General features: G+C 38.7%; 2 protein-coding genes and 1 non-coding gene across 4 annotated transcripts in view; 1 reads left to right on the top strand and 2 right to left on the bottom strand.

Moving 5' to 3' along the window:
- Positions 1 to 32,540, bottom strand: part of CDK14 (cyclin dependent kinase 14) — a 599,292-nt gene extending 566,752 nt beyond the window's left edge. The window contains exons 1-2 of one of the 2 annotated variants that reach the window (XM_059073929.2): positions 31,954 to 32,540; positions 25,146 to 25,177 (exon numbers count right to left, since the gene is read on the bottom strand). In XM_059073929.2, the coding sequence (XP_058929912.1) occupies positions 25,146 to 25,177; positions 31,954 to 32,044 (123 nt within the window). In that variant the 5' untranslated portion in view covers positions 32,045 to 32,540. Of the gene's footprint in view, positions 1 to 1,545; positions 1,605 to 25,145; positions 25,178 to 31,953 lie in introns of those variants that run through there. The other variant, XM_067042484.1, reaches the window with a different exon arrangement.
- Positions 32,541 to 67,678: 35,138 nt separating this feature from the next.
- PTTG1IP2 (PTTG1IP family member 2) lies at positions 67,679 to 127,530 on the bottom strand. The gene is made up of 8 exons (XM_059073979.2): positions 127,411 to 127,530; positions 127,201 to 127,333; positions 119,887 to 119,960; positions 117,909 to 118,002; positions 116,592 to 116,685; positions 113,368 to 113,429; positions 111,497 to 111,562; positions 67,679 to 67,913 (listed from the first exon to the last, which is right to left on the bottom strand). The coding sequence occupies exons 1-8, from the start codon at positions 127,528 to 127,530 to the stop codon at positions 67,720 to 67,722; spliced, it is 837 nt and encodes a 278-aa protein (XP_058929962.2). The 3' UTR covers positions 67,679 to 67,719.
- On the top strand, positions 89,355 to 89,458 carry LOC131763135 (U6 spliceosomal RNA). Its single transcript, XR_009337534.1, has one exon. It is a non-coding gene; the product is annotated as a U6 spliceosomal RNA (small nuclear RNA).
- Positions 127,531 to 144,179: the final 16,649 nt, after the last annotated feature.

Here is a 144,179-nt window from a genome sequence, read left to right as displayed (position 1 = left end):
AAGATTCAAAAATGATCTTTAACACTCGAGAATCATTTTTCTCAAAGAAGGTAACTGAAGGATCCTGGAAAAACGAGGGCACAGGATGAAATATAAAGCAGATGAGCTGGCATCCTAAGGATCAAACATCTTTCACCTTTTAAACTTGATGACCTTGAAAAGTAGTGGGGGGCATGGTCAATCACAAACAACATTCACAGCTTTGCACCAGACTTCGGTAGCATGAAACAGAGTTCCTCAGCTTCCGTGCAAGAGAGCGCATCCAGGGCGTGTGCTGAATGCTGAGTCTTGTTAGGACTGCTAAGTCTTGCTATAAGACAAAGCAATTTTTATCACTAGCCGTCAACAAGTCAACCAACTGTTTAGGTAGGTTGACATATGCTACATTTTAATTCATGTTTTAGGATATTTTATCCCACAACTGGTTTTTCTAACAAAGAAAATCTCTCTAGATACATGTTAATTACTGGCAAAGACATGAGGTACAGACTCATGCCTCTTTTCTAAGACACTTGGTTGGAAAAATAATTGCCAGTACAGTACAGTGCTTTTTCAAGACAAAAGAAAAGTTTAAGTATAGATCTCTGCTAACCAATAAGGTAGCTGCTAGTCACATATGGCTACTAATCACCTGAAATTGTGGCTAGTCCGAACTGAAACATGCTGCAAGTATCAAACACATAAGTGGATTTTTAAAACTTACTCCCAAAAAAAGTTAAATAACACAATAATAATTTTTATACTGATTACATGTCCAAATTATAATACTTTAATATATTGGGTTAAATAACATATAAAATTAAAGTTACCTATTCCTTTTTACATTTTTAATGTGACTACTAAAAATTTTTCATTTTCTAGTAAATTTTAATGTGGCTTGCATTATAGTTCCACTGGATAGTACAAGTCTAGAAGCACATGAGATTTACACATGCATTGACCTTAAGTTAAAAAAAAAGTATGGAGATAACTGCAGAAAACATGTATTTAGGAGGCAGCCGAATTTAAAAGGGGACAGAAAGTGTTCAGCAGATCCTTTTATTTTAACAACTGCTGAGCAAGAGAGCCCTTTCTGAAATGGGGGGGGGTCCCTGGATTTACATCCAAAGAAGAGAGAAATAAAAATAAAGTATTAATATTTAATATTTAATAAAAATAGAGAAAGGGGAGGAGTTCATACAAACTGAAGCGCAATCCCAGTGATGATGAGTTCTCTCAGAGTCTAGGAATGCAGAGGAGTGGAAAAGATAAACAAATTCCATTGACAAGAGCCAATAATTTCCTGGCCTGAGCCACGCAAATCACTAAACTTTCCCACCCCTACATGGAGAAGGTAAAACCACAATCTCAATACTTGAGTCATATCAAGAAAGGTGCTACATGTGGAGCACAGCCAGGGGCTGAACTTGGTTGGCAGAGATGACACTATAAATGGAAGTGAGCTCACACTTCTTCTTCCGTTGTACAAAGAAAACCAGAAAAACTTCCATGAGCTTAAAAAGTAGATTCAAAACTTACTTTTTTTAACACGGAGACCTTACATACCTGCGTTAAAACAGCATCCCCAACAACTGGAAAACGGTGCTGGTCGGTTAGTTCAGGGACGAGGCTACGAATATGAAACAAGCAAAGGAGCTGAAACCATCTCTAATCTGGGCAGATTCCTCTCATTCCTGTCTCGGGAACAATCCCATCACTTAGGAAATCTGGATCTCTGCCAACATGCTGCTTGTGCAGTAGGCTGGGGGATGGGGGAAGCGGGTGGAAATGTCTGGGCAGCTGGCTTTTATCACAAAGCCTTCTCTCTTCGAAAGGCTTACAATGAATTTCCTAGACATGATATAACACAATATTTTAAGGGTTTAGTAGTACAAAAATATCACATTTTTTAAAAAATGTGTCCAAAGTATAAGAGGCCAATAACTACATAAACAGAGTCTGATGCAAATATTAAAACACTGTATTCCAGCGGTTTTTAAATTCCTTTCATTAGGCTTAACCTCAACACATCTATATGGGAGAAAAAGAAACTAACATATTGAGAGTTTAATAGAGGCACCAAGTACTTCCCTACTTTATCCCACTTCAGAATGACTAACTTCTGATAGGAAATTTACGGTGAGCCATTCACACGTATTGAAACTCAGGTGACCCTAACAACCCTATGAGGTAGGTATTATTAGTATCCCCTTGTTTCAAGGTACATGGAGAGGTTAAGTATTCCCACAACCAAGAGGTGTTGGAGCCTGGACAGGACTACAGGTTTATGACATCAGGCAGCTGGGCACCAGCACCCTGAATTCTCACCTAACACATGAAACTGCCTCACAGCCTTCACTCTCAGATGAGGAGACAGGCTCAGAGAGATTAGGAGGCGTCTGTTCATCGTAACAAAGGGACTGCATGGTGGACCATGGACTTGAATCCGTACCTAACGCTGAATTCTTCTCATAAGCAGCTTCCTGTTTTCACCAAACCTTTGCCCCAGCTTGCAATACTGTCAGAAGTCATTTATCCCTATTCCCCAAGGGAGGGTTGCTAGTCAGGTCGTCGCCCTTCTCTTCTCTTAGCCAAACTGCCAATATTCCTATTATAGTATGAGCTTTTGGCCCTTGAGGCATCTGAAAAATACAAAATAGGATTTATGCTCTTCACAGCTATGTAAAATTAAGTATTCAGGTCTATAAATCTGTCGTGGAACACAGAAAATCAAATGCATTTGCCTGAATGGAGAAATTAGTGGGTGATTCATATTATTTCTCATTAATATTATAATATTCAGGAAATTAAGTACCATTTTCAAATCCACATTGTTAGAGCTTTTAGGTCACACACCTTGCCTGATTTGATCCTAAATGCAATGTCCTTAAATCCTGACTTTCTTGGGTGAAGCAGAATAATGGGGTCAAGGTAGGAGGACAGGAAACTTTGGTTCCAGACCCAGCTCCAATGTAAGAATAGAAAATTGTGGCTTGGGGCACAGCACTCACCTTTTTGGAAGGCAATTTCCCCCTCTACAAAACAGGGATGAAAATATTTATCCACTACCTCACAGGGCTGTTGCAAGAACTGACCGAGATAACAGGTGAAATTGTTCTGTGAACTCTGAAGCCCTGCAAAATCTGTTATGAATATGCAGTGACGCTCTTGCCTGATGTTAGCCAGCAGAAGGGGCTTCAGGACCTCTGATGATGGCAAAGAGGGAGACAGCAGTCTGTCGCTCTAATCCCACATGCCCAATAATTCACCCTCCAGGTGAAATCATCACTGGATTTTCAGGGTCAGGAGCTGTGTTCTTAAACAACAGTGAGAGATAATAAGCACTGATTTAAATAAAAGGCTTGAGAACTCCTGGAAGGCACAATCACCACTGCAACTCTCATCCAAACAAGTCTCCAAGGGATGTCTGAGGATGCTCTAGGGGAGCTTTCATTGCTAGACCCTTTGATCAAGTGCAAGATGGGTGAAGATTTTAACCTTAAAATTACTTTAAAATGAATTGACATGCATAATGCTTAGGTGTCTTTTTCTTTTAATCCACTGAAAAAAAAAACTTAAGAAAAACAAACCTAATACATTAAAATCTAATGTTCAGAACACTTCAGATATTCCTTTTCAGATGTTTTTATTTTCCCTCCTTGTGTCACATTATCGACATGCCAGTATCCAAGCCTATTACCAAACCTACCAAAGAGATGCATATATGGAGAATAGCCCTTTTTTAAAAAGGCGCAAAATAGCTAAAGATCTTCAAATTCAACTACAGTAACAGCTGCCCCTCTCTTAAAATAAAAGATGCCTAATTATTGGTATTCATGTGGTCAGACTATACCCTCAGAAGACACAGAGCCACCCTTTCAGACCACAACAGAAATCCTTTTAAGCCATTTGACATCTTGCACAGTACAGTTTTAGACCTGCACATATGTCTCAGTTAAGGGCAGAAAATTCACATGATTACAAACCCTAGAAAAAAAATGTTTAAGACAAAGAGGCCAAAATTTTTTTAAATAAATACATAAAAGAAACAGAATTTTTAAAAATTATAGTACAAGGAAGCCAGTGCACTGACGAATGGCACATTACTACATTAATGATGGAAACTATGAATATTCATTGCACAATAGTCATAAATAGAATGAAGGGATACCAGAGAGTGCAGATGGGGCAAAAACTCAGAAAGCTTTTAAAAGAAAAAAAAAGAAGAAAGAAGGAAAGAAAACACATACAGCCTTAGACAATGCTATTTAAGGAAGGGTCCCTGGGTGGAAACTTTGATCTAAGATAAGATAGGACAGTAAAGAAGGAATTTCCTTTCAAAAAGGTAAATAAATAAACAGTATAAAATACCCAGAACGACAGGAAGAGCTTTCAGTAAAAACACACTCAAGGTAGTCTTTGCTTAGGATGTTTGGGATAATCACTACTGAGGTTAATAAGTACTGCCATACCCCCTCACATCCCCAACTCCCCACTTAGAGAAGGAACAACCCCAGATAAAAATCCAACGCATTGATGTGCAATCTTGAATGTTTAATTTGTATGTATCTTCGGAATAAGGGGGAAAAATCAAAGATGCAAATAGAATTAACCCCCAAACACGTGCTCATGAATCACAGATTGTGTTTCTCCCATTAGAAGCTAGAGACTTCTGGGAAAAGTTATCACACTGGACAGACAGTTGTTCTAAAGGACAGTTTCAAGATAAGGACAGAAACCCCATAGGCTCTAGATGAGCAAAAACACTACCACATAAATGGACAGTCGTTACCTGTTTTTAAAATATGTGCACAGATTATTCTAAATTTCTGTCTCCAAACTAACCATAGGGGCAAAAAGACATGGGTACTAAATTATTGACAACACATAAAATCTAGCCTGTACTGTTTAATTAGATGAGAAAGAATCCTTCAGGCAAATGCCACAGGATGGATGGGACTGGAGGAAGCACCAACTCTAAGTAGGAAAATCAATTTGTTTGCAGCACTTTCATTTTGTTTCTCAATTAGTCCCACAGCCAAGGGCTACCCTAATACACTCTTAGCATTCATTTGCACCTTAAAAGTCACACAATTCAAGTAAATGTAACTCAATCATCATTTAAATGCAAGGAACTTTCCGTGTTCCTTTCAAAAGGCCAACAATCCAGCAGGTCCCTTCCAGCAGCTACTTTAGCCGTCGGGAAGGGGGCCGTCTAGGTCACCCACAGTTCTGCCACTTCACCAGCCCTGGACCCCTGGGCTGGTTGCTTAACTTCTCTAAACCTTAGTTTTCCCATCTGTAAAAGTAGAAATACTAATGCCAGTTATGGGGAAGACTAAATAATGTGCACAAAGAAAAATCATTTAAGGGTTTGTCATTTATTTTTTCAAGTCTCATCATCAATAAATGACTGGCGGGACTTCACTGGCAGTCCAGTGGTTAAGACTCCATGCTTCCAATGCAGGGGCCGTGGGTTTGATCCCTTGTCGGGGAACTAGGATCCCGCATGCCATGAAGCCAGGCCAAAATATAAATTTTTTTTTTTTAAAGTTTGAAAAAACTTTTTTAAAAAATGATTGGTGAATTCAAAAAAAGAGAGGGAGGGGAGAAAGAAAAAAGAAATGTTATGTCTGAATTACGGAAATAAATTCACCAAAAAAACCAAAAATATGTTCTCTATTTATTCTTTCAAGCAACATTTATTCAGCACATACTAGGTGCAAAGCACTAAGCTGAACAAACGAGTATAGAGAGAGGGAGAAATGATCTCCACCCCCAGGAACCAAACACCCCCATTAAGGAAATAAAAGATGATTTTAAGGACACGAATATCAGCTCAGACTACAGGTCCCAAGATCTTGATATGAAGCGCCTATGAGGGGATAACATACTGATGGGGAAAAAAAAACAAAAAACAGTTCCTCAACACATGGGCACAGGACACACAGGTAGGGACAAGGGGCCTACCCCTGCCAAGACAATGAATAGGTTCCAGGAAAAATGCTGGTAACCAAGAAAGAGAACCAAATAGACATTATCAGGAGAACCTACGGGGAGGCAACGACCCAGAAGTGAGAAAGCACAGGGTGATTTTCCTCCCTTTATATAAGAGGTAATCACCGTAGATCTTTCTGGCAACTCCTGTCGACAGATGCACACTGTAGATGTGATGTATGTGAGCACTGTTTCCTACTAAAACATTAGTTAAGAACGCTCACAAATGGACTTCCCTGGTGGCACAGTGGTTAAGAATCCGCCTGCCAATGCAGGCGACACAGGTTCAAGCCCTAGTCCGGGAAGATCCCACATGCCGCAGAGCAACTAAGCCCAGGCACCACAACTACTGGGCCTGCGCTCTAGAGCCCACAAGCCACAACTACTGAAGCCTGTGTGCCACAACTACTGAGCCCACGCGCCTAGAGCCCGTGCTCTGCAACAAGAGAAGCCACCACAATGAGAAGCCCATGTACAGCAAGGAAGAGTAGCCCCCCCTGGCTGCAACTAGAGAAGGCCCGCGCACAGCAACAAAGACCCAACCCAGCCAAAAATAAATTAATGAATTTTAAAAATAATAATGTTCACAAATGCAGAGCCCCTGACTGCCTCCTAAAATCCCATCCACCCACGGAGCTGACAAACCCCACCAGTGGACATTCCTTTCTGCCAGATCCAGTCAACACGGGGTCATGGCAAGGCCACTGAGATGGGGGAGAAGGGAAGCAGTGGCTGGAGGAAGACTCAGCTCGGGCTTCATAGTTTCCCCATCTTTAAAATGAGGAGGCTCCTAAAATTTGATCACTGGTGTTCCACAATAAAGTCAGCCATCACGTGACCTACAGACGTGTGGAGGGCTCACAGGGAGAGAAGCATGACACAAATGTCACTCACTGAGCATGAGGGACGCTGGCCCGCTATATGCCAAGTCTGCTATAGGATTTACAAGCGTTATGTGATTAATCATAATAATATTGCCAGGTACATGATCCTTGATGTACAGATAAGGAAAAGGAGGTGCACAAAGATTGTCTGGAGGGTGGGAGTGAGGAACCCCAGCTGGACTACAGCAGAAGTGAGATCCCAGAGCTCCTGTTCCTGTGTTCTCCTGCTCTCTACCCAGCTTCAGAGAGAGCTCAGGGTGGAGATGTGCAGCTACACAGCCCTGGAGGGCACACAGAGTAACAACCAGGACAGCCAGCACCAACCACTTGAAAATAAAAGGAATCTCGGGGGAAAAAAAAATACCCAACGCATCAACCATTGAAGCAAAAGTTCCTGACACTCATCCCCAAACTGGTGATCTTCGCTGATCCCCAAACGGTGGTAGAGGTCCCGCTAAAAGTTCATAAACATTTTTCAGGTTTCTAAAAATACCCTGTGCTAAGGGCAACATCTTTCAGGACACACTTGTGGCTTTCATCACAGAAACATTTAACATACAGACTTTTAAGACGAAAGGAATGTCAAGAAGATAACGAATAGAAAGGCATCTCTCGATCTTTCAAAAATAAATGTAAGAATTCCTCAATACAACCTTCAAGTCATTAAACATAATTGGCAGTTCTCTAACACAGAAGGCTTAAAAAACTCACCAACAAGACTATGACATGTATCTGAGGACCCTGTGATTATTAAATATCTAGAGAAGTAGAAATAATCACTGTCTTATGTTCATTACTTTTAATTTGAAAAAACACTCATCTGAGACCTAAGAAAAATGATAGCCTTCAATTAGAAAGTTACAAGCATCAAGAGGAAAAAAAAAAAGATAAAATCATTCCATGTAATACTGAAAAGGAAGAGCTAAAAAAAATCATTTTCAGGGGCTTCCCTGGTGGTGCAGTTGTTGAGAGTCCTCCTGCCGATGCAGAGGACACGGGTTCGTGCCCCGGTCCGGGAAGATCCCACATGCCGCGGAGCGGCTGGGCCCGTGAGCCACGGCCGCTGAGCCTGCACGTCCGGAGCCTGTGCGCCGCAACGGGAGAGGTCACAACAGTGAGAGGTCCGCGTATCGCAAAAAAAAAAAAAAAAAATCATTTGCAGATGACATGATTATATACCAAGAAAACCCAGAGGAAACCTCTGAAAAACAGTGGAGCTAATACAGTTGAGTAAAATAACAAAATGCAAAATAAACATGTCAAAATCTACAGGAGCAAAGCAGAAACAAGAGAAATGCATTCTCATCCTTAGTTAGAAATTATTTTCTAAAAGATGTCTCAAAATAGCATTATTGACAAATAAAAAAAGCAGGTCATAAAAACTTTTTTAATTACAATAATTTATGAAGAGATCTTTAGCTTTAAAACAAGGCTTAAATGATAGTAAGAATATCCTATGTTCCGGGATGAAAAAAAAACTGTAAACTTACAGAAAGGATATTTTTTAATAGCATTGAAAGAAAATTTTTACTAAATGTACAATTTAAGTTTTTAAACTTCAATTTTTTATATCATCTGTATTTTTTTACTTTTTCATTAATGACCAGGTGTTATTTTACAATGTAAAAATATAACAGTGTTAGAATTAATAACAATTAAAATACCAGAAGTTTTCAAATGCAATCTTTGAGTTTTGAGGCTGTATTTTAATCAAATTTCCAGTTTTCTTAAACCCCTAAATATGTGTCAATTGAGTTATTAGAAATCAGTTTAACAAGACTGAGGAGCAGGCACCAAGAAACAGGGAAAAACTAAGTTCCATTTCTTTCCCTTCCTTTAATCTCAAGATAAATGTAATTTGAAGTTTAAAAAAAAAAAAGGTGTTACAACAAGGAGCAGCACATCATACTAGTCACTGGCCTCAGAGGTGAAATGCCCAATGGAAGTGGAAACCAGTTAGAGGCTCTCACATGTGAGTTAAATGGTCCCCAAACAAACAGCAGGAAGGGCTGGCAAATACATTCATTTTAAAAGTAAATATTAACTTAATGAGCTTGCTGACCGGAAAACTGATACTGCTCTCTTGAGATTTTCACTTCCCTGCTCCTTCTCATCAAAGAAGAAAAAAAAACTAAGAAGGCACACATTCTTCTATTTCTGAGCCCACTGACAAGTACCAGAGAAGAATCTAAAAATCACTCTTTATGTCTGTGTCCGCAAAACTTCCCAACTCGACTGGTTGTGAAAGCAGAAAGACAAAGTAAATCAAATAATATACATGCCACAACTAGTCCATGAAACACAGTAGGGAGCATAAGGAAGTTCAGGTCTTTTTTTAGGGGCCATAATTCTGCTGCCCCATTGCAGAACCAGGGCCAATCATTATAAAGCATCTGTCTTGTTTGCCTGCCTGCCTCTTTGCCCTTCTTCTACCCTTACCTGCACCAGTCACGCACCAGAAAAGAATCATGTCTGTCAAAGTGGAAGGATGGCACAGGCAGCCACAAAGGTCACTACATTAACTGGACCCAGTGCATGGATTGTGAAAAAGCTCAGGGCAATAAAAAAGCCCAGTGGCTGGCAGCTAGACCATTTGCTTCAGAGAAGATGGAGATATCTGTCCCCACCAAGATCAAACAGTTTCAGGATAAAAAGGAAAAAAAAAAAAAAAAAAAAAAAAAAGAAAGAAAAGAAAACACAATGATATTGGAAGCATAAGGAAGAGGAGAAAGAAATGGTCTGTTTCTTTTCTCAGCACCCACCCTACCAATAAAAAGGAATAAGAAGCATTCAATGTCTCTCTCCATGCCCACCTACAAGCTTTTTTTTTTTACTAAGATATAACTATTGAAAAGATCTGCCTGTTTCCTCTATATTTTTATCCTTCACAAACATTTCAGTTGTCACAATATGAAATAAAAATGAAGCTAGAGTTGCTTCACATGCACGAGCTCATAATCCAAGCGTATACATAGCCAGAACTTGAAGTAAAGAAATGAATTTCTCATCTGACACTTTCTGTTCAATATTAACTTTTTACCTTGTTTAAGGAAGGCAATGTAAACCCATTGAAAGATGTCCTGACATTATGTTCTGAACATGCCAGTTAAAACACATACCAGCATCACTCTCATAATGCCTCCCAGCTCCAACCAACCTGCAGGCAGGCTGGTTGGTGATCCAGGGTACCTCATCCAACAGTTAACCTTCCATAACCTTCACTGTGGGCAGTGCCCTAATGTCTAACTGGAAATTTGTATTAAATGACCAAGGATCAAGTTTGTATCTCAAAACACTTCCACCCAATTCCCATCCATATCCAGATAAAAATGGCAATACAAGCACAGTTTTAACATAAGCATGAAGCTGAAATCTAAAATGTAAAGAGTAATTGAGAGAAGAGACCTCCTTGATCTCACACTAACCAACCACGTTCTCTTTGGCAACTTATTTAATCTGCCTGGATGGACCTCTGCTTCCTCTCTGTAAAATGAGTATAACTTGGCTCAAAAATGACATACCTCCACTGAAGGAATCTTTAGGTCCACTCACTCTTGTGCCTTATTAGGAAAACCATTCATCTGTTAGAATTACTACCAAACATCAGTTGCATCTTTGTAAGAACGCTGGGTCCTTTCTCCATCTACCCGCCATACACCACATCGTACCACCCATGTATTGTTTCTCCCTTCTCCCGGGAAATAGCCTAGTAAAATGCCAAGCACACACTGGAGTCAGAGTGACTAGGCTGGAATCGCGGATTAATCGGCTTTCTAGCTGAGGGGCTTTGAGCAAGTCACAACTTCAATGAACCTCAATTTCCATATTATCCTTCTGTTGTTTTTCCTTTTTTCAGATGTTTCCTCCACGCAGAGGAACATATGCTTTACGAAGCTGAGATCATACTTATGGTTGCTTTCACTTAACATTGTAATTTTTATTTTTGGCTTTTTAATATTTTATAAATTTTCTGCAATGTGCATACTTTTCTTAATAGCTAATATTTAAATTATTCAGTGAAAAATATGTAATTGTGATAGGAAGGGAAAATTCTGAACCAGAAAAAAGTCCAGGGTGATGTCAATATGCTGTGTTGCCTGAAAAAAAAAATTCAAGTGGAGAGAAATGTGTGTGTGTGTGCGCGTGTGTGTATATAATATAATAAGCAAAAGAAAAGGAACGCTGTAGATACTAAAAGTGGATCACCCAAAACTGTGGTCATCCAATTAATGTCATTCACATGGGTTTTAAGATTTTTATCTTCTAATAACTGTAGAGAAAGTAATGTAAAGGCAGACTTGTATATCCTGCAAAGTACATATTTATTTATTTTTTCCTTTTATGACCAAAGCACCTTTTTGTTGTACATGTAACCATTTAGATAAAGTAATGCAAACCTCTGGGGAAAGTTCTGAGCTAAATTAGGGCACCTGGGGACAGGCCATATGTTACCAAGCCTTCTGCACACCTGAACCCCAATATCTAATGACCCAAGGATGCTCATTTATAAAATTGAATAGTCTTCCTTTTAGGAGAAGAGAATCAAGCACTGCAGAACATTCTCCACCATATTCACTTGAAGACAATATAAGGAGAGCTATAGAGCTGAAGAAGATTTAAAATAAATGAGCAACTATAACACAAAAGATGCTGTAATTCATGACGTGAATGACTATTACTAACATACAATTTTATCTCATCAATCTTACCTATTCTTTACCTATAATGTTTTTAATTAACGCAATCTTCATTAAAATTGAAAAATAATCATGTTACTCTTATTCATTTTTATCTGTTGTAGAATATTATCTACCTATCCCCTTCTTTGTTAAACATTTCTTTATCACTGTCTGAGTTTTTCTTTTAGATAAAATACCTAAAAAAATAAATGTGATATTAAGAAATATACAATTGTAGAACTAGGACTATATTTTCGGAACCAAAAATCAGGATGCGTGATCTGAAATCAAGAGCTGTTCAAAAAAATTCAGACTGCATGTGACTGTACCAATATCCGTCTTCTTACTAATTATTACTAATAGTTAGTAATAGATATGTTAGAAGAGTGGTTCTCAATCATTTTTATCATCAAACCCACTTGCAGGATATGACACACTGTCAAAAAATAGCTGTGCTCAGCTAACTGCAGCAGCAATATTCTTTTTTTTTTTTTTTTTTTTTTTTTGTGGTTTTTGTGGTATGCGGGCCTCTCACTGTTGTGGCCTCTCCCGTTGCGGAGCACAGGCTCCGGACGCGCAGGCCCAGCGGCCATGGCCCACGGGCCCAGCCGCTTCGCGGCATGCGGGATACCCCCGGACCAGGGCACGAACCCGTATCCCCTGCATCGCCAGGCGGACTCTCAACCACTGCGCCACCAGGGAAGCCCAGCAATATTCTTAAGGTGTGTGATTTGGGGTAGAGGGAAGAAACCTGCACCAAAATCTTCATTCAGGGAGCATTTAGAAAACTTCCACCCTCCACTCCATCACTGTTTTATAGAGCAGGTGCAATTCCCTATTTTGAAAATCGTTTAAAATAGAACAAATAATGCTCTGAGGTAACTAAGTTATGGCCATAGCCCAGCCTTAAGGCAAGGACAGACTAGAGAAACTTACTTCATTTTGTTTCCACCAAGACATATGTCATGGGTGATCATTTCATACATGGTACATCACCATGGGCAAACTCTGGAATATGCCAAATTCCTGGTACTCTAACTGCAACTCAGCCCCTTTCTTTCCCACTCAAGAAAATATATCAAAACACAATTGAGGGCTTCCCTGGTGGTGCTGTAGTTGGGAGTCCGCCTGCCGATGCAGGGGACACGGGTTCGTGCCCCGGTCCGGGAAGATCCCACATGCCGCAGAGCGGCTAGGCCTGTGAGCCATGGCCGCTGAGCCTGCGCGTCCGGAGCCTGTGCTCCGCAACGGGAAAGGCCACAACAGTGAGAGGCCCGCGTACCGCAAGAAAAAAAAAAACCACAATTGACAGACTGACATCAATCTGCTCTATATTTTTTTAAAGGAAATGATTTGCATACTTCAATATTTCAGCTGATGGAACACAGAGTTGTAACAATGTGTTTGACACAGGCTAGGCTACACTGAATATGAAGATACGTTCTAGACATCACACTTTATAGACATCTCACATGAGTGTATCCATAGATTGAGAAAACACAATCAACAGACTGGATAACACATGGAATTGGTGACTCCAAGAGCCTTCCACGTTCTCGGTCCAATTGCAAGTCCCTTTCAATACTTAAAAGTCTGATTTGCCAGGCTGGAAAAAACTATCAGTGGAAAGTCAAATAAGTCCTCTACCTGATACAATTTAGGCTGAGTATACAATTACATGCTGAAGCAGTTTTTTCTACTTTACTTTAACTATATGGCCATGAAAGCCTTAAAAAAGTTTTCCCCCACACATTCATTAGCATGCATATAAGATTTAATATCAGGGAATTTAGAATTTAGAGTAGCTATTTAAAAGACACAAGAAAGAACTATTAACCTCATTATTAAAAATTAAGCATATAATGTTGCAGTGCAAGACAGCGAAACACTGTAGTAAAGAATACTGTCATACTTTCAGATCATAAAAAATACATATTTTTAAGAAAATCCCCAGGCTCATATGCTGGGAAAGAAGGAAGGGAGGGAGGGAGGGAAGAATGAGGGAGGAAGGGAAGAGGAGAGAAAGAGAGGGAGGGAAGAGGAGAGAGAGAGGGGCAGGGAGAGGAGAAGAGGAGAGAGGGAAAGAAAGGGAGAGAGGAAGGAAGGAGGGAGGAAAAGAAAGAAGGGAGGAAGGCAGAAAAAAGTAAAAGAGAAAATAAAATTTGGAAACTAAATAAAGAATTGAAGAATAAGCAGAACCAACTTTATATATTGAAACTAAGATAGATTCAGAAGGAAAAAGTGAGCATTCCTTCAATTACTGTCTTTACATGGGAAGAGCTCCTTCAGGAAGCCTGACATTGATGCATTCTGGAGAAATCAAGCTTGCAAAATTAAGAGCATTTTGCTGGTTCCAATTTTTGGTAACTGTGCCTTTTGTAAATTTTATGACACAGAGAATAAGAAGAGTTCAGTGCGTTTTGGACTATAAAAAAATATTTAATAAATGTATCCCTCAGCGAAGGATCATTTAGAAAGGAATGTCTGTCACAATGCCCTAAAGGTCATCACACTCCAGATCGAGTGGAGACCACGATTCCAGTCCTCAGAGAACCCTCACCTCCCAACTTAGCTGATTTCAATTATCATTATGGATCCATGAAAAACAGGCCATCTCAAACATAACCAAGCAAGTTAAGGAGTTGAGGATTATGAATCAGTGGCTCAATTTCAGTCAGAAGGAAAATGGGTATAATGTGCTGCCTATAGCTGGATTCATTTTGTACCTGTTGAAGAAAATCCTAAGTACTTGGGTTATATAGAGAGACTTCCTAAGCCAAAGGTCAGCTTTCTGCAAATGAATTCAAACATGCAAATGAAAGCACTGCCTGGAAGGGAACACCAGCCACCTTACAGGAGAGACTTCCTACACTCTAATGGGCCTACTTGTCAGGATATGCACTGCCCACAAGAGAGACAGGGCGCTACTCAATGCTTTCAACTTCTGTAACATTCTGTCTTTGGGGAATGAAGAATATAAATGTGACTAATTCTCTCAAATGTCATACATTTTGCATTTTGTGACATGCACCTCCTCTCTGAATCTTTACAGCACTACCCAGACATTCTAGCCACTGTCTGGGATTAGATATAATTATGGTAATTATGTCTACCATAATTAGGGAGAGGGTAAATGTGATCAAACATTTATAGAAAGGAAAAACTGAAGCATAGAAAGTTTTAAGAATCAGAAAATCTCAACTAAATTTTCAAAGAGAGAATTAAGGAGGACGTGAGGTTCTTTCTCAGCCATCCAAAATGTTGAATTTTAAATACCAGATTACTGGCATGATCAGAGAATAGTTTGTTAATTTCTAGACCTCTCTCATGCGACAGGTTCATATCATCCAGGGTTGGCAAACATGACCATGGTAAGAGTAAAACAGAATATAAAGTAATGTAAAATCTTACTATAAAGAGAAAGTGAGATTGAATCTGTGCCCAGGCCCAGTGCTGCAAGATGATAGGAGCTGGTCAACCTGCAAATGCCAGTGCGATGAAATCTTGTGAGACTGACTAGACTGGGAGTCAGGTTCTGAGCATATCCAGAGACTAACATAAAACAGACATCAATACAGTTGTCCCTCAGTATCAGCATGGATGCTCAAGACCCTTATATAAAATGGCATAGTATTTGCACATAACCTACACACATTTTTCCGTATACTTTATATTTTTTATACATCTTTATTGGAGTATAATCGCTTCACAATGCTGTGCTAGTTTCTGCTGTATAACAAAGTGAATCAGCTATACATAATACATATATCCCCATATCCTCTCCTTCTTGAGCCTCCCACCCACCCACCCTATCCCACCCCTCTAGGTGGTCACAAAGCACCAAGCTGATCTCCCTGTGTTATGCGGCTGCTTCCCACTAGCTATCTGTTTTACATTTGGTAGTGTATACATGTCCATGCCACTCTCTCACTTCATCCCAGGTTCCCCTTCCTTCCCCTTTAAATCATCTCTAGATTACTTATAATACCTAATACAATGTAAATGATATGTAAATCGTTGTAAATACAATGTGAATATTATATAAATAGTTGTAAATACAAATGTAAATAGTTGTAAATACAATGTAAAATGCTATATAAATAGTTGCCACCATGTAACAAATTCAAGTTTTGCTTTTTGGAACTTTCTGGAATTTTTTTCCAAATATTTTCAATCTAAGTTTGGTTGAATCCATGGGCACAAAAAGGCACGGATAGGGAGGGCTGACTGTAAATACCTGACATACAAATCTCTGATTAGGAAAGGATAATGACAAAAAGATGTTTTAGGAAGGCTGGAGTGGAGGACTGAGAGATGCAACAGTAAGACCAATTAAGAGGTTATTGGGATAAAACAGGTAAAAGCGATAGATAAAGTCCTGAACTGAAGTGGTGGCAGCTGGAATGATGATAAAGGTGTTAAAATAAGAGATTACTGTTTGATAAGGGTGGAAAGGTAGGCAGAGAGATGGATGATGAAAGGCCTTGAAAGCCAAGCTAGGAATTTAGACTTGAACCCGCAGTTGACAGGGAGTTGGTTTTTTTGTTTTCTTTTTAATTTTTATTGGAGCATAATTGCTTTACAATGTTGTGTTAGTTTCTGCTGTACAGCAAAGTCAATCAGCTATACATATACATATATCCCCTCTTTTTTGGATTTCCTTCCCATTTAGGTCACCACACAGTGGAGCATTGAGTAGAGTTCCCTGACAGGGAGCTTTTAAAGTATTATGCAGGAGAATAGCACGATTTGTATTTCAGATCCATCATTCTGTTGGAATAGGAGGCAAGCTGTAGGCAGGGACGCCAGTTAGAACACTACCGCAGTCCAGACAAGAGAGGCTGAATGTACAATTCAGCAGTGGGAATGGGCATGACGGAGGGAACAAGAACTAAGCCAAAGCTTGGATGTGGGGCTTGCAGGAACATTTAGGATGGTGTCAGGTTTTTGCCTTGAAAAATCATGTGTTTGTGAAAGCCAATCACTGAGATAGGAAAGAGAAAAGGTGCCTGTTTAGAGAATATAGGAATTAGTAATACAGATGACCCTTGAACAACTCAGTGGTTAGGGATGCCAACCCTCCATGCAGTCAAAAATTTGAGTATAACTTTACAGTCGGCCCTCTGTATCCACAGTTATGCATCCACAGATTCAACCAACTGCATTTGTTGAAAAACAATCCACGTATGAACCAAACCGCGCAGTTCAAACCCATGTTGTTCAAGGGTCAACTGTATTTTTTTTTTTTTTTTTTTGGTTGCACAGGGTCTTCGTTGCTGCACGCAGGCGTTCTCTAGTTGTGGCGAGCAGGGGCTACTCTTCATTGCGGTGTTCAGGCTTCTCATTGCAGTGTCTTCTCTTGTTGCAGAGCATGGGCCCTAGGCGCACAGGCTTCAGCAGTTGTGGCACACGGGCTCTAGAGTGCAGGCTCAGTAGTTGTGCCCCACGGGCTTAGTTGCTCTGCGGCATGTGGGATCTTCCTGGACCAGGGCTCGAACCTGTGTCCCCTGCATTGGCAGGCAGATTCTTAACCACTGTGCCACCAGGAAGTCCCAAGGATCAACTGTTTTTTGTATGCACTGAAATCAAGGTGACTATAAGATACAGAGGCAGAAACATCTAATGGGCAGCTAGATATCTGGGTTTGGAGTTCAGAACAGAAAGCTGAGCCATCCAAACTGACGTGAGTATAATAACAGAGCAGCCAAAACCAAGGGACGGACAAACTACTCAAGGAGAGCATGAAAATATGATCACAGAGCACAGGGGTTTCCATTACGATGGAAGAGACAGGGAAGACTTAACTATGCTCAGAGCCTCGGTTGAAATACCTGTAAAGGGGAAGAGACAGGAAACGTAGATAAGAAAGGAAAGAATCAATTACACAAGCTTCTGGAGTGGAAAGGAGGGAAACGAATCAAGAGGATAGGAGGAGGAACCAGCCCAGCAGAGGAAAAAAGACACATCCTACTCTCAGGGAAAAAAAAGAAGCATGATTAGAGCAAATAAGGTATATATGTAGGCAAGGGGCTGATGTGTAATATTATTGTGTTCTAAGAAGGTGAAGGCTATTATCAGTTGAATTGTATCTACCAAAAATTCCTATGTTTAAGTCTTAAGTTATCCCAGTACCTCTGAAAGTGATCTTATTTGGAAACAGGATCACTGCAGATACAATTAGTTAAATTAAGATGAGGTCATACTGGAGTAGGGTAAGCTCCTAATTCAATATGATTGATGTCCTTATAAAAAGGGGAAATTTGGATACACAGACACTCACTGAGTGAAGATGATGTGAAAACCCATGGAGAAGATAGCCATCTACAAGCTAAGGGAAGAGGCCTGAAATAGATCCTTCCCTCATAGCCCTCAGAGGAACCAAACCTGCCAACACTTTGATTTCAGACTTCTGGTCTACCGAATTGTGAGACAATAAATGTCTGTTGTTTAAGCCACCTAGTCTGTGGTATTTTTCTATGGTAACTCTAGCAAATTAATAGAGAGGAAAAGTCATCTAGTAAAGGAAGGAGGGGTGGAGGAGGGTGGCTAGAATGTTTGAGGGAAGTGGAAATGTTTCAGCAGGAAACAGCCCAGCCACACAGTGCAAGACTATGCACAGTTGCCTCGGGTTCCAGCAAAGGCTAGAAATGATAAATTTATTTGCAGAGTGATTTCCTCAAGCAGCTTTTGGCAGCCACTGGGTAAAAAAGGAAAAGATGCCAGGTCAAAATCGAGAGCTGGCAAGTAGGTTACAAGCAAAGTACAAAGGGGTAAGGCCACTGAAGATACTGTCAAGGGAGTGATATACTATGAGTGAACAGAAAAGGAAACAAAGAAGGGAGGATGGGTTGTGGGACGGAAGAATGGGACAGGGCAGGCACAGGAGGGGTCCTCTGGAAACTGGAAGCCAGCAAAGAAGAGATAGAGGGAGTATAACAGGAGCAAGAGGACTAAGGAATGACTGTTACTGAGATTTAATATTTTAGATGAGGAAGTCAGGGAAGTCTGAAGCTGGAACACTGTATACAACAAATATATCATTCACAAGACACTGAGGCCTCCAGTGATGAAGACAGTTAGGGTGAGAAAATACTGCAACAGCTTCCACCACCCTCAAAAGATGGAAAAGAATGACCAGGAATATCCCCAAATCATATTTGTACCTAACCGTTAGACTCTGGTTCTCATAAAAATCACTGCCATATTTACCATCTTAGGTATTAGAGTTATCTCTTTATACAAAATAACAAAGAGGGATATGGACTAAAAACTGAGCTCAATGTACATTGCCCCCATGTATCTCCCAATCTGGGTTGGCTGAATCCGTGGATGTGGAACCCCAGATATAGAGGGACGACTGTAAAGTTCTGCATGGATTTTTGACTGTGCGTGGGGTCAGTGGCCCACACCTTCACATTGTTCAAGGGTCAACTTTATGCAGAGACTAAACAACATACTACTGAACAACCAATGGATCAATGAGAAAAGCAAAAGTGAAATAAAAAACACCTTGAGACAAACAGAAAAGAAAATACAACATATCAAAACTTATGTGATGCAGAAAAGGCAGTTATAAAAGGGAAGGTGGGGTGGGGGAAGGGTAAGCTGGGATGAAGTGAGAGAGTGGCATGGACTTATACATACTACTAAATGTAAAATAGATAGCTAGTGGGAAGCGGCCACATCAGCTCAGTGCTTTGTGACCACCTAGGGTGGGTGGGATAGGGAGGGTGAGAGGGAGGGAGACGCAAGAGGGAAGAGATATGGGGATATATGTATATGTATAGCTGATTCACTTTGTTATAAAGCAGAAACTAACACACCATTGTAAAGCAATTATACTCCAATAAAGATGTTAAAAAAAAAACAAGACAAGGATGGCCCTTTTCACCACTCTTATTCAACACAGTACTGAAAGTCCTAACCAGAGCAATTGGGCAAGAAAAAGAAATAAAAAGCATTAATTGGAAAGGAAGTAAAGCTGTCACTACTTGCAGATGACATAATGCTAGATACGGAAAACTCTAAAGACTCCACCAAAAAACTGATAGAAGTAATAAATGAATTCAGTAATGTTGCAGGATACAAAATCAATGTCCAGAAATCTGTTGTTTCTATATACAAATAATGAACTATCAGAAAGAGAAATTAAGAAAACAATCCCATTTACAATTGCATCAAAAATTAAAAATACCGAGGAATAAATTTAACCAAGGAGGTGAAGAGAACTGTACACTGATAACTATAAGACACTGATGAAAGAAATAAATGGAAAGATATTCTATGCTCATGACTAGAAGAATTAATATTGTTAAAATGTCCATATCACCCAAAGCAATCAGTGGATTCAAATTCCGTTGGCATTTCTCACAGAAATAGTATGAACAATTCTAAAATTTTTATGGAACCACAAAAGACCCTGAATAGCCAAAGTAATCTTGAGAAAGAAGAACAAAACTGGAGGTATCATGCCCCTGATTTCAAACTATATTACAAAGCTATAGTAATCAAAACAGTATGGCATAAAAAAGAGACACATAGATCAATGGAACAGAACAGAGAGCCCAGAAATCAAACCACACATATATGGTCAATTAATGTACATCAAAGGAGCCAAGAATATACAGTGAGGAAAGGACAGTCTCTTCAATAAACAGTGTTGGGAAAACTGGGCAACTACATGCAAAAGAATGAAACTGGACCCTGATCTTATACCATACACAAAAACTAACTCAAACTGATTAAGGACTTAATATAAGACCTGAAACCATAAAACTTCTAGATGAAAACATAGGCAGTAAGCTCCTTGACATTAGTCTTTACAGTAATTTTTGGATTTGACACCAAAAGGAATAAAAGCAAACATAAACAAGTGGGACTACATCAAACTAAATAGCTTCTGCACGGCAAAGGAAAACATCAACAAGGCAATTGGACTGTTGAATTTGCCAGCAAAGGAAACCATCAACAAGGCAACTGGATTGTTGAAAGGAATGAAAAGGCAATCCACTGAATGAGAGAAAATATTTGCAAATGGTGTATCCAAAAGGGATCAATATCCAAAATATATGAAGATCTTATACAACTTAATGGCAAAAATCAATCCTATTTAAAAATGTGCAGAGAATCTGAATAAACACTTTTCTAAAGAAGACATACAGATGACCAACAGATGTAATGTAGAGCGTTGTGACTATAGTTAATAACACTGTTCTGCATATTTGAAAGCTGCTAAGAGAGTAGAGCTTAAAAGTGCTCATCACAAGAAAAAAATTCTGTAACTATGTATAGTGACAGATGTGAACTAGACTTATTGTGGTGATCATTTTGCAGTATATACAAATATCGAATCATTACTGAAGCTAATATAATGTATTATACTTTAATAAAGAAAGAAGGAAGGTAAGGAGGGTGAGAGAGAGGGATGGAGGGAAGGAAAAGGAAAAATAAGCAACTAGTTCTTTCAAACAGGTCCATATTTCTTTTTCTCCTCTGTTCAAAGTCAAACATTTACATATACCTAGAGAAATCCTCTAGTGAGTCAGTAAATAGCAACTACACTCCCTCTCCAGGCACTCTGGAGAAAGCCACTCCTTGAGATAAGGAGCCCTCCAGCTCATAAACACTGAGTAAGGAGTTGCCACACCTCCATGCATATCTAAGAAGCTGACCCAGCCTCCAGATTCCAAGACTCAAATCTTAACTGGATTCCAATTGACTGTAACTCCGACAGGAAAAATGGACGACCAAGAAAAGAATTCAAGAAAACATCTACCATTATAATCTGAAGATGATTACAGAAGAACTCAGTGACTTCCTGTTCATATAATCACAAATCTAGTACTCATTTCTGATCTTGGTAAGGCTGTAATTTTATGTTGATTGTTTTGTATGCTGCATTTAAAGACAGAAAGCAACTCGAAGATCATAGTTTTACTGATTGGTTTTACAAATGAGAAAACTGAGCCTTAGGTAAAGCAAATGACCTGCACAAATAGCTAGGAAGTGGCAAATGAGAATCCACATTGGCTGACCCTGGGATGAACACTCTTCATTTGCAACAGATAACTCACTCATATTCAATAGATATTTATTGACTATTAACCATGTGCAAGACATGGAGGGACTACAAAGCAGAAAGCAGCAGTCATTCTCTCAAGGAATCTAAAAAATGGTGTGTTTTAGACAATATCTTTACAGTTTTAATATGCAAATCAACACATGAAGTCTTACATGGAATTTTAGGGGAATATCTGAAAGTAATTCTCCTCATAGATCTAATACTTAATTTTGAACTTAATCTTTCCATCCTCCTTGCAGCCCTTCAACTACAGAAGGCAGATGTCACAGTAAGAGCTTCAATAATGATGGCAATGACAAACACAAGGACAATGACAAGACCAAATATAAGACATTTACTATGTGCCACTGACTATTCTGGCACCTTTATACACTTAGCTTATCTAATCGTGCCAATAACCTCAGAAGGGAGGTACTATTACACCTCTATTTTATAAAAGGCCTGGGGAAAGGAAGTCGATTGCCCTTGAGAGGGTGGTTGAGTTGGGGTTTACACTCGAGCATGTCTTTACTAAGACTGTCTCCCAGGCTCCTGGCCCTGGGTCTTCCCTGAATAACTGAAAATTACCTGTCCCCCCGCCCCGGACCTCAGTGCCTTCACTTTTGAAATGCTGAAATTGGCCACATGATTTCCAGTGTCCCTTCCAGATGGAACATTCTGTAATTTACTAACTTAAGGTATCTAACCAATCTCTTTCCTTTAGCAGAAGAAGGAAAACACTTTATAAAAGCTAAGGATAATTTTGCCCCAAATTACAAAATCCAGGCCTTCAGCTTTGCAGAAGTTTGGGGGTAAGGGAGGGCAGGTAGTTACGGGTTTAACCCATACATTCTTAACTTCCATCTAGGTTCCAGCCTCAGGTGTTTCTGAAAGCTGATGTCACAGCCACCATGGCAGAATAACATACAATCGGGCTTCCCTGGTGGCGCAGTGGTTGAGAACCCACCTGCGGATGCAGGGGACAGGGGTTCATGTCCCGGTCCGGGAAGATCCCACATGCCGCGGAGCGGCTGGGCCCGTGAGCCGTGGCCGCTGGGCCTGCGCATCCGGAGCCTGTGCTGCGCAACGGGAGAGGCCACAACAGTGAGAGGCCCGCGTACCGCAAAAAAAAAAAAAAAAAAAAAAAAAAGAATAACATACAATCGTTAATGTAGTGTTTATTTATTTATTTATTTATTTTTTGGTGATACGCAGGCCTCTCACTGCTGTGGCCTCTCCCGTTGCGCAGCACAGGCTCCAGACGCACAGGCCCAGCGGCCACGGCTCACGGGCCCAGCCGCTCCGCGGCATGTGGGATCTTACCGGACCAGGGCACGAACCCCTGTCCCCTGCATCCGCAGGCAGATTCTCAACCACTGCGCCACCAGGGAAGCTCAATGGTGGTGTTTAAACAAGACAAAAGGTTGGGGGGGTTTTTTAACATTTATTGGAGTATAATTGCTTTACAATGGTGTGTTAGTTTCTGCTTTACAACAAAGTGAATCAGTTATACATATACATATGTTCCCATATCTCTTCCCTCTTGTGTCTCCCTCCCTCCCAAAATGTTCATTGCAGCTCTATTTACAATAGCCAGGACATGGAAGCAACCTAAGTGTCCATCAACAGATGAATGGATACAGAAGATGTGGCACATATATACAACGGAATATTACTCAGCCATAAAAAGAAATGAAACTGAGTTATTTGTAGTGAGGTGGATGGACCTGGAGTCTGTCATACAGAGTGAAGTAAGTCAGAAGGAGAAAAACAAATACCATAAGCTAACACATATATATGGAATATTAGAAAAAAAAATGTCATGACACAAGGTTTTTAAAATTCCTAATAATGATTAGAAGTCATCTGTAAAAACATGCAAAAATATATTATAGGTTAAAAGAAAAAAGTAGGACATAATACATGGGCTATAGTTTGGGGGGGTTGTTTTTGTTTGTTTTTTACATGAGGAAAGAGGCACGAAGGACATTCAACAGTGGTTGTAATTGGATAATAGGATTGGGGAGTTTTTTTCTTTTCCTTTTCCTTATTTTTTTTTAATGTAAACTTAAATTACATCCATAATTAAAGGGGAGACTTTTCCTTATGAAGAGAGAAAAGGTGCCCAATATTCTCACATTGGGTTCTTCTGAGAAGAAAGAAAATACTCTCCTAAAAACATCTCAGTAACACTGCAGAAATTCCAGAAATACAGGTTTAGAGGGGAACATCATTATTACCCACTACAGATGGGAAAGAAAAGAATCCTTTATTGCTTCAGGTCTAGAATCACAAAGTTTCACAGGATGTTTCAGGAATGCTGGCAGGGGAAGTTGTTTTGGAGTCCAGGGACACACAGCTTTGTAGAGCTGGACCCGGGGGAAAAAAGAACAGGTGCAGCAGACAAAGCAGCAGACCATGAGAGCCAAATGTCATGGGCCCCGTCCAGAAATCCCGGTCTAGAGCAGGTTCCCCGTGAGTGCTCTTGCCCTGCACTACAGCCAGCCACATGGCCAAGGGGACTTTCCATGAGCACAAATGTCCTTTCCTCTCTGAAGCACTGCAGCAGAGGGAGGACAGGTAGCGTATTTCATGGAATCTGCAACTGTTAAAACAAATCAAACCACAACCAAACTAATCTATGCTTTCATCAGGCTGCAGGATAAGCACATTGTGTAGATACATCTGTGTTCATACATAAACACTCTCTCTCTCTCCCTCTCCCTCTCCCTCTCCCTCTCCCTCTCTCTCTCTCTCTCTCTCTATACATATATATATATACATATATATATATACACACACATATATATATATGTGTGTGTACGTGGCCCAGTTTACAACACAGATCAGTGACTGTGGCTTTGGATGGCGACAAAGACTTCACTCTACAGCACTCTTGAGAACATTCTGTAAACACATTATTTCTCTGGTGATTCCCACTGATACTACCAAAAACTCAGGAAAGAGTGCAATTGAAAAATCACATTCAGAATGTTATTAATTACATAGGAACCCTCTGCCTTTCTTGAACAAGCTTTTTTGCTACTTTGTGGCAAGTAGATAAAGACAGATCTGATATACAAAGAATAGGGAAACTGGAACAGGAAAAGTCAGCTCCTCCTTTGGGACTCTGACAGACAATATGTGGCGTCAACATCGCATCATACCCTAGTTCAGAGGAGGGCTGCAAGGGAGCGGTGGAGCCCAACTTGCCAACAGCTCCAGACATGCCCTGAGTACACACAACACACTGGGCTTCACAAGCACAATCAACATCAGGAAAGCAACAAAACAAAGGCCTGCGGGTGCCTTTTGTTTATTAATTTCAAAAGACACATTTCTGTTGATCGATACCAAAATTCAATTTGAACGTTTATTTAAAACTGAAAAATAACATAATGTAACTAAATAAAGAGATGCCATGGCTTGTTGTTTGTTTTAAGGCATTTTTTTGTTTGTTTGTTTCTAAGTGCAAAGTTGGCACCTACTGACTTTACCTGGCCGTAATTAAATACTTCTAACATTAGATAAAGAAATTTAACCTACCTCATCAAAGGTGGTGTCGTCTTTCTTCAAAGCTATAAAATAAAAGGGGAAAGGAAACAGTTATTGTGAACCATCTCAAAGAGACTAAGTATCTAAGTTCTAAAAACACAGGAAAAAAACCCAAAGCAGTATGGTGTTTTCATTTCAAAAAGTAAAATCGTACCCCAACCTGAATAACAATGTTATGATACAAATGTGAGAACTGCAAATGAGAGAGAGAATTGCACAGTACGCATCTTTGTGAGACACTTTCATAAATATGTAAATGGAACTATCCTCCCAGCTGTGGAAAAGAAGTATGCATATCTTTCCTCTATTTCTTCTTTAGTAGGAAAATGTTTTAATGAAAGTATTAAAGAATCAAAAAGCAATCTTAAAAAAAATTTCCCCTTAAACTTCTGGTGTTTGCTTGTTTGCTGGTCTATCATTATGCATGGTGGCTGGACCTCCCAAACCAGTTGTCAGGAAGACATCCACTCTGCACAGTGCCCGGAATGAGATTTTCATACTGAGAGAAGTTTAAGTTCAATGATGAAAGATCAAGCGTGTAAAATAAGCACTGCAGAAACATAATTCAAACAGTTTCAACATGATAACTTTTCTAACAAAGTATCACTGAAGGAAACAATACATGTGGAATATTTTATAGGTACTAGTAAATACTTAAAATTTATTTTTAATATTCATGACTTCAGAATTGAAATTTTATTACTCTAAAGAGAAAGAGAAGTATTTCATATATATAGTTGGCAAAGACCTAGTTCCTTAAACCCTACAATTATTTAGAATGTTTCAGATTAAGGAAAATGCACAAAGGAGTGAATTTAGCTGAAAACACAAGTTGGAGAAATGTTTCAGAGGTACAGAATTGTGCATAAGTGCTTACTGGTCTATACTAGATAGTTCTATTCAGGATAGAAGTGCTTGGGTAGCTCTTACCTGGAAAGCTATGTTCTGACCAAAGCAATGGAAAACAAATAGTTTTGGCAGTTAAGCTCTGAGAGAGGTCCTGTGCCTAAACTGAAGCCGTCGCATCAAAGCTTATATTATACTGTCTAGCAATCTTGCAAAGGTTCTTTTCTCTGTGTCATACTATAAATTTGTCTTTTTAAAACATCAAGAAGTCTGTGGTTGTGGTGATAAGTTAAGGTAAAAAAGGGTAGGTCAAGGGAGATAAAATATTTCTCAAAGTTTAATTCTTAGTCTTCCCCTTTTGCCTAAGAAACTGATCTTGTAATAGTTTTCTCTACTTCCTTTATTAGAGAATCATTTCTTCCGAATGGAAAATAAAAAGACAGATCTTTGTCCCAGTTTCAAATGGATTATCTTGCATTCAATTACTCACCCATATTACATAATGTATTTGACTTAATTCATATTAAATCTAAAATAACCTACTTTGGGGAATTCCCTGGTGGTCCAGTGTTTAAGACTCCATGCTTTCACTGCCAAGGGCGCAGGTTCAATCCCTGGTGGAGGAACTAAGATCCCGCAAACTACTTGATGTGGCCAAATAAATAAATAAAATAAAATAAACTACTTGGATAGAAAGGTAGAAGATCTTAGGTGATTCTTAATGGTGACATTTTTAATTCACAATATAAAACTTCTAATCCAGAAGGCTTTCTTTAAATATCAGTCAACAATGTTACTAGACTATACCCCTCACTCTCTCAACCCAAGGCATGTCCTTTACTTAACATACTTGACTAGTGATTCCTTTATAAAATATTAGTGACCTACGTAAGTATAGACAAGTTGTTCCATCTAAAAAAAACCAATTTTTTGGAATAAGAAATGATTAGCTCATTGACTTCAAATACAAAGTGAATTATTGTACAGCCTCATACCTCACTCATTGAACAAAGATTAAGGTAAAACACATTACGTTGTTGCCATTCAAAGTGCAAAGCTACAGCAACAAGCTTATCATTCACATCACAGATGTTTAAATATATCTTATTTACTTGGGACATGATAAAAGTTCTAGAGATTTAGCCATGAGTTTTCCTAAGCAAAGCAACCAGTACGAACTACAGTTGATAACTTCTCTCAGGGAATTGCAAACAAGGAACAAAGACCCTCAAATTGAGAGACGAGGATAGTAGAAACCAGAATGTCTTTAACACCCAGACTGGACTATTTCCCTCTTGCCACCTAAGTCCTGCCAATTCCTCCAACATTCTGGATAAAGGGGTGGGATCTGTAGGTAGAAAGAAAAGGAGGAAATAGAAGGGTCATTGCAGGTGTATTTCCTAAGATATAAAGAGCAGGAAGCCAGATTATCTCCCCTGTACACTATTCTCAAGCCCAGGACACCAGAGGGGAGAATATTTTAAGACCAAGAAGTCCACCCTTTCATGGAACCTTTCATTGCTAGATTGACACCTTGCATAGTTTCTTCTAAATATTGTATCCTTTCCCTGAACAGCAGTCAGTGGTAACAAAAAAGACCAATTAAAGATGTCTTTGCCAAATATTTATCAGGTCATTGATGAATAAACTCAGACCTAGACAAGCACACAACATCTCATTATTGATTACATTCTTTGATTGTCATTAATCATTCATGTAAATACAAACCCACAATTGTCTTCAATGATATCATGGAATAACAAGCATATTACATTCTTCTGGGTTAACAAAGGGGCATATATTAAGCCATCTAAGATAATCAGATATTCTATTCAGTCCTCTGCTCAGACATTGCTCCCTCCAGAAATTTTTCCATGATCTCACCAAGACTAAAATGGTATCCCCTCCTATGTTCTTCAACAGCAAATTATGCTAATCTTCATGGTAGAATTTGTCCATGCTCATTCATTGGCCTGTCTTCTCTTAAAGTCCTTGAGGACAGGGACCAGTAACAATGGTCATTGAATCTGAATGCCAGCACAATATCTAGCACATAGGAGGTACTCGATAATTATTGGCAGAATTAATGAGTTGCACTTCAAAGGCAAAAGGATAGCATCTTACCCTTTGAGATACACTAAAGTTTTGGCATATGAAAACCATGTACTATTCTCTCTTATGAAAGAATTATAAATTCCATTTCACAGTTTTCAAATTAAAATCTTTTGAAACTACATTGGGAGAGGATATGGTACAATAGTTAACTCTTGCCTCTGAACCTTTAACCTTACATTTTTCTTTTTGACAGAATGGATTTATCAGGTGACAGCTGGACTCTAAAATTACACTCTTACAGAACAAGGTAACAAACCCCCAAATTCAGTGTAACCACAGCCTCTTCCTTTTATTCAGTTATCTCACAAACTGCATCTTTCAAAGAAATGGTATACGTAGGGTTCATCTCGTATATCGCAGAGTATAAACTTCCTTTCTCTAGAAGATCATCCAACTAAGTGTGAAGAAATGCATTCAAATGAATATGAAGAAATGTCAGTTTGACCTTAATCTTACACAGGATATTACAGAAAGCCTTTCTGCTTCTAAGCAATCATTCAAAAATAAAAAAGAAACAATGAAAGAAAAGAGGAAATGAATTTTAATATAAATTTTTTAAACAATTAAGTTCCCATTTGTCTTTGTTTATGCTAACCTAATTTTTTTTTAAAAGCGTGAGACAACTATAGTAATTCCTAATAAGTGAACACACTGACACTATTTAGCAGAAAACCATAAATACTCACTCCTGAAATCAATGGATGACTTTGAAATTCAATTACACCCATCTTCTAAAAGAACCATAGCTGTGTTATAGTCACTCCCTGGCAGATGCAGTAAATTAAGAGTGCCGTAGCTTGAAAGCCAGTGTGTTTTATTAGACCTTTTATAATATAGTAATCTCAGATCAGCTATATTTGAGGTGGGCAGTGACAAAGTTGGCCTGATATTTCATGTGTGAGTAAATTAACCATTAGCATTGTCGCTTTTATAGAATTATTATTATTAATCTTTTATAATAATGGATTATTAATCCATAATTAATGAATATCACAGACTTTCAAAAATTGTCCTCATTTTCTATAGATGATCACTAATTTTTCATGGCTAAACAGTGATACTGTATTTTACCATATAACAAACTACACTTCTGAATCATACTACAAAAGCAAAATAAAGTCAGTATGTTTATTTCAAAAGCCGGAGTAGATTGGGTAAAGGGAATGAATATACTGAGATGTTGGCTTACTCAGCAGGAATAAACCACTCACTCTTTGATCTCCTCATGAAGTAACAACGAAGAAATGAGGAAGATAGGAGATAAACAGAGAAATAAGAAGGAATAATAACAGCATCCAATATTGATCTTCACCATGTGACAGATATTGCACTAGATATTTTATTATGTATTTTATCTGATCTAATCTTCACAACAACCTTAAGAAAACTGACAGATAAGGACTCTAGGATCTAAAGAAATTCTGCTAGCTGTTGCCCAAGGCACACAGCAGGCAAGGAAAATGGGATTCGAACCCAGATCAGCCTAGCTCTAAAACCCATCCTGTTTTCAGGTTAGCCACACTGTAAAGTCAGTGGTCACTTCTCTTACTTCTCTTGCTTTCCACCTAGAAGATCCATACGTCAGCATGTTGTAATCACCAATAACGATAATAACACATTATGAACATCTATTGAGTCTTTATGCCGTACAATACAGGACATTATATGCATTATTTCACTAAGTGCCAATAACAAAACTGACTTGAAAAACTGAAGCTCAGAAGGTGAAGGACCTGTCCAAGGTCACTCCACTACAAGTGGCAACACCAGAAATCCTAGTCCATCTGACACACAGCCCACACCTTTAAATCTATGCACTATGCAATCCCACAGTAAAGCCTCAATTCAACAGCCTCCAGCACCTTAAAAATCCTTAAATAATCAGATTGATTTCATGCTTTTTGATTTTACAAATAAAACTTCAAAAAATACAAAGATAACAAAGACTTATTTTCTGTAATGCTACTCTAATGAATGTCTTGAGCTTGTTATACAATCATAATCACTTAAACCTCTTTATCTCCTTTTACAGTATTCTGGAATGAGATTTGCTATTCGAATCATGACCCTCCATCAATACAAGAAATAATCAGTTATGATCACTTCACTGTACTGTTTCTCAAAGGGAGGAAGTAAAATCTACTAGAACTTAGAAGACATTTTAACAAGAGTTGTAATCAAAAGGAGTTTCACATCACTAAATCTCTGTAAGCTAGAAAATCCAATTAACTATAATACCCCATTTGCCAGCATTGTAGTTAATCTAAATTTTACTGATTGTCGATCAAAACCTTGAAATTACCTAAACATAAGGAATTTTTATATTAATGTCCTTGGTTTCTTACTGAGATTCAATTGCAATGAATTATTTAACACAAAACTGGAAGAGTTCCAACAGAGTCATTAGCATTAGTAAATATACAGTTAATGCCTTACAGAACAGGGCTTAATGGACTCCAGAACCCGCCTCTGTGATAGTTTGGGTCAGGGGCTGAAACATCCTCCTTAATAAAGCACAGCGACTCAACACCTTGCTTTCTCACACTCTTCTTGGCTTCAAACTTCATTTGAATGCAGGGGCTCTTCATACACATCCCTAACTCCTAAGAGTAAAATTGCAAATATCCCATACACAAAATAAATAAAACCAGGGCTAAATATTGGTTTCACACCATAACTTTACAGTCATCTTGGGAAAAATTATGTATACCAATATGGAATTTTCAGTTAAAAGACAACAAAGAAAAGTAGCCTAAACATTTTTTTGACTTGAGGAAAGTTTGCATATTTCACGATGCACTTATACAATGATTTTTAAATGAATGGATGGAAGGACAAGGACAATACTCATATGCACTCCAGGGTTTTATTTTAAGGAATTAAGCACCTTATCCTTAATTTCCATTAACACCTTTATTAACATGGATGACATGTTAAACAAGTGAAACAAAGGCTAGAGGCTTCTTAGGGACTCTGAGGGGTTATTTTGTACGATTTTCTTGCTGAAAGCAGTTACCTGTGTAAATGAAAGTTAAGATGTTAGAGAAGACAGCTACCGTCTTAAGGTTAAAAGGGGTTTTTATGGCCAACCCTATAAATCTAACCACCCATTCCACGTGACACTGCTGTCACCCTGTTATAGTCCGTGACATGGATTTATTCTTAAATGTCCTAAACATTTCTCGGTCGGTTATCTGTCGGTCAGTTGGTTGGCTGAGTTAAAGACAATAGCCTTGGTCTAGTAAATGGAAGAAGTTTGGGAGACTTATTCCTAAATGTTCAGACAAGTTCACGGCGCGAATTTCTCTGCAGCAATGTAAAGATTTAGAGGACTCGAGGCTGAACGCCCAAATCTCGCTTTCGAGGACCCGAAGTACCGAACAAAAGGTCCCAAGGTATCTGTCCCACTTCTCTTTAGGTTGGATGTGTTAAACAATACCAAGGTACAAACTCAACATTTCACCAATTTCCAAAGCTAAATTATTGACTAAACACCCAATACCAAAGCCTGCGTGAAAAAAAATAGGTGACCCAGGCGGCCGCGCCGCCTGTCTCCGGCGGGCGCGAAAGCAGGAGCGGTAGTGGCGAGGAGAGGGAACCCAAATTGTAGGCTTAAAATCAGGCACAAATGAACCCTCAGGTCCTGAGGGAAAGAGGTGTCTCTCCTTTTCGTCGTCGCCCTCCCGCAGGTCCTGGGCACTGTTCCCTCCACCCTCCGCGCGCAGCGCCCCCCACGCCAGTCCCGGGTGGCCGCTGCACCGCTAGTGCCAGAAGCGCGGGGCCGAGGGCGCGGGCATGGGGGCGCCGGGCCGGGTGCCCGGGACGGCACGCCACTCACCAATGCGGCTGAAACTATCCGACAAAGTTCTCCGCAACTTCTTCATCTTGCCGATCTTCTCGGGCGGCTGCGGCTCAATGAGGTCGCACATCTGGGCGACACGGGGCTCGACCAACTTCCCCAAACTGGTCCAGAGCGAGCGCAGACAACGGCGAGGACGCGCGGCGCGGCGAAGGCGGCGCCTCCTCCTCCTCCTCCACCACCTCCTCCTCCTCCTCCTCCTTCACCTCCTCCTCCGGCCGCGAGGCGACGCGCAGGGCTGGGGAGGCGAGCGGCGAGAGGCAGGCTGCACTCCGGCCTGGGCCGCGGCTGGACGAGCGGGGGCGTTCTACGTGGTGCCGGGGGCGGCCGCGATCGCCGCCGCCGTGGTGGCCTCGCGCCGCGCCGCCGCCGCCGCCGCCGCCGCCGCCGCCCGGCTCATTTTCCCTCCTTTGTAACCAAGAGAAGCGCGCCGGCAGCCGGCTGTGGGGGTGGCGCGGGCGGAGGCGGGGCGGGGGCGGACCGGGGACTAGGTGTGAGAGCCTGGGGTCGCCGAGGGCGCGAGGCGCGAGCGGGGAGAGTTTCGGGCGCTCGGGAAAAAGAGCCGCGGCATAGAACCGCCAGCCGCCCCGCCCTCAACCCCCTCCCGCCGCCGCCGCCCCGCCTCCCCCTCGGCCAAGGCCCCCGGGCGCGGGACCCCGAAGCGACCTCGGCCCCCCGCTCGGAGCCCGAGTCCTCTGCCACCCTCCCTGGCCTGCTCGCGACCCCTCGCTGCTCCCTCGGCTGCCAGCCCAGCCCGCGCGCTCGAGGACCCGGGCCCGCGCAGGGCCGCGAAGGGGCAAGGCTGGGAGCGGGCCGCCACTGGGGACCCGGTTCTCGCGCTGTGGGGAGGCCCCGAAAGGAAAGGGGCTGAGCCTAGATCGTTCACCGTAGTGGTTTTCTCCCTGCCGCGATCGCCTGTGAAAAGAGCTTGGAATTGGGGGTGGGGGTTTGGCCTAGACCAATGCCTCCGGGTCAGGGGAGTGGAAAGGCCTCGGGGATGCGCTCAGGTTTGACGGTGACTTTTTGTTTTTCTACAGTTTTGCCAAGGAAACTGAAGCGAAAGAACTAAAGGGAAAGATGGGCCCGTTTCTTAGGAGAGTCAAGTGCAAAAGCAGAAGCGTCAACTGTAACTCCCCAAGGCAGGGCTAGTGCTCTGTTTCCGTCATCCCTCTGTCACACTGAGTGACGGACGGTAATGTAGCTGATTTCTGAAATGAATACCCAGTTCTATAGTAAATAGCAAACAGAAGGCCTTAGTCTCTTTACCATTTTTAGAATATACTTCTAAACTGGAAGACTCAGAGGCATAAACATTCTGACTGCCTTGTCCCCTACCTCAAAAAAGCAACTTTAAAAGGGGGGCCGGGGAGGTGGGGGAGGCTTTATAAAATCCCAGAACCTACAGTTCGGGCAGCAAACACACATCGTCTTCATTCTGCTAAAACACGATGCAGCAGGCCTCCAAACGTCAGTCTCCCAGGGGAGAGAGAAGGAAGATGGGGGAAAGCCTGAATGTGTTGATTTGGGGCCAGCAAACTCCTTATGAATAGAAATGTAGTAATCTTGAGTCATCTGGCTGTGTAAGTAAAAAGAGCTTGTGAGCATGTGACAATGTTGTTTGGTTTAAAGGAAGTTTCGGGGAGTTTATGTTTTATTAATAGATTTTTATCTGAAAACAAAAACTAGCCCCCTGCCAGCCTTAAATTGTGAGGTAGAACACTGATTTGTTCTGCTCTGCACTGAGAACATTATAGGGACTTGATAAATTGCAGCTGATTAAAGCCAGGAAGTCAAGCCAAGTGGGAGCAGAGGAGGGTGGGGAATTCCTCAAGAAAGTCGTATGACTTAAAATGGATGTTGAGTCCTGGGGACTATAACTAGATATCACTGACAGCACCAAGCGTGGCCTCAGAAAGGAAAAAGTTTGACTTTCACCACTTACTCAGGATAGTTAGGGAGAAAGGATATATCAGCAGCTTTGAATGAAAAGACAAAAACAACCAATCAAAATACTGATGGGTTCTACCTATCCGTCAACGAAGATGAAGTACTCATTAACTGAATGAACTTTGACAACTATACATCTGTGGCTGTCCTATTAATCATATTATTCACTCTGATAATGGCTGTTTCATATGTACGTGTGTGTATGTGAGAATATATATAATATATTCACATTCTGTTTTACCTTCCCAGTGTTTAGTATTATTGGCCTTTTAAAAGATAAACTTCTGTTTGAATAAATTATGGTATATGCATACTATGGTACAAAACAGGTAAACATTTTCAAAAATGAGATAGATCAATATGTATTGTGTAAATATGCCTAGAGTTAAGTGAAAAAAATTTACCATTAACCTGTTTTCATATTTATAAGAAAAAATTAGACATGTCTATGTTTCTATGTGCTTAGAAAATTTCTGAAAAAGAAGAGAACAACAAACTGTAAATGTGTATACCCAGAATACAGTAAGTCCCCTACATATGAACAAGTTCCGTTCCGAGACCACATTTGTAAGTCCAATTTGTTCATAAGTCCAATGAACTTGGACTTGGAGGAAGAGGAGGTGAGAGATGGTAGAGCTGAAGGATCATTTGCAATAGGAGATGGAGGGCAAGATGCAATTTCACTCATGCCTGATGTTGACGGCACTGGTTTTGGTTCCTTGCTGGATTCAATTCTATCTACCCTCTTGAAAAAATGATCCAGTGATGTCTGGGTAGAAGCTCTTTTTCTCGTCATAGATGATGTGGTAGTACTGGATTGCATTCTGAAGAGCTGCTGCAACCTTCGTGTATCCTATGTTCAGGTCATGTGCCTCAAGAAATAACAGTGCCTCCTCAAATAAAGAAAATCCCCTTGCCATTTCCTGCATCGTGAATCTCTTCGGTTCTTCAGTAGTTCTTCTTCCTCTTGTCTCTCTTTGTCCTTTCTCTAGGCCTCCAATTCCATCAGGTCTTCATTAGTAAGCTCCTCGTGCTGCGCAGCAAGGAGTTCAATGAAGTCGTCCTCTTACAGATCTAGCTTGAAATAAAGATACTGTATTACTGTACTCTATACAGTACTGTACAGTAAAGTACACAAAAGCACAACCACTTGTAGAGGATGCACACACGTGACAATGTATGCCAGACACATGAACTAACTTACGTGATTAGACATGCGAATACATGTTCGCATCTTTGAAAGTTCAGAACTTGAAGTTTCGTATGTAGGGGACTTACTGTAGAGAGAACATTTTCTTTGTACTTTGTACGTTTAAGTATAATTGGAATGTTTTATCCCCCCAAAATGCATTGTTTATAATAATAGAAATAGTAATTTAAAACATAAACATAATATTTACTTCATTTTTACCTATCCCACTCCAAAAAAATTTCACCTAATTACAATGGTATACCTTGCAGGAGAAACAGTTGTTAGTAATGGACCAAGTAAACCTTGGCAATTATGAATAACCAACTCCCAGCACATGCTTATCTGCTTTCTTTGTTGGTTATAAAGTAAAATGACTAATTTTGCAAGAAACTGTGATACAAAGAAGGAAATTTTTAACTGGATGCTTTTAATATATGTACACTTATGTTATAGGATTCAACTTTTTTTTTTTTGGCCATGCTGCCCAGCTTTTGGGATCTTAGTTCCCCAACCAGGGATAGAACCTGTGCCCCCTGCATTGGAAGCCCAGAGTCCTAATCACTGGACCACCAGGGAATTCCCAGATTCAACTCTTTATATGGTTATTTGTTTCACATTTGCCTTCATTTTAGATTGTAAGTTCCCTGAGGGCAAGGGCCCTAGATACAAAAGGTGTAGTGCCTGTTTCATAGTGGACATAAATTAAATGTTTGTCAAATGATTAGAGAATGTATTGCTGCCACTGAGAAGTAATGTGTTGTCCTCAGAAACAAAGATGACTATTCAGCATCTGTGTGGCATATGTATTTTCAGTGGGAGGATGGATCTGTGCCAGTTCTCCATCTGAACTTCTCATTCACAAGGTTATAGTTTTGGCTGGCTTGAATTAAAGGTGCAGTGTCTGCCTATAAACAGATAAACTTACCAAGGGGCTGAACCCAGCATGGATTGAACTGAATCTAATTCATCGATTAAAGCATGTGTGTGTATTAATTAGGCCTAGAGTAATAGCAGCAGTGGCTGGAGACCCAGGACTCATGGGTTTTCGTCCCTACTCTATCACAAAGTGTTGTGTGGCCTTAGACAAGTAAGTGACTTACCCACTTCCTTACCTGTAAAATGAGAGTCTTGAACTAGCTGACCTCTAGGGTCATCCATAGAGGCCCAATTCTAAGTTGAATGGTGAAATTTCTGCTCTCCCAGCTTAAACACTGGGATATATTAATGAAGAGTAATTAATACACAAATAAGAGAGACAAGGATCCACTGATAAAAATTATGAGAAATTTAAGCTACATTATTTCTAGTCATGTTATATATAAAGTATGCTTTTCTTATGAATGGATCTTGTCCATATAAGAAAAATATCAGGCTCATATACTGGCAGTAAATTTTAAGGGAATGAATCCTAATCTAAATTAGACAAAGTATAGAGGATTTGATTAGAATCTAAAGTACCAGCAAAAGCAGAAGCAGATTTACTGACCTGAAATAGTATCAAAAGATATTATCAGAGAAAAGAAATCTATGAAACAAGGATGCCAAGGATGTGGGGACTAGAGTTGGGAAGTGAAGTTAAAGTGAAAACATATGTTAATTAATGTAAAATTTTAGAATTTAACCAGTGCAGATAACTAAAGATTAAGACATATTGTTGACTGTAATTACTAAAGTGGTAGAAACTAACATAAATAAATATCCTCTTAGAACTCTAAACAGTTACCCTAGTTAATTATTTTTTTAACTATTTATTTATTTTTAATTTTTTTTTTACTAAATAGAAATCTAATTAGTCCAATTACTTAAATGCAAGCATTTACATTAGAAAATGAGTTCTCTTCAATCAAAATTATGTAACAAGAATTTAGCACTTTACAAAATTCTGTAATATGTCACATGACATAGCTATAACTTTTTATGTTGTAGCAACAGGTACTTATGTCAAGATTTCAGATTTTATTAAAGGACAATCTAAAACAATAGTAGAGTCCAGATATAAGACATTAAAAGGACCTCATGAATGGTAGTTAAAATAGATAACAGGACAAAAGCAAGGTAAAATATAATGCTCCAAGTGGCCTCTACATTTTGGTAAATGATAGAACTATCTGAGAAAAATTATTTTTACTTTGAAGAAAATTATAAAATTACATTAATTTAAAAACATTAACAGATGCATGATGTATGCAACTTACTTTCAAACAGTTCAGAAAAAAATAGACATACGTAGAGTGGAAAAGATCAATAGAGAAAGCATACAAAAATGATAAAGCAAACAGTACAAAATGTTAATAGGCAAATCTAGGTAAAGGGTATATTTACGTCTTTGTGCTATTTTTTTTATTAGTCATCAATTTAATACACATCAGTGAATACATGTTAATCCCACTCACCCAGTTCATCACACCACCACCCCCACCCCGCAGTGGCTTTCCCCCCTTGGTGTCCATACGTTTGTTCTCTACATCTGTGTCTCAATTTCTGTCCTGCAAACTGGTTCATCTCTAGCAATTTCTAGGTTCCACATATATGTGTTAATATATGATATTTGTTTTTCTCTTTCTGACTTACTTCACTCTGTATGACAGTCTCTAGATCCACGTCTAAACAAATGACCCAATTTCGTTCCTTTTTATGGCTGAGTAATATTCCATTGTATATATGTACCACATCTTCTTTATCCATTCGTCTGTCAATGGGCATTTAGGTTGCTTCCATGGCCTGGCTGTTGTAAATACTGCTGCAATGAACATTGGGGTGAATGTGTCTTTTTGAATTATGGTTTTCTCTGAGTATATGCCCAGTAATGGGATTGCTGGGTCATATGGTAAGTCTATTTTTAGCTTTTTTAAGGAACCTCCATAGTGGCTGTATCAATTTACAATCCCACCAACAGTGCAGGAGGGTTCCCCTTTCTCCACACCCTCTCCAGCATTTGTTGTTTGTAGATTTTCTGAGGATGCCCATTCTAACTGGTGTGAGGTGATACCTCATTGTAGTTTTGATTTGCATTTCTCTAATAATTAGGGATGTTGAGCAGCTTTTCATGTGCTTCTTGGCCATCTGTGTGTCTTCGTTGGAGAAATGTCTATTTAGGTCTTCTGCCCATTTTTGGATTGGTTGTTTCTTTCTTTAATATTGAGCAGCATGAGCTGTTTATATATTTTGGAGATTAATCCTTTGTCCCTTGAGTCGTTTGCAAATATTTTCTCCCATTCTGAGGGATGTCTTTTTGTCTTGTTTATGGTTTCCTTCACTGTGCAAAACGTTTCATTAGGTCCCATTTGTTTATTTATTTATTTATTTTTGGCTGCATTGGGTCTTCATTGCTGCACGCAGGCTTTCTCTAGTTGTGGCGAGTGGGGGCTACACTTCATTGTGGTGTGTGGGCTTCTCATTGCAGTGGTCTCTCTTGTTGAGGAACACAGGCTCTAGGCACATGGGCTTCAGTAGTTGTGGCGCACGGGCTTAGTTGCTCCGCGCCCACATGCCTATTCTAATCAAGTGCTTACAAGCCAGAAAAAGTATCCATAGGATAACTATATTGATGGTGTCGTTGGATATATCATGTTCCCTAGCTAAAATGGCTTACCATTTATAATATCAAAATGTAACTAGAATAATTTGTGGCTTTATAATGGGCTACTAATTGATGATCTCATCTTATTTTAACCCATACTACTCCAAGAGACATTATCATTATTACTATGTTACACAAAGGAAATGGGCATAGACATGCCAAGAGACTATCCTCAAGAGGTTCTAGTTTTAGACTGAGACACACTTTGGTTAACAAAAATCTTTTCTTTAATAAAGCATTTTTGTAGCACGATGTATGGCACTTTCTTTTTCTTTTGCTACATTTTGGGTATAATTATGATTGTCCTTATTGTATAGAAAGGAACTATTCTGAAGCAGAGAGAGGGCGAGGAACTGGCCAAACTCAAATAGTTTATGGATGGGTCAAAACTCCTAAACTCTAGCATTGTAATTTGCCTTTTTTTAAACTTATGGGAAGAAATTAGAAGTGTGCAATTAAACGACGTACAATTGGGGCTTCCCCCGTGGTGCAGTAGTTAAGAATCCACCTGCCAATGCAGAGGACACGGGTTCGAGCCCTAGTCCGAGAAGATCCCACATGCCGCGGAGCAACTAAGCCCGTGCGCCACAACTACTGAACCCACGTGCCACAACTACTGAAGCCGGTGTGCCCTAGAGCCCGTGCTCCTCAACAAGAGAAGCCACCACAAAAAAAAAAAAAAAGAGAAGCCACCACAATGAGAAGCCCGTGCACCACAACGAAGAGTAGCCCCCCCTCGCCGCAACCAGAGAAAAGCCCGAGCACAGCAACAAACACCCAATGCAGCCAAAAATAAAATAAATAAAAATTTTTTTTAAAGATATACAATTGACTTTGAAAAAGAGGCTCCTTTCTACTCTAATTGGTGTTTGTAAATGAACTAAACATTCTAAAACTATCACTTGAACCACTGTAGCATGTGTCATAAATGGATTAGTGCATTTTTGCTCTTAACTAATATTTAATCCAATATTTCTCACATATGAAGATAAGTCAAATCAAAATTAGTTGGTGTGTTAGTCTGTTCAGTCTGCTATAACAAAATACCATAGACTGGGTGGCTTATAAACAACAAAAATTAATTTCCCATAGTTCTGGAGGCTGGAAGGCCAAGATCAGGGTGCCAGCATGGCTGAGTTCTGATGAGAACACTCTTCTGGGTTGGAGATTGCCAACTTCTCACTGTGTTCTCACATGGCATGGCAAAAGGGGTGAGGGAGCTCTTCAAGGCCTCTTTTATAAGGACATTAATCCCAATCATGACAGCTTCACTCTCATAACAAAATCATCTCTCAAAGACACTTCAAATACTGTCACATTGGGAAATAGTTTTCAATGTATGAATTTTGGGTGGCGGGAGCAGGGAGGAGACACAAATATTCAATCTATAGCACTTGGGTAGCATTTTCAAAGAACCACTATAGAACACCTTAGGCAGGGACTGGAGGGACAGGAGGAGGAAGGGTTACATATGGATTGGAAAAGCCTCCAAGGTGATTCTTGTACAACCCCCACCAACTAGAATCGCTGATTTAATCCCTTAAATAGCAACATGATGGTAGTTACTTGATGAAAGTCAGATAGAGAGAACAACACAGAAATACCCGTGAAGCATAAAAGACAATAAGGTTGGAGACGTAACATCCTAGATGTGTTTCAAACAGTAAAAAAGAAAACAGTATTAGGAGCCAGAAGATACTAATTCTCAGTTCTAGAACCTTCTCTCATGCGTTGTATAATATCACTTATCCTCTGCTTCCTAACTTATAAGCCAGAGACAGACAATTATCCTGGTACGACCCACCTACAAATTTAAGAGATCATTACCTTCTTTTCCTAATCAAGACTTTTGATTTCTTCTAATTGCAAACCAAGAAAACAGGGGTAGGCCGATACAGTTGAACAGAAAGGATTGATTGAATCAGTTTCCAGTACTATCTCTGTTTTCTTATCATAAGCAAGTCCTTTCACTTGTCTTCATTTGTTTATTCATCAAATGCACATTGAGCACCTACTATGTCCTCGGCACTCTGCTAATGGCTGGATATACTGCAGCGAAAGAAGTGGAGCATGGTCACAGACCCTACCTCCGCAGAGCTTACAGATGAGTGAGGAAAAGTAAAAGGTGACCCATTTTAAAATAGGAGAAGGACTGAATGGTATAGATACCCCACAGCAGGGAAACTTCACCCTAATCTGAGGGTCAGAGACATCCACTCTGAGCAATCACACCTAAACTGAGACCTGAAAGATCCATAGAAGCAGTCGGGGGGCAAACAGGAGCTCCTGGCAGAGGTATCAGCACTTGTGGGGGCCAGATGGCAAAGGCAGAATGTGGTGCACTCAAGAAACTGAAAAGGTAGTCTGAGTATAGAATGGACATGTGATAAGGTTGGTGAATTTGACAAGGGCCAAAAGGTAGACACTTTAATAATCATACAGTAAAGACTGTATGCTTTAATTCCAATTAGATATGTCAGACAACACTCATGGGAGTTTCTGTTCCTCCTGAAAACCCACTAAAACAATAATGAATGGATTTTTTTTAAAGTATAAGTCCCCAAGCACATAGATAATAAAAGAAGGAACAGCACCAACACAATTTTGGAAGCTGGAAAAATTACGGTTGAGTAGTAACTCATCTGTCTGTCCCAAGAAAGCTGAATCTTAAGCCAGCAGTTGGCAAGGCTGGGAGGAAACCTACTGAAAGTTTATAACTGACTGTCAAGACACCTAACCTTTCTTCACCTTCTTCTCATACTTCTGACCAACAGATTGCCCTACCGTGAAACCCACAGTTGACATGCCAACCATGTAAATTGAGCTTGCCCAAAGCTTTCTAGTGCCTCTCTTCTAGATACGGGCAGACAGTCAAGGATCTCTATAGACAGTTGATGGAATATTCTAATAAGAAAGACAGAGGCCAAAACAAACTAACATAGAAAAGCAACAAGGAAATAAAGACTATGCAGGAGGAAAAAAAATAACCTACTATTAATATCTTCAAAGATTCAAAAATAGTGAAATATTATAAGATATTGCTGTCATCAAAGAACCAGATGATATTAGTGTTTTTAAAAGTAGCAGCCAGAGGGCAAAAATGAACTCTTGGATATTGAAAATATCACAGTATAAAAGAAAACTTCCAGTGGAGGTTTAAAATATAAAGTTGAGGAAATCTCCCAGGAAGTAAAACAAAAATATAGAAAGAGAAGAAAAGATAAAAGATGAAAAAGGTACAGACTAGTCCAGGGAGTGCAATATCTGAATAAAGGGAGTTCTGGAAAGAAAGAACAGAGAAAATGTAGGGGGGAAACTATCAAAGAACCAATTCAAGAAAATTTCCTGCAATGAAAGGACATGACTTTCCAAATTAAAAGAGCCTATTGAGCTCCCAAGACAATGGATGAAAATAAACCTACATTGAGACACATCTTTATGAAATTGCAAACCCTGTGGACAAAGAGAATATTCTAGAAACTTTCAGGAAAGAAAAACAGGATTCTAAAAAGAATCAGGTATCAGAATGGCTTCAGACTTCTCAACAGCTGCACTGGATGCTAGAAAATAGTAGAAGGAAATGATTTCTAATGTAGAGTTCCCCAGCCAAATTATTAATTAAGTAGGAGGGCAGAATATAGATTTTTTTCAGACATGAAAGGTCAAAAACACTATCTGACAGGTCCATTTCTCAGGGAGCTATGAGAAAATTTATTCAACTAAAATAAGAAAAGAGAAAATGGAATCCAGGGAATGGGATTCTGATACATGAGAAAGTCAGGGTGTTGGTGAAGGGAAAATCTAAGACCACAGCTCTGAAGGAAGCCTAAAGGTCAACCAATCTGCTGGACTGGAGCAGGGCAGAGGCCCTGGAGAAAGATCACCAAGAAAATGACATGGTTAGAATGACTGGCATTTAAAGAATGTTGAAGGAAGATTTCTTAAAACTGGGGGTGGGGCAATTTGGGAATGTATTGATGGTAAGTATACATCAATACATAGATCAGTCTGCCCAGAGGTGAGCATGATCTCCCACTTAGGAATTTATCTGGATGTCCAGACACATGACACAAGGCACCCACCCATGACTATAAATAAAGTATACTTAGTACTAATACTAAGCTAGGGGTTCCCAGCAGGGAAAGGGCTCATGCAGGAGTTTGATGAGAAAATGACAAAGGATGAGGGGTGGTTTGGGGCTTTCACTGTGGTTAAAAGGTGGAGCCAGCATGGCGGGGAATTACCCTAACATGGGCTAAAGTCTGCCCTGTTTGAAATTCCCATCAGCTCTTAGAGGTAAAGGCCTACACAAGTCTTCTCATCTTGGCTGCCCAGATGTGGGAAGATAGGGAAGAGGATTGGAGATTGAAAACTTCCAATAGTCAAACATTGAAAATGGAGTTAAGCCTCTTTATTACAAAAACCAAGTTACAGGGAGAAATAGTTATTAACTAAAAAAAAAAAAAAAGTTGTAAAGGAAAAGTATTTGTAGCATAGTATTCTTTGGCTCAGATGTGAATAACATTTACAAAGTCATATCAGTGTAACTACTGAAGGCAACATAGTTAAGTCATGGCCATGTTGAGAAGATGAGGAATAAAAAGTGTTCATGTATGTGGTGGGTATCGTAGGGTTTAGTGAAAATAAGCTAAATCTTCCTCTTCTAGAGTGGAAGTCACTGACATTGTTTTAAAATAGCAATGTAAACATGTTCTTTAGAGATATGGAGATAATCCCCAAAGAATCAGGTAAAATAGTTGATAGCGGTTGCCCCCAGGGAGGCTGAAGCACAAGAAATAATGAACAGTGCTGTAGGAGATGGTATGTTGGAGGAATGCTGTTTTGTTTGTTTGTAACAAGCCTGCCAGTATAACTTCTCAAACATATATAATTAAATTGCCCCCCACATTTGACTTTATCTTAAAGGCAATAGGGAGCTACCCATCACCTTGGAGCTCTAAGCAATGAGGCTCTGAGCATGATAATGAGATCAGATTTGCATTTTATTAAGATTTCTCTTGCGGCTTCCCTGGTGGCACAGTGGTTAAGAATCCGCCTGCCAATTCAGGGGACATGGGTTCGAGCCCAGGTCTGGGAAGATCCCACATGCCCATGTACCACAACTACTGAGTCTGCACGGAGCGCACGAGCCACAACTACTGAGCCCGTGTGCCACAACTACTGAGCCCGTGTGCCACAACTACTGAAGCCCGTGCGCCTAGAGCCCATGCTCCACAACAAGAGAAGCCACTGCAAGGAGAAGACTGCGCACCACAACGAAGAGTAGCCCCTGCTCACCGCAACCATAGAAAAGCCCACGCGCAGCAACAAAGACCCAACGCAGCCAAAAATAAAAAATAAAAAAGAGATTACTCTTGTTACTTTGTGGAGAAGAAGTAGAGGAAGGAAAGAATGGACACAGTGGTGTCTATAAGGAAGCTGAGCTAGTCTAGCCTGGAATCTAGACAGGAAGTTGGCCTGGACTCAGGTATGGTGACAGGGGTAGGTAGAAGTACGCAGATTGCAATTGATTGGATTGTGGGATGAAAGAGGGAGGACTCAAGACTGATACATACTGCATTTTCTGGTTTGAACAATGGGTGAGAGGGGAGCCATTTATTAAAATAGGAAATTCAGAAGAGGAGCAGGTTTGGATGAAGTAGAATGATTTTAGTATGGGATATTCAATAGCTGAATGGCTATAAGGCCATTGCAGATACAGCCTGGAGCTCAGGAGAGAAAGCCAGGCTGGTGATGGAGATTTGGAATCAGCAGCATAGAAATGACAATTGAAGTCCTGGGAGTGGATGAGATTGTTCCGGGAGTGGGTGTAGAGTAACCAGCATCAAAGATAGAGACTGAACTAATAAAAACAAGGGAGGGGGAAGAGCAGTCAGCAAAGGGGAGTAAAAGGGAGTAGGCAGAGAGGCAGTAGAAAATTCTGTGTACTACAGAAGTCAGGGAGGAGAATGTTCAACAGTATCCAAGGAGCTGAAAGGGAACACACACACTGGAGAGGCAAAGAGGAGGGACTATTAGTAACTGTGACAAGAGCAGTGTCTGTGAAGCAGTGGGGCAGGTTGAAGAATACATGGGAGCCAAGGCACTCATTTTAATCACTGTTTAAAAGATAATAACAGGAAATTTTCTTGAATGCTTTTTATGGGTAGGATACTGAATTAGGTACTTTACCTACTTTATCTCATTTAATTCTCAAAACAACATCATCTCTACAAAATAGATGCTATTGTTGACAACCACATTTTTCAGATGAAGCACCTAAAGTTTAAAGAAGTTAAGCAGTTACTCAAAAGGATAGAGACAGTAAGCAGACAGGCTGGAATTTGATCTCAAAGAGTCTGACTCCAGATTGTACACTCTTAAACACTGCACTATACCCTCTAAACGATCTGCCAAAGATAACATTATCCCTCATCTATTCAACAAACCTGCTGTGTGCCAGGCACTATTCCAGGTGTTGGTGATCCAACAGTGTACCAGACAATGCTCCTGCCCTCATAGATCTTACTTTCTAGTGGAGGAGCTAGATAGTAAACAAATTTAAAAATGCATGTGTACTTTCAGTGTTTAGTGTAATGAATACCAAGAAATCACTCTGGAGAGTGGCTAGAGAGGAGAGCTATTTTAGGTCACAGGCCTTCCTGAGATGACATTTTGGCAAAAACCGAAATGAATTCAGGGACTGAGGCAGGAGAAGATGCATTCCAAGCTGAAGGGGGCTGAAGTGCCACAATCCTGAGATGGGGGCGGGGACAAGGGGGGGTGAAGAATGAGTGAGGGGGAAATTGGTAGGTCAGATAGTTGGTAAGGAAGGTGGGGCTGCATCATGCTTAGGCTCAGAAATAAGAGTTTAGCTGTTGTTTTGGGAGTGATAAGAAGTCAGGAGGATTTTGAGCAGGATAATAACAAACTCTGACTCACATTATATTGATATTAGCTGCAATAAAGCCTGGAATTTGGATTCTGTGACCATCACCCTTTCCATATCCTCTAGAATTCAGATGCTATGTGGCTACTGAGCCCTTGAAATGTGACCAGTCCGAACTGAGATGTGCTCTAAATGTTAAATGCACACCAGATTTCAAAGACTTTATACCAACAAAAGAATGGTATAGATCTCATGGCCAATTTTTTACATTCATTATATGTTGATACGATAACATTTTAGATATATTGGATCAAATATAATATTCAAATTAATTTCACCTATTTCTTTTTACTTTTTTTAAAAAGATGTGGCTACTAGAAAAACTTTAATACTATTTATGTGGCTCATGTTATATTTCTTTTGGATAGCACTGGTCTGGACAACTTCCCTTCTGCTTTTGGCTTCAGCGTGTTATAAAGACAAATGACATAACTTGTGTAGGGCTCTTTGAGTTTTCTTAAGGAAACATATTATGTAACAACAAGACAAATTATTGAGGATGATAGTTGGCAAAAGAATGTACTGTTCTTTATAGGCCAAAGATAATGTTACTGACTTGATGGTGGTTTTGTGTTGTTTTTCCAACAGTGCTGATGAGTTTACACAAAGTTTTCTGTAATGTTTCTCTCCCCACCCATTCCACCCCCTCCTTGTGCTCCCTTATGACCAAAACAGCATGTTTTTGTAATACCTGGCCCAGGTTAAGAATGCAGTTCTCAGCCATGGAAATTTTTCCCTGGGCAAAGCATTCAGTCTGGTATAGGTTTGAACCTCAGCTTATTTAACATGATATTCTAATTATCTGGTCTACTCAAGCAAGCAGATTCCAAATGTCAGTGATTATATCTGTATTCATAGTTATAGAATACTTTGGCTCTTTTGTATTTAATTCTAAATATGGTCAATTAGAATGTACTATTTAGGACTTCCCTGGTGGCACAGTGGTTAAGAATCCGCCTGCCAATGCAGGGAACACGGGTTCGAGCCCTGGTCCGGGAAGATCCCACATGCTGCGGAGCAACTAAGCCCGTGCACCACGACTACTGAGCCTGCGTTCTACAGCCCACGAGCCACAAGTACTGAGCCCGTGTGCCACAACTACTGAAGCCCGCACACCTAGAGCCAGTGCTCCATAGCAAGAGAAGCCACCACAGTGAAGAGCAGCCCTTACTCGCCGCAACTAGAGCAAGCCCATGCACAGCAACGAAGACCCAACACAGCCAAAAATTAATTAATTATTTATTTTTATGCAGGGGAAGGACACCTAATTAAGTCATCAAGATGAGAGATTACTAAAAATAATCTTGATGATATATTACCATGTAATTTTTGGTATATAACTGAGAAGAATTCAAAGAACTGAGTCCCATTGCTATAACAAAACTCCATCAGGGACTTTCCTCGTGGTCCAGCGGTTAAGACTCCACGCTCCCAATGCAGGGGGCCCGGATTCAATCACTGGCCAGGGAACTAGATCCCATATGCATGCCGCAACTAAGGACTCCACATGCTGCAACTAAAGATCCCACATCCCACAACTAAAAAAAAAAAAAGATCCTGCACGCAGCAACGAAGATCCTGCATGCCACAACTAAGACCCTGCACAGCCAAATAAATAAATAACTATTTTTTTAAAAAAAACTCCATCATTCCTATTTACTTATTTAGGTGAAGCTTCTCAGCACCTCTATTTGCCAAATCATACATTCAATATTGACACTAAATCCTGTATATTTATCCCTGGATACATGGAGGAGAAAGGCTTTACTCATCTCATTAAGATCTGCAATTCCAATACAATTTTACATTTTACGTTTAATAATTATTCATCAGTATTTGCAATATATTTATGCTGTTTTGAGAAATTGTGCAGAATTTTCTAACACTTAGAACCTTATGATCACAGGAAATTTTCAATTATTTCCATATTTCTGTTGCATAGAAGTATGTTATTCATGAAATACTTTAAAGTATAAAATATATATTAGGAAATGGGATGGAAATACAATTTCAAGAAGAAAAATGAACAAAGAAGAACTATTTATGTGTATTTTTAAAGTATTAAGGGGCATCAAATTGCTATAATATTTAGATTCTACTGGATAGATTCAAATAGAGATGCGGCAGTTTATTTTTAAATGTCATTATTCATAATGTACTGGAATATATATATATATGTAACCTAACATGATAAAAATTTTAGGCATCAACTTAAAAATGTGGTAAGGAATGTATTACTTCTTAAAATATTTTAGGAGTACTTGAATGAACATGTCTGGAGACAATGAAAGGAGAAAATTGTATCAGATAAGAAAATGATGAAGGAAAGAACAGGCCAGCTGTTGAGACTGACTGCACAATGAAATATGAGGACAAAGGACCTGTTTACTCACATTTGCTTTTGTGTCCTTTATCAAAGAGAAAGATCTAATGAGAATGATTGAATGGACATTGTTAAAGAGGAAGAGAAGTTCAAGATGGAAAAAGAAATTGTAACAGTGTACCCATCTCTTTGGCAGCCAACAGAAGGTGGTGAGACTAGCAAGGATTTGAGTCCACCAGGACTGACTCAGAATTCTGACTGCCAGTATTAGCGGTGTGACCATGGCATGATGCTTAACCCACCTCATCTGTATAATGGGCACAGAGCAATTTACCACATAGGGTTAAATTTCATAAATTTCAATGTAAAGTGCTTTGCATAGAGTCAAGCATAGCCATACAAAAATAGTGGCTATTTTAATTATTATGTAGCTGTGGGCCTTGGAGCAACTTATCCTACTTAAGTCTCACTTTCCTCCTCCATAACACAGGAATAATAACATCAGCCTCCTAGGATTACTATGAGGATTAAATTGATAATAAACCTGAGAGCACTTATAACACAAAGAAAGCATTCAATAAATATTAGTTTTTTCTGCACCCCTTCCTTCTAGCTTCTTATTGATTTAGACAATCTTATGGTACACCTGATGGGACGTGATGAAAAAGAGTCTAATTCCAAATACCTATTTCTAGAATAGTATATTACTTTTATTGTGTCTACTAATAAAGAGACTAAAACTGAAATGATTCTCTTTCTTATTAAGAGACCAGGGTCTCATATTACAAATGACTCTATCCTTGTGGATATGACCTTTCTGTTTTACTAGCAAATCTCATTAATGACAAAATTATTTTCCTGAAGTTGTGGAAGATAAATATACTGCTGATCTATGACCATGTAATCAATCCTCTCACAAAGACGACCGCCTCACAAAGAAAAAATTCTTTCTAAGTGTTTCCTTTTTTCTCATGAGTGAAAGGACAAAGCATTTATTAATCTATGGGAATAAATACTGTCAATTAATGTGATTCACATATTTTGAATGGTACCAAGTATGCCCTCTCTTTGCAGCTTTGTGTACAAAACAAAGCCTGGTTTAAGATGAGCTAGGATGCCCGGGAGGGAGTTAGGGAACCAATATTCACTGAACAGGCAGGAAATATGTCTAAAGCCACGTCCTCCTTTTTTTTTTTTTTTTTGTGGTATGCAGGCCTCTCACTGCTGTGGCCTCTCCTGTTGCGAAGCACAGGCTCTGGACGTGCAGGCTCAGCGGGCATGGCTCACGGGCCCAGCTGCTCCGCGGCATGTGGGATCCTCCCGGACCGGGGCACGAACCCGTGGTCCCTACATTGTCAGGCGGACTCTCAACCACTGCGCCACCAGGGAAGCCCCACTTCCTCCATTTTAATCTGTGGGATAATGTCAATTTGGTTCTTTTCAGAAATAATCTGAATAGTTGCTGTCCCTGTTGAAGAGAGGGGTGTAATGACTCTGAATAGTAGTCCAAATGCATAAGGAGGCCCTATATCAGCCAGGATCCCAGCAAGAAACAGATGGCACACTCCGAAGGAGTGAAAGAAGTATCGTTGAAACCGGATAATGGCTATGTGGGCATCTATTATACTAGTTTCTCTATATATGTCTATGTTTGAAATTGTCTATAGTAAAATATATGAAAACGGAGGCGTGTAAAAGAGGGACTGATGAAAGTGATTTACAAAGTTGTGGGCAGAGGTTAAAGGAAAACAAGGGAAGGCGATATGTCCCTCTTTCACCTCCATACCACTTCACCCTCACCCGCACACGACTTGCAAGAGTGGCAGGTACAACCAGCCGCAGGCTTGAAGGAGCAAGGGAGAGGGACCAGCTCTGGGCACCCAGGGAGACCTGTAGCTGTAGAAAAGGGCCACCATCAGGAATTGTGGCCTTGGGTGGAGGAGCGCAGACACGGTTAACCAAGTACATAAATTTGTGAAGCCCAGTGCAAACTGAAAAATCAAGAAAAAAATGTAATTAAAGGTCCTGAAATATAAAACTTTGGCTTTTCTTCCATAGTCTTTCTTTCCCTCTCACTTGACTGGTCATGTTTTAAGTTTTTTCTATTTAACACCATTTAAAATAAAGAAAAAAATTAAAAGTTTAAATTATCAGCACAAACTTTACCACTTACATTGTGCAGTGTCAGCTTTAAATGCAATATAAGAGCATTTAACTTGTATGCAGAATCACCAAAATTATCAAATTCATATTTCAAAGTTCATACATAACATATGCATTTTTTTTCTTTCTGGAACAGTGGAAACACCCCTCAAAACTAACTCAACTATTCCATTTAACTTCTTTATACACACACATTGTACCAACACTGTCTGCCTTTGGCTTACTAATGAGTAAAGAGGGACTGAAAGGAAAAGGAACTATGAATTGTCCTGTCTTCCCTTTCCTTCTATGGCATCATTTTTAGTGTAAGTGGTTGGCTAATATAGGGAAGTAACATGAGTAAGAAAGGATATGATAGAGTTCCTTGGTTAGTTGGGCTTCTTAGCATGCCATAGCCTTTTGTTTGTTTGTTTGTTTGTTTTGGTTCAAGTGGAAGGAGAGGCATTTCGGGCTTAATCAGTCACAGAGGTTTACCTTGACCTTGCTCTGAGTCTCAATGAACTCCCAAGTGTCATGGATGCACAGGAATGCTATGCCCGTGGAGCACTGGAAATGCTGTATGCAAATGGGGCAATCAGAAATGGCATACATGTATCAAGTGTATCTCCTCTTTAGTAATCAGACTTCACTAACGAAACACACATTCAAAGATAAAATTAAGAATTTCAAAATGGTGTCAGCAAAGCATTAAATCAAATGCAGGACCCCTCTGAGTATGGGGCCCTATTGACTGCAGAGGTCACACACCCATGAAGGCTGCCCTGCTGCCAACCCATGGTCAGGCAAGGAAGAAGCCAGGAGAATTAACGTTGTTTCCTTCAGTCCTCCCACCTTCTGCACCACTTACCATAGGTCTTCGTACATGTGAGATATGATAGAAAATATACATATGTTGGTCTCTACCCCTAGTTCATGGTACAGAGCTCCTAAAACACTTGTAATTTCCTAAGTGATAAGAGCTTAGGAGCATCTTTTGTTCTAAAATTTGGTCTTTGACCCCAGTTCCCGACACCAATCTCCTAAATCCTTTGGAATTTCCTGGATGATAGCAATGTCCTTTGTTCTAAGAAGGTGACTCTTCTTTTTTTTTTTTATAACAACTCTGAATTTGTTTAAAAATAAATTTGTTTATTTATTTTTGGCTGCATTGGGTCTTCGTTGCTGCCTACGGGCCTTTCTCTAGTTGCGGTGATGGGGGCTACTCTTCCGTTGCGGTGCATGGGCTTCTCACTGCGGTGGCTTCTCTTGTTGCAGAGCACGGGCTCTAGGTGCACGGGCTTCAGTAGTTGTGGCATGCAGGCTCAGTGGTTGTGGTGCACAGGCTTAGTTGCTCTGCGGCATGTGGGATCTTCCCGAACCACGGCTCGAACCCGTGTCTCCAGCGTTGGCAGGAGGATTCTTAACCACTGCACCACCAGGGAAGCCCCTAATAAGGTGACTCTTGATGGGCTCTTGGATGGGGCCTGGTCACCAGAAAGACCAAGCCATGATTAGAAGCTTGGAATTTTCAGCTTACCTCCCGTTCTCTAGAGAGGGGAGAAGGGCTAGAAATGGAATTAATGGTCCTCCATAAAAATCCCAAAATATGAGGTTCTAGAGAGCTTCTATTCTAAGTTGTTGAATACGTGGAGGTGCTGGGAAAGTGGAGCATTGGGAAAGGCCATGGAATCTCTGTTCCCCTTCCCACATGCTTTGCCCTTCATATCTCTTCCATCTGGATGTTCATCTGTATCCTTTATCATACCCTTTAATAAACTGGTAAACATAAGTGTTTCCCTGAGTTCTGTGAGCTATTCGAGCAAATAATCGAATCTAAGGAGGTCACGGGAATCTGATTTGTAGCCAAGTTGAACACAAGTTGTGGGTAACCTGGGGACCTACTACTTGCGATTGGCATCTAAAGTGGTGGGGAGGGGGGCAGTCTTGTAGGACTGAGTCCTTATCCTGTGGCATCTGATGCCATCTCCAGGTAGATAGTGCCAGAATTGAGTTACACTGTAAGACACCTAGCTGGTGTCTCAGAATTGCTTGGTGTGGGAAAAAAACCCACACGTCTGGTGTCAGAAGCCTTGTGAGTGTGGCAGTAGTGTGAGAGCAAAACAGATATGCAGGAGAAGTGTAGGTTTTTCCTACACAGTACACAATTAGTGCTTGGGAAAAGTGAGAAATTATTATTATGCAATGGCTCAAAATATAGCACTTATACGCATCTGGGCAATATTAAAGTTGTAACATTTCTGCAACAGATGAAGACTATGATCCATTCGTTTTTACTATGTATAATTTTACAAAAACTATGATTATGAATGGGTGGATTTTTCCATGTTTAATCTCTAGCCAAAATAAGTATTGTGAAGTTTTCATTAACAAAACACAGTCACTTCTGAACTTTTCTCACCAAAAAGCAGAGGTACACCTTACCTTTTTATACCTTGCAGATAAATTGTCCTACTCCACCATCCCCAAACATTGAGGAAAGATTTTTCTTCTCTTTAACCTTGGTCAATTTATACACTAACATAAGATTAGATGGAATACCAGATCCCATTGAGCAAATAGCTAGGTGGGGCCCTTTTCTCTTTAAAGGTAACTTTAGACTAGAATCAAGTTTGAATAAAATAAACAGTTGAGAAAATGTTAGAGAGGTTTGGCCGTCAGTCTTTCTTGCTTCTAGAGGTCAAGTTGAAATAAAATAGTAAGAGTCAGACTTTCTGGATTCCTGTGTGTATCCAAGCAAGCCCATCACACAACCTCACTAATTTCCATGTCCTCATCCACAGAAGAATCATGTGGAAAGTGCTGCCCAGTCCCACTCCTAAGGTTCTTGTGAGGATTTAAAAAGATTTTTTGTTTGTTAAAAAAAAACCTGAAGGGCTTCCCTGGTGGCGCAGTGGTTGAGAGTCCGCCTGCCGATGCACGGGACGCGGGTTCGGGCCCCGGTCCGGGAAGATCCCACGTTCCGCGGAGCGGCTGGGCCCGTGAGCCATGGCCGCTGAGCCTGAGCGTCCGGAGCCTGTGCTCCGCAATGGGAGAGGCCACAACAGTGAGAGGCCCGCGTACCGCAAAAAAGAAAAAAAAAAAAAAAAAAAAAACCTGAAAAACAAAAGCACTCTACAAATGCAAAAAAAAATTTATTCAAATAACTTTCTTCTTACCCAATTTCTTTTTTGCACATCATTCAACAGCAGGTAGATTGGCTTATCTGTCAGGAGCAACAGCCCTGAATTAATCCCATTCACGTCTTTGAAGTGTTCTTACCAGTATCTGTAAGAAAAAAATCATATTGGATTAACCAAATAGTGTTCTTTAATGTTCATTATAAATAAATGGTGTCTGGTCAATAACAGGTTCTCAATAAAAATTTGTTGAATGAATTCTGAAGTTCTATAATTTAAAACATTTGACATGATTTCACACCCAAGGCTGTTAAAAGTCAAAACAATGGGGCTTCCCTGGTGGCGCAGTGGTTGAGAGTCCGCCTGCCGATGCAGGGGACACGGGTTCGTGCCCCGGTCCGAGAGGATCCCACATGCCGCGGAGCGGCTGGGCCCATGAGCCGTGGCCGCTAAGCCTGCGCGTCCGGAGCCTGTGCTCCGCAGCGGGAGAGGCCACAACAGTGAGAGGCCCGCGTACCACACACACACACACAAAGTCAAAACAATGGCTAAAACAACCTAGTTACTAGGGAGACCTAATTTTCATGTAGAGAGAGTTGAATAATAACAAGAACCAGAGCTTTGCAGTAAATGCTCTTCTTCTGGCCCACTTGATCACTGTGGTGACTGTCCAGCATGAATGTGTAATAGCAACACATTTATTTAGTATTTCTGTTAAAAAAAGAGTGAACGGTAAAAGTAAAAATTTGAAGATGGTATTAAACTCTTAATTGAAACATATTACAGCATAACGTTGGCAAAAAAAGTCACATGGATTTCATAAACTCTGTGAATAAGCAGGACATTTGTAACGTGAACAATGGAAGAAGAAGGGAGAAAAGGGTTAAAGGAGTCATTATAGATTCAAGATATTGGTAAATGCTGTCTATAATTCATAAAGAAGGCTGAGAAAGGAAAAAGGGATTCTTTGTGTTTTGTCTCTTTGGTTTTTTAACATCATATTAGCAGAGACTTTCTACCATCTGTCTTTCTTCAATATTTGTCTCAACATTTTGCTATTTGTTAGCATTTTTTCTTTCTTTAACCAGTTTTATTGAGATACCATTCTCACATAATTCACCCATTTAGAGTGTACAGTCCAATGGTTTTCAGTATATTCACAAGATTGTACAACCACTACCACCATTTAATTCCAGAACATTTTCATCACCCCTAAAGAAGCCCCTACCTATTAGCAGTCACTCCCCATTTCCACCCCTTCCCCCAGGACAACCATTAATTTACTCTCTTACCTCTATAAATTTGCCTATTCTGGACATTTCATTACAAATGGAATCATACAATATGTGGTCTTTTCTGATTGGCTTCTTTCACTTAGATAATGTTTTCAAGGTTCATTCTGTTGCAAGATGTATCTGTGTTTCATTTCTCTTTGTTGCTGAGTAATATTCCATTGTGTGGAAATACCACATTTTATTAATTCTTTCATCAAGCGATAGACATTTGGGTTGTTTTCATTTTAAGGCTGTTTTGAATAATACTGCTGTGACCCTTCGAGTGCAAGTTTTTGTGAGTATACATCTAAGAGTGGAATGGCTGGGTCATATAGCAGCACTGTGCCAACTTTTTAAATAAACTTTTAAAAATTTGAGATACAATTCACATACCACAAAATCCACCATTTTAAAGTGTACACTTTAGGCGCTTCCCTGGTGGCGCAGTGGTTGAGAGTCCGCCTGCCGATGCAGGGGACGCAGGTTGGTGCCCCGATCCGGGAAGATCCCACATGCCGCGGAGCGGCTGGGCCCGTGAGCCATGGCCGCTGGGCCTGCGCGTCCGGAGCCTGTGCTTCGCAGCGGGAGAGGCCACAACAGTGAGAGGCCCGCGTACAGCAAAAAAAAAAAAAGTGTACACTTTACTGGGTTTTAGTATATACACAAGGCTATGCAACCATCATCAACATCTAATTCTAGAAAAATTTCACCGCCACAAATAGAAACCCTGTACCCATTACCCTTGAATTAACCTTGGATCAGTAAGCCTAGATGCCTCTGCTCTTTCTTTTGCCTTGGGAAAATGATTAAAAACACATTGTCATTTTTATTAAAATCAAAATTTCAAGTGGGTATTTGAAAAAATAAGCACATTGACTTTCTAAAATAATGGGTTTGGGCTTCCCTGGTGGCGCAGTGGTTGAGAGTCCGCCTGCCGATGCAGGGGACGCTGGTTCGTGCCCCGGTCCAGGAAGATCCCACATGCTGCAGAGCGGCTGGGCCTGTGAGCCATGGCCGCTGAGCCTGAGCGTCCGGAGCCTGTGCCACAACAGTGAGAGGCCCGCGTACCGCAAAAAAAAAATAATAATAATAAAATAATGGGTTTATTGAGATGTAATTCACATACCATAAAATTCACACATAAAAAGTGTACAATTTAGTGGTTTATAGTACATTCACAAAGTTGTGCAATCATTACCACTGTCTAATTCCAGAACATTTTCATCATGTCAAAAAGAAACCCTTTACCCACTACCAGTCATTCCCCATTCTCCCCTTCCCCTAGCCTCTGGCAACCACTAATTTACTCTCTGTCTCTGCAGATTTTCCTATTCTGGACTATGTTTAACTTTCTGAAGTGTAAAAAAGAATTCTTATACCATTGTCCATTAACCACTTCTTTGAAGAATAAATCATTTGGCTACACACACGTGCATTCACACAGACACACGCACACACACCTACTGTTTTTGTCACTACTGACATTTTCACACCTCCACGCCACTTTGTTGTACTCACAGGTGAGCTCAGCACCTGTTAAAATACCAAAGTGGGGAAAATACAAGCAGCATATGGCAAATTATTGGTATCCTCAATAGAGAGATTTAGTCATCTCTCCAGTGATCATATAATTACAAACTAAAACAAGATAATTTTTCTTTTTTAATATATTTATTTATTTTTGTTTGCGTTGGGTCTTCGTTGCTGGGCGTTGGCTTTCTCTAGTTGCGGCGAGCGGGGGCGCGGCGAGCGGGGGCTACTCTTTGTTGCAGTGCGCGGGCTCCTCATTGTGGTGGCTTCTATCTAGGCGCACGGGCTTCAGTAGTTGTGGCTCGTGGGCTCTGGAGCGCAGGCTCAGTAGCTGTGGCGCACGAGCTTAGTTGCTTCGCGGCATGTGGGACCTTCCGGGAGCAGGGCTCGAACCCATGTCTCCTGCACTGGAAGGCGGATTCTTAAACCACTGCACCACCAGGGAAGTCCAAAACAAGAAAATTTTTAAATCAAAAATACCTCTTCCAAAAGAGAATCTAAACACTATAATACCCAGAATTGCTGAGGATGTAAGCAAAGAGGCACTCTCATACACTGTCAATTGGAATTTAAAGTTTTATAACACTTCTCAAGTCTAATTTGGCCACGTGTCAAAAACCTTTAACATATGTGTCTTTTTGTCCCAGAAATTCCACTTTAAGGAATTTATTATTAGGAAATTATCTTAGGAACCCTTAAAGATATATGTATGTGTGTGTGTGTGTGTGTGTGTGTGTGTGTGTGTGTGTGTGTGTGTAGGGTTGTTCATTATCTCATTGATATTAAAAATATCAGAAAACAGGAAAAAATTCTAAATATTTTTTTAAGAGAAAGAGGTTAGTTACTTAGCTTACCAAAGAGCCATATGATCAATTACCAAGCTGCTGTTAAAAATTATATTGAGGACCAGTGATGAACACTGGATTTTAAATAAAAACCACATCATTATTTACATTAACACCCCCCAAAATGAAATAGGTATAAATCTAACAAAATATGTACAAGAGCTATATGAGAAAAACTCCCAGACTCTAATGAATGAAATCAAATAAATGAAGAGATAGTCTGTGTTCCTGAATAGGAAGAGTCAGTATCATCAAGATGTCAGTTCTTCCCAACTTGATTTATAGATTCATTGCAATCCCAATCAAAATCCCAACAAGTTCATTTGTGGATATTGGCAAACAGATTCTAAAGTTTATATGCAGAGGGAAAAGATACAGAATAGCCAACACAGGATTGAAGAACAAAGTTGGAGGACTATCACTATAGATTTCAAAACTTACTCCAGTAAAGCCACAGTAATTAAGACTGTGTGAAATTGGCAAAAGAATAGACAAATAGATCAGCGGAACAGAATAGACAGTCCAGAAATAGACCCACATAAATATAGTCAACTGATCTTTGACAAAGAAGCAAAGGCAATACAATGGAGCAAAGACAGAAACTTTGACAAATGGTGCTGGAACAACTAGACATCCACACACAAAAAATGAATCAAGACACAGACTTTAGACCCTTCACAAAAATTAATTCAACATGGATCATAGACCTAAACATAAAATGCAAAATTATAAACTTCTATAAGATAACATAGGAGAAAACCTAGGTGACTTTTTTGATATACAAAAAGCACAATCCATTAAAGAAATAATTAATACTGGATTTCATTAAAATTAAAAGCATTTGCTCTGTGAAAAATGATGTCAAGATAATGAGAAACAAGCCACAGAAGAGAGAAAATATTTATGAAAGGCACATCTGATAAAGAACTGTTATAAAAAATATACAAAGAATGCTTAAAATACAACAATAAGAAAACAAACAACCCAGTTAAAAAATGGGCCGAAAAGTTTAACAGACACCTTGTCAGAGAAGATATACAGATGGCAAATAAGCTATGAAAAGATGCTTCACATCATATGTCATTAGGGAAATGCAAATTAAAACAACAACGAGATAGCACTACGCATCTATTTAGAGTGGCCAGAATGTGGAACACTTACAATACCAAATGCTGGCAAGAATGTGAAGCAACAGAACACTCATTCCTTGCTGGTGGGAATGCAAAATGGTACAGCCACTTTGGAAGACAGTTTGGTGGTTTCTGACAAAAGTAAACCTACTCCTACTATATCATCCATCAGTCATGCTCCTTGGTGTTTATCCAAAGGAGTTGAAAGTAAATGTCCATACAAAAACCTGCACATGGATGTTTATAGCAGCTTTACTCATAATTGCCCAAACTTGGAAGCTACTAAGATGTCCTTCAGCATGTGAATGGATAAATAAACTATGGTACATCCAGACAATCGAATAGTATTCTGCAATAAAAAGAAATGAGCTATCAAGCCATGAAAAGACATGGAGGAACTTTAAATGTATATTACTAAGTTAAAGAAATTAACCATAAAAGTTAACTATTTATATTTGTTCTCTATGTAATATTGTATTTTAATTTTTAAAATATTATGCAACTTAGCAATGAATACTTTTATAGTTAAAAAAGGCCACAAAAGTGGCAATGAATTTTTTTTAAACTCTGAAATATTAGAAGATAAATAACATAAAGCTTGTGAAAGAAGAAAGGCTTCATCTTTCACTTTGTCAAAAAGTAGTTGCTAAACAGCAACCAGGGATTTCAGGAGGGAAAAAAAACAGAACAAGTCCTTATGTACCCTTTTGCCATGGCATTGGCCAACAGAAAGAACTGAGGAAGGCTGTCAGTCTTTTTAAAACGACGCAGCCCCCGTGGTAAAGACTATTCAAGTGATTTTATGTGTTCTAGAAGGAAGTCTTTGAACTAGGGATCCTTCCCTGAGAAAGTTCCTTTTCCAATTACCAAATAGAAAGGAACCCTTTCTGAGGATTGTCTTGGAGGATTAGATGTCTGTGGGGATGGATGGATGGATGGATGGATGGATTAATTGATGGATGGATGGGCAGATGGCCAAGTGGACAGATAGACAGATGGATGGAGGGAGAGACAGATAGACAGATGGACGGACACAGGGATAGATGGATGATGAATGAATGGGTGGATAGGTGGGTGGATGGGTGAATAGACAGCATAGCTGTTGACTACATGAAAACATGGAAGAGTCTCTAGAAATGTTAATCCCTTAAGAATTTACAGTTAATTACATAATTAAATCAACAAATAATTATTGAAAGCCAACTGCTAGACACTGCATTTGGCAAGGTCCCTGAAGTACATTGTCCTTGACCTCATGAAGCATTCAAACTAGAGGCAGAGACAAAAAGCATGCAAATTAATACATCAATTATTAAAAATTATGAAAAGTATTTTCAAGAGAATTATCATTATCATCCTAATTTTTAATTCCATTAAATTAGAAACAAGTTAGAGGTGCCAATTCCTTCTTACAGGAGAAACACTGGCCACCACAGAGAGAGGGGTCCCTAAGATCACATTTTAAAAATGTGAATATTGGCCAAGTTGCTTGACCTCTGGGCCAACTTTGCTGCTGCCAAAAAAAAAAAAAAAAAAAATGAGAAGGATAAATTTAATTCACATTTGTATTTGAAGATCAACTAAAAAAGTGCACTGCATATAAAATATATTGCATATCTACCAACTCAGAAACATTTATTATAACTGAAATTTTAAAATATTTTTATTAAATATATCTCTTTTCACTTTGTATATCTATAACATCTAACTCTTGGAATTATTTTTAAAATACTGCTACCATACTTAAAAGTATTCCATCACTATTGTATTAAGCTGCCCTCTGGTGGCTTTTAATTTAGTATATATCTTTAACTACATTAGTATCTGATGTGAAGTATACTTAAGGTACTGTAGTTTGTTTAATACCATATTAATTCCAACTTTCTAAATGTACTTATTTGGCAGAGGCTTTGAAATTTTCATTTAATAAAAATAGACACTGGCTAATGTCCAGAACAGGGAAAAACAATTAGAAAATTCATGAAGCAGAGTTTCTACAGCCAGTGCAACGAATCATCACTTATTAGTATTGTTTCTCTTATTATCATTATAGTACAGGAGTACTGATATGAGCCTCAATCATAAAGCACAGAATATAACAATCAAAAACGCCTGAAAACTAAAATACATTTATTAAGTAATGGTCCCCCATACATACTAAAGGCTCTCGTATCACAAACGCAGTTAACCTTGGCAATGAACATATAGAATATTCTTTTTTTTTTTTTTTTTCGCTACGCGGGCCTCTCACTGCTGTGGCCTCTGTTTTTTAAACAGATACTTTTGGTCAAACCAGTCCCTTGTCTTTTGATAATAAAATGGAAATTGTCAATCACTTTTATTTTGTTGAACTTTCTCTAGTATAATGATTGTAATGTACAAAATGACCTTGATTATAAGAAATATATATATATATATTTTTTTTTTTTTTTTTTTTTTTTTCGGTACGCGGGCCTCTCACTGTTGTGGCCTCTCCCGTTGCGGAGCACAGGCTCCGGATGCGCAGGCTCAGCGGCCATGGCTCACGGGCCCAGCCGCTCCGCGGCATGTGGGATCTTCCCAGACCGGGGCACGAACCCGTGTCCCCTGCATCGGCAGGCGGACCCTCAACCACTGCGCCACCAGGGAAGCCCAAGAACAATATATTTTAACCATAAGTGTTTGAAAGTTAGAGTATCATTCAAATTTTCCTATTATTATTCTTTTTAGATAAGGCAAGATCTATTTGGACACATTAAATTATTTATCTTACATGTATACTCTTTAATTCAGAGAAAGGAGATCCACATTACATGAGATTAAACATTTTTTAAGTTCAAATGTTTATTTAGGTATTTGAGTACCTTCTGGGTGCCTAACCCTGCACTCTAGAAAACATGTCCATTCCAGAATAGAAGCTCCAAATACATTTTAAGCTGTTGCAAAATCATGGGAATTAGCACTTGAGAGGAAAAGTGCTCCAATGGTTCAGGAAAGAATTGAGAGCTATATTAGCTGCAGGGGGGAATAAGAGCCTCATAGAGGAAATGGCACTTTAACTGGGCTGTGACAGATTGATGGGATTTTGGTGGCAAAGGATCAAATATTGAACACATTTCAGATTAGAAAATAAAGATGGAGAAAAAGATGTAAGGGGATCACATGTTGGTGAAAACCATTGAGGGAACTGAGCTGAACATCAGTCATCAAATCTACACAGTGTTATAGTTGAATACAGAAATGAATCTGCAGCTATATTTAACGAAATTCAGAAGATTCAAAGCAACAATAGTTTTACCTAATTAGGTAACACATATGAACTGCTATTCATCAGCACCATTGAGCATCTGACCACTATTAGTAGAATTAGTAGGATGTATGGATCAATGGTTATAACAGAGACTAAATGCAATTATTATGTTATTTTAAGCTGCTCAAGTTTTTAAGAACTGAGATACCATTTAAACAGGGAAACGCACAAATCTTATGTGTACAGTTTGGTCCGTTTTCACAAAACTGACACACAGGTTTCAGTTCTGACACCCGTGGTCATCCACACTCCCATCAAGATAAAGAATGTTTTATCACAGCAGAAAGTTCTCTCAGCTCATTGCCAGTTATCCCACCACCACCACCCGCAAGCAATTGCTGTTCTGATTTCTGTTAACCATAGATTAGTTTTGCCTGTTCTTGAACTTCATGTAAGTGAAATCATACAGTATGTACTCTTTTCAGTCTGGGTTCTTTTACTCAAGCACAACATTTGTGAGACTCATCCTTGTGGTTGTATTAGCAGTTAGTCCCTTTTTATTGCTGAGTTGCATTCCACTGTATGAATATATCACAGTTTATCTACTGTCCTCTTTATGGATACCTGAGCTGGTTCCAAGTTAAGGCTACCAGGAATAAAGCTGCTATGAACTCTTACGTATAGATCTTAGTGTAGTCATCTTTTCATTTCACTAAGGTACATATTTAGGAGTGGGATTGCTGAATTGTATGGTAAGTATATGTTTAACTTTATAAGAAACTGCCAAACAATTTCCCAGAGTGGTTATATCATTTTATACTTCCACTAGCAAAACAAGAGAGTCTATAGAGTTTTTATTCTCTTTAGTTTCAGTCATTCTAGAGGGTGTACAGTATCTCTTGTGGTTTAAAACTGTATTTTTATAAGAACTTAATGATGTTGAGCATTTTTCAAGTGCCTATTGGCCATTTCTGGGTCTTTTTTGTGAAATTACTGTTCAAACGTTTTTAACTGTTTTTTTCTTTAATATATTTTATTTTATTTTTTGCTGCATAGGGTCTTAGTTGTGACATGCAGGATCTTCTGTTGCGGTGCACAGGCTCCTTGCTACGCTGGGCGGGCTTCTCTCTAGTTGTGGTGTGCAGGCTCCAGAGCACGTGGGCTCTGTAGTTGAGGCACACAGGCTCTCTAGTTGTGGCCCACGTGCTCATTAGTTACGGTGCACTGGCTTAGATGCCCCGCGGCATATGAGATCTTAGTTCCCTGACCAGGGATCAAACCCGCATCCCCTTCATTGGAAGGAGCATTCTTAACCACTGGACCACCAGGGAAGTCCTTTGACTATTTTTAAGATTGGATTTTTTAATATTCTTATCAAGTTGCCGGTATTTTTCATATATTTAGGGTGGAGGTGTTTGGTCAGACACATGTGTTGTAAATGTATTCTCCCAGCCTGTGGCTCATCTATTTGGTCTCTTAACATTGTCTTTTTGAAAGTGTTTATTTATTTATTTATTTATTGGCCATGCTGCATGGCTTGTGGGATCCTAGTTCCCTCACCAGGGATTGAACATGGGCCCACAGTAGTGAAAGCGTTGAGTTTTAACCACTGGACCACTGGGGAATTCCCTGCAAGTGTTTAACTTTGATGAAGTCCAATTTACCAATTTTTTTTTTCCTTTTGTGGTCAGTGTTTTCTGTTTTCCTCAGGAAATCTTTGCTTACCCCAAGATTGCAAAGATATTGTCCTATGATTTCTTCTAGAAGCTTTATCATTTTAGATTTTATGTTTAGGTCTATAATCCATCTTGAATTAATTTTTGTGTATGGTGTGAGGTATGAGTTGAGTTCCATTTTTCCCCACATGAATATCTAGTTGTTTCAGCACTGATGCAATGACTTTATTAAGTTTAATTTCTCTGAAATTATGTCAAGACACAGGAAACTTTTAAAAGATTACTGAAAAAAGGGAAATTAGGAGTAAAAAGGGCACGTGACTCATACTTGAGTCATTCTTTGACCTCATACAGCAAACATGCACAAATGACTGTTAATATTTTTAAAAATACATCCACCATACATATGAATTTCTGACAGCTCTATTCCCTGAATGAACTAACAAAACTATTTTATATGGAAAGGGTGCTCAATCTGTAGGAGAATCCTGACTTGTTTGAAAACTTGCAGCATCTTTCTATTTCACTAAGTGCCTCTGAAGCCAGTTAAATATTTTGGACGTGGGGAGGAACCTTGAGTGGACCTTTTGACCATGCAAAAATAAAACCCAAATCTCTCTAAACAGAAGTGTTAAGGACTCCTAGGAGCTAGACTGCACACGATGACACACAATGGGCTGGGGCAGGCTTTAGACCAGGACAAGAGAAGAAAACTAGATTTTTCTCTCTCTTTGGTCCTCAGATGAGATGGGGGTTTGTGTTCTGGGTAGGTGGTAATTTGGAGAAGGCATAAACATGGGGTAGAAGGAAGGGGTCAAGGGTGGGGTAGGTGAGCAGCATTTTAGCAACAAGTCAAGGAATAAAATCAAAGGTCAGAATCCCCCTTGGGAAAGGTTTAGCTGTGAACCCCTGAATTACTCATTTCCAGTAGCTGGTTTCCTGCATGTTTTTCCATTCCATAGACTCCCAAGTTCTTGGTAAAGTTATAGCTAAATCTTGCTTAGGGAAGTTAAGAGAGGGGCTGTGCTTCAGCTTGGAGTGAAATTGAAAGGGTAGGGGGCAGCAACCTCAAAAAAGTGACCTGTGAAAAGCTGAAAGAATAAACAGAAAAGCTTTGCAAGCAGAATATAAACCACAGAGAGAATACCAAGTGTTTGTTTTAGATGTAACATATTCCAACTTATATGAGGCTCCGTGTATTTACTGTGAGGATTTCTATGTTTTCAAGTAGAAAATTTAGATTTAGAGAAGGATTAATTAATGAAGCAAAGAGTAGGGTCACACACGATTTGACTCTTTTTTTTAAAAAGCAGCTTGAAAGATGAAAAACTAAATGAAGGTATGAGTGCAATTCTACAGCACAAAAGTTATATTCGTGGCGTCACCTTGGAATTGTCTCACTTACACAAAATCATCTAAATGAGTGCTTCTCAAATTTTAATGTTCATTCTGAAACTAATATATGTCAATTATACCTCAATAAATTTAAAAAAAACTTTAATGTTCATACAAATAATCTGTGGATTCTGATTCAGAAGAACTAGGATGGAACCTAGGAGTCTATATCTTTAACAAGTCTAAAGCAGTAGTTCTTCAAGTTCTGTGCCTAGACCAACAGCATCAGTGCCACTTGGAGACTGGTCAGAATGAAAATTCTCAGACCAGACTTCAGAACTGCTGTTCTGACAACTCTGGAGGTGGGACCCAGCAATCTAACTGAACAAGCCCTCCAGGGGATTCTGATGCACACTCAAGTTTGAAAGCCAATGCTCTAGAGCTGCACTGTCAGTCATATGTATAAAATTAAATAAAAGTAAAAATTCACTTCTTCAGTATCATTAGCCACATTTCAAATACTCAATAGCCACATGGGGTAATGGCTACCCTATTGGACAAAGAAGACATAGAACATTTCCATAATTGCAAGAAGTTCTATGAGACAGCGCTGCTCTAGAGTACTATGTATTTGCAATGCTGGCTTCACATGAGAATCACACAGTGGGATTTTTTTTAAGTACCATGTCTTGGGCCCACACCAGACCAACTGAGTCAGAATCTCTGGGAGTGAGATCTTAATCCTCAGAAATTCCTTCTGCACCTGCCCTAAGCTATGAAGATCACCAGCAGTAGAAGTGGGAATAGGAGGTTGGGTAGATAATCCCATCTACTGCAGTATCAAGGAATGAGGGATGGGTTTTTCTAAAATCCCACACTGGGACTTTGAGTATTTTACCTCCATAAACTTCCTTCCTGTGAACAAAACAGAGACAGCATCTTCCTTCAAAGAGTTTATAATTCAGCTGGGAAGTCAGTCCTCAAGTAAACTATAAATAATACAGAGAAACAAGAGTTATGAAATGAGGTATACTATGTGCTTTAGGAACCCACAGCAGAGGAATTTAGGGGTCAGGAAGGATCTTCCCAGACAAGGGACATTTAAGTTGAGTCCATAAGGATGAATAGGAATCTTTCAGAAGAATAGGAGGGGTGGAAAGTTTCCCAGGCAAAAACAACAATATGTCCAAAACCTCGAAAGCAAGAAAGACTATGGTGAGTTCAATGAACTGAATGAAGTTCAGAATGACTGGAGTGTGTGGTAACACAGGAGATGGGCTGCAGAGGTTTTGGGGACCAGACGTCTCAGGGCTTTATAAATAAGGTGACCTTTTATCTCATTTTCTCAGACAGTCTCAGCTTACACACCTGTTCCTTCATAATTATTAACAGCATTCCGTTTCACTCTCCAAAGTGCCCCGTTTAGACAATAAATTAAATGGTCACATTTCCTACAGGTAAAACTTCAACTTTATCCTAATGGGAACATATTGACGAATTTTAGCCAGAGAATTGACATTGTTACAGTGTTTTGAAACAATTACTTTGGCTGCAGAGAGAACAATGAATTGAAGACCAGTTAGAAGGCTGTTACAATTATACAGGCAAGAGACGATAGTGTCCTGGAGTTGTGGCATTGTGCATGGAGAAAGGTGGACGGAACTGTGAACTACTAAGAAAAGAGGAAGATGTGTGTATGGACAGATGGGAGTCAAGCTGACCACTTTTCTAGCTTGGGCAGGGAGTAATATCATTTGCTATGATAGAAGAGGAAGAAGGAAAGAAAACATTTTTGAGATTAATGAGGTGTGCTGAATGATTCAAAAATGTCAAGTAAAATGAGGGCTGAAAATTCACTGGCCACATTGATGAGAGAAGTTTTTCTGGATTTTATGGGGCTAATAACTACATTGCAGTGGAATGAATAGTAGGTGAATGGAATGGAAGGGAAATGAAGGGAAGAAATTGAGTAGAGATAACTCAAGAAGCTTGGCTTTAAAGAGCAGGGGAGGGCCTTCCCTGGTGGTGCAGTGTTTAAGAATCCGCCTGCCAATGCAGGGGACGTGGGTTTGAGCCCTGGTCCGCGGAGCAACTGAGCCCGTGCGCCACAACTACTGAGCCTGTGTTCTAGAGCTCGCGAGCCACAACTCCTGAAGACCGCATGCCTAGAGCCCGTGCTCCACAACAAGAGAAGCCACCACAATGAGAAGCCTGCGCACTGCAACAAAGAGTAGCCCCCGCTCACCACTAGAGAAAGCCTGTGAGCAGCAACGAAGACCCAGCATAGCCAAAAAATAAATTTATTTTTAAAAAATAATTTTTAAAAAATAAAGAGGAGGGGAGCAATGTAGCTGTGGGAAATTGAAATTGGAGGTTTCCTTTCTTTTAAATAGTTTTTCCATGTATAATAGCTAATTAGAAGGATCAGATAGAGAAGATTTGAAGATGTGGAAAAGAGAAGCAAGAGAGAAGGATCCAGAGCATAAACGAAGGTTTATTAGTTATCCATTGCTGCATAAGAACTTATCCCCAAATTTAGCAGCATAAAACAGTAAATATTTATTATCTCACAGTTCCTGTGTGTCAGAAACCAGGGCACAGCCTAACTGGCACTTCTGGCTCACAATCTCTCATGAGATTGTCAGGCTATTTGCTGGGTCTGTGGTCTCATCTGATGACAACAATGGGGGAAGAGGATCTGCTTCTATATTTCCTCATGTATTACTGTCACCATTCAGCTGCTCACAGGCTGTTGGGCTGAGAGCCTCAGTTCCTTGTTGGCTGTCAGCCAGTGGCCTCCCTTGGCCCGTGAACGTCTCCATAAGGCACCTCACAACATAGCAGCTGGCTTCCTTCAGGGTCCGTAAGTGAGAGAGGAAGAAGGAGCTAGAAAGTCCCCAAGACAGAAGTCATAATATGTTTGTTAACCTATAACCTCAGAAGTTACATTCTATTACTTTCACTGTATTCTCTTCTGGTGGAGAAGTCACCTATGTCCGACCTTCATTCAGGGGGAGGGAGTTTCACACTGTATGAATATGGTTAAGTGAGAGTCACGGGGAGCCATTTCACAGACTGCCTGCCACAGAGTAATCAGCTACCAACAGAAGAGGGAGACCTCTTCTCCGGTAACAGAAAGGAAGGAGAAAGAGCTGGATGTAGATTAGGGCAGTTCTGGATAATTGAAGTGCGAATGAAGAGAGTACTTTTCAGATGGCTTCTATTTTCTATGCCAAGTAAGACACACCATTTTTTAAAATTGTATTTTATTTATTTAGTTTTGGCAGCGTTGGGTCTTCCTTGCTGCGCGCGGGCTTTCTCTAGTTGCGGTGAGCGGGGGCTGCTCTTCGTTGCGGCGCACGGGCTTCTCATTGCGGTGGCTTCTCTTGTTGCGGAGCATGCGCTGTAGGCACACAGGTTTCCGTAGTTGTGGCTCGCGGGCTCTAGAGCTCAGGCTCAGTAGTTGTGGCGCATGCGCTTCGTTGCTCCGCAGCGTGTGGGAACTTCCCGGACAAGGGCTTGAACCCTTGTCCCCTGCACTGGCAGGTGGATTCTTAACCACTGCGCCACCAGGGAAGCCCCACACCATCTTTCTTTGAGAATTAAGAGGAAATTGGAGTTTTGATAGTAGAGAAGCTTTGAAACAATCACTGTTGGGTATAAGAGAAAGAAGTGAGCTGGGAAACAGAGGATTGACTGGGAATATTATGGGCCCAGCTGAAGTGGGGATCCACAAAATTATAGTAAAATCAATCTGCCCAGAAGGGTGATTTTTCTCCAGCAGCACTTAGTAATAGGCAAGAGGAAGTTCTCCATGGCTACTTTCTGATGATTGCCCACTTTCCCTTAGGGTGACATGGAAAGCATGAAAAATTGCTGAGGCTGACACCAAAATTTATATAACCATAAAATTGAACAAAATAGCTGCCGGTGTCAGAGTCTAAAAAAGGAACCTGTCACACAGAGTTTCATTTGCCACAAAATGCATGGAGAGTCAGGTTAGCACAAAATAGGCCAGGTTGCTAAGTTATTGGGTTAGCCAAAAAGTTCGTCGGGTTTTTCCATAACATCTTATGGGAAATTCCAATCGAACTTTTTGGCCAACCCAATATATGCTATAAAGTGGATTATCTGCCTTCACTGGAATTCATGCTTGCTAAAGATAGTTAAACCCATCGACCACAGGAGAGTGTTATAAGTCTTTCATTGTTTATTTTGGAAAATTTTTTTTTTTAATGAAAAATCCCCAAAATGAATTTTTGAGAAACAGGTTCACCGGTTTTCTCTGCCTTCTGAACAAAACCTAATTAAAGCTCTACTCTGATGCTTCTATTTCTTATATATAAAACTAGTCCTATTCTAAGAAGAATGAGAACCTTTCCTTAGACTGGAGGCCTGCCTAGTGACTGGGAGGGGCTATCAACCTGTCGCGGTTGGCCCTCTGCCAAGCGAGCTAATCACGTGTCAGCTGCCTTGCCGACGCTTGGCCACTGCAGTGGAGGGAAGGCCCTGACAAAAACAGGCATATACAGCACCGTCTCCCACCCCTGTGTGCATGTGTTGTTGGACCATGAAAGTGAAAATATTCAGGCTCCCTAGCCTGACTCCCCTCAGCCTTGCCTCACCTCTTTCTTTATATTCTAGTACCTAGGGAACAAAGGATGTCCAAAGAATAGAACATAAAAAGGCAACATGGGACTTCCCTGATGGCGCAGTGGCTAAGAATCTGTCTGCCAATGCAGGGGACACAGGTTCGAGACCTGGCCTGAGAAGATCCCACATGCCGAGGATCAACTAAGCCCGTGTGCCACAACTACTGAGCCTGCGCTTTAGAGCCCGTGAGCCACAACTACTGAGCCCATGTGCCACAACTACTGAAGCCCGTGCACCTAGAGCCTGTGCTCTGCAACAGGAGAAGCCACCGCAATGAAAAGCCCGCGTGCCTCATCAAAGAGTAGCCCCTGCTCGCGCAACTAGAAAAAGCCCGCGCGCAGCAATGAAGACCCAACACAGACAAAAATAAATAAATAAAATAAATTTACATTTTAAAAAAGCAACATAAGGCAGGGGATAAACTTTTGCTACTCCAGAGACAATTCAAAGCCAGAACACAAACATGTTGAGACGATAGGCGTTGCATTTCTCCATAGTTGAGATTTTCTCAGACAGGAGAGTCTGAACAGCAGAGAAACAAGGAAGTTTAGGGTTAGCCAATAAGCATGGTTGACACATTGACCATGATAGGGTAGGACTTGGAGACCAGAGGGCCTGAGAGATGTGAAGAGGGCAGTATTGTTGATGAGTGGGTGGTGTTGATAAAGCAGACCAGAGGTGCCAAGGGTGACTGAACCACTGAGCTAGAAGGAGAAGCAGTTGTAGCCCTAAACTGGGCTTTGAATTCACTCCCTCTGGGAGTTTTACAATGTTATCATGGTATAATGGCTTTTGCCCACTAACTGCTATGCATGACATGGTTTATACGGGAGAATGCTTTCCAGATTCCAGTGTTTTTACAGAGATTTAGTCACCTCTCTTCTATAGAGTGGAGACTCCTACCTAGATCTTGTGGGAGGAATAGAGCAGCCAAAACAGGCCTGAGTAATCACTAGATATTACAACTGAGAGAGATTAAGTTATGTAACAGGTAAAAATCCTTCCTGGTACAAGATTGCCCTTCAAGCAACATATTCCTTCTAAATATCTTTTCCTTACTATTGAAGGGGAAATGCTCACTGTAGAAAACTTAGGAAACTGATCCATCCATTTACCCATTGATTCAGTGAAAACACATAGAGCCTTGGTGGCTTTGTTGGAGTCACAGGGATACAACAACAAATATGGCAGATAAGGTCCCTGCTTTCATGGGCCCTGCTTCCTAGTGAGGGAGACTGCTAAGTAAAAAGCATAATATTTTAGTTAAGGAAAAAATGATCAGGGCAATGAGATGAAGAATGATTGCTGGGTGGGGTGGGGAGTGGAGACACAGCAGATGCGGTGCTCAGAAAAGGCCTCCTACAGGAGATGACAGTTGAACTGAGATCTGAATAATGAGAAGGGATCAGTCAGAACTGGGAGAAGGTCATGTTAAGTGAAAGTAATACTTGCCAAGCTCTTAAAATGGGAGAGACGTTAGCCAAGGCTAGGAACTGACCACAGCCCACTGGGGCTGGAGTTGAATGAGCCAAGCAAAGAGCTGTCGGAGATTCAGTTAGAGTAGTCAGCAAAAGCAGGACTGTGAAAGACCCTGCGGATGGTGGGAAGGATAAGCATTTTGTTCCAGGTGCAATGGAAAGTCAAGTTGGGATTTTAGTCAAGGAAGACACATGATTTTTCTACATTTTTAAAAGATGACTTTGGAGAAAGGAGAGGGGATAAATTAGGAGTTTGGGAGTAAAATATATATACTACCATATATAAAATAGATAACCAACAAGTATCTATTTTTATATATGTAAATAAACCGAATAACTGTGCTGTACACCTGAAACTAACACAACATTGTAAATCAGCTATACTTCAACAACATTTTTTTTTAAAAAAGATGACTTTGGCTGCTTTGTGAACAATGAATAGGGAAGGTATAAGAAAGTATTAAAATGAAAACAGAATCTATGAATATGTTTCCAGAATCATAATTTGAATGCACATACAGTTTTTCTGTGTTTGTTTTTATGGGGTTTTTTTGCTTGTTGTTTTGTTTTTGCTCCAGAAAGCTTTATTGTTTCCATTTGGTCCCTGGCTTGGGAAAGGGGCAGGTACAGTTTTGTGTCTACTTTTATCATTCCATATCACAAGGATAGAACCATGTCATTAAAAGTCATATGAAATAATTTTTCAAGTGAATGCATGAAACTCTTGTCTGTGTCTTACCTTAATTTGTTTCACCAGTCCCGTATTGCTGGGCAATTAACTTATTTCCAATTTTGCCTGTTTTAACTATGGCAGCTATAGTGATATTTTAATTTAATCTTTGGCTACATTTTCCACCTCATTAGGATCCATTCCTATATGTGGAATGGGACTATAGGATCAAAAGATACGAGTGCCAGGCTTCCCTGGTGGCGCAGTGGTTGAGAGTCCGCCTGCCGATGCAGGGTACACGGGTTCGTGCCCCAGTCCCCGAAGACCCCACATGCCGCGGATCGGCTAGGCCCGTGAGCCATGGCTGCTGAGCCTGCGCGTCTGGAGCCTGTGCTCCGCAACAGGAGAGGCCACGGCAGTGAGAGGCCCAGGTACCGCAAAAAAAAAAAAAAAAAAAGATACGAGTGCTGGATTGTTCTATTTTCAACTTGGTGAAGCTGGGAACTACAGTGCCCAGAATTCCTTTCCCTGCACGCTTAGAGGTGGAGCTGGCCAAGACAGGAACTCATGTGAGAGGAACTCACCAGGAGTGAGGCAGCAGCTTTGCTTACTCTTTGGAGGTCTCTGTTGTCAGAAGCTGAGCTGCCTGGTGGGCTCCAGGTTGTCTTCACTCTTCTCTTGGCATCCAGTCCTTTTTCCTGACGTCTGGCCCTGCTGATGGACAGTGGCCCTAGATTGGCTGCCCAATGCCCGGCTGCAGATCCCCAGAGTCAATGGCCGCCCAGGGACCTCCCAATGGATCTGAATCCCCTTTTGCATGCCCACAACAGTGTCTCAGATCTGCTCTCCCTTGTTCACTCACCCCAGTTCTTGAGGATTGGTGTGTTGCTCTGACTCAAACCCCTGTCAGGGCTTCACTTCCGCAGCTTTCCCCACAGCTGTATAAGGTCCATTCATATAATAAATCCCATACTCTGTAACACTCATAGTTCTCCTTGCCTGACTAGTACAATATATGAGTATTCTGATGGTTCTTGTGCCATATCGCCAGATTGCTTTCCTGAAAACTCATGACCAGTTATACACCCACCAGAAGTTTATGAAAATGCTCATCTCATCACCTTCTCAACAGTATTGATATTTTCAATCACTTTCAATTTTATGGGGAAAAGTTGATATCTAGTTTTAGTTTACTTCTCTTTGATCACTAATGATGTTGACCTTTTTGTGTGTGTGATACTTTCTGTGATACTTTCCCTTTTCTTTCCTACTGGGGACAGTTACCATGTTTGTAAAAATATGTGAAAAATTTGAGAAAACTTAGTAGCAACTTTATTTATACTTCTCCCCTTTTGTCCATTTTGTTGGCACTTCCTGCCTAAGTTTGTTCAGATTATAGACTATAGGTTGGTGGTGGTGGTGGTGGTGGTCGTGGCAGTGGGGTATATGTGTGTTTTAGTCTTGTATCATAGCTCAGTATGGTCAATTTATAAATCAGTACATAAAAATGAATTAGTTAGGGCTTTTAGATTAAAAACAATAGAAATCAAATCTGCTGGAATTAAGGAAAATGGAATTATATGGGAACTCATGGAATTTATGCAAGTCTTTAGAGGCCTAGGCCTAAGTTCAGTGATCAGAGTGCTAGTGCAGGAATGAGTAAATTCTACCAATGTCAGTTTCATTTTCACTCTGTTCTAGATTTAAATTCCCAGGAGTGAGCTTGAAGTTGACCTAGCTTACACTGGAGCACTGGCCCCTAGTTCCATCTGGTTGTTGAGTGAAAGGATCTGGGTGAAAGAACATCCAAAGGCCCCTTTCTCATCCATACTGGGAGGGAAGGCACTTGAATTTACCACTTTACCAAAAGTATTTCCAAAGCAGAGGGAGTAATTTCCCAAGGAAAACTGAAGTGTTTTTAAGAAGCACCCCAGTGCTTCTTGAATGTTGGGTGGCCAAAGTCCAAATACGCATAAGCAAAATCTAGCAGTGTAGGATGAATTTTCACTGACATTGATTACGTAGTGAACGCATTTTGGAATCTCATATTTCTTTCTTTTTTTTTAACAAAAATATATATTTATTTATTTAACTGTGCTGGGTCTTAGTTGTGGCATGCGGGATCTAGTGCCCTGACCAGGGATCGAACCTGAGCCCCCTGCATTGGGAGCCTGAAGTCTTAACCACTGGACCACCAGGGAAGTCCTCATATTTCTTTTTAACTACAAGTATTCTATGAACCATCATTTATAAACCTACCTTGGAAATATATAAGTGAATTTCCCTTTAAAATTTTTACAATATTATCTGAACTTTATGGCTTTCAACAACCACTAGTAGATCAAGACTTTTGATTGGGATGTATTACATGTATTTATCATCCCATATAGGAAAGCCTTATTGCTTAAAAAAACTATACAGTCCTGGAGTAACAATTTTTAATATGTGTGAAACCTTTTCCGTGACAATTATTTCTTTAGAAAGATGTTTTACTAAAAAATAGAAGGGATTAACAGATTTAACAGAAAACCCTACCAATAACTTTCAGCATCTTTTATACATGCTTTTTAAAAAATATACATACCTTCTTTTGTGGTTATACAGTTAAAATACCAATATATATTATCGAGCAATTGTGGAGCTGACTTCTTTCCCATTTGCTTTTATGGCAATTACTCTCCAGTAAGAATAAGCAATAAGACCTAGTTTCCTGAATTGCTGGTTGAAAGCAAGTACTTGTTTGGCAGGTAAGTGGGCATTGTAAATAGGAAAGCTACTTTGAAAAAAAACTAAAACCTGAATTTATAAGCAATTTAGGACTAAAAAATAAGGTAAAAGAAAGTGCTTCCATAATATAAAGGATTAGAATCAGAATCTAAAAAGCTCTGGTAACCCAGGCAACTTCCTTCTCAACTGCCCTCTCTGGTCTTGGGTCTCTGGTTTCCACTTTTCTGGACTTCTCTGACTTTTTCCATTTCTTTCTTTATAACAGCCTTTTCTGCTTCTGTACATAGTAGCCCTTTCTCACTTACTACACTATATAAAGTCACTGCCTGTGATTATAGTCTCTATCTCCATTAATTGTCCTCTAATATTCATTTGCCCTTTTATCTACATAAATCATGTTTTAGCTAGGCCCATGACTACTTAGATATACACTACATTTTTCAACGCCTCCTTGCAGTCACCTGTGGATTTGTGACTCTCTTTTGACCAGAAATAATAAGTAAAAATTCTAGGTCAAACTCTTAAAAGGAATGTGCATTTCCCTTTCCACCTTCCCATTGGTTGTGAGGTAGAGATGTTGAGAGCCAGAGAAGCTGACCTGTGCCCAGAGAGGAAGCTGGGTCAAGATGGCACAGCCATCCTGTGGGCCTGGCTGTCTACCTCAGGGCTCCAATGTGGGAGAGAAATTTCCATTTCTACTCTGGGGTCTCTCTGTCACAGAGGCTTACACAGCATTCTAGATAGAATACACCCTTCAAGATTTGAACCTCTGCAAGAGTGGGTGGCAGGACTTTTCTTTTTCATAGTTATCCCCAATCTTTAGAACAGCTCATATTTGGCACTCAAAAAATGTTGGTTAAATGTTGTTAGGAGCTGAATTTTGTCCTCTCAAAATTAGTATGTTGAAGTCCTAACCCTCAAGTACTGCGGAATGTGACTGTGTTTGGAGACAAGGTGTTTAAAGAGATAATTAAGGTTAAATGATGTCATTAGGGTGAGTCCTGATCCAAAATGACTGATGGTCCTTAGAAGAGGACATTTGGACACAGGCACAGGGGAACGACCATATAAAGCCACAAGAAGAAAACAGCCATCTACACCATCTACAAGTCAAGGAGAGAAGCCTCAGAAGAAACCAACCCCACTGACACCTTGATTTCAGACTTCTAGCCTCCAGAATTGTGAGAAAATAAATTTCTGTTGTTTAAGCCATCCCATCTGTGGTCCTTTGTTATGGTAGCCCCAGACAACTAATACAAAGGTTTAAATGCTAGGGAAGTTTTTATAAAAGTTTTGTTTTGTTTTGTTTCATTTTTTTAATAAAAGAAGACCTGGGGGATTAATCAAGGTTAGAAAAAAATAGTCAGATATAAAATGTTTTTCTTCTTTTACTCAAGGATAACTTCAATGTGTGCTAGAATCACTTAAAGTAAAAAGAGACCATTAAAGCTAAAAGGTAAAGTTCAATATTTTCAAGTTTGCTGACGATTTGAGTCATATGGACTTAGCAATTGACTAGAAATCTAATTACTGCTAAGAAATTCAGAGGAAAGATCGTTCTGTATTTTAAAATCCCCAAGAACATTGCAAATTGCACCACTCACATTATCCACAGTAAAAATGACTGCTTTAAATAGAAATTTCTTATGTAGCTGAAGAGCAAATTCTTATTCAAGTGACAGTAATAGCAGAATTTCAAGATGTGCTCAGACCAAAAAAAGTTACTCTTAAGATTTTCTTTAGAGTTTAATGAGCTAAAAATCTATGACTGCACTCAAGTTAGAAGACAAACTTTTATAAAGTATGTGTTTGTTAAGAACTTTCATTTAAAGTAGTAAAAACCTAAAGAGTAAACAAGAAACATATTTTACTCAAAAGTTACGGGGAGTCTCTCAGAACCAGCAGGCAGAAACTGAAGGTGGCCTCAGGTGAGAGTGGAACCAGGAACTGGAAAGTAGTCAAGATCTTTGGCCATCACTCTTACTTTATGTGTGTGTCTCTTTCTCTGGGCCCTCTTGGTCTCTCATCTCTGTTCCTTTATTCAGCTTTATTCCCACTCCTATCCTCTTCCTTCTCTCTTGCTCTCTGTGGCCACAGGTGAAAGTGGTAATGGTGAGGCATGTTATATAAATAGAGCAGACATACCTTCCATCTACAGGAGCAGGGGAAATTTTTTCTTGGAGAACTGGGGATGAATTGTTTTCAGGCCAATATATGTTATCATATTCACTTAAAAAAATCTACTTGACTTCTCATCCTTGACATTTTTCTTGATTAGAAAAATCACACACTTTCGGTAGCTGAATATAAATACTTTAAAAAAAGTCACATCGTCTTCTTATTTTCTTAATGAATTATGATTTGAAATAAGATGAAATGAGCCAGGCATTCTAAACGATCTTGCTTACAAATTAAGAATTTTATCTTAAACCAAATAAGAGATTAAATAGAAGAAAAATGAATTTAGCTTGCATTTCTGTTACCCGATATCAAGAACAGAAGGTAGGAGAAGGCAGTCTACATTTATGATGCCTGTAGGCAAAACATGAGGAAAATCCTATGTTTTGGAAAAGAAAAAGTGAAGTCCTATTTAGACTTCACTAAGGAGTCTATATTTAGAACTTTTTCCCAAGGCAATTTCAATTGTATTTATGAGGTGGTTTTGTTTTGTTTTTTAAATCATCTCAGTGTGTGTTTTAAGTGTCTTTTATGTAATGCTAAATATGAACTTTTGGACAGTTTCAAGAGTTTAAAAGACTAAGTGGCACTGTATTTTTATAACGTCACCGAGAAGACTAATGAAATATCATACCAATTTGTTTACACTTCTTTTATGCTTCAAACAATAAAGGCATTTTACCTTTAAAAAAAACCCACACACTTCATTAGGGCACGATTTTGTAGGGAACATAGTGATTAGTCATTGAAATTGATAAAGCTCTATTCTCATGTAGTGTTCCATATGACCTTAATAAGTTAGTTTCTGGGGTTTAGAGTCTCTGCTAGGGGACTAGAATTCTGAGCTGAACCTTCTTAATTGGTACTAAAATCAGACAGGCCATTGGAGATGGGAAATGAGAAACAAAGCTCTTTGTACACATATATACATCTTAAATTTTGACACAAACAGAAGAACCAGTTTTCAAAGTAGGAGTATTTCCTTCCCACATGTTTAGACTGTCCTTACTGAAGAAGCTGATGATGAAGAACTGATGCTTTCAAGAATACAGAGTTCATTAAATTGTTTGAGTCTTTCTCTGACATTTATCACACTGTAGCATATTTGCAATTGGCCCAACTGTTGGGTGTTATAAATTTAGCAATAATTTCATGAATGGATTATTGTTTGGCAGTTTATAGCTCCTTCTCCTTGGAAACTAGGAGGATGCAGATATGAGGCAGGTTGGTACCTAGGTAAAATAGGGCTGACAAAGAAGAGAATTTACACTGACATAGGATCCCTCCCTACCAGGATGCAGGGGAGGGAGATGGGGAGGCTAATCCACATCCTTAGGAAGCAGAGCGGCCCAGACATGAGTCATTCACAGAATACCATCAAGAAGCCTACCAGACATGATTCTTTCAGTCAGCAAGTGACAGAAACCTCAGCCCAAATTGGCTTGAGCAAAACCCAAATGAATTAGCTCATAAAACCGGACAGTCCCAGGAGAGTGGTGGCTGTAGGTGTGGCTTATGTGGAAACTTACATGATGTAACCATAACCCAGTTCTCTCTATCTCTTGGCTTGGCTTGGTTCTTCTCTGATGTGTTGGATTTATTCTAAGACAGGTCCTACCCTCATGGTCGTGAGATAGTTGTCTGAAGTGGTGCCATCCTACAATCCAGATAAAAGGGATCCTCCCGTCGACCCTGTACTATAGGGAGTTCTTCTCTGGCTCTCCTTCAGCCATGCCCCTCCCCATGGGGCAAAGAGCCTCAGAAGCCAAAGGCACATACTCCCCCAGAACCCTCTCACATCCCTCTAGATCACACTCTGGATACCACAGACCAAAGGATTCCCTGCCAAAAATCTCCAAGCTAGTTCTCAGCCCTCAGTGGACCTCTCCTTTTAGCCCATCCCCCTGAAGGTGAACTAAACTGACAATCTGCATACCTTTGGGCCCAAGAGTGAGCTGTTTGCAGATGATGTGTATGGAATTTAGATGAGCAGGCTGGGGTGTTCATACATATCTTATGAGTCACCTTCTGGCAGAGAATTGAGGCTGGAGTGAGAAGAGAAGGAACTGGGCCAAAATGTGTGTGATCTCTTCATCCAGCCATGTTCCAGAGCAGAAATCTGAAGAGTCTGAGAATTTGAACATTGCCTTCTGGGTCATTATGAAAGTATATTTGTCCAGGTAGGAGAAAAGAACAATTTGTATATAACATTGTATTGGATTTTATAATTTTTACATTTTTAAGCATATGGTTCTATGTTTAGAACACAGGCCTCCGTTTGTTTCCTTGCTCTGTGAGCTAAAATTTTAAAGTCAAATCTGATTAGGTTACAATCTTACAGGTTTAAGTTTAACCAAAGAAGAGGGAACAACTATCCTACAACTTCCAGAGGAAGTCCTGACATTTTTTCTGCTTGGGTCATTTTAGGTCACATTCCCACCTTTGGACCAATCACTGTGGAAACAGGATATCTTGGGTCCCAAACTCCATCCCTAGGGCTTAGAACAAATGCCCACCCAGTCTACTTGAACTAAAATGGGGGAAGGCTGAATCCCAAGAAAAGTTGGAACTGTCGCTAGAAGGAGGAATGGGTGTTTAAGCTAGAAGGCCAGCCATGATACTGGGAAATTTTATCTGGTTCTCAGTTGTAAGATATTGATGACTTGTTCTACAGGATGGCCTGGCAGGAACTGTTTGATCCTAGGAGGAGGGCCATCATTATTAGGTAAGGAAGGTGAGAAGGCAGACAGGGCAACTGAGGCAGACCCTGCACACATGGAGAAGCAGGAAGGGGAGAAAGAAAGCTCTAGATAAGGAGTGCCTAGGCATCCAAGGCACACCAGAGACTCTAGGTTTGTCAGAACAGCCCAGGGATCCAGATCTGGTACGATAAGTTATTTTGAAAAGTTTGCAGATAGTCTGAGGAACCTATGATTGGACAGAAATGGGTGAAACTGTGCCTATGAATAGAGGGCATCTGTGGAAAAGACAAAGGAAAGGAGATGAGGCAGGGAAGTGAAACCAGGCTGGCTTTCCCTAACATTACTTCCAGAGAGAAAACTATTCAAAGAAAAGCTGGTCTCTTGAGTGTGATATTTGCAATGTTAGAACCATTAAGACCAAAACAGAGTTTATACACTTTTTAAAAAAGCATTAGATGAGAATATTATTAGCTTTAAGATCCCCAAATCATATTTATGTTTGCCCTGCCATAATTCATAAAGTTCTAAGCCCTTTATAAACAGGTGGTTTTTATTACTAATCAAATATATTCAATTTACTATCATTACATAGATGGGGAACTAAAGCACAACTTAATTTAAGCCACAAATTGCAGGATTTACTCCCAACCCCTTCCCTATCACTTGCTTTCTTTGTCCAGGGTTTCTAACGATGTTTCCATTTCTATTGGCTTAATTTTCTGGTTATAACATTTTAAATGTTGCATGAAATAAAAGCATAGTACCTCATATATTATAGGGACTCATCACATATATGATTTATATGGAAGTAAGGTAGCCTTTACTAATGTCCTAATTCATATCATATTGACTCATAGAAATTTCAACCTAGAAAAATATTTGCCTTAACACAGGCATTTCAAACGCAGGTACTGGATAATGGGAACATCCCAAGATACCTGAAAATCAACCACTTCTTTGTCTACACATAAGAGTGGCTTAAGATGGATCAAGACTAAAAGACTTCCTTTTCTATCAATAACTGGGAAACATTAAAAGTTGTTTGTGAAAACAGAAAAAATTCTATTGGGAGAAAATATTTACTTCTCAGGAACTCAAGGCCCTGGAGATCAGTTAGCTTAAAACCCCATTTGATGCAAGAATCATTTTTCCTTTTTTATTGTCTTGACAATAAATAAATTATTGCAAGGTCAGGCAATTCTGAAACATCATTAACAAAGAGTAAATGGCTTTGAAACACTGGATGTAAGTTAACAGTCAGGTAGTAACAGCAACACCACAGAAAGCAAAAGAGATAGACTGGTCCTGGAATGTTGGGAGTCCCAGTCTAGATTCTGCTACTCGGCACTTACTCAAGTTTCTTACCAATTATTTCTCACATTATATCAACACTGGGCACATATCAGCTTTTGATATTTGAAATGCCTGGAAATCTTTTAACAGCTTGGCCCTAGGCAACTTTTAAAACTCGTGTTCCTAGAAATTACACTGAAAATTATATTAGAACTCACTGATGTTTTCATTTGCCAGGTTATATATTTTCACCAGTAAGAAGTGCTCAGTAACTTCACTGCCATGGTTTATGGATTACAAGAAGCATGGAATAATGATAGAGCTGAAGGGTCCCAGATGGATCAAATGAAAAAATCATCTTTCTCATTTTATAGTTGAGGAAACTCAGGCCTACATCACTTGGCTGGTTAGTAGCAACCCCAAGCATGGGTAAATTAGTGGCTTAATGACATCACTTAAGGAACTAGGTAATTTCCAGTTTTCAGTTCTGCCTCTTTCAAGGTATCAACTTTTTCCACATGCTTATCTCATGATAGGAAAGTAGCTGAAGCAGCTCTTGGAATCACACCTAGATATAATATTGCCCAACTAAAGATGAGGAAGCCATCCTTCTTGTGTCTTGCTTAAGGGTAAGAAAGCCTTTCCTAGAGGCTTCTAGCAGATTTCTCATTTCTGACTGGGTCATGTGTCCTTTCTAAAACAATGGCAAGTAAAATGAGAATGCCATAGAGCAATTAGGATTTACCTTCTGGGGCTGGAATAGGGCCAGCCTCTCACTAGTATGTGTCCACATGGAGGAGAGTGGCTAATTGAACAAAATCATAGTCATGGTTTTAGCACATGTGTGTAGAGAAATAGATATTGAATAGGCAATCAATAAAATCTTCTATAATTAGGAGCCCAAAGGCTCAAGTAACAGCTAGAGATCACTGGAAATGATTTATTTTAGAAACTACAGAGCATTTCTCTGCTGTCTCTTGCTCTACTGAATCTAAATTTTCCCTCCTCTTTCCTGTCTGCCTTACCACTTTCTCCTTCCCTATCCTTTCCTTAAACTGGCTATGAACTAAAATTAGTCTACTCCACTTTGAGGGCCTACTGTATGCAAAGCATCATACTAATATAACAATCTTTGGGGAGTGTATATATATATATATATATATATTTTTTTTTTTTTTTTTTTTTTTTTTTTTTTTTGCGGTACACGGGACTCTCACTGCTGTGGCCTCTCCCCTTGCGGAGCACAGGCTCCGGACGCGCAGGCCCAGCGGCCATGGCTCACGGGCCCAGCCGCTCCGCGGCATGTGGGATCTTCCCGGACCGGGGCACGAACCCACGTCCCCTGCATTGGCAGGCGGACTCTCAACCACTGCGCCACGAGGGAAGCCCCTGGGGAGTGTATATTAAAATGCTATAAGCCATATTCCTTAAGTCAGTTTAATTATTTTATCATATTAATCAATTTCTAAACTAAATTGCTATTTAACATCAAAGACTTGCTCCTTTTTCCTTTTTTTTTTTAACCAGGGTAATCAAAGATCTTCCAAGAGAAAAGATTTACACTGAGTTGCTACCACCAAAATACATAAAAATCCACATCAATGCATGGAGTTTTTTCTTAAGTGTTCACTGTATCTCAAAAGGCTGATGAATATATTATTTTCTCTACTGGTCATTTCATCCTATGATCAGAATTACATTCTCCACTAGTGGGAGGTCTTTTGTTTCCTTAAAATATTTTTTATTACAGTTCTTTTTCCTGAAGACCATATTGGTACCACTGTACTAACTGAGAAGGGGTCAGTTGCTTTGTTTTCCAAAATTTGCTATAAATATTGAAATGAATATTATTCTTTAGCTCTAAAGGAATTTAATGTAATCATCATGAATTATGATATAAATGTATAAGGGATGACTATAAAGGAATAAGGATTGTTTTATGTTTTTGTTTTTTTTTTGCGGTACGCGGGCCTCTCACTGTTGTGGCCTCTCCCGTTGCGGAGCAGAGGCTCCGGATGTGCAGGCTCAGTGGCCATGGCTCATGGGCCCAGCCGCTCTGCGGCATGTGGGATCTTCCCGGACCGGGGCATGAACCCGTGTCCCCTGCATCGGCAGGCAGACTCCCAACCACTGCACCACCAGGGAAGACCTAGGCTTGTTATTTTTTAACATAACAAACCTTTGTTAAAGATAAGACAGTTCGTTCACTGGGTGGAAAAGCATAGGAGAGTACCTAGATTTTTCAGGAAAGAAAAACCTATCTGAAGTCTCCACTGAAATATTTACTATGTTTGTGGCTTTTTACAAGGTGTTTCTAAATCTTAGTTCTCTTTTCTCTAAAGTAGAAAAAATAAAAATACAAAGAATAGGGTCAGCCTATAATTTATTGTCCAACTGGGACACTTTCTGCATGTTGCCCTCAGAAATACTTTCAGGTCCTTTGCGGGGAAGTTTTGGTTGAAGTTTAACATAAACACAGAAAAGTATACATATCATAAATGGATTTTCAAAAACTGAATAAATCTATGAAACCAATAACCAGATTTAAAATCTATAAAATTGGAGGGGAAGGAGGAGAGAAGGGCAAAGAGCCACGGTGAGAGGTGGCATTCCTGAATTGGTTGTATGGACACCTCCCCTTGGGTCCTAGCCCAGCCAAAGCCCCCTGCCTCAGCAGGGAAAGTTCTTTCCCTGTTGGATTCCCACTGCCATCAAGGAAACATAGGCTGAGATACTAACAGCACACGCCTGAGTCAATGGCCAGAGAATGGAGAAGTGGGAACTTGGTTGGCAAATCAACTTCGCCTCTGGGGGCTCACAAGGAAGGAAGTTTAAAGTCATGTGGCTGACAGGGTCTTGGTGCTCTGGCCTAGTATCAGGTCTGAGCCTCTGAGGGGGGAGACCTGAGTTCAGGACACTGGACCACCAGAGACCTTCCGGCCCCACATAATATCAATCAGTGAGAGCTCTCCCAAAGATCTGCATCTCAACACTAAGACCCAGCTCCACCCAATGGCCAGCAAACTCCAGTGCTGGACACCCTGTGCCAAATAACTAGGAAGACAGGAACACAACCCCACCCACTAGCAGAGAGGCTGCCTAAAATCATACTAAGTTCAAAGACACCACAAAACACACCATCAGATGTGGACCTGCCCACCAGAAAGACAAGATCCAGCCCCACCCACCAGAACACAGGCACCAGTCCCCTCCACCAGGAAGCCTACACAAGCCACTAAACCAACCTCACCCACTGGGGGCAGACATCAAAAACAAAAGGAACTACGAACCTGTAACCTGAGAAAAGGAGACCCCAAACACAGTAAGTTAAAGAAAATGAGATGACAGAGAAATATGCAACAGATAAAGGAGCAAGGTAAAAACTCACGAGATGAAACAAATGAAGGAGAAATAGGCAGTCTACCTGAAAAAGAACTTAGAGTAATGATAATAAAGATGATCTAAAATATTGGAAATAGAATGGAGAAAATACAAGAAACATTTAAAAAGGACCTTGAAGAACTAAATGCAAGCAAACAATGATGAACTACACAATAAATGAAATTTAAAATTCTCTAGAAGGAACCAATAGCAGAGTAACTGAGGCAGAAGAATGGATAAGTGACCTGGAAGATAAAAGAGTGGAAATAACTACCACAGAGCAGAATAAAAAAAAAGAATGAAAAAATTGAGGACAGTCTCAGAGACCTCTGGGACAACATTAAACGTGCCAATATTCGAATTATAGGGGTCCCAGAAGAAGAAGAGAAAAAGGGTCTGACATAGAGAATGGACTTGAGGACACAGGGTGGGGGAAGGGTAAGCTGGGACAAAGTGAGAGAGTGGCATGGACTTATATATACTACCAAATGTAAAAGAGATAGCTAGTGGGAAGCAGCCGCATAGCACAGGGAGATCAGCTCAGTGCTTTGTGACCACCTAGAGGGGTGGGATAGGGAGTGGGGGAAGGAGATGCAAGAGGGAGGGGATATGCAGATATATGTATATGTATAGATGATTCACTTTGTTATAAAGCAGAAGCTAACACACCATTGTGAAGAAATTATACTACAATAAATATGTTAAAAAAAAAAAGAATCTAAGGAGAAGGTGAGCGGTGTAAGTTATTTCATGTAAGAATTTTTCTTAGCTTAATGTGTGAATAAACATGTACTATTTAAAAAAAAAGGGGGGGTCTGAGAGAATTTGAAGAGATTATAGTTGAAAACTTCCCTAACATGGGAAAGGAAATAGTCAATCAAGTCCAGGAAGCACAGAGAGTCCCATACAGGATAAATCCAAGGAGAAACACACCAAGACACATATTAATCAAACTATCAAAAATTAAGCACAAAGAAAAAATATTAAAAGCAGCAAGGGAAAGGCAACAAATAACATACAAGGGAATCCTCATAAGGCTAACAGCTGATCTTTCAGCAGAAACTCTGCAAGCCAGAAGGGAGTGTCATGACATATTTAAAGTGATGAAAGGTAAAAACCTACAACCAAGATTACTCTATCCAGCAAGGATCTCATTCAGATTTGACAGAGAAATTAAAACCTTTACAGACAAGCAAAAGTTAAGAGAATTCAGCATCACCAAACCAGCTTCACAGCAAATGCTAAAGGAACTTTTCTAGGCAGGAAACACAACAGAAGGAAAAGACCTACAAAAACAAACCCAAAACAATTAAGAAAATGGTAATAGGAACATACATATCAATAATTACCTTAAATGTAAATAGATTAAATGTTCCAACCAAAAGACATAGACTGGCTGAATGGATACAAAAACAAGACCCGTATATACGCTGTCTACAAGAGACCCACTTCAGAGCTAGGGACACAGACTGAAAGTGAGGGGATGGAAAAAGATATTCCATGCAAATGGAAATCAAAAGAGGGCTGGAGTAGCAATTCTCATGTCAGACAAAATAGACTTAAAATAAAGACTATTACAAGAGACAAAGAAGGACACTACATAATGATCAAGGGATCGACCCAAGAAGATATAACAATTGTAAATATTTATGCACCCAACATAGGAGCACCTCAATACATGAGGCTAATGCCAACAGCCATAAAAGGGGAAATCGACAGTAACACAATCATAGTAGGGGACTTTAACACCCCACTTTCACCAATGGACAGATCATCCAAACTGAAAATAAATAAGGAAACACAAGCTTTAAATTACATATTAAACAAGATGGACTTAATTGATATTTATAGGACATCCCATCCAAAAACAACAGAATACACTTTCTTCTTAAGTGTTCATGAAACATTCTCCAGGATAGATCATATCTTGGGTCACAAATCAAGCGTTGGTAAATTTAAGAAAACTGAAATCCTATCAAGTATCTTTTCCAACCACAATGCTATAAGACTAGATATCGATTACAGGGAAAAAATACTGTAAGAAATACAAACACACGGAGGCTAAACAATATGCTACTAAATAACCAAGAGATCACTGAAGAAATCAAAGAGGAAATCAAAAAATACCTAGAAACAAATGACAATGAAAACACGATGACACAAAACCTATGGAATGCAGCAAAAGAAGTTCTAAGAGGGAAGTTTACAGCAATACAATCCTACCTCAAGAAACAAGAAAAATCTCAAATAAACAACCTAACCTTACACCTAAAGCAATAAGGGAAAGAAGAACAAAAAAACCCCAAAGTTAGCAGAAGAAAAGAAATCATAAAGATCAGATCAGAAATAAATGAAATTTGAGGACATGGGGAGGGGGGAGGGTAAGCTGGGACAAAGTGAGAGAGTAGCATTGACATATATACACTACCAATGTAAAATAGACAGCTAGTGGGAAGCAGCTGCAGAGCACAGGGAGATAGGCTCAGTGCTTTGTGACAACCTAGAGGGGTGGAATAGGGAGGGTGGGAAGGAGATGCAAGAGGGTAGGGATATGGGGATATATGTATACATATACATATATGTATATATATGTATATATATACATATATAGATATGTATATGTATACAGCTGATTCACTTTGTTATACAGCAGAAACTAACACAACATTAAGAAGAAATTATACTCCAATAAGGATGTTTTAAAAAAAGAAAAAAAATGAAAAAGAAATGAAGGAAACAATAGCAAAGATCAATAAAACCAAAAGCTGGTTCTTTGAGAAGGTAAACAAAATTGATAAACTATTAGCCAGACTCATCAAGAAAAAAAGGGAGAAGACTGAAATCAACAGAATTAGAAATGAAAAAGGAGAAGTAACAACTGACACTACAGAAATACAAAGGCTCATGAGAGATCACTACAAGTGACTATATGCCAATAAAATGGACAACCTGGAAGAAATGGACAAATTCTTAGAAAAGCACAATATTCCAAGACTGAACCAGGAAGAAATAGAAAATATAAACAGACCAATCACAAGCACTGAAATTGAAACAGTGATTAAAAATCTTCCAACAAACAAAAGTCCAGGACCAGATGGCTTCACAGGCGAATTCTATCAAACATTTAGAGAAGAGTTAACACTTATCCTTCTCAAACTCTTCCAAAAGATAGCAGAGGGAGGAACACTCCCAAACTCATTCTATGAGGCCACCATCACCCTGATACCAAAAGCAGACAAAGATGTCACTAAAAAAGAAAACTATAGGCCAATATCACTGATGATCATAGATGCAAAAATCCTCAACAAAATACTAGCAAACAGAATCCAACAACACATTAAAAGGATCATACACCCTGATCAAGTGGGATTAATCCCAGGGATGCAAGGATTCTTCAATATACACAAATCAGTCAATGTGATACACCATATTAACAAATTGAAGGATAAAAACCATATGATAATCTCAATAGATGCAGAAAAAGCTTTCAACAAAATTCAACACCCATTTATGATAAAAACTCTCCTGAAGTAGGCATAGAGGGAAGTTACCTCAACATAATAAAGGTCATATAAGACAAACCCAATGCCAATATTATTCTCAATCGTGAAAAGCTGAAACCATTTCCTCTAAGATCAGGAACAAGACAAGGTTGCCCACTCTCACCACAATTATTCAACATAGTTTTGGAAGTTTTAGCCACAGCAATCAGAGAAGAAAAAGAAATAAAAGGAATCCAAATTGGAAAAGAAGTAAAACTGTCACTGTTTTCAGATGACATGGTGCTACACGTATAGAATCCTAAAGATGCTTCCAGAAAACTACTAGAGCTAATCAATGAATTTGGTAAAGTAGCAGGATACAAAATTAATGTACAGAAATGTCATGCATTCCTATACACTAATGATGAAAAATCTGAAAGAGAAATTAAGGAAACACTCCCATTTACCATTGCAACTAAAAGAATAAAATACTTAGGAATAAACCTACCTAAGGAGACAAAAGACATGTATGCAGAAAACTATAGGACACTGTTGAAAGAAATTAAAGAGGATACAAACAGATAGAGAGATATACCATGTTCTTGGATTGGAAGAATCAACATTGTGAAAATGACTATACTACCCAAAACAATCTACACATTCAATGCAATCCATATCAAACTACCAATGGCATTTTTCACAGAACTAGAACAAAACATTTCACAATTTGTGTGGAAACACAAAAGATCCTGAATAGCCAAAGCAACCTTGAGAAAGAAAAACAGATCTGGAGGAATCAGGCTCCCTGACTTCAGACTATACTACAAAGCTACAGTAAACAAGATAGTATGGTACTGCCACAAAAAAAAGAGAAAATATAAATCAATGGAACAGGATAGAAAGCCCAGAGATAAACCCATGCACATATGGTCACCTTATCTTTGATAAAGGAAGCAAGAATATACAATGGAGAAAAGAGAGCCTCTTCAATAAGTGGTGCTGGGAAAACTGGACAGCTACATGTAAAAGAATGAAATTAGAACACTCGCTAACACCATACATAAAAATAAATTCAAAATGGATTAAAGACCTAAATATAAGGCCAGACACTATCAAACTCTTACAGGAAAACATAGGCAGAATGCTCTATGACATAAATCAAGCAAGATCATTTTTGACCCACCTCCTAGAGAAATGGAAATAAAAAAATAAACAAACAAATGGAACCTAATGAAACTTAAAAGCTTTTGCACAGCAAAGGAAACCATAAACAAGATGAAAAGACAACCCTCAGAATGGAAGAAACATGTGCAAATGAAGCAACTGACAAAGGATTAATCTCCAAAATATACAAAGAGCTCATGGAGCTCAATATCAAAACAAACAAACAAACCAATGCAAAAATGGGCAGAAGACCTAAATAAACATTTCTCCAAAGAAGATATACACATTGCCAACAAACACATGAAAGGATGCTCAACATCACTAATCATTAGAGAAATACAAATCAAAATTACAAAGAGGTATCACCTCACACCAGTCAGAATGGCCATCATCAAAAAATCTACAAACAATAAATGTTGGAGAGGGTGTGGAGAAAAAGGAATCCTCTTGCACCATTGGTGGGAATGTAAATTGATACAGCCACTATGGAGAACAGAATGGAGGTTCCTTAAAAGACTAAACATAGAGCTACCATATGACCCAGCCATTCCACTACTGGGCATATACCCTGAGAAAACCATAATTCAAAAAAGTCATGTACCACAATGTTCATTGCAGCTCTATTTACAATAGCCAGGACATGGAAACAACCTAAGTGTCCATTGACAGATGAATGGATAAAGAAGATGTGGCACATATATACAATGGAGTGTTACTTAGCCATAAAAGGAAACGAAATTGAACTATTTGTAGTGAGGTGGATGGATGTAGAGTCTGTCATACAGAGTGAGGTAAGTCAGAAAGAGAAAAACAAATACCATATGTTAACACATATATGTGGAATCTAAAAAAAAAAAAAAAAAAAAGTCCTGAGAAACCTAGGGGCAGGAAAGGAATAAAGATGCAGACGTAGAGAATGGACTTGAGGACATGGGGATGGGGAAGGGTAAGCTGGGATGAAGTGAGAGAGTATCATTGACATATATACACTACCAAATGTAAAATAGGAAGCTAGTGGGAAGCAACTACATCGTATAGGAAGATTAGCTAGGTTTTTTATGACACCTAGAGGGGTGGGATAGGGAGAGTGGGAGGGAGGTGCAAGAGGGAGGGGATATGGGGATATATATATACATATAGTTGATTCACTTTGTTATATAGCAGAAACTAACACAACATTGTAAGGCAATTATACTCCAATTAAGATCTTTAAAAGAATCTATAAAATCCAGACTTAGAAATAAAATATTATCAACATTCAAACTGAAATATTTTTGAGAGTGAAAGGTGGCATTATTTCTTTTAACAGCCAATTGAGGTATATTGATATACGATAAACTGTGCATATTTAAATTTATAGTTTGTGCTCGTTTCAGCAGCACTTAAACTCAAATTGGAATGATACAGAGATTAGCATGGCCCCTGTGCAAGGATGACACACAAGTTCGTGAAGTGTTCTATATTTAAAAAATAATGATGATAAAAAATAAAGTTACAGTTTGATGAGTTTTGGCATACACCTGTGAAACTATTGCCACAGTCAAGATAATAAAAATAGTCACCATCTCAAAGTTTCCTCTTTGTAATCTTTCCTTTCGCCTCCATCTTCCCTATCTTCAGGCAACCACAGATCTGGTTGCTGTCACATTTGCATTTTATAGAATTTTACATAAATAGAATTATCCACTTTGTCTTTTTTTTTTTTTTTTGGTACGCGGGCCTTTCACTGTTGTGGCCTCTCCCATTGCGGAGCACAGGCTCAGTGGCCATGGCTCACGGGTCTAGCCACTCCATGCATGTGGTATCTTCTCAGACCGGGGCATGAACCCATGTCCCCTGCATCGGCAGGCGGACTCTCAACCACTGTGCCACTAGGGAAGCCCCACTTTGTCTTTTTTTGTTTGACTTCTTTCACATAGAAATTCTTACAGATTGTCTGTATCAAAAATTTCTTCCTATGGATTTCTGAGTAATATTCCATTGTATAGCTATACTGTAATTGTTTATCCATTCTCCTGTTATTGGACTTTGGGTTTCCATTTTGGAGTTATTCCAAATAAGGCTGCTATGAACATTCATGTAAAAGTCTTGGTATGGACATATGCATTCATTTTTCTTATGTAAACATCTAGATGTGGAATGGCTGGGTGGTATGGTAGGTGCCTTTAAGTTTTTAAGAAACTGTTAAATATTTTCCAAAGTGATTGGACTATTTAACATTCTTTATAGCAGTGTTTTGAAATTATAGTTGGTCCACATGCACACCAACATTTGGTATGGTCAATGCTTGTTTATAATTTTAGCCATTGTAGTGAGTGTGTAGTGGTATCTCATTTTGGTTTTAATTTACATTTTCCTAATAACTAATGATGGCGAACATGTTTTCATGTGCTTATCTGAGGGGGCTCTATTTTTAATTACACTAAGACAACCAGCATAAAGTAGGACTGTCCTGGGCAAACTGAGACATATGGTAGCCTAAACAAAGGCAAATGAAGGTTTGAGTTGTGGATGTTGACACATCCATGCACCCCTGGAATAAATCCCACTTGAACATGGTGTATGTGATACACCACATTAACAAAATGATACACCACAATAATGTAAAAATCATATGATCATCTCAATAGATGAAGAAAAAGCATTTGACAAAATTCAACATCCATTCATGATTAAAAACTCTCAACAAACTGTGTATAGAGGAAATGTACCTAAACATAATGAAGGCCATATATGACAAAAAAAAAAAAAAAATGCTCAATGTTGAAAAACTGAAAGCTTTTCTACTAAGATCAGAAACAAGAAGAGGATGTCCACTCTTGCCACTTTTATTCAACATAGTACTCGAAGTCCTAGCCACAGCAATTAGTCAAGAAAAAGAAATAAAAGACATCCAAATAAAACAAACTGTCTCTATTTGCAGATGACATGATGTTATATAAAGAAAACCCTGAAGACTCTACCAAAAACTGTTGGAACTAATAAATGCATTCAGTAAAGTTGCAGGATTCAAAATCAATATTTAAAAATCAGTTACATTTTTATGCAATAATAATAGACTATCAGAAAGAGAAATTAAGAAAATAATTCCATTTGTAATTGCATCAAAAAGAATAAAATACCTAGGAATAAATTTAACAATGGAGGTGAGAGACCTATACACTGAAAACTATAAGACATAGATGAAAAAACTTAAGAAGACACAAATAGGTGGAAAGATATTCTGTGCTCATTGACTGGAAGAATTAATATTATTAAAATGTCCATACTACTCACACAATCTACAGATTCAGTGCAACCCCTGTCAAAATTCCAATGACATTTTTCACAGAAGTAGAACAAACAATCCTAAAATTTGTATGGAACCACAAAAGACCCTGAATAGTCAAAGCAATCTTGAGAAAGAAAACAAAGCTGGAGGCACCACACACCCTGATTTCAAATTATATTACAAAGCTATAGTAATCAAAACCATATGGTATTGGCATAAAAAACAGACACAAACCAATGAAACAGAATACAGAGCCCAGAAATTAACCCATGCACATAAGGTGAATTAATTTATGACAAACAAGCCAGAATATACAATGGAGAAAGGACAGTCCCTTTAATACGTGGTATTGGGAAAACTGGACAGCTGCAGGCAAAAGAATGAAACTGGACCACTATCTTACACCATATGCAAAAATCAACTCAAAATGGATTAAAGACTTGAACCATAAACTTCTAGAAGAAAATATAGGCAGGAAGCTCTTTGACATCAGTGTTGGCAATGACTTTTTGGATTTGACACCAAAACGAAGACAAAAAAAGCAAAAATAAACAAGTGAGACTACATCAGACTTAAAAGCTTCTGCACAGGAAAAGAAACCATCAAGAGAATGAAAAAGTAACCTACTGGATGGGAGAAAATATTTGCAAATCATACATCTGATAAGGGGTTAGTACTCAAAAAATATAAAGAACCCATACAACTCAATAGCAAACAAACAAACAAAAATTGTAGCTATGTGAAGTAATGGAGGTGTTAGCTAATGCTATGTGGTCATCATTTATATATATATATATATAGCAAATAATTATGTTGTATATGTAAAACAATGTTATATGTCAATTAAATCACAATAAAACTGGTGGGGGAGAAGAATGAAGGAGATAAAGGGAGAGTGATATGGGGAAAGAAGAAAAATAGCCCTTCATTGGGTTATAGGTCATGATGATGCTTTGTTAACATAAAGTTACATAAAATTTTATTCTTGTTACTATGTAAGCTAATAATAATAATTCAAGTTGATATTTTTCCCAAAGAAAAAATATGGTAAAAGTTATATTCTTTTTTTTTTTTTTTTGCGGTATGCGGGCCTCTCACTGTTGTGGCCTCTCCCGTTGCGGAGCACAGGCTCCGGACGCGCAGGCCTAGCGGCCATGGCTCACGGGCTTAGTTGCTCCGCGGCATGTGGGATCTTCCCGGACCAGGGCACGAACCCGTGTCTCCTGCATCGGCAGGCGGATTCTCAACCACTGCGCCACCAGGGAAGCCCCCAAAAGTTACATTCTTGATTAAGGGATATGAGGTTCAAATTTTTTTAATAAAAGTTAGCAAAATGCTATGTTTAAAATTTACACATACACACATACAGTATGGATCAAGTTGTATACATAGTATATATGAAATAGTACAATACACTATCTCATAACACTGTACTTAAAACGGCTCACTTTCATAGAACATTGTAAATGGTTCCTCCTCCTAAAACAATTCTAGCCTTTCTTTTTCCCTTAGTGCAACAAATCAGAAAGTGTAATATTATAGAATGCTGAGGGCTCTTTTGGAGAAAATTTTCCAGTCATCTTTGAGACAACTGGGAGTGAATGAAAGACACTTGTTTATGCATTTTGAACTATGGATGCTTTGTTTTTCTGCCCTCTTCTTGTAAAAAACAAAACAAATATTGACTCTTTAAAAAATCATTTTTCCCCTTCTATTTTTTTTTAATTGAGGTATAGTTGTTTTACAATGTTGTGTTAGTTTCAGGTATACAGCAAAGTGATTCAGTTATACATACTTACATATCTATTCTTTTTCAGATTCTTTTCCATTATAGGTTATCATAAGATCCTGAATATAGTTTCCAGTGCTATACAGTATATCCTTGCTGTTTATCAAGTTTATAGTATATAGTAGTGTGTATCTGTTTTAAAAATTTTGATTTAACTCTCATTTCTCAATGTAAAAGTTGATGCAAGACTAGGAAAAAAAAACATTCCAGTTGTGAAAAGACTGAGACTAGCCACAGTCCTTATTTGTTGTGTTTGTTTTTTTTATGAAAATCTTGGAAGAATTTTCAAGTAAGAAAAATCAAGTCAATAAGATTTCAGAATTTAAAAAAGGGAGTTATATGCAACAAAATATCTTTATTATTGGCTAAAAATACATAAAATTAGAAAAAAATATTGGCAATTGCTAATGTTTATATATACTCCACTGATTTTTTTCTATTGTAATTATCTTTTCAAATGAAACAACCTCTGTCTGCGGGATAGAGCATGAAGTTTATCCAAGAGAACATGAAAACATCCTATTAGCTAGAATCTGTATCTACAGCAAATGATGTCCAGGGGCATTGTGTCATATTTTTATATGAAGTGCTGTTATTGCAATTATTCTGAATAACCTATAATGCTCTGTACAGAGTAGGGTCTCAAATGTTATTAGGATCAAACACTGGACACAAAACTATTCTTAAAAATGGAACCTGTTTCCCTAAGGTTTTAATATTTGATTTCCAGATGACTAGAAGACCGCCTTTAGTATAATCTTATGTGATTTGGGATTTTCACCGTGATGAACAAAGTAAACATGTGAGCTGGAAATCAGTGGAAGTGTTTGAACAAATTAAAAGGATAATAGAAAGCATACTTATCCCTAACTTTAAAACAAAGCATGAGTTTTTCTGGTTTACTGTGGTACAGTTGAAAAAGTATTTTCCTCCAGAATTGTTCAGTTTCACTGACAGGGACATATTTTCTAGCACAGTAACCTCTTTCTTGCATGATTTTAGACAAATTGAAAGAAAATATCTGAGCTATTATCTCACAGAGAAGCAGCTTTTTTATGAGACACAAGCTGTATCCTTCCAAGTCTTAAACCCATTATGATCTTGGACAATTCATTTTGCTGTGGCTGGCTTGTTTAAATTCCTTATCTAACTCAAAATATCAATTTAGAAAATGAGAAAAACACCATTTTCTTTAATTTGTCACAATCACAAATACTTTAGGGTCAGAACTGAAATTAGGACTAGGTTTCCTAAATCTAAAACTTGATCTCCTCTTCCAAGCAGACCACTCAATCTCATGAGGTAAGACATAGAGAAACTTCGATAATTAGTATGAAATTTCAGTTAGCAGCTTGTATTAAATTGCTCATTTTTGATCCCTCTCCAGATTGTATCTTCCTAAGGTGAAAACTTTCCAAAGTTCTGGTTAGAATGGAGACTCTCTCTGAATCTAGGCTCTTTTCCTCTTTTCTAAATTTACTTTGCTTCCTCTGTTCAAAGCTGACATTTCCTGGAGCCATCTTGATTCAGCATTATCTATACAACTCCAGAGTTTTCAGAAACTCAACAAAGATAAGATGTGGGAATTCCCTAGTGGTCCAGTGGTTAGGACTCGGGATTTCACTGCCTTGGGCCCGGGGTTTGATCCCTGGTTGGGGAACGAAGATCCTGTAAGCTGAGCAGCATGGCCTAAAAAAATAAATAAATAACTTTTTTAAAAAACCACAAAACTGCCTTCCCAGTAAGAGCTAAACGGGATGGTACAAGGTGGAGAATAAGGCTTTTGTCCAGACTGATGCCAGATGAGTGAAAGAGCCTTAGGAAGAATTAATCAGATTCAGTTTTGATTTATATGCTGTTTACTTTAAATCCCAATATGGATATGAGCTCAGAAGTACAAATGAAAATCATATAAAACCTCAGTGCTTCAGGGGCTGCCAGTACTTCTAAATGTTTGCATTCTTTCAAAACAGTCACCATGGAAAATTCAAAGCTTTTTTCAACGACAGCTAAAATCTTTTTGAATTTTTCTTTTCAAATTGCTATCCTATCATAATCAATTTGGGCCCCTCCTTTTCCTCTCTGCCTTTTCAATTTTTCTCTCCCAAACACACAACAAGTTCTCTATAGCATATCCCTGACTTGGACCAAAAATGGATTATCTGAAACAATCAGTTACCTGTTCTCATCACATATGGCCCTGAATGCCCGTCTGCCATCTCTCAACCATCCATAAAAAATGAAGATGTACTTTATATGTTCTGCAGGTTTTTAAAGACATTTCAAAGGAATAGGTCCAAAGACATTTTGAGTAATATCAGCAGGAGTGAAATAAGTGAATAACTTCAAATGGTGAATATTCTCAAGGGAGAAAATTAATTTTGGTTTAGTGTTTGTTAAAAGATGAGTCAGATTAAATTATAGCTATACTTTATATATGTATACACACAAACTATGTGTGTGTGTGTGTGTGTGTGTACATAATCTTGAAATTTCTTGTGTATTTTTAGAAGGAAAGTTAAAATTGAAAGACAGCAAGAGAAGAAAAATCAGCATGTAAAATGCCATGGGAGGAAACACCTGCTGGGAAAACATAAATGTAAAAAAGATCTGACAGTCTTTCATAATTTCACCCAGGAAAGCAGTAATATTTAGAAATAAAAATGTGCAGAAAAGCAGTAGCATTTCAATATTTTAACACATTTAAAGGCTCTGGTTCCATTGTCAACTTGTCAGGAATCTAAAAACCTTTAAGAGAACCTTCTGTTTTTCCAATAATCAATTTCAATATGCATTTTACTCTATTATTTTACTTGTTTTATTTGAATCAGTGAATTTTTAAGAATAAGTTTTAACTTTATAAACCTCAAATTTCGTCTTACTGATATGCTTGTAAAAACTGCATTTACACTTTATCTAGGTGTTTCATTTTGTTACACACTACTGAAAATCCAGTAATCATAAATGCACAACCTTTTATTCCTGAAGCACACACGCAGGGTCTCTTTAATAATTCAAAGTGCTTTCTATAATGATGAAGTCATACTGATGGACTCAGTAGGAAAATTCTAATACTATTAAGTATAACTTAAATAATTCACTGTAGAAACCAGGCATAATAGAGCAAGAAAAATAAATTCTAAGTGCTCAAAACATTTTGCTTTTTCTTACACCAATGTATATTTCTTAAATCACAGTGACAGTTCTCTTCTTTTTGTTGGAGTACATGACAGCTATTCATATACTGGAGCAGGTGCAAAAGATAAATGCTTTCCTATTAAAGTCAAGAATGTCAGCATTCTGTGTGCAGTGATGGGCAGACCTCCATCATTTTTGCATAAGATGTCTCCTGGGAAAGCTATCACCAGACCATTACTACACTATCAACTTACTCTCATTTCAAATTATTATTCTTCAAAGACAACCAGCTGAGTTGCACTTTACTTTTTTAGATTCCCTGATAGGTGATGAAAGGAAAATGTCAAACAGAGCACAGAGAACAAGGTTATTCATAATTTCACTTAACACCAAACAACTCCAAAATCATTAATCCTATAAATATAGTATTGTTCATTTTGGAATTATGATATATTGATAATTATTCAATCTGACTATATAAAATAAGTGATTGAGAAAAAAGTTTAAAAAAATAGTCAGTAAATAATTTTTGTAAATACAGAATTATGGTAAATTCTAAAATGAATTAATTAGGACCAGTAATAAAGAAATTAATTGAAACATTCTATTAAAATTAAAATAAAATAAATTAAATATGACTTAATATTTTATTATTTCCTTTGGTATTTATTTATAGAAGCCCTCTTTTGGATGACTGAAAATCAAAAGCCATACTCAGGTTACGTAATTAAAACATGATTTGTTCTTCACAATTTAGTAGTGGTGACATGACATATAGAAGATAACACAGACTATACTGAATTGTTTTGAACAAAGAAGCAAATTGGAATTTATCTTTGTGAAAGGAGAAAAAAAAGAAACTCCCCCCAAAATATGAATTAATGATATTTTGAAAGATTTGTGAAAATGTCCATATGTATTAACAAAAAATGAATATATTTTTAACATTCTGAAACTTAGCATGCTATTGAAATATGAATCCCTCTAATGAAAAAGATATATTTAAATCTGGCAAGTGTAATTTTATAAGTACTCAATATATGTTATATGTGTATATGTTGTTATATGTATATAGTACATATGTACATATAACAATGGAATATTATTCAGTCATGAGAAAGAAGGAAATCCTGCCATTTGTGATAACATGGATAAACCTGGAAGATATGCTACATAAAATAAGCCAGACAAAGACAAATACTATCTTGTATTATCTCACTTATATGTGGAATCTTAAAAAAAATTAAAAGTCAAACTCATAGAAACAGAGTAGAATGGTGGTTACCAGAGGCTATGGGTGGGGGGAGATCCTCATCAAAGGATACAACCCTTCAGTCATAAGATGAATAAATTCTGTGGATATAATGTACAGTATGGTGACTATTTAATAATAATGTATTTTAACTTGAAATTTGCTATAAGAGTAGTCTTAAGCATTCCCATCACACACACACATGCACATACACACGTCACTATGTGAGGTGATGGATGTTATGAATTAACTTGATTACGGTAATCATTTCACAATATATATGCATATCAATCATCATGCTGTACTCTTTTATATAATTTTTTTTTTTGGCCACCTCACCCAGCTGTGGGATCTTAGTTCCCCCAAAAGGGATTGAACCTTGGCCCTTGGCAGTGAAAGCGCAGAGTCCTAACCACTGGACCGCAAGGGAATTCCCTATATATGTAATTTTATTTGTCAATTATACCTCAGTAAAGCTGGGTTGAAGGGAATAAAGTGAGGACAAACACCAGGAAACAAGCTAAAGTGCAAAGAATGAGACAGACAGGAGCAAGCTTAGGCTTATTACTTCATGGGAAAAAAGACAGGAAGTTCTCAGATTTTGGTGGAACAAAAGAGATTACTTATTTCTGCATTGCTGTTTCAGTTCTCTAATCAAAGTCAAATTTTCTGCCTAGCATAGAAATCAATCTTTGATCAAGTGTAAGGTCTGTCTTGCTGGAGTTACAGCCACCTCAACTTAAACAAATTTGGTTTTTCCTAGCTCAAGTTATTCCAGCCTTGATAGCATGGGAGAACACTTCACTTTTGCTTTTTTTTCATGTGTCTTTCTTGGCAATTTTTTTCTTTTTACATCTTTATTGGAGTATAATCGCTTTCCAATGTTGTGTTAGTTTCTGCTGTACAACAAAGTGAATCAGCTATATGTACACGTATATCCCCATATCCCCTACCTCTTGCGTCTCCCTCCCACCCTCCTTATCCCACTCCTCTAGGTCAAGCATGGGAGAACACTTCTAAATATATATAGAATCAAGTTTTATTCCCCCCATTGTGATAATCGATTATTTTCTTCACAATTTTTGGTATCACATCTCCCACCCCCAGTTTAACTGAAGCCATATTAGTTCTATATCAAAGTACTAAAAGTAACAAAAATATCAAATATAAGTTTATGCCTTCTTTTTCAGAATTTTGCCCAACTGGGAGAGGTTAAAAAAAAATACTTATTAATTAATATATCAGAACATTACTGAATTTTAATGAAGAAATTATTTGGTATTGAAACAAGCCTAGCATAATTTTGCTGTATTAAAAAAGCCTCTAGTATTTTTCTTACATTGTTAAGAGTGATTACCTCTTTTATTTGCAACTATCTATATAGCATTAAAAATATATTATCATTGATATATATTCATCAACACAGATTCTAATAATATCGATCATTACCTAAAACTTACTATTGTACGGAAGATTCTGAATAGTGGAGCATTTTTGTAATAATAAATGTAAACAAGATTAGAGTATTTATTTATCGTCTGGTCATACTGATGAGAAAACAGCAACGTCAGACATAATCATGGGCTGTAGCCTCTAATCCTTCTGCCATATATAAATTTATATGTCAGGTGCTTGCACGTTCTATTTTTATACTGCTTTATGTTCAAAGGGAAGAATATTAAGATTGTAAAGCTAGCTAGGAAGGAGATTATTTAAAAGTTTTTAAAAAATCTTTTAAACTAACCATAAAATCTTGTTTCAAGAGCTTATAATCACAAATTACTGCACAAGTCACAATGTAAAAGTAATGAAATACTCTACAAAAATGTTCAATAGAATTTAAAATTTTAACTTAAGGGAATTTGGAAGTTCAGTCATTCTCAAAGAGACTGTAAGGATGATTAAAATCCTGAAGGAAATCTGAAAGAAAAAGGACACAGTCATTACTGGAAATGTAATACAGCTTTAACTCTCAGGTTTCACGTTTAGACTAGAAAGCTTAAGTTCAAGGCCATTACACCAATCTTTATAGAAACTTAATGTTCTCCGACTCATGGTCCTTCCCTTGAAAAGCTGTGCGTGGGTAACAGTGATTATCAACTCAAATTAGTCACACACACTGGGGTAAATTGGAAATGAAAAGCTGCTACAATTACTCGAGCCAACATAAATGATTTATTTCCTTCTGCTGACATGAAAGGAAAAGAGTTGAATGCTCATGAAGGATAGCATTTACCTACCCTGCACTAAGGTCAAAGAGCTCACTCAGCACAAATATTCCCAGAAAAGGTTCAACCTGGCAGAAAAGAAACCATCTATTCCAAAAGGTCACCACATCAGCTTAACTTTTCGTCTGCTGTGAGAAAAATCTGTCAAAGTCCATTACTGTAAGGCAGCAGCTGTTCTGTAGAATGATAGCCTCCAAAAGAGAACAGTTTCTCATATGCCCCCATGCAACTCCTCCACTTCACAGACTACTTCTCGTCTCCTAAGACACCATTCTTCCTCACAACCCCATGGCTTTGCTCTTCCACCTCAGATGCCTACTCCCAAATATTTCTCTACATTTTACAGTCTTAAACCCAGCTGAAAACCCAACCCTCACAGTCAAGTCTAATGCAACCCACACTGCTTTTCGTGGCCTATATAAATCCCTCCATAGTCTGACCCCTGCCTACGTATCCAGCTCAACCCTTGCTCACTCCAGCCACACTGAACTTCAGTTTCTCCAACACCCCAAGCTCTGGCTCGCCTTGGAGCCTCCACCTGGTATTTCCTTCACCTCACTCTGCTCCTGGCTGACTCCTCATCATATTGAGGTCTTTGCTTAAGCTCCACTCCCTCGATGCCTTTGTTATTTATCTCAAGTACGTTCCCCACCTTCCTTTCTCCCAGTTTCAGTCCTTTTGTTTCTTTCCAGCAGTGTCACAATTTTTAAATTATTTTCCTTTTCTCCTCACTTCTTTTGTATTTATACTGGGATTATTGTCTTTTTCTTCCATTATTGAGATATAATTGACATATAACATAGTATAAGTTTAAGGTATACAATGTGTTGATTTGATACACTTATATATTGCAAAATGATGATTACCATAGCATTAGCTAATACGTCCATCACCTCACATAATTACCATTTCTTTTTTTTTTTTTTTGGCGGTGGGGTAAGAACATTGCAGATCTACTCTCTTGGTAACTTTCCAGTGTATAATATGGTCTTACTAGCTATAATCACCATGCTGTACATGAGATCCTCTGAACTTATTCTCTTTTAACTGGAAGTTTGTACTCTTTGACCAACATCCCCCCTCTTCCCTGATGTTGTCTGTCTTGTTCACATTGTATCCCCAGTGCCTGGCACAAAGCAAAATGCAATAAATGTTTATTCAATCAAATCCACCCTACCCTGATCTTTTTCTAACTCCCTTTGCTTTATTGGAATCAGAGCAAAATGAACTCATCATTTACTCAATTTTATCATTATTATTCAAATCAAAACATACACCCTACTATATGCCAGGAACTGTAAGCTGTTGCCATAAAAGTCATTATTTACTGAGTATTCATTATGTATTAGGCATTGTTATAAGTACTTTACATATGTTATCTCCTTGTATCACCACAGCTATGTAAACAAGCAATTATTTTTATCCCTATTTTAAAGAGGAGGAAGCTGGACAGAGAGAGTTTAATATCTGCTCTAGACATCACAAATGATGACAGAACTGAGATTCTGTACTCTATCCAATAAAACACAATTTCCACCTTAAGATAAGTACCAAGAGACAGTGGAAAGGAAAGTGATCTGAAAAAAGGAAGACATAACAGTTGCTTAAGGGAGACCAGGAAAATGTGTTTGAAGATGGCATTGAAGATGAGATTAAAAAAAAAAAAAGTTAGCACTTTGACAAATGAATATCAGGAATTGGTACAAGAGCCCCTCATCAGAAAAATAAATAAATAAATAACAGTGAGAACAAAAATACAGGGAAAGAGACAGTACATGTGCAAAGGAAATAGTAACAGTAGAGTGACTATATGTTGTCATATCTCTTGAAAGTCCTTGCGTACATCATTGAGAATTTATCTGTGGCTGAAAAAGGAATGAAAATGAAATCAAGGTTTTGAAATAGCAATTACTGTGGACCTATTCTCTAAGTTATTAATTACCTCCCTTGTTCATTATCTATTTCTGGTAACTATTCTCTCAGCAACCGGATTTTAAGTTTTTTGATGGCAGATACTATGTCCCACACCTTCATCGGAGGCGTTATGAAAGCTGACTCTTGAAAATGTCAGTGGACAGGAAGAAAAGTCAGAGGAGACTAGGGAGAGGCACTACACATAGCGATGTCAATGGTATAGTGATGAAATACTGCCCTTGCCCTCAAGGAGTTATATTCTGACACAGAGATGAAATAATTTGTGTAAATTCATATAATACAGTGGATATGTTAGAAGAAATATAAAGGGCTACAGCTCTAGGATTCTGCAATGCAAAATTGTTTTTTAAATTAATTCCAATAGGTATTTAAATTACAATGGCATTTTCCAAAAGTGTTTATGGACAACTTTTTCAAGACTAAGAACAGTAAATTTCTATGATAATGAATACTTATAAAATAAAAGCTTCTCTGCAATAGTTATTTAATACAACAGTGAAGAGTCTCATCTAAAACTTTATTAATGTGGTTACTATGAATTCTCCACAGTGAATAATCCAGCTCAGCATTGGCTTTTTATGTTCCCCGCCTGTGGCTTTCTATAATCAAAGTTCTTGACTGGAGAAATTTAAATAACTTTTTTCCTCTTTCTGTAAAAAGCAATTACTTTCAATTCTGTCACATATTACCACCATACTCCCATTAGAACATTTATCTGAAGTCCCAAACAACTGAATACACACACACACACACACACACACGCACACGCACACGCACACACACACACACACCCCTAACCCTTTCATTAGGAACCAGCTGAGTTGAAGGTGTGTGGTGACTCTCCCTTATTTACCCTATTGAATGCACATAATTTTTCTTCATTCATTCACTCTAGAGTACCTGATATTCAGTCTCATTTTGCAAGCCTCATTGGAAAATTTTGTGCTACAAAATCATGAGGAGTCATTCGTCTTTTTTAAAAAGGTTGATGTGTATGATAAACTGGGCTCTGATGATCACAGAAAGTTAGAGCTTTAACAATACCTTAGGAAGCATCTAATCCAGAAAAGACCAACTTTGACACAGTATCCCCCACTCCCACCACAGAGGGTCAATATTGCTAATAGATTCTAATGTTCTTTCCCACTGAGCCTGGGCATTACTCAGATTTCTTCTCTACATGATGCTCCAGGCAACCTCTGTCCTGTAAGATAAATCATTTATTGCACACGACCCTTCTCATAAGATAGAAAATGCACTGTAGAAAGCTACAATCTATTTTCAGCTCCCATAGTACCTAATATTCACCAAAGTGCTCCTTAGTATCCTGAAACATCCTAATTGTTTAAAGACATTGTTGCAGTTTACAAAATAGATTATGTGTATGAGCAACTTTGCCTGTGCCACGCATTTGTTCCTGACCACCCTTGTCCTATATCTTAGCTCTGCTCTATTCTGACTTGATTACTCTGGGTCGCTGCTCCATCTTCTTGGGTGACACCATAACTTCTTTCCACACGCTAGATTAAGCTATCCTGAAGGATCCTTTCTTGTCCTTCTGTTCTCTTGACATACACCACAATTGCTCTCACCCACACCCATGGCTTCATGTAGACTCTTTCTTCATTTAGCTCTTCAGCTCAAATTTCCCCAGCTCCACACCCACAGTCCTAACTCTTGGTTGGAGTTTCTACATGCATGTCTTGCCATTACCACAAATTCAACATGAAAACTTTATCCTTCTCACCAAAATGTCCTTGCCCTTCCTCCTGTTTTCCTTCTTTATCTTAACAGCGTCATTGTCTTCCAATTACCCAAGTTGGAAGCCTTGAAATCTCCTTCAGCTCCTCCTTTTGACACTCTACTTCTAAATGATCAAGAGGGTCTGTGAATTCTAATCTGAAATGTCATTCAAGTCTCCTCCCAATTTCATGCCACCATTCGCATTTGGGCTTTCACCTGTGCCCACCTGAATGACTGGCACTCTCCTAACTTGTCTTCCTGCCTGAATCTCCCCTCTCTAAATCATCCACCCATCCCATTTCCCTGTCCCCACCCCAATAATACCATCGAGATATAGTTCCTTACAAATAAATGATTGTTATTCCTCACCTTTGCTAAAAAGTGCCTCTACATTTCTTCAAAATAAAGTCAATGTCTCCTTTTACTTTTAAAACAAAGCTCAGATTCCTAAGTGGGGATTTCAAGATTACTCACAAATAAGGACCAGGTACCTTTCTCATCACATAGCATCATGATTAAAAGCTCAGACCCTGGACCCAGATTGCCCAGCTTTAAGACACTAAGCAGGACTGCTGCATGCACTAATGTAGGCTGAGGGGTCCTGAGTGAAGCATCTGGCTGAGAGTGAGGGGTGAGTGGGGGTAGAAGTGTAGCCCATGTACCACTCACCAAGCTGTGTCTCAGCACAGGGCTGCTACAGGCTCAGAAGAAAGGACATCATCTTCTATTTCACATATAGGTACTATAAGGGCTCTATTCCCTTATCTATGGAGTACTAAGACTTCTCATAGGACTGCTGTGAGGATTCAATGAATTAAAGCCCTTAGAACAGTGCCAGGCACATGAGTGCCCAGTAAGTATCAGCCATTAATCCTGTACCTTCCCTGTTCCTTATACTTTAAAGAAATAGTAGAACTTATTTACTACTTTACTCATGTATAACCACGCTTTTTCACCTTCATGACTTTCATTACTCCTTCTGTTTCCTCTCTCCCAAACTCCCTCTCCTAACAGCTTTAGTCTGTTGATAATTCTGACCAATCTTCAAACTCAGCTGAGCCGACATGATTGCTTCCATGAAGTCTTACTTGACCCCTATGAATATGAGTTATATAGACTTTAACTCAACACTGAGGCACCTATGGACCCCTGTTGTGGAACTTACTATACTATATTTTGTACTACTTAAACGTACTTATCTCAAGGCCTTCTCTTCCTTGAAAGATTCTAAGTGCCTAAAGGTAACATGTAAGGTTCCTCTATATGTTCCTATAGCGCCTACAGACCTACAGTGACATAACAGGCAATAAGAGAACCATTTATTGAGTACCTACTATATGCCAAGCACTATAAAAAAATCACTTCTCACACAACTTTTATAGTATTGTTATTTCCCTTTCATATGGGGTGGCTTAGTATATAAATAATTTGCTCAGCATTAAACAGTTCAAACGTGGTAGGCAGAGATTAGAACCTAGGATCTTGCTGGTTCAGGGACTAGACTCCTACTTCATTGTAGTATCTTGCCTGGCTCCTTCCCTTGCCCAGGAGCTACCACATATTGACTGTATATTATATACAGTCAATAGAGCTTTTCCAAGAGCTTTTCCTACATTTTTCCTCAACTTCCTTGCAAAGTGGTTATTATTATTCCTATATGCATGAGGAAATCAAGGCTCAGGGATATTAAGCAATTTACCTGAGATCTTACAGTGAGTAAATTCCAGAAGCATCTTATAAACCTGACCACAGAACTTCCCCATCTCCCAAAAAGCACTTGTCACATTTTAAGAGGAGTCCCCTGAGAAAAATGTTATTGCCTTCACTAATTTTTAAGAATTACTCTCAGGGTCTCATTTATATGGTTCTATTTCATTTAGACACCATTTTCACAGAAACCATCACTATGTACACTTATAAAAAAAAGTTATTCCTGCATTATATTTTATCAATGTTTATCTTTGTATAACTATTAATCCTACCTATTATAAATAACCTGGCAAAAAATGCTTGTTCCCCAAAGAATTTGATGGAGGTTTACATAAAAATAATCTTGATATCAGAAAGATAAAAGTTATTGATATAAAATGATTGCTTAAATAAGTACTAGGTCAGGAATATCTTGAGAGATTCACATTTAGTACTTGTCATTATTAATTTCACCAGATCATTAGGTTTTGCCTGGTATTTCTATTGCATTCAAGTTATTTGGAAGGTCAAGATAAAATATTAAACCTAATGAAACAAGTAGGCACTGATTTAAATACCAAAATGAATCTTGAACTAAATACCAAGCACAGAGAGAAGAGGGGAAAAGGAAAGATGCAAGATCAGAGTTAACCATAGATTTTTTAAAATTTATATTTTATTTTTGGCTGCATTGGGTTTTCATTGCTGTGTGCGGGCTTTCTCTAGTTGTGGCGAGCAGGGGCTACTCTTTGTTGTGGTGTGCGGGCTTCTCATTGCGGTGGTTTCTCTTGCTGTGGGGCAGGGGCTCTAGGCGCACAGGCTTCAGTAGTTGTGGCACGCAGGCTCAGTAGTTGTGGCTTGCAGGCCCTAGAGCGCAGGCTCAGTAGTTGTGGGGCACGGGTTTAGTTGCTCCACAGCATGTGTGATCTTCCTGGACCAGGGCTCAAACCCATGTCCCCTGCATTGGCAAGTGGATTCTTAACCACTGTGCCACCAGGGAAGTCCCAAACCATTAGATTTTTCAAAAATATGAGAATATAATTTTGAAAAGGGAAAAATGGGGGGGTGATTTTACTGGAAATTAGTCTGATTTAGTTTTGGGAAAACAATAATACCAAATTAATATGCAGCAACTACCAAGGTAATTAAAAGATACTTAAAATAAAGATTATTTAAAGTTACATGACTTGAATATCATTATTCAATTTTGCCAGGGCTCACTATTTGATTGGAAAAATCCTATTGGTTTTGAGGGAAACAAACAAAAAAAAGGACAAGTGAAAGTAGAAAAAAATTAATAGAACCAAGATCTTCCCAAGCAAAGAAATAACTCCAAAAGAGTATCCCTCATTATGAAAGCACTAGTTTCTAGAGCTCCCAGAGGATTCTGAGTAAAACAGGACATACTTGCACTGCATTATAAATGTGTGATTACCATTTAAATGGAGGGAGAAACTGGTGAGTGAAAGGAGAAAAAGGCATTTTCTTACAGCCAACCAGAAGCTGGCATTTCGGGCAATGATCATCTAATCTACAGAGTCAGGTTAACAAAGCTATTGTCATTCTACCACTCACCCTCAGCCTTTTAACTGTTTGCTTTCCTCTACCAGGAGGAAACAGAAGGTTAAGTCTGTCTCCACGATTTTCAGTCACAAATTTTCTCATTAGGTTCTGGCATGCTCAATAGATAACTCAACAGCATATGTTTACCAAAAAACAAAAGCAACATAAAGGCGTCTCTTTAATTCTCCCTTTTTATTATTTGGGCACCCAATTTGTAAGAGTAAATGAAATTTTGGAGTAAATTTCTATTAGTTGTACAGTTGTGATGATTAGGGTCATCTCATCTCACCTACAGTCCAATGAAGACTTTCCTTAATAACATCCCTGTTTGTGGATTTGGCCAGGCAGCAACTTGGATGTGGAAAATACTGCCTTACTCCAAAAAGGTAATGAACATCCTTTTCAAAGAAGTTTAAAATTTGTCATGTAGATTTCAAAACTCTGGAAAAGTATCAAAGGTGTTTTTATTGGACAGCTGCATAATAAAGGATAGAGGGTAAAAGATTTGTCAAGAATCCACACCAATTTCCACACAAATTAAGTGGAAAGACCCCTGTCACATGTATATTTCAGAAGTCTAATCTATTCCTTTTGGATTACTGCTACATTTCTTATGAAATTAGTCACTTTTTATGATGTGTTTGTCAAAACCCCTTTGGATTTATCAGGATGGCATATGTTGGCTGGATTAATTGTTGCTTCCATCTCAAAAACCTCAGTATTTAGAAGTAAGAATATAAATGCGAAGGATGAAAAAATTAGTGAAAGGCTGTGCATACTGTGATCAACCATGTGACAAAAGTGAAGGGATTATTAGCTACATAATAGTTACTTTATTCTAGCTTTCCCTTTGTATCTTCTTTTGGCTATTTTATTTGGAATCTTTAAACACATTTGTTACAAGTCAGTATAACAAGATAGGCAAACACCAGTTAGCCATTCAATGGTCTTTTTCATCATCTAAACCACGGTTCCACAAACTATGGCTCACAAACCAAATCTGGCCCTCTCATGTTTTTGTAAATAAAATTTTATTGGAACACAGTCACATACATTCGATTATGTATTGTCTATGGCTGATTTTACATGACAGTAAAGTTGAGTAGACCAGAAGACCCCCAAAGCCTAAAACATTTACTATCTGGTCCTTTAAAAGAAAGTTTGCCAATTCCTGACCGAAACTGTTCCATCTCCTAGTGTTCTAGGAGAAGTTTTATTCTCTGGCGACAACCTTCTACTTCACCACTCTCTGTCCCATTAGATCTGCTTTTTTCTACTTCTCCAAGACAACCATTTTTCAATTACCTTCTTTTCTTAATAAATCTACCATCTTCTGTTTGCATATTTTTCCCTTCTTGGTCACCATCACAATTAATTCTATTCCAAAATTTATTTAACCCAGAAATAAAGCCGGTCACATATGGCTCAATCTCTGCATAGGGTCAAATAATAATAATAATAATAATAATAATAATAATAATAATAGTAATGATTTCAACAACAATGGAAAGGTATAACTGAAAGAAATGTTAATATTCACTTCGGTTGTAAAGAAAATGCTAAAGTGGAGAGAGAGGAGTGTGCTCTTAACGAGTAGTAGAACATTTCAAATCCTATCTTCCTAGCATCCCTATTCTCAATATTCTCCCAAATGAATAACAGCTGCTGTGGTAGATGCCTGGACTTCCCTTTCCAGAAGAAGGCACTGATTCCTCCAGCTGCCAGGCTCTCTTTGATAATTGCCCTCAGTCAAAGGGAGCTGCCGCACTCACAGTTAAGTCTCCTTTTGGAGAGTATCCCACATCTAACGATAGTTGATATGAAGGCTTGGGCCCCTTTGCCTCAATTAGGGAGGCCATTTAGGTTCCAGAACTCTCCATTAAATTTACTGAGGGCTCTGTTGTGACTATATGACAATTCAATTATTACCCCTGCCCAAGTCTGCTTCTCTCTCTCTCTCTTATATGTGTTATTCCTAAGAGCATTCTCCAATAAATCTTGCAGGCAAAGCTCTGCCTTGGAGCCCACTTCCCAATTTAAGATAGTTCTCCCTTCAAATACTCTTTCCCTCATGCCATTCTCATCACTCAAACAAAGCCTTCCCCGAATCCCAGTCTTTCTAGCTCTTTATTCCTCTCTCCTCACAGCCCTGTTTCCTCACAATCCTGGGTGAAAACTCTCAATAGAGTTCACTACCTTATCTTTAAATTTACTGATTAGATATGAACAAGAATAGAAAACTAGGTTCTATAATTTGTCCTAGTATATTTTTATTTCTTATTCTAAGATTTCAAAATATTGCTTTATAGAAGACATTTTGGGGCTGGAATATCAGGTCTTTTTAAAAAACGTTTCACTGTTTTATTTTTAACAGAATATGTAAATAAAAAGCATTAAAATTATAACTTTTACATTATGAATTTGAGAGTCTTTCTATGATTATTATATGGTCAACTGTATAGTAAAAGCTCTTCTGCAACACTTTCCCCCTGCAATAGCATTTTATTCAAAATGAAATGCTCTGGTACAAAAGTTGGACAGCAAGGCAGTATGAGAAGACATAATTTTTTTTAAAAAATAGTAATATCATCAAGTCCTTCTTTGGTAAGTCTGCTCTGGAAGGAAGAGATGAAGGAAGTACGGGAAAAGAAAAGACAGAAAGAAGCAAAAGAGAAAGAGGAAGAGGAAGAAAGATAGGACGGGGAGGGGAGGACAAGCAAGTTGAAACAAATCAAGAGGAAATCACTGTAATTTCATGAATTACTTTACATGGAGAAACTCTGAAGTTCTAGAATGATTATCTTTTCCAGAGAACAAATGTTTAACTTTCTGAAATTTCCAGCATTGGCACAAGTTAGAATAAACAACTCATCTTTATTATGCTTGAACTTAAAATTAAGAAAAAATGGAAACAAAAAGAATAATGTGAGGTGGGGAGAAGTTTAATATCTTTTCCAGATATTAAAATAATTTATATATCCTCCATAACTAATTATGGTGTTAGGGAATGATTAACCAGACAAACCAATGGCAGTGAATAGAATAAAAATATACTCAAATGTGTATGGAAATTTGATTTATGAAAAAAATTCCATCTCATCACTGGCATAAAGATGGGCTTTTAAAATAAATTGTGCTTGATAGCCATTTGGAAAAAGATAAAATTGGAACTGAATCTCACACCATATATCATGCTTAATACCTAATGGATCATAGAGTTCCATGTTAAAAATGAAACTATTTCAGATTATTTTCATAGGATAAATTCCTAAAAGTGACATTATTGGGATTTAAAGAGTAAAAAAAGGTTTGTGCTCTTGATTCATATTAGCAAGCTAATTTTTAGAATTCTTGTACTAATTTATACCCCCAAATGTATGACAGTTCCATTCTTATTCAAGTCTAGACAAGAATGTGTGTGATGTGTGTGTCCTATTTTTCAAATATTTAATAAAATATGTGTGTGTGTGGTATAGCTTAAGCTTTAGGAGCCCTCATTTGCCCTAGACTTTTTAAGGTTCTGGGAATATGTGTTATCAGAATCAAACATTTTTGTAAAATTAACAAAAAGAAGATTTAAAACAATTTTTATGAGGGTCTCAAAATTTCATAAGCTCAGGTCGCACAACACATAAATCAACTCCTGACAACTTTATTAGTTTGAACTGTATGAAATTGTATGTCACAAATGGACAAATCTAGAAATTCATCTGATTCAACCAATACACATAATTTTGGTGACTCATAAGGGGAAAAAAATCTCTAATAACAGAATTACCAGGTCAAAGAGTACCCAAAAAATGTTTTAATAGACACTGTCAGATTGCCTTTTTAAAAGTTTGTATAGATACCCAATCCCTCCAACAGCAAATAAATGCACACATTTCCCTCATAACAGTGGGTGTTAACCAGCGTGACTACATGTTCTCATTTGAGCAAGATACTCCTGGTTTATAACTTTTCTCCCAGAATAATTATTAATAGTACCCACTTTTACTCTCAAAATGGTCCCAGTTTGGATGATAGATGGTCATCCTAGTGTCACTGATCTTTTAAACTCTAATTTCTCTCTGGAGATCATTCTGGCCTCTAGGGGGCCTGAAGGCTTCTGGGAGTTACCTGCATTCTCCTTCCTCTCCTTCTTTATTCACCTGTACTGACAACTTCAGGAGCCATACAATTATGGAGGATGCCTCTAGCTAGGGTCTTCCTTTCTGTGTAGGTGGATGTAGGAAGTGGCAATAAAAGTATGTCTGTGTGTTTACCCTGTTGAAAGTCAAGCACCTGTGCATGCACACAACATTCATATACACACGCGCACACACATACACAAAGCCAAATTAGTCATTGTTTTCATACAAGTGATAGTCTCCAGCTGTTCACCATCAACCATGCCAGAGATACAGGCAAGAGGGCCCTAGCACTGGAGGAGGGGTTGGGCAGGGTGACCTTCATATGCCACCAAGGGCTGAGATTCTGTACTCCAGTAACGATTAACATCTATTAAGAATTTACTGAGTGTCAGGGAAATTCTAAAAATTTTGCCCATAAAATCTCATTTTGTACCTCAGAGCTACCCACTGATTGATTCACTATTACTGGAGAATATTAACGAATGAGTAAAGTAAGACACAGACAGGTTAAGTTAGCTGTCCAATGTGACATACTTAGTAAATGAACCCCAGATTTTAACTAAGGTAGCCTGACTGAGGAGCTGTTATAGCTCCATTTTCTGCTGCCTTCTATTACATGTGTCAGGCATTGAATATTAGTTTACATTTTACAGATTTATTTCCACTTACTTTCTTAATGATTCTGATTACATTTCTGAAAAGTTACATAATAGGAGGGAGGGAAGTCATGCAGAAAATTCATGCAATATAATTTGAAAGCTTACCATTGAAGAAACTTCCTTCTTCTCTCTCTGGATGATCTAGCTTTTCAGTTATCTCTTCATTATATACTATGAGAAGAGAGAATCAATTTACTTTTTCAAAGTCTTTCTAAGAAAAGTCAGTGATGATTTACCTAATTTTTAAAAAATGCTTAATATAAAATATTTAGAAATAATCATATGATTTCTATTCTGATACTGCAATATTACTGCTATTTTAATATTTAGGGCTCAAATGACTTAAGGTATTATCAACTTGGGTATGAGTTTAACAAAGAGGAAAAGGCCAAACTTTTGGTGGTGACCACAAGACTAGTTGTCTCTGCTGACAGAAAACCTGTGGATGCTCAATGAATCCCCAATCCCTTCAAATCATCTTCTGAATTCATTTTCTAGAGAAGTTTGGACCAAGGACCAAGAGGGGCGATATTACTATCACTCCAGGAGAATAACTCTGTGGGTGAGAGGCATCGTGGTCAAATGTGCATAGTGTATGACGTTTTTCAGGTTCCATATTTTCTTCTTGCACAAGTCAGAAGTCTGTTTATTCTGTGTCTCGAATAAACACTCATAAGACTACCACATGCAGTTAGGGTATCAGTAACCTCCCAATTTGTAAGTCTAAAGGACACTCATACATTCAGACCCTCCTTTCTTGATCTCTATGACACCACGCTTCCACTTTCCATCTTCTCAATTCCTTTTGAAGAATCTTGTTTCCTTTATTCAACCTTTTAATATAGCTATCCCTTGGGCTTGAGATTTTTCTCCTGGGTGGAAAATAATCCTGCTTTCTGAATTTGATTACATTTTATTCCCTACAATGAATCTAGTGTAACTAACTGTTCTCAATCTGTGAATAGATAACGGTTTCTATCTGAAATGAATAAATATCCAACCCTGTGCTCTTTTCAAAGCATTTCTCCTGGTTCACTTTGCTGTGGAATTGAACATGGAGGGAGACAAGTTGGACAAGTTGCAGAGGACACATCGTCCTCTGCAGCCCTCTGGTGTGATTTCAATTCTAGGAAGCGGCAATCACCCTGTACTTCAGTTCCTCTCCTCAAATAGCTTTTTGAAACAGTTTGTGATCCTGTTACCATCAAAACAATTTCTACGTAACAAGATCTAGAAGTTAGCAAGAAGTATGTACACGCTTGACAGTTCATCCTTGCCCCTACAAGGTTTACCCTGCTTCTCATTCAGATTTAGTATCATGTCCCAGAGGCCCAGAGCAGCACAATAATATGGATGTCCCCGATGTTATTTTTAATGGAAATTATAAAGGACCTTGCAGTACCCTTTCATCAGCCGATACTTTATGGTTCAATTACCCAGGTGAACAGGGGGCTATGGTTCTGACTTCAGTTGGGGTCCTAGGATCTAGGCCTGGGCGGAAGAGTGTGAGGACCTGCCCAGAGCTGTGCATGTTGAGCTGAACGGAGCTAAGATCTGAGTTCTGGGTAAGCAGGAGCCTTGTAAGTACGGGAAGGTTTAAAGAATCAAGCCGAAAAGAGTGGAGAGAGGGTCAGTCAACTAGGTAGGATGAATTGATGTGGGAAAAGTCTTCAAGGATTCCTTAAAGCAAAGTGAAACTTTTGTTGAGTTGCTTTTGTGGAGTGGGAGTTGGGGTAACTGGGAAAGGTATTAATATCCAATTTAGGTTGGAAATTTTAAACTCTTCTGTATCAATATTATGGTTTTTACCCATCCTACACTAGCTATTGAGGTTATAAGAATGTGTTTTAGAAATGAGAACTGTGTTTCCTACTCGTACTTTAATTTTGATGCCTGGGAAAAGTAAGAGGAAGACTTCCAGCTGTGAGTTACTGAAAGAGTCTGGGGCACTTCATCAAACAAATTATAATACTTGCCAGGAGCAGTCCCACGAGGAATGTAAGTTGTGTGTGGTCTTCCAGCAATATAGACTTGAATTCTGTTCAAAAGGATGGTAAACTTAGAGTTAGTGAGGCTTATTTTCAGAATAAAGTTATAATTGGAATTATCTTATTAGACTACATTTATGTAAGTTTTTATTACCATTGCTTTATTACGTTAAGTTCTCCTTTTATTTATCCACCAGGAAAATTAAAGTGCTTGATTAAGAATACAGTAATACAATTAAAATAAATGAAATATCATTTGAAATATCAATAAGTTAGCAATAGAATTAACAATTGCTTGTTTACATCTCTGTGTCTTCTCTTAGTAAGATGTAAGCTCCACGAAGGCAACGATTTATCTTTCTTGTTATAATTATGTCCCTAGTGACAACCACACTACTTAAGGCATAATAAAAACTCAGTAAATATTTACTAAAATAGATAAGAGTCAAAGGAGGCAGTGAGTACAGGAGCGGTTAAACATTTATGTTCTCTAACACTTGGAAATTTAAAAAGTGCTTTAACTTAAAATCATATCTGCTAAATAACAAGACTATTAGATCAGATGTAGTAATCAATCTTCTTTTTTTTTTATGGCCCACGGGCCCAGCCACTCTGCGGCATGTGGGATCTTCCTGGACCGGGGCACGAACCCATGTCCCCTGCATCAGCAGGCAGACTCCCAACCACTGCACCACCAGGGAAGCCCATCAATCTTTTGATGCCCCATTAGTCATTCATTTTCTTAATGAAATATGGATGTTTCTGGAACCCAAGCAGCATCTTTGGATTATGAAGTACAAGAAGTCCTTAATAAGACAAATTCCTCTAATAGAATGCAGATCTCATGGAATTAACAAGGCCTAGGAGATCTCTAGAAGAAATCAAAAAGGAAGAGATAGCAGATGAATAGCAGAGCAAAACCAGAACTGAGGGCAGTTGTTGGCCCATATTTGCAGAGAAGCTTCAAAGTTTTCCTTCTAAACTGCAGAAACTTCAGTGATGGATATTTGCTCAGGTCCCTATTCTCTTCTGGGAATAATTAGCCACTTTACTAATAAGCAGTATGCAAAAAAGTGATGACACTTACAAGAGACCAGGATCCTGGGGTGGGGGTGGGGGAATATACATATATATATAAAGCAACATGTTTGTCACAGACTCTTGCCACATATGTAATGTACCCTTACTGGTTCTTCCTTCTGGGTATATATTTTTTCCAAGATGTAAAGAATAAGGAATTATCTTCCATCTTACTCTTTCTTTTATCTTTATATGTTAATAAGAAAAGGATATAAGGTCTCATATCCAGAAAAATACAAACTCCTAGACAAAGAAGTGGTCTTAAGTAAGCAAACAGAACATTTGGCCAACACTTATCTTTTCATACAGGCACATTTTACTTACAGATGGGCCTATTAAAGTGCCTCTGCCTTATCTATGGATCCTTCTATCTTGTCTCTGGGTCCTTCTGGAAAAAGGTATACAATTTAAAGAAAGAAAATAATACTGTGTTGGCCTGAAGGAGAATGAAGAAAAACAAACTTCTCAACGTGTATGGACTATGGAAATATTTTCCATACCTCTGTGAACTCCTTTTGAAAAAGTTACTTGAGAATATACTCCAGCAAAAGGGGAAAAAAAAAATGAATCCAAAATAAAGGAAGATATGGGATCCAAAAATTTCTTCTCAGTAGACCAGTGAAGAGAAATTAATTTTTGTAAATTATAACAGGAAGTCACAGGACTTTTAAAAGAATATCTATAAGAAGACAATGAATATATTTTACCAAATACTAGATGAGTAATCACAGTGATAGGAATAAAGATACAGGTGTCCTGTGTCCTTCTTGACAAGAAATAATGAAGGTAACTAAAACTCTAGGAAATGCAAAACTGTATAGGAAAGTCACAATGTAAACATGAAACAAGCTGAAATGTATCATGACTTTGAGAAATGGAGAGTAAGGAAAGAGACTCTATTTGATCTTAACACTAGGTAATTCCCTTTCAAGTAATGTAGGTTAGTGACATAGAATTACCTTTCCTATTTCCACTTCAGTTGTTTTCTAAACAATATTTACACAATCATAATATGTTTTATTATTTTACTAGTTTAAGACATTTTAGATTCAAACTATAGAGTAAGCATTTCAAGATATAAATATAGTTACAGAACAGAATGTAAATATTATACGCTTGACAAGGTCAACTGAGTGCAAAAACTTACAGAATTTAGGAGCTAGAGAGAGAAGAGGACAGGTGGAAGGAAATACAGGGTTCCAAATTTTCTTATCTTAAATAATGGGAGGAGTATTGATGGATAGAGAAACAGAGGACTAAATGGATTACTCAAAGTCAAAAAGACAATCAACAGAAGAAAGATTAGGCATCTTAAGAGCTAGTAATGAACAACAATAGTTACAATTCAAAAATAGCAAAATAATAATATCCCTTAACCGCAAAATAACAAAAAAATATGGATAGTGCAAGACAAATTTTTCAGCTTTCATGATGGGGAGTTGATAGATAACATGTAAAGTTAAGAAATCATGAAAAGGAGATAAAACCATATTGTTCAAATACACAGTGGTAGCCAAAAAAAAGAACTACAAATAGAATCATATTAAAAGAACTATTTTTGGAGAGGAGGTGTCAGAGGTGGAGTGGGGACTGGGAAAAATAAACTTTTTTTTTTAATAAGCTAGGAGTTAATTTTTAAAATATTTATTTATTTATTTTTGGCTGCGTCAGGTCTTAGTTGAGGCACGTGGGATATGCAGCATGCGGGATCTTTTGTTGCGGCATGCAGGCTTCTCTCTAGTTATGGCACGCAGGCTCAGTAGTTGCGGCGTGCAGGCTCTCTAGTTGTGGCATGCGGGCTCCAGAGCATGCAGGCGCAGGCTCTCTAGTTGTGGCACGCAGGCTTAGTTGCCCCGCGGCATGTGGGATCCTAGTTCCCCAACCAGGGATTGAACCCGCGTGCCCGGCATTGGAAGGTGGATTCTTAACCACTGGACCACCAGGAAAGTCCCAGAATAAACTTTTTGTTTTACAATTTTCTGTACCTTTTGAAAAAAGTTTCCTTATCATATGGATGCATATACTATTTTTATTACATAAAAAAGGTAAAACATTTCCTGATTACTAGCTTAGCATTCTCTTCAATGATACTATCCTAAAGTGCATTCTTACTAAGGATAAAAGGAACACACGTCTGCAGGTAATATTGATAGATGAAGCATTGACAAATGAACACTATAATCAATATTGCAATGAGTAGAAGCATCAGGAATCCAAATATGTCAACTGAAATGTATGAAAAGAAAAGAAATATATTTTAAGCTAACAGAAGGTTAATAATTTCTCATAGTTTCATCATTCCTAATATCAGGCAGTCTGATTCTTAAATACAAATTCACCGGTCATTATTAAAAATGATACAGTAACATACATCATATGCTCCAACAAAACTACTCTTAACGCAATAATCACTAACATTTGAAAATAATCTAGGTTGCTAAAAGGAGGAAACATTTAATGTCCTTTATCTCCAGATTGGTAAACTATTAGGCCACAGGCTTATTTTTTCCTTTATTTTGTCTCTAGACTCATTCCAGGCCATATCTCAACAGAAAGAATAGATCTCTCAGGTTGCTGTTTCTATGAAGATAAAATAGTAGGTAGCAGAGGATGGTTTGTTGTTTGAGTTTCAGCAGTTCCTTATCAAAAAGGCAGCCAACGCTTGCTGGGAAAGCAGATTTCCAGCACACCTGTAAACTGTATCCCCTCTCAATACTATTTAACTTATCAGCCTGGTGTACCTGTAAAATGAAACTAGAAGGGCAGAAGATGAAGTAGGAGACTAGGGTTCCCCATTCATACTAAATACATGAAGTGTCACTTGCCATATATAAGTTCTTTGCTACAACTATGATTTAAATTTACCTGATGGTACCTGAAGAAAACATGGATTTGTGAGCAAAATTTATATTTTTTTCACTTCAATTTTTTTAAAAAACCAAAAATACAACATTACAGATATAAAATTAAAGATTCTTTGATGATTGAGATGAGTTCAGTCCCAGGGAGTCATTGTTCTGAATGTCAGTTCTCAGTATTGAACACATTAGCTGAGGAAATATAAGTTATCAATAATGCTATTGGGCTCAATATGTCCTCAGGACTAGCTTACAAGAAACTCCTGGAGTTCCTAAAACAACTTAAGAATACAAACCTCCCTTTACTGGGCTATGGTTATTGTACATCAGAGTACTTTAGAGATGAAATTTAAAGTATTTAACAATTGGTATGGTAAGGCACCCACAAATTAGAATGAATATTGACCTAGTTTGAACCAACACTGGTTGGAAACAATCAGTATCAGTCTGTATCAGAGGAAACACCAATGAATAGACTTGCTATATTTTAATAAAGCAAATATAATAATTTATAATTCTTCAATTGTAGCAAATCACTAGTTTGCAAATCAATTGTAAAAAGTACATAAAATTCAAATAAGGACAACTCACTGTGACAGTTCAACCAAAATATAGAACTGAAATGACACCCAAAATATGGAAAACAAATTTTTCTGCAAGCCCTTTCTTCACTGCACCAAAAACACTGTATTTGAAAGAAAAAAAATAAAAGCAGTGTCCAAGTATAATAACCACAATCCCAGTAAGTTTCTAGTACTAGTTCAATAAGTATTCAATATATAACAGCCATCATCATCATTTTATTATTATTATTTGTAGTTGATGCTGTTGGTGGTCTTCTCCTTTACCAGATCCACTTTACCAGGCCCATGCACACAAACCTAGCTGCAATGAGTGCTGACTGCCAACGGCTCAAGCTGCCCTTCTTCTTGCATTGTCCTCGTGGATAAGGACCATCTTGCCTGTAAGGTTACTTCCACCTCTGTCAGGAACTGACGGGTATATGGGGTTCCAAACAATGGACACCCTTGCCTCAAGGCAGGCACAACTCTGCTATGTAACTTTTTGCCCCAGGGCTGCCCATGGTTCAGGCCAAGTGTAGGCTTTAGCTGAGATCACATCTTTGCTTGGCTCTTGTCCCTTAGTTTTTCTGAGTCCCTTACTCCTTCATAGAATTTTGCTGAACAGCAGTCACTCAAGAAATCACATGTACCTGAATCCCTTTCTCAGGCTCTGTAGTTAGAGAACTAAATCTAAGACATTATTTCACAAAGTAGTAATAATGACTTCAGAAGATAGGGTGTTTTTCATTGTTGTTGTTTGTTTTTTCCCTCTCTCTTTCTAACACTCTTTCCCATTCCCCTTGTCTGCAGCATTCACACTTTCCTCTGGGGATTCCTCTTCTGTTACATGTGGGCCTGGTGGTGCTGTCAACCAGCCTTGCTTTACCCCCTTTCCCCTTTTTGCTCACTGGTGGCCAGATGATCATGTGGAAATAGGAAAATTGAATTCTAAGTCTCTTGCTGAAGTAAGCAAAAGCAAGGTACAATGGTGGCAACCACCGTGGAAGATAAGACTAGAACCTGTAAGAGTAAAAAAAATGAGGACAGAGTGGTAAAAATGGCTGTCACTTACATAGGGCCTACCATGTGACAGGCACCATTCTGAGCCCTTTATATATATTAACTCATTTCATCCTCATGACAACCCTGTAAGCTAGGTACTGTTATATCTACTTTATAGAGGAGGATAATAAGGCACAGAGCAGTCAAATGACTCACATAAGGTCACATACCTAGTAAATAGGGAAGCTTAGGTTCTAATGTAATCAATTTGGTTCTTTGCTGATAACCGATCCTATAACACTGATCCCAGACCCCTCCCAATCACTTCTTGCTGTATATCCTGAGACCAGCAGGATATACATTCCATTGTAAAAAGTCACCACTTAGACACTGCCTAAGAGTAAGAGATATATCACAGGCCAAATTTTGTTTCATGTTAACCAAGATCAAAGGGCAAATGAAGGCAAATTTAAGATTGAAGTCATTTTGGCTAAATGGGTCCTGTCCTCTTAGACTGTTGCTTAAAGACTGGAACTTCAAAGTCAAAGTCTACAGTCAAGGATTACAGCCCAGAGACTTCAGGCCTTGATTATTAGATCTCAGAGTTTTTAGGAATCAAGTTCATGCCATCTAGCAGGGTTTTAAGGGAGATGAACTGCCAGAAAAAACCTGAACCTGTCAGAGAGGAGCTTGTGGTCACTTAGCGCTAAGCTGATTCCCTGGCCTTGATAACCAGGTTCACAGCACATGAGCGCCTAAAGCAGTGCAGTTCCTAGAAGAGACATTCTTCCCTGTGCCTTTCTCTGATAGAAGCTCAGAGAACAACGGAAAAGGGAGCTCCTTCGCAGGTTAAGCCTGGGGCAGCCAGATTGGTGACCAATAACTCACTGCTTGGCCAGGGAAACTCAACAGAGCATCTGCACACCACGTACATCTCTCTGACATTCCAAAGTTATAGCTGGGGGGCAATAACTGACAATGACTCTGGGTAAGTACAATTTTACTTGAGGGTTGGTTGCATTAATTAACAGGAGCATTTTTTTAAATGTAGGGATGGGGAAAATAGAATGTGTACTTCCTGAAAGGTCAAAGGGTGAAACACAGTAGCCTAAGGTAGTTTATTTTTTTACTCTCTGTCTGCCCAGATTGTGTCACCATCCTTCTTCCTCTGGTAACCCACACCCTCTTACCTTTTCGGACCTATTCCCCACCTTTATGTGGGTCTGCAGCTATCAGTCAGCTATGCTCCACCACTTTCCTCCTCCTGGAATCACCTGACCCAGGCAATGGCACTCAGATTAGCCCATCCCTCTGGCTCAGTAACTAGTGCTGGACTGGACATAAGACCCAAACAGGGTCAATCAGAATCTTCTGTGGAATTGTATACAGGCATTGGGAGAGGTCTGCTGGGAGCCTGCCTCTTCCCCAGCTATATGGAAAATGTTCATTTGCCATAGAAGAAAATGAGGTCAATACCCAGAATGAGGCAGAGCTGGGAGATGAAAAGAGAGAGAGGAAATGGGAATAACATCCTTTAAGACTCAGCTGTGCATGATGTCAAGGCCACCCTGGCCTTACCAGTTTTGTGAGTTAATAAATTCTCTTTTTTAATAAAGTAGTTTGAGTTGGGTGTCTGTCAGTTACCTCAAAAAGATTTGACCAATTCCTTTTTTATTTTTTTAAGATTTTTTTTTTACGTGGACCATTTTTAAAGTCCTTATTGAAATTGTTACAATATTGCTTCTGTTTTATGGTTTTTTGCCTGGAGGCATGTGGGATCTTAGCTCCCCATCCAAGGATCGAACCTGCACCCCCTGCACTGGAAGGTGAAGTCTTAACCACTGGACCACCAAGAAAGTCCCTGACTAATTCCTTAACTAAGGCTAAAAAGTCTTCAAAGAGAAGAACTTCAAATTAACAAGAGGAACAGTAGAATATATTCAACATCTCTAAATTAGTAATGCATAATTTAAGACAAATTACATGAATTTTTTTCTTGTAGCTAAGGAAGATGACCCATATAAATACAAAGCCATGCCAACCTCAGACCCTTAAGAGAGTGAGAAGTGAGAAGTCAGCTAACAGACTTTAGAATGATGGTTAATATCATTAAAATGAAAAAATGCAGAAAGGGGGAAGGTACATAGTAATGTTTAATGGTTTGTTAACATTGTATAAACTAAATGGTTTAATACTTATACTGGCCAAAAATATTAAATAAGTGTTATTGTGCAAAGAGGGATTTTAAAGTAGTGGACATAGAGAGGATAAAAAGAGCATTTACTAATTATTTATGGGCAAATGCTAATGGAGGTTAGGTTACATTGATATATAAAGCATTGTTTTCTAGAGGTTGAAAATTTAACTGGCAGGTACAATATTTCCACTCTATAAAAAACAAATGTTTCTAAATGGAAGAATATCAGAATTTCAAAAGGAGTGGATGTAATGTAAATGTAATAGGAGTTCATAGCGAAAGTACTCACTTCTAGTTGATTGGATAAGATTTCTTTCAGAGAATAGGAAGAATTTGTCTGAGCTTTGAAGAAAAGGTAAAATCTGTGCAGGAAGGAAGGGCTTTAGACACAGAAGCTATGGTAGAATAAAGAACAGGATTTCACTGTGGCAGGAGTGAAATCCGTCGTCATGAAATTTTGTGGAATTATTTGGAAAGTTAAATTTTTCTCAGATTGTGATGGGTTTTGAGCCAGACTAAAGAGTGTGTTTTTCCTTTTCTTTTTTTTTAAATTGAAGTATAATTTTCTAGAAGCAAGTACATGTTTGCACTAAATTTTTCCTTTGTTTATTTCTAGATTCTCAAGGAACGGTTCGAAATGCAGAAATACTTCTTAATAACCACTATTAGTCATTCCTACTATTAAAAAATTGTGTAAAACAAAGTTTGGCATATCTTTTAGACTACATCTGTAAACTGTGTGACTTTATAACATTCCCAAGACAATTTCCTCACATAAAAGTCAACTTATTTTATTATTTTCTGTGCACAATTGACAATTTTTCCACACAGTACATGCTACAAAAAAAATTAAGTACAAAAATATAAATACAAAGCCTATTTACTGCTCAACTTTATATAAAATGTGTTTCATTAAGTCATTCCTGTTTCATGGCAAATGTATCCATACCCTGAGCATTTTCCTTTATTATTTTCATATGTCTAGACACTTTCTCATTGATACCAGTTAAATCCTAACTCCTTACTTTCTCCTGTTACTCAGAAAAATATGAAATAGTATCATCCAACTTTGATTAGTCAAGTAAGTTCTAAAAAATAACTTTCCTCTCCTAAACTAACTCCCTGATCCCAACCAGGCATCTAAAGCTACGCACTTGAATCAAATTGGGCTAATCCCACACTACACTCATTGATCCAGGGAGAAGGAATCTGAACAAGTCAGCCCAATCAGAATCCTCCTTCCACGATTTACAGATTGGAACTTGAGGGTTAGGGGTAGTGTGGAGCCTCTGTCTCCAACTTTTCAAAAATTTTAACAGGATTGTCTTTATGTACTTATAAAAGTGACACATGTTCAATATAAGAAATAAGTATACATAAAAAAAGAAAAATCAGCTGAAATTCCACCATCCAGAGAAATTCTGATGCTTCATCTTACTTTAAACAAATTATTTCCATGATCTAAACTTGGATTTTGCCATCATTCCAAATGACTGCAACCATGAAATCTTAAATACCAATATTCTAGTCTCTGACTAGAATCTTCTTTCCTTTCCTCACTTGTTTGCCTTTTGACATGACTCAGACCTTCACTTTTCTTGACCTTTCCATTGTTTTCCAAATCTGTTTGCCCCTCATGGCCTCATTCCCTTCTCTTTAACCTGAACTTCATGTCAGCGAATGACCCGATCTGGGTCCATCTCAGAGATTTAGACTGAGTATTTGTATAATTAACCAGCAATCTTTCTTATAGTCTTTCTTGCTGTTACTGAAGCCAATGAGGGACAGCTGACCTACATGACAATGTGCTACATGAAGAAATAGGTTCTTTTCTTCTTTTACTCTGTTCCTGACTAGCTATTTCCACAGCATTCTCAGGACCAGATTCTTCCTATACCCTCTTAAAGACCTGATTTTTTTGTGTATTTTTCTCTCTAGCCACTTCCTTTCTCTTGATTATATTTTCATAATTTCTGCAGCATCATTCTCTCCTAGTTCTCTTGGAACATCTCTGGCCATTCCTTTTTTTTTTGGTGGTAGGCGGGCCTCTCACTGTTGTGGTCTCTCCCTTTGCGGAGCACAGGCTCCAGACGCGCAGGCTCAGCAGCCATGGCTCACGGGCCCATCCGCTCTGCGGCATGTGGGATCTTCCCGGACCAGGGCACGAACCCGTGTCCCCTGCATCGGCAGGCGGATTCTCAACCACTGCACCACCAGGGAACCCCTGGCCATTGCTTTTTGAGTTTCCTGACTAGTTCCATTCCCTCGATCAATGTCTAAAATGTTGCTATTACATAAAATTCCATCCTGTTCCTCTTCTCTTCTTCCATGAGGGATCACAATTTCAAACACCTAGAGATGCCAGGCATCAACATATATTATACCAGATATCAAAACAAAAACTTTCTTTTTGATTGGCATTGCAAAGAATTAATTAATAATCTTAAAAAAATAGAACAACTGAATCAGACAAGCTGATTCTAAAGTTTATCTGGAATTAAAAATTTTTGATGAACAGCTAAGAGAAAAATTGGGGGGGAAGATAACAAGATTTCATATATTACTATTCTCTATATTACATCCTTACATTTACTTTGTTGATTTCTGATATAGGCATGTAAAATGAGTCCATATGGCTTTTAATTTGTTAAATGTTCTTTTTATTTCTATCACTTTTGACTGCATCTATTTCAAAACTATGTTGTTGGGTGAACAAGGTTTCATAATATGTCATCTTCATGTATTGTGCTGTACATCGGTATGGGATATCGCTTATTCGTCTACTTAAAAGATTTTTTATTTAAATTTGATGTATCTAACATTGTTACACTTGCTTTATTTTTCATTAGCATTTGCAAGGTATATATTATTCCATCAATTTATTCTTTGTTGCTTTATTTCCTCTAGTCACACCCTGAAGTCACACCTGTTTCTGTTTCTATATGAGCGGTTCCTTAAAAATTTTTGAGAAATATATTTTATATTCTTCTTTCTATCATTGCTTAATCAGGATCTACATTCTCTACCTATATAAGGATCCTAATATGCTTTAACTTTCTTCCATTCCCTTCCCACACCGCTCCCCAGGTAGAAATCATCTGGAATTTTAATTATTATTAAATGGTTATCAATTATTATTAGACTGTTAATGTATTTAAGTTGCTATTGACTGTAATCAATCATTTATAAAAGTTTTACTGGTTTCTTTGCTTACTACTCTTTCTTGAATCCCACATTTCCCCTTATTTTATATTCGTTTTGCTGAATAATATCCACGAGCACACCTTTCTCAGAAAGGGTCTGTGAGTGACAGAAATCACTCTGATTATATATAACATAGGGAACTTAGTACTGGGAATCAGGTATGCAGGTGATAGAAGAGATTGAGAAATCTACCAGGGGAAAGACAATGAAGACCCACCTCCCCCCAGATATCAGCACACGCTAGGCTAGAGGGCAGAGGAAGGAGGCAGCTACCAGAGTCCAATATAATAAGTATATGTAGAGTCTGCATGACAAATATTCTTGGTGTGTTCACCATTACAGAAATAAACAAATGCGTACTACAGAAATAAAGAGAAAACCTGGAAGCCTTGCCTCATGTTCAAATTACTTAGCCTTCATTTCCTTGGAGAAATCTGCCTTTTCATCTCATTCTGATATCTTGACTTCGAGATATGTTTCACTGAATCTATTTCTCATTTGGTGGTTCTCTAGCTCAGCACTTGTGGGGAAATTTTCATCTGCTCCTTGAGTTATGTTTTCTTCTAGGACAGATTAGCTGTTTTTCTGCAAGGGAGCATATACGCCATCATTTATTCTGTTAGCTATGCAGTGTTTGCATAGGTTCTATATTGTCTATTTTCATCTTACTAATGATTAGATAGTTCTGTTCAGACCTTCTATTTGTGTTGAAACAGTAGAAGTGACATTTTGACCACCTTACCATTGTCCTTGAAATTTTTTTTCTGACAAACAACAGTTTTACTGTATTTTATGCTCTATTCACTTGGTTGTTCTCAGTATTTGACAAAGGGAGAGGACTCAGGTTAGTCTCTGCCAGACTTTGTTAGAATATCTGGGCTCTACACTCTCTTCTGAGGTTTTATCATTTTCCACTGCCAAGGTTCACTCTAGCTAATTGGAGATATATCCTATTTCCATACAGGGAATATTTCTGGATTGTAGATCTGCCCCTAAATCCAGTTTGTAGCCCAGGAACTTGTGTTTCCATCAGAGTCAGATCCACTGTTCAGTTTCTCTGTTTTTCTTATTTCTCCTCTGAAACCATTTCTCTGTAGATCTTCAGAACAGGTGAAGAATAGGACACCCACTCAATTTGCATCTCTCTAGATCTGGAAGTACTAATGAAAATTCTTGGAATTAATGACTCAGTCATTTCTAAGGGATGATGGTGGCATCTGGAGTGTTACCATGCTGTGCTATTCTATTTTGATCTAGAATCTTCTATTTCTTTCCTAGCTTGCCACTTGCTTTTTAGGCCATAACCCTTTGTTTTCTGGTTGCTCCCAGTAAGAGAATTTCTCTACATTTTAGTATTTTTAAAATGCATTCATTATGTATTGAAAAAGAAGATTCTTAACCCAAAGTTCCAAGAGCAAACTACAACTTCTTGGGATATTGCTTATTAAGCTCTCAAATGTGAATGAAACATCAGGGTTAAAAGCCCTGTAAATCAAAGCAACCCGCTTAGTAGGGGATCTCACTTGATGTGGGATCATTAACAAAGTCCTGTGGGTTGCCCGTGGGAAAGGTCTATCACTCAGACCACCAGCAGGGATGTAGGTGGAGATCTCAGTGAAAGATTAGAATCTCTTTTGCAGTTTTGGAAGTGAAAGAATCATAATGTCTAAGAAACCATATCCTTATAAAATAGGAAGGTTGAGTGCAAGTTCAAAGGGGAAATTACCCCAGGCCAGGAAACAAACACTCAGGAGAGGCCCAGGACAGGCTGACCAGGCTTTCCCTCCCAAAGGGAAGCTGTTTCCTCAAAAACACTGACTGGGTTCGTCAGCCCTAGAATCAAGCTAGCTAGAAGACCAGACTATGTTATCCATGATTCTTGATTTATTTTGTTTCCTCTCTTTTTGTTCTTCCTCAACATTTTAACAAGGTTGTTTTGAAAAATTCTAGTATGACTCCAGTTTGTTAGGGAACAAAGGGAGTGATTTGTTTCTATGTTTGGCCTATGTTTTTAGGCACTTTTCCTGGGAAGAACATGGCAAGGATGGTATGAGAACATTGTTCCTCTTGAAGTACGTATGGGAATGATTGAGAGGTTAAATGAGAGAAAAATGTATGGGAAAGATAAAACCAAAGGAAACAAGCCAGATCTTTTGATTCAGCCTCTCCCCATCCTCCACCCTCTCAAAGGAGAGTCTCATTTCAGTGCAAAGCTAAGAGCTTTGGGTTTGGTTCTAGGAAGGAAGACACTCACAGATACTATCTTTTTGACTCTGAAAACCAGAAAGCGGTAATTATTCTGTCTTAGAGTCTTCATAAAAATGGCAGTCTTGGCTTTACAGGGCATTTTCCAAGTAGTACAAGTCCTGTCCTTAATCTATCTATACAATTCCAGTTTAGGATACTGAAAACCTTATCTCCAGGTTCATGAATTTAACTCAGTACAACTTTTAATGTTTCAGAATTTCTTCAGCTGGGGAGGGGAACCAAAGAAAGTCTCCAAATTATTTCTTAAGATAAGACCCAAATTAGGTACTTTATTAACTAAGACCGTACAACACTAAGAAAGACTAGCTATGGCCATTGAGTGGGGTCCGATTAGAACAAAACCCAACACCTTATTCACAGCACAAAGCTGTGCTATAGGTCATGCAAAACGCGGGGGTGGGGAACATGCTTTCCACATTCAAAACTGTTTTAATCCACTTTTCACACTTCAGATAAAGCAAATGAATTTGAGTCCAATTTAATTGGATTTCACCAAAAACGTTAAGATCCTTTAAAACTGTCTTCCCGCCAACACCAAAAGGCAACTTTAGAGATGAAAATCTCAGCCTGCCAGCGTGGCACAACCGGTGGGAAATACAACAGCGGTGGCACGCCTGGGGCAGCAGCCTCTGGGCTCAGGATGGCTTACCATCATCCACAGATTTTGGTCTGTGCTTGTTCTTGTGTCTGGAGACTTGGGAGAAACTATTCTCTGAGAAGCTGATAAACAGTTGGACGAGAAAGAGGGAGAAGAATACTGGCAGGAGGAATTGACTCCACGACTGCGGCCGGCACGTGGCTCCTCGGCCCCGGGTTCCGCCAGTTGCCGGCCAGTGGGACCCCGGTGGGCACCAGGTACCGAGCTGGACCCGCGGACCCACTCATGGACTGTGACCTGTCCCAATCCCAGCCCCTTCCGAGGCAGCCCCTTCCGAGCCCTGGACCCCAGCACAATTCGCAGAATTTTAGTACCCCTCATGTTCCGGCCAGAACACGGAATGTTTGTAATGCAACCCTGGTCCGCGCTGGCCTCGGGCTCGCGAGGGCCCTGAACACCGCCTACAGTTTGTCCACTGGTCTGGATGGAGGTCTATTTCCCTCCAAAGCCCACAGCTTTTCCCTGCTTTGCCGTTGCTTTTGAAGAAGGCCTGGATTCTAATTTCCACCATTCAATAGCTGGAAAGCAGTAGCAGCTTTCTGCGCCGCTTTCCTCAGATGTAAGGGAACCTACCATCCACCACGCCCCATGGGAGTTATTGTGCGATTGATAAGTGATGAGGTCCTGAAACTCACAACTCTCTCAATACTTGATCTTGTCTTTGACTAGTATGTGGCCCTGTGGCATGCTCTAATGTAGTTTCCCAAAATATGGTGTATTTTAAGTGGTATGCAGATGAGTATCTTTTATTTTCACAGTTATGGATTTATTTTTAATGTGTATGGGGAAAAATATAACTAGTAGTTATAGTGATATAATGGCAACAATATATGCTTTTCTTTTAAAGTAAATCTATGTAAAAATGTCAGGTTTCAGAAATATAAATAGTAGCATAATTTAAAGGGTAAGGCAAAATTGTGAAGATGGTTCCAGAATGACTGAAATTTGAGCAATACTGTCTCATTGTGGAGGGGGTATGGAACGGAGGAACAGGGCATAGAGGTTTGTCCTTGTCCAGGATCTAACTTGGTTTGTTTTTTAAGGCTGAATGATGGACTTGTCCCATGGCACCCTTGACATATTGATCTAGACTGAACCCTGAGGACTAAGGATCCAGTACTGACAATAAAGATGGTCAAGGGGAAGATGTACAGAGTCCCTTGTACATCTGTACAGATGTACAAGCCTTTTCCTTGCCTCTTTGTAATGCAGAAGACAGACAGAGCTATAATATGAAAAGTGCTCTTATAAACTGACAAAAGGACAAAAAGAAAAACAATAGTCATTTCAGAAGAAGAAACATGTTCCTGCTGATCCTTTTGGACACTGTATCAGACTGTCCTTGGAATCAAATTCTTCTATCATCTAAGTCAATGATTCCCCTTTTGCTTAAGCTAGTTTGAGTTATGTTTTCTGTCTCTTTGAGTATTCCTCAACAGCAACATATCAAGACTCCTCATAGGGGGACTTCCCTGGTGGTTAAGAATCTGCCTGCCAACACAGGGGACACAGGTTCAAGCCCTGGTCCAGGAAGATCCCACATGCCACGGAGCAACTAAGCCGGTGTGCCATAACTACTGAGCCTGCACTCTAGAGCCCGCGAGTCACAACTACTGAAGCCCGTGTGCCACAACTACTGAAGCCTGCGCACCTAGGGCCCGTGCTCCGCAACAAGAGAAGCCACCACAATGAGAAGCCCGTGCACCGCAACGAAGAGTAGCCCCCGCTCGCTACAACCAGAGAAGAACCCGTGCACAGCAACATTTTTAAAAGAAAAAAAAAAAAAGACCCCTCATAGGAAGGAAAAATGGTGATAACATGTTTGTGATAATCGTTCTTAAGCGAAGTCCCTGTTCTCCTTCCTGGCGCTGATGTAAATATCTGCAATGAGGGAAGGAATATGTAAGTCTACAAACCCTGTGTATAAAGCTCGGTCTACCATAACAAAATACTAGACTGGTGGCCTAAACAACAGTTAATTTCTCACATTTCTGGAAGCTGGAAGCCCAAGCCACGGGCAACTGATTCAACCTCCAGCCTCTCTCTTCTTGGGGGTTGGGGGTAGGGGAGTAGGGGGAGGGGATGACTGGTACTCAGCCCCCATCCTTAGATGGGGGCTCCAAAAGCACCTCATCAACATAACAAAAGACACCTTTATCACTGTCCTCACTTAGGAAATTTCAAGGGATTGACTGAAGTACAGTTGATTTCCAATAGTATGTTAGTTTCAGGGATACAACATAGTGAGTATTTTTATAGATTATACTCCATTAAAACTTGAGTATTTTTATAGATTACACTCCATTAAAACTTATCAGAAAATAATGGCTGTAGGAAATTCCAAAGGGTTTTAGGAGCTCTGTGCCAGAAATGGGATGAGGACCAAATATATATTTCTTATTATAAATCACAGTAACACAAGAGCCAACAGACTCAAGAACAATGCACAGCCCTAAAAGACTGACATGACTGCTAATGCCATCTGTTGGTGGCAACAGAAATGACATGTTTATAGTCTGGATAATAGCTTTGCTCAGATCTATCAAAGTGTATACATTGAACATTTGAAGGTAAAGGAACGTCTATATCATCTTTCTTGACCTTCTGTATTTCGTTCTGTGTCAATCAAGGGCCCAGGAAGACTAATTGAAGGGAATTCAATGAAGAAGTAACAAAAACAAATAAAGGATGGTGGAGCACCCTGGGACGTCACAGGGAAGCTATTACCAGAGAGGCTGATATCCAGAGAGAACTGAAGAGAGGCTACCTGACAGGAGCTGTGGCCATAAGGTAGAGAAAATTCAGTTTGGCTGAGCAGTGAGAATAAATACTCTGACCCCTCTTTTCTCCTACTATCTAGGTTCTCAAAGTCAAAGAGGTAAAGAAACTAAGGGAATGCAAACTATAGAGGTCAGGGCAGGGCAGAGAAGGGTGGAGAACAGATTTGGAAGGTTGGCTGGTGAATAATCCGTACCTTTCCTTCACAAAATAAATAGCCCTCTCCTCTGATATATATTTATACACAAATATGTATTTGTACATAAAATCGCCTTGTATTTGTATATAAAATCACCTTGTGTTATGGATACTCATTTTATGTGTTTGGCTCCCTATACTAAACCAAGGTTGAATTCTTACGTGTTTCATTCATGGTGTTAAGTACTCCATTATAGAAAGAACTCATAAATAGATGAGTGAATACTTATTGTCTGTCCCCATGGCTTAAAATTTTGCTGGGGGAAAAAAGGCAAACTTACCCTATTTTATGTTATATCTTAATGCCCAGTGAATTCCATCTGGCTCCTAAGTATAATAAAGACATCAATAACACAAACAGGGGCTTTCCTGGTGGCGCAGTGGTTAAGAATCCGCCTGCCAATGCAGGGGACACGGGTTCGAGCCCTGGTCCGGGAAGATCTCACATGCCACGGAGCAACTAAGCCTGTGCACCACAACTACTGAGCCTGCGCTCTAGAGCCCACGAACCACAACTACTGATGCCTGTGTACCACAACTACTGAAGCCTGTGCGCCTAGAGCCTGTGCTCCACAATAAGAGAAGCCACTGCAATGAGAAGCCTGTGCACTGCAACGAAGAGTAGCCCCTGCTCGCCACAACTAGAGAAAGCCCGCATGCAGCAACAAAGACCCAATGCAGGCAAAAATAAATAAATAAATTTATTTATTATTTTTAAATTTTACTTAATTTATTTTTTTATACAGCAGGTTCTTATTAGTCATCCATTTTATACACATCAGTGTATACATGTCAATCCCAATCGCCAAATTCATCACACCACATCCCCACCCCCCTGAGGCTTTCCCCCCTCGGTGTCCATAAGTTTGTTCTCTACATCTGTGTCTCCATTTCTGCCCTGCAAACTGGTTCATCTGTACCATTTTTCTAGGTTCCACATATATGCGTTAATATACTATATTTGTTTTTCTCTTTCTGACTTACTTCACTCTGTATAACAGTCTGTAGATCCAACCACGTCTCAACACATGACCCAATTTCGTTCCTTTTTATGGCTGAGTAATATTCCATTGTATATATGTATCACAACTTCTTTATCCATTCGTCTGTCGATGGGCATTTAGGTTGCTTCCATGACCTGGCTATTGTAAATAGTGCTGCAATGAACATTGGGGTGCATATATCTTTTTGAATTATGGTTTTCTCTGGGTATATGCCCAGTAGTGGGATTGCTGGATCATACGGTAATTCTATTTTTAGCTTTTTAAGGAATCTCCATACTGTTCTCCATAGTGGCTGTATCAACTTAAATTCCCACAAACAGTGCAAGAGGGTTCCCTTGTCTCCACACCCTCTCCAGCATTTGTTGCTTGTAGATTTTCTGAGGATGCCCATTCTAACTGGAGTGAGGTGATACCTCATTGTAGTTTTGATTTGCATTTCTCTAATAATTAGTGATGTTGAGCAGCTTTTCATGTGCTTCTTGGGCATGTGTATGTCTTCTTTGGAGAAATGTCTATTTAGGTCTTCTGCCCATTTTTGGATTGGGTTGTTTGTTTTTTTAATATTGAGCTGCATGGGCTGTTTATATATTTTGGAGATTAATCCTTTGTCCATTGATTTGTTTGCAAATATTTTCTCCCATTCTGAGGGTTGTCTTTTCAATTTGTTTGAACTTGTAAATTTATAAATTTATTTTAAAAAAAAGAATCAGTCATGGCTATATACTAGCAATTTAAAAAAAAAATAACACAAACAGGATAATTTTTCCTGACTGCTGGCTATAAGTGTACATGAGAAACAAATTCAAATAGCAGAATCTAAGAGATTTTCCACCACAATTTAGCTTTTAAAAATTAAATTTGCAATATTAAAAAAAATAAGACTAGCTCACTTATCTTTGTTTTTGGCTTTGAAAGTCCACACTTTTATTTTTTATTTGTTTAATTTAATTGTTAAATTGTTTAACAATTTAAATTGTTTAATTTTTTTTTATATTGGAGTATAGTTGATTTACAATGTTGTGTTAGTTTCAGGTGTACAGCAAAGTGATTCAGTTATACATATATCCATTCTTTTTTCATATACTTTTCCCATATAGGTTATTAATGGAAGTGAATTGAGTTTATCTCCAATAGAAACACTAAAGTCAAAATTTATAGCATTTGAATGTTGTCTAACAGCTGAACTTTAATAACTAAACGGCCTGTTGAAGGCAAGCAGATGAAAAGTCCCCAGGATACTACAGATTAATTAGTGAGTACTGTTAAACCTGGTGTCTATGCCCCTTTCCCCCAAACACATAGAGAAATTATGTTTTGGTGACCGATGTTCTTTTGTTCAGGCCATTATACCTGCGGACCACTGAGCTGTAAACGTTGCCCGATATGACGTTTAAGACAGACATGCAACTGTACTCATCACTTGCTGTCTAATTACTACAGTTGGCTTAATGACAGGGTTGCCATCAATATTTCAGTAGTACTGCAGTAATAGAGCAGATAGTTCTCCAAATGTCACATTCTTTTTTATGTGCCCAACCAGGGGAAAGAAAGCATGGTGGGGATTGATTTCTTGGTATTTTGTTGTTATAGAAAAAAGGAATGTTTATAATCTATTAGACATTTCTGAGGGCACGTATAACATGAAAAGGGCATTTCAATGGAAAATGTACATTCTGGTTGGTCATTGTTGTTAAGTGCATTGTTCAGCAAATGTTCCGCGATATTGAGTTTCAGGCATCAGTTGAATTGTATTATGGTGAAATTTGTGATTAAGGTAAGCTAACTCAAAATGACAAGCCAAGGGCTTTTAAAACCCACATTTCAATGAAATCTGGCAGCACAAAAACAGCTGCTCTAAGTCTGCTCCTCTAATATTTCAAAGGAAGAATAGCAATGGATTTCTGATACCATATGTGCCAACTGCAGAAATTCTAGAACAGCCTGAGAGACCCTGGGTGAAAGGTCACACTCTGCATTATACAGATGGCACATTTAATTATTAAAGAGCAATTTTAATCATTTAATCATTTCAAGTCCTGAAATGAAAGGTCTTCTCGGATACCTCAAAGATTGTTGCAACCTAAACTCTGCTGTCAAACTTCTATGGAACCAGTAAGAAGCATATGTGATTTCATATCCTAACTTGATTTACATTCTCATGTGAGTTGAATTTGTTTTGCAGGATCTAAAAGACATTTCTCAGAAAAAAAGAAAAACAACTGAAGGTCATGTCTTTGGCAGAGAATTTACCTACCCCTAGCAGGAAAATTAAATCTAAATCCTTGCTTCAGACTTAACTCAGGCTCAGATTCCTCAGGAGGATGGCTGAATGGCCCCTTCTTTCAGCAGATTGTTTGCAGTTCTGCTGGAAATTTTTGCATCTAGCCTCGAAAAATTTTTCAGAAAAATCTCCTTAGCTTTTGTTCATATCGTTGCATATCTGGTATCAATGTTCCGTAAATGTTAGGCCCTCCTCTCATCCTCTCATCAAATGCGTGCACGCACAGGTTTGCATGCATACATTGGAATTTAAGGTTATGTGACTTGGCAAGAACCATGGAATAAAATCAAGGATAATTCCACCAATCTATAAAGGCAAAATGAAATGCAAATCTTAGAATTAGCATGTCCATTAGATAAAGAAAATGATACTATTACTGAACCAATAATAATAGCAAATATTTATTGATTATTTATTATGTGTCAGGCACTGTCCTAAGCTCTTTACATGTTAAAACCATAACAGTTTGATGGAAAGGTGTTATAATTATCTCTATTTTACAAATGAGGAAACAGGCACAGATAGGTTAAGATGTCTATAAGGTCATATGGCTGGTAAATGGTGGAGCCAGGATGCCAAACCGGGCCACTGAAATTTCAAAACCCATGAGTCTGTCAATCCTCTCCAGTTAAAGACCACCAGGAACACATCTGTAGTTGAACAAGTTGGGTTTATTTCTTATTACAGAGAGGGAGGATGCACAGTATGGGGGAACATGGGGTATCTCAGTGAATGTGTGTTTAAAAGGACTTATTAAAGGATTTGGCCTTGGGAAGAGCTTAAGGAAGCAGGATTTTTCTCTGGATTGGATGCTATCAGGAAATGGGGGTAATGCTATGATTGGGTATCTTAATAAATCTTATGTAGAAAGGAGTTTAGAGAGCTGTAAGTGGTAAAGCAGCAGCAGTCACTCATATTAGCCAAGATAGGGGCACAGAAGGTCACCCAGAAAATAGGTAGAGGAGTCTGGATTTGAACCCAGGCAGTCCACTCTGGAGTCTCCACATTTACCTGCTCTACAGGCAAAGGCAACAGGAGCAGCAGCAGAAACAAAACAGGGGTGATGGGAGAGAAGTTTTAGGAAGAACCTCAGCTACGTAGTCAAGCCGAGCGTCAAAGTGGGAGGGGAGCACCACAGACGTCTCCTATGGTAGCTAACTGCTCTAACAATAGTTTGAAGTGTTTTGTTTTTTTTAAGTCCCTTTAGGGTACCTTTTTGCTTTCCTGGAAGCCTTACGGTTCAGCCTAACCATAAGTACGCACCGAATGGGCTCTTCTCAGTTTTGAAAACTCAGCCCCATTATTCATGTGTGTCATAAGGCTACTTTCTCCAAAAGGACTAAGGTCCATTCTGATGGCCTGATGACCCCAGTAGACTTGATGGAGGCTCCCTTCCCAGCATCCTCAAGCCTATTTTCCACAGGAATCATCTCCTTCTGGGGTCCTATATGCCTTTCCTGCAAGTGCCAGGAGGTTCTGCCGGGAGACTGCTATATTAAGCTTTCATAAAAAGCAGACTAAGGAGGAATGAAATGGACATCTGTTGTGTGCTCCTGTACAGCAATTTTCCTCCTTTCTTGGGTAAGAAAACCCTGATTTCCCTTGGGAACTTCCCCAGCACGTGTAGTCCTGGAAGGACTTGGAAATAAAGGTGACCTCCCCGCCACCCTCCTTCGGCCACCAACACACATACCACCTGGCACAAGTCAGGCAAATCAGTCTCTCTTTTCCAGGGGTCTGGATCTTGAGTGGAGCGACACAGACAGGAATATGTGTAAGGCTGACACGTGGCAATTATCTGCAGAGACTGTCCATTCGTTCCTGTTACACAGATCCCCAGAGCTGCCTTCACCCCTTTCCTTCCTGAAGCCTAACTGTTCAACATTTTCTTTGACTCTCTGAGCTACGTAGGATATTTCCAAAAACTTTTTTCCTTAAGTTAGTCAGTTCCTATTGTTTGCATCCAAAGAATTCTAATTGACACACAGAGTTTATTAGATAATATTTTCTATTGAGTAAAGTTTGGGGGAAATATCCTTTAACAATGTCAGTTCAGGGCTTTCCTGGTGGCGCAGTGGTTAAGAATCTGCCTGCCAATGCAGGGGACACAGGTTCAAGCCCTGGTCCGGGAAGATCCCACATGCCGTGGAGCAAGTAAGCCCATGTGCTACAACTACTGAGCCCACGCTCTAGAACCTGCGAGCCACAACTACTGAGCCTGTGCACCACAACTACTGAAGCCCACGCACCTAGAGCCTGTGCTCCCCAACAAGAGAAGCCACTACAATGAAAAGCCCGTGCACTGCAACTAAGAGTAGCCCCCGCTCGCCACAACTAGAGAAACCCCGCGTGCAGCAACGAAGACCCAACACAGACAAAAATAAAATAAATTTTAAAAAGACACAAACAAACAAACAAAAAACAATGTCAGTTCAAAATAATAAGAAAGGACATACAGTTAAATCTCTAGCTTCCAGTTCACATGGAAACCAGACTATGTTCTCCCAGGAGACTCTTGCTTTATTAAGACTACTGATCTTTTTGCCCAGCGCTGATAGGTGGTCAGAATAAACGGCCACAAAGATAATGGGTCTTTGACCTTGATTTTCATTACGTGACTACTTTTCTTCTCAATGGGAACAGATGATGTTGACTTCACAGCTCTTCTCCAACTTGTTTTTACTGACAAAAAGAGAACAGCTTTGTTTCATTCTGTTTACAGAGAAATGTGATTAGGAGCTTCATAAATCTAAAGACTATTTCTCCACAAAGTCTACTGTTCTGTAAAAATCACAGATATTGGGCTTCCCTGGTGGCACAGCGGTTGAGAGTCCACCTGCCGATACAGTGGATACGGGTTCGTGCCTCGGTCTGGGAAGATCCCACATGCCACAGAGCAGCTGGGCCGTGAGCCATAGCCACCGAGCCTGTGCGTCCGGAGCCTGTGCTCCGCAACGGGAGAGGCCACAACAGTGAGAGGCCCGTGTACCGCAAAAAAAAAAAAAAAAAAAAAAAAAAAAAAAATCACAGATATTAAGTGGGATACTATGCTCTTCTTGAAATAAAAGTCACCCATTTGCTTCCAATTCTTTGGCCTTGTGGTGCTCCATTTGTAGTCACACCAAGGAATAAAGTCTTTGGGCAACATAGCAAGAAAAGAACATGGTTATAACTATATTTCTAGAAGAACATTTGGAATGGGGACTAGGAGGCACTTCCTGAATATCTGCATTGGAACATATGCTGTAGATACTAGAGACTGATTTTATTTTAGAAATCAGATATCCTTAGGAGCTCTTTATTCTGCAAAACAGCAGGTCACACTGAGAAATATGATCATTCTAAAAATGCTTGCCTGTTCTTATTTTCAGATGATTGCCCAAATGGAAAATCCAAGAGAATCTACAAGCTATGAGAATAAATGAGTTCAAAAAGTTTTCTTGATTCCAAATCAATAGTGTTCTCATATGCTAGTCATTAACCAATTGGTAAATGTAATTGAAAAGAAGGTCCCATTTACAATATCATAAAAGCTAAAGGTATTAATCTATCAGCTTCAAATATCAACGTAATTCCCCAAAATAACACTGAATGTAAAAAATAAACTGCAGAATGGTAGATACAAGATATTTATATAAATTATAATTTATCTTTTTATATAGATACAAAACATATTAAAAAATTTAAATGCTACAGTACTATATAAACATTTATGGATTAATGTAAAAAGTTTAGGTTGCTGGTTACCTCTGAGCAGTGCAAGAAAAGAACGGGATGGGGAAAACATTCACTGGGACTTTATTACTTAAGAAAAAATCTGAAGCAAACATATGGTAAAATGATAATGTGTGTTGTACCTGGATGGTGAATATCATTTTCTTCAGGGGATCATCATTATTTACTATAACTTTATTTATATTTCATAGAAAATGTTTTTAAATGCCACTGTAATTATAAGGAATAGTACAAATTTTTTTTTATTGTTCTCTTTTGCCAAGTGGAGAATCCAAGTATGAAGGTGTGAATGGTTTTGTTTTTCTTAGGCACTTCACCAGCAATTTAGTCAGAGATGAAGCATGCAACAAGTTGGAACCTACATGACCAGAGTTGATGCTCTTTAGACAAACAACCTTCTACAATTCCCCTTATGGAGAAAATTATCTCTCCAGCTTTTTTAAAACAAAAGTAGTTTTCATGGCCCTGGACTAGGGAGAAAAATGTCCTGAGTCCTGGAGCCAATTTTACCACTATTCGGTGACCTTGGAGAAGTTACTTTCTCTTGTCCTCAGTTTCTTCTTTTGTACAATAAAATGCAGGTACTCCCTGGTTCCCCTTCTCACAGGCTTGTTGTGCAGAATAAATGAGGTAATGCAAATGTGAGACTGTTTACTGTTGTAAAAATGTTAGAGCATCCTGTGTACACAGTTTTCACGGACTCTCAGACTGAATGTTATGAAAAGCCATATAGTTAAGATATTGGGGGAGTGCAAAGACAACCACTTTTTGGGGAAAAAGAATAAACTCTGCCTAGTATCAAAGGCTCGATATCAGGAGAATGATACTGTACAAAGAGGATTTAATCCCAAGGATTCTCTTTAGAAGAAAGTGTACAGAGATGTTATTTTTTAGTGCTTTTTTTCCTAAGTTACTAGAGGATATTATTTGAAGAATTTCATTCTTCTCTTATCAGACTGAGATGTTTGGTAGAAATTAAGATGATTTAGGTTATTTTTGTTGGGATAAAGGCTATCCTTTGGGAGTTACTTTAACTGGAAAGAGAATGTCAACTATTTTTAAATTTTTATCTACAGACGTAGAAAGGCAGTGGTTAAAAGCAAGAACTCAGTAGTTCCACTGTCTGGGTTTGAATCCAGACTCTGCCACTTGTAACTTATGCTAACTTATTAACCTCTTTCCCTCAGTCTCTTCCTAAGTAAAATGGAGATGATGACAGTACCTAACATTAGGCTATTGGGCTTTTAGAGAAGGCAATCGTACCTCTCCCCAGGGGTGGATCTAGGTTTTGTGGGGTCTGAAGTTTATATTTTTGAGGGATCTCTTTAACAGAAAGAATATAAAATTATAAATACAAAGTTATAGGACCACAGAAGGAGTCCTGAAATTTAAGCTTTATTACCTTCATGGTATATCTACCTCTACCTTTCTCTACCTTCCAAGCCAGGAACCAACTGAGAATGTAGACACAGTTGGAGATCAAAATACAGCCAAACAGGGCTTCCCTGGTGGTGCAGTGGTTGAGAGTCCGCCTGCCGATTCAGGGGACACGGGTTCGTGCCCCGGTCCGGGAGGATCCCACATGCCGTGGAGCGGCTGGGCCCGTGAGCCATGGCCGCTGAGCCTGCACGTCCGGAGCCTGTGCTCCGCAACGGGAGAGGCCACAACAGTGAGAGGCCCGCGTACCGCAAAAACAAAACAAAACAAAAAAAAACAAACCAGCCAAACAATCCTTTATCTACAATTCAAAATTCAAAAAGTTCTAAAAACCAAAAGTGTTTTTGTAACTCATCTGGCAGCAAAATCCAAAATCCACTGAACTCATTTGACAGTAAAATCTGATCTGACTTAATATGATATAGTCTTAATTTATCCAACTCTGTGTGACTATTCATACCTTTTATTGCAGAAATAACAATGTGTTTGACAATGAGGAGTTGTCCCAGAACCTGTAAATGAACCATATAACCTTTCTAAAATCTGAAAATTTCTCAAATTTTGAGACCTACCTGGTCCCAGGAGTTTCAGATAAGGAATTGTGTACAGTGTCAGGCATATTACAGATAGAGCTGAACTGAGGAACACATCGGAACCCCAGGAGTACAGGGGCAGGGCTCTCCAGTGTGTACGGAGGGGCGGAGAACCCCCTGGACTCGAGAACAGGTCTCCCTGGGGAATGAGCTGCTGCTGCTTTTCCTTCTCTCAAACTTACCAACTCTCCCAAGCTCGTCCTGAGGAGGAAGGTGTTACGTGAGGGGCACATTTGAGAAGCCCAAAGAGTCACTCCCAAAGGAAGAACCTGGAGAGTGGAGAAGAAACATGGTAAACAGGAAAAAATGTCCCCCACTGAGAATAGGGTTATTGTGAAGACGAAATAAAACCATGACTTAAAGAGCTTAGCCTTGTTCCTAACCCATAGGAAGCCTCTGTAGAAGCTGGAGCCACTGTTATTGTCATATATAAACCTCATGTACCAAGTAATTTCCCTTTGGCCTCACTCTCAGGATAGCTTGACCCTTCCCAACTCTAGTCTCTTTCTTGGAGGGTGAGGGAGCTATTTAGAACAGTTAGATCACCCTCAAAATAGTGATGGCTCTTAAGGGATAGATTTCATCTTGTGGTTTCATTTTTTTTTTCTCCTTCTCTCATATTTTCTTTGTCCCAATTACTTATTTTTAAACTTTGTGTGTTTTTACTACTGACCTTAAATCCTTTCTGGAACAAGGCTGAGTATAATTATATACATAATTTTAAAAGAATTCAAAGAACGTCAGAAGTATTTGCTACTTATTCCACATAAAATATAGATGAAATCAGTCACATACGGAGGAGAAATCCTAGGATTAAGAGGTCTTGCATGACTGAAATTTGGTGGAGGAAATAACCTTCATGTCAGATATTTTTGTATCCAATTATCTTCTGGCTCCATGAACCAGAAATTTCTCCTTTTAAAATTATTAAGGAGTATATCATCTTATATTATAAGAAATGCCTGATGAATCACACTTCTGAATGATAAAATAGGTTGTTGGAGTTGGGAAGAGAGAGTGGGCAGTGCTAGGCTTTTGGGTAAGTAAATCATAAGCTACATGAAATCACAGTTAATGTATTTTACAGAAATCTGTACACAGGAATTAATCAACTCTAGTATATATATATATTTTTTAACTTTTTATAATCACAAATATAATATGTGTCCACTGTAAAGTATTTGGGAAGTAGAAATTAGTACAAAAGAAAGCAATAAAAATTACCCAAATCCTTCAACTCTGAGATCACTGTTAACATTTTGGTGTATATTCACCCAGTCTTTGTTCTTTACACAGACATTCTTCTATTTTCTAAAGTGGGATCATGTTTTACTTATTGTTTATAACTTGCTTTTTCAGTTAACTACAGATCCTAAAATATCTTCCCATGTTATTAAATATTACTTTAAAATAATTTTTATAACATACATAATACATGTTCATGGTAATATGTTCAAGTTGTAGAAAACTGTGCCATAGAGACAAAAGTAAAATTCTACTTATCTCACGTGCACTCCCTAGAAGTGTCCACTGCTAATAGTTGTATGTGTGCACATGTGTAGATGTGTGTACTATACATCCTTTCAGATATTTTCTATGCCTTTGCAGGGAAATAATTTTTCTACATAAAAGGAATCATATTATCAATATCATTCTACCCTTTGCATATTTTTGACACCTTTTCTCATCAGTATGGATACCTACCTCAATATTAAGAGCTATATTTACATTTACCAATCTCCTTTACATTGTTAGGGGAAAATAAAGTTACCTACTTTACTAAAATACTACATAGATAAAAGACTAAATGTAAAAAACAAAACAAAACAAAAAACTATAAATAACATACATGAGTATGTTCCATAACTAAACATACACAATTTTTAATTTTTATCCTCTGGGAGAGGAGACAGCCTTTTAAAATATGACATAAAACAAAAATCATAAAGGAAAAAACTGATATACCTGACTACATAAATATTAAACCTTTCCAAAGCAAAACAAACGAAAAATCACAAAGTATAAATAATAAATGACAAACTGGGAAAAATAGTTTCAATGCAAATTACAGATAAATGACTAATTTCCTCAATGTGCATTGGCACTTCACTGATAAAGTAAAACAAGGCCAAACAAAATAAAAAACAAAAGGAAAAAAAGCCATAAAAAGATGAACTGCCCATTCATAAATGAAAATTAAAACAAAAATGAACTTTTGGTAATTGTCATTGTTGGTATGATGTGAAGAACTATGTATTCACAGTTACAGTAGAAGTATAAATTGGTACAACCTTCTTTGGAGGGTGAATTGATAATATCAACATTCTAAATACACACATCCTTTCACTCAGGAATTCCACTCCTTGGTCTTTATCCCATATAATTAAGTATGTAAAAGGTGTGTGTAAGAATATTTGTTATAGTGTGGTTTATATAGCAAGTTCTCACATTTAAATGAAGTTAAGGAAAACATGTGAAACCATTTCTTAGAATTACTTAGAATAACCACTAGATGTCACAATTGTTCCACAAAAATAAAGCTATAGCCCAGGTAGATCAAATTTGAAGGCTAGAAAGAACTTTCTATATATAATCCTTCACTTTAAGATAATTGGTATGTATACATGCCACCCAATGCAACTCTACAACAAGGACAATTTAATATATTCACAAAGTACTTTGCAAAACAGAACATTTCACAAAGTGATCTTCAAATTATCTTTTTAAAAAATGTTTTTCTCATAAAGAAGTCTCAATGAATTTTTATGTTTTTACAAAACTTTAGCCTAAAATGGGGTAGGCTGATGTGATTTGGGAGCTTCCAGGAGGAACTCAGGCTTCAAAGAATCTCACCACAAACATGCATAATACCTTAAATTCCACCACTGAAGATTATTTTTGAGGAGTTTAAGATTTTCCAATCTTTAAAAGTGTTAACTGTAAAATACCTCTGGATGAGGTGACCCTTCAAGTACTATTGCTGAATAGTTCTAAAGATTCATTGAGTTTAAACAAGGCCCACTGTGAAAGAACCATAAAAAGGGTGCCTAGAAAAAGAGATGGGGTGGGGTGACAGCACACTAGAAAGCAGTGGCTCTTAGCCTGGGCTCTGCATGTCCACTCTATTGTCCTTTAAGCTAAATACGACACAATTCAGTGTGATCTTACTTCTGAGAAATGTGAATACTTTGGGGAACCTATGACCCTAGATAACATTTGGCTTATCAAAATCTGTATTGTCACAGATATTTCCTAATGCTCTTATATCGAGCTGCATATTTTATGTTGATTTAAAGTAAATAAGCACAAATATATTAGGAAATAGATATCATTTATTTGTTTCTGTACTCATAAACTAAAAGCTAAAGCAAATATTGAAATCTAATCCACATTTAGTTCCAATTAAGAAGTTCCAAATATAAGCAACTGCATGTAGACATAGGGCTAAATAAATGTTTGGCTTTAAAATAAGAAGTAGCCGCATAGCACAGGGAGATCAGCTCGGTGCTTTGTGACCACCTAGAGAGGTGGGATAGGGAGGGTGGGAGGGAGGGAGATGCAAGAGGAAAGAGATATGGGAACATATGTATATGTATAACTGATTCACTTTGTTGTAAAGCAGAAACTAACACACCATTGTAAAGCAATTACACTCCAATAAAGATGTTAAAAAAAAAAGAATTTATCAAAGAAAAAAACAGGAGATGCAAATTAAACAGGAAAGTGAATCAACAGTTAGGTGATAACTTTTACAAATAGTTGCTCATTAATTTAGTTTTATATCAAATATAAAATACAATCATAGTAATGAAAAGGGCTAAGAAGATCTCACCTTGGCAAAACAAAATATGGAATATCAAACCTGAAGATGCAGCAGCTTTTAAAAAATCTTTCATTTGCAAGGAATTACATTAACGAAGTGGTATGTGTAAGGATATTTAGTTATAGATACCAGTCAGTTCCTAATGCCTTCAGTCCATGGTGCTTTCTACAATTTTCAAAGCAGGTTTACATACTTTATGTGATTTTCTCCTATAGAATTACTTTTTTTGGATTGGTATAAAAAATACTAACAGCCTATTATCAATTTTCTCTATCCAATCTACAGGTCAAACTACATTAAATATCTTTAAACTTAGGCACTTCAAAAAGAGGAAAATAAGTCTGCCTACTGAGTTTGTGGACAAATTTTTTAAAGCTAGAGATAACATCAACACCCAGGCCCCTAGCCACCTACCTAACCCCCAGCTCAGAGCAGAACCCACTCACAGCTCTGGCATGTGTCTCTTTCAGATGGACATGGTTTATAACTGATGAAATAGTAATACCTTTTCCTGGACCATGCCATGTTGCATTTTTCCTGTCCTAGAACTAAAGGGTAAGGGCTGCATCTTTATCCTAACATGATGGAAGAACAGTGTGGTAGCTCTATACTGTTTAAGGGCTAGGTCTCTTTTTTCCCCTAGTTAATTTTATGTCATATTATTGGAGAACTGTGCAAATACACACCCTTCTCTCTTATAGACCAGGGGTCTTCTAAGTGGGATGCACCCATGATGATCCACTAAGGCAGTGGTCCACAAATTCCAACGCAGCCAAGTCCAGCCTACCACTTTTCTTTTCTCGAAATGTTTTATTGAGGTAAAATACACATAACATAAAATTTACTATCTAAACCATGGTTAAGGGGACAGTGCAGTGGTATTAAATACATCCTAATGTTGTGCAACCGACACCAAGGGCTGAGTAATTTGTAGTGTCTCCTCCACCCACTCAAACTCCTGTCCATCAGAGCAGCATCAACTTTTCACTGGGCCCCTTCCCCAAGTTAAGTAAGTTGTTTCTCATTCCCATATTTGCCCCTAAAATTGTAGTAAAAGGGGAGGGGCAGGTCTTATAACTATTGGCTCAATTTGTGTTCCCTTGAACTTGTAATGCATTTTG

This window comes from Kogia breviceps, chromosome 9 (genome assembly GCF_026419965.1).
Source record: "Kogia breviceps isolate mKogBre1 chromosome 9, mKogBre1 haplotype 1, whole genome shotgun sequence".
Classification (NCBI taxonomy): Eukaryota; Metazoa; Chordata; class Mammalia; order Artiodactyla; family Physeteridae; genus Kogia; species Kogia breviceps.
The sequence above is the reverse complement of the archived record's forward strand: the minus strand, read 5'-3'. Positions and strand labels throughout refer to the sequence as shown.

What these genes read in the sequence shown, in the direction of transcription:
- PTTG1IP2 (XM_059073979.2), bottom strand. Translation starts at nt 127,530, where the DNA reads ATGAGGGGTACTAAAATTCTGCGAATTGTGCTGGGGTCCAGGGCTCGG. An exon ending in GGGTCCGCGGGTCCAGCTCG is followed by an intron (nt 127,334 to 127,410) that starts GTACCTGGTGCC and finishes TGCCGGCCGCAG; the next exon opens with TCGTGGAGTCAATTCCTCCT. An exon ending in ATTTTGGTTGAACTGTCACA is followed by an intron (nt 116,686 to 117,908) that starts GTGAGTTGTCCT and finishes CATACATTTCAG; the next exon opens with TTGACATATTTGGATTCCTG.